General features: G+C 37.8%; 1 protein-coding gene and 1 pseudogene across 1 annotated transcript; both read left to right on the top strand.

Moving 5' to 3' along the window:
• Positions 1-69,234: 69,234 nt before the first annotated feature.
• On the top strand, positions 69,235-128,520 carry LOC118842266 (liver carboxylesterase 1-like). The gene is made up of 15 exons (XM_036749850.1): positions 69,235-69,286; positions 71,666-71,870; positions 73,508-73,652; positions 74,878-75,011; positions 76,438-76,591; positions 93,495-93,599; positions 95,156-95,260; positions 96,532-96,570; positions 100,175-100,315; positions 105,473-105,553; positions 106,517-106,664; positions 108,700-108,848; positions 111,155-111,225; positions 125,296-125,403; positions 128,367-128,520. The coding sequence occupies exons 1-15, from the start codon at positions 69,235-69,237 to the stop codon at positions 128,518-128,520; spliced, it is 1,791 nt and encodes a 596-aa protein (XP_036605745.1).
• Positions 128,521-128,671: 151 nt separating this feature from the next.
• Positions 128,672-129,886, top strand: LOC118841631 (annotated as a pseudogene).
• The last annotated feature ends 14,293 nt before the right edge of the window (positions 129,887-144,179 follow it).

Raw genomic sequence — 144,179 nt, 5'->3', positions numbered from 1 at the left:
ACTCAGGAAGATGAGGCTTCCTGACTGTAGGCCTAGCACTCATCCCCTGTGCCACCTAACTGCCCATAAGTGGTTGCCTAGCCTTCATATGAAGACCTCCAAGGTGGAGTAAACTCTGCTCGTTCCTCTTGTTAGAATGATTTTTCCTGATGCAAAATACTTTGTATTATTGTTGTTGTTGTCACAATAATTATTACACCTTTGACTTAATTATAAAGGCCCTTCTACTGTCAAAGAAAAAAGTGGAACATACTACCCATTCGTGTAGATATTCAGGAGGAGATTAATTGCTTATGGAGGATGTGGCAGAATCGATTTTCATTCATATAAGACTTGAATGAGTCAGTCATTAATGCCTCTTCCAACTCTGACATTCTAAAACTAATCTTTGTCCCTTTGCATTCTAAATGCAAGGATCTTTATAGTTCTCAGATACTGGAGCATGGCAGGCACTGTCCTAATGGGTCACTAGGGAATCTGAGCACCAGGAGGCCGGAGTTGGAGTGGTTCAGTGTCTTGGGACTATCCCTAGATGAAGACAAGGCTTCATTTGTTTGATGGCATGTTGATTTTTGTCCTGGTATTCAGGCCAGCCCTGAGTAAAATGGAAGAGTGGGCAGTCTTTGTCTTGGCTACCCCCACTTCTTCTCTCCTTATCTGGCTCCTACCCCTCTACTTGCCTTCTAGTCTATGCTCTGTTCTTCTAGGGCCTTTCTCACTAAGTTTTCTAGTAAATTGGAGACATGTAATGTGCTCTGTTCCCCATGGATGTTTGCATTTTCACCAGAGACTCTTGCCATTAAGTCCCCAAAATATTAAATTTCCAGTAATACAATTTCAGGCAACCTGAAAAAGAGATAGAAATCTTTTATATGGGAGGTGGGGAGTGGAAAGGAACTTCCTGGTAACTCCCAAGTTAAATTAAGTATTCATTTATAGTAGTGATGGAGCTAACCCTAGTCTGAGATTTAGGAAACCTGGGTTCTGTTTTTGGTTTAGCCATTCACTTACATGTCCTTTGGAGAGTTATTTTGCCTTTCTCCATCTTATCTTCCCCCCAACATAAAATAAAGAAATTAGACTAAATGTATCTGAACGAACCTCTCCACCTCTACGTTTCTATGATCTTTTATTAAAAGTTAGCTCTGGTCACAAGCAGGAGGGATTTCTCTAGGTTCTGATATGACATAGGATGTGTATAAGTTAGATGCAAATCAATATGCAACATGAGTCTAAATCTCCCACAGCCTATTGAGTAAGAGGAGAAGGGAGAGCATGGCTCTCTTGACTAAGTGGTTGGCTATCTGCTTCTTCCCTTGTACTGTCCATTGCTTGGACAACTTGAAAGTTGGAGTGTTTTGGTGTGGTGTTGGTATGTGACCTCCCTAAGTAGCTCCACTCTTGGCATTGCTCTTTCTTCCCCCGAGAGAGTAAAGTCTATTTGAGGATAATTTTCTGGGGACACTTACAAGGACACTGTGTTCCTTGTTCAATTCTAGGATACAGATCTAAGTGGAAAGCTCCACTGCTATTATTCCTTCAAGTGGAAAACCTTATCATACCCCGATGTCTAACTAATCCCTAAGTGCTTTTTCTCTATAGCTAACCTCTTTTAATTCTCTGCAGCTGGTCTTACTTTGGATTTTTTTTTTTGGCCCAGCCCAAGGTGTGTGTGCGTGCGTGTGTGCGCACACATGCATGTGTGCAGACACATACATGCCTATTCATACATGTATATATGTATATATATGTAATACAGACATAAATATGTAGCTATATGACTATATAAATGTGTGAGTGTGTATATATTTTGACATGGAACAGACTGGAGGCCAGGGAATGCCTTGTCAATTCTGCCATCTGGGATAATTATAAATCCTTTTCTCTTCTTTTTGCTGCGGCCCCTCTGGCCCCCCCTAGGAATGACTTTAAGTTATGAATCTGTACCTTTCCATGATTTTTAGAGCAATTCCTCTGTGAGTGGGCCAGCTTTGATGAGTCTGGCCATAGAAGTTTGATGGTAGACAGCACCCTCCCCTGGTCAGAAGTGAGCTTAAGATGATACAAGTGTAAATTTAGAGCTGGAATAGGCCTTAGTCATCTAATCCAACCCCCTTATTTTAAAGATAAGGAACCTGAGTCTCAGAGAAGAGAAATGAATTACCCAAGTTACTCAGGTAGCAATTATTCAATTTAATTCAATAATTATTTATTAAGGATGTGATATTTACAAAGCACTGGAGATACGAAGATAGTCATGGCATGAATCTTGATGTAATAGGAAGAATGCTGGACTTGAAATCAGGAAAACTGGACACAAATCCTGCTTCAGATATTTGTGTGACCCTGGGCTGATCACTTTGCTTCTCCAGGCTTCAGTTTCCTCATTGGTAAAATGATAATAAGCAATCTTAAAGGCTTTAAATATATTTAATAGTATATATCTAAATATAGGAGATGTATAATTCTAAATATATGACCACATGATCCCTGCACCACTACCCTTTTCTGTGTGCCTTGTTGCACTCTACAGACTATTGTGTCTTTCCATCAGCTATGCAGCTGTGTTTTTCTTTATATGTTGTCTCCCCCTATTAGAATGTAAGGTCCTTGAGAGTAGGGACTATTTTCATTTTCTGTCTCTCTTCCCAGCATTTAGCACAGTGCTTGGCATATAGCAGGTACTTAATAAGTGCTGGTTTCCTTCATTCCTTGCTTCTTTGTTTCCCTCTTTCCTTACTACCTCTATTCCTTCCTCTCTGTTCTCCCTTCCTATAAAAGCAGAAAGCCGGACAAAAAAAATCCCTACCTTAAGGGACCATATACTTGACTTCAGTGATAAGATGTATTCGAATAGGTAAATATTAGGTAATGTGAAAACACTAATAATATGGGTGACAAGGAAAAGCTTCATGAAGCCAATAATCCTGGTCTGAGCCTTGAAGAAAGACAAGGATTCTGAGAGGTGGAGATGAGGAGGAAATATATTCTATGCAAAGGGAATAGTTTGTTCAAATGAACAGAGAAAGGAGATGGAAGGTTACATTTGGAAAATATCTAATAATCTGGTTTGTCCAGAACACGGAGCATATTTAGGGAATAATATGAAATGAGGCTGGAAAGATAGTATGAAGTTAGATTCTGGAGGGTCTTGAATGACAGGTTAAGTTTGCGTTTTATTCTAGAATAAAAGGGGAGTTGCTGAAGATTTTTGAGGGGAGGGGTAATCTGTGCCTTACGAATCTCCTTTTGGGAGTGCATGGAGGAAGGATTAGAGATAAAAGAGATTGAAAGTAGGGTGACCAACTAAGAAGTTTTTATATTTATATAAAAAAGAAAATTTAAATAAAAGACATAGGAGGAAGAAATCTTTTTTTCTTTTTTATATCATTATGCTTACCATTACCGATCCTGGTATTCATTTTTATACACTAAATTTGATTTTATAAATAGAAATAAAATTATTAAAATGGACCAAGCATGAGGTAATGAGGGTATGAAATGGAATGATAGCCATGTAAGGCCATCTGGGGAGGAATACAAGAGATACTGTGGTGTAGAAATGACAAGAACTGGCAAGTGATTGAATATGAAGAATGAAGAGAAGATAAATAACGTGAGGAACAAAGAGGTAAAGACAACTCTGAGGTTATAAATATGAGTGGCTGTAAGGATGAAAGATCCCTTAACAGGAATATGGAAGAGGATAGAAAAGGAAGGTTTAGGGAAGCCAAAGAGTTTAATTTTGGCATAATTGGATGCCTAGTGGACATCCAGGTGCAGAGTTATACGGTAGGCAGTTGGAGGTGTGCAACTGGAGTTCCTGAGAGAAATTTGGCCTGGACATTATCTATAACAATCACGGGTTCTATGTGTCTATAGATAATATTTAATTCATGGGAAGCAGATGAAATAACCAAGGGAAAGAGTTCAGAGAGAAAGAAGAAAAAAAGACACTGAACAGAGCCTATAAGGACATCTATTCTAAGGGTGTGGGCAATGGATGAGGATGCAGCCACTGAGGAAGAACAGTCAGGCAAGTAAAGTAGGAGGATAGTTAGAGACAAAGTCACAGACATCAAGGGAGGAAATGGTTTCCAGGAGGAAGGAACAACTGAAAATATTAACATGTTTCAGAGAAGGCAAGCAGTGTAAGAAATCAGAAAAAGTAGGTATCCACACAAGCTCTATCTTTGCTCACTCATGAAGAGCAATTGCTGGATTTATCAGTTAAGAAAGTATTTGTAACCTTAAGAGATCAGCTTGAGGAGCTGAGATTCAAATCTAGATCCTTTAATCCCATATTTGACATTTTTCCAGTAGGCTATCTCTCTAATACTCTGTCCTGCAACTATTCTGGGAAGGCATTTGTCTGGCCAGCATTCTAAGGATGTGGCTGGTGCTAGCTGCAGGAAGAATGGAGGACTACTTACATGGTATGAAGAGAAGCACGTTGGAAGGTCCCACTTGTCCCTGATTGAAGGGAATCCCTGAAGATTCTCCCATGGATCACTCGTTTGGATAGAAATCCATTGAATTGAGATTGGTTAAAAATGAATGAATTGGTCTGGTTAAAATGCAAATATTTTCTCAAAGTGTTGGTCATCAATCAGTCAACTTATCAAGAAATATTTCATTAAGTGCCGAATATGTGCCACGCATTGGGCTAAGTACTTGGGATACAAAGAAAGGCAAAAAGAGTCCCATCTTTCAAAGACTATCTTCTAATGAGGGAGACAACTTGTAAACTAAGAGGTATATGCAAAATACATAGCATAGTTGGAAACTAATTTTAGAAGGGAAAGCTCTTGCAGCTGGGGACTAGCAACTAAGTAGTACAATGGATAGAGCACTGGATCCAGAGTTAAGAAGACCTGTGTTTAAATCCAGCCTCACACACTTGTTAATAGTGTGACCTTGTCAAATCACTTAACCTCTCCCTTAGTTTCCTCATTTGTAAAATGGGAATGATCATATCATGAGGATCAAATGAGATTCCATCTATAAAGTGCATTGAAATGATAAAGTGATGTATGTATGTATGTATATATATATATATGTATTTATAAATAATGTGTACACATATCTGTATATAAGTGCTGACAGTGATGATGATGCTAATGACACAGCAATGCCTTCTGCAGAAAATGGAATTTGAGCTGAGTCTTGAATAAAGCCAGGGATTCTAGGCAAAGGTGAGGAAGAAGAGCTTTCCAGGTATGGAGCTGGAGTGACATGAGAGCAGCAAGCAGTCCAGTATGATGAGTGTGTAAGGGGAGTACAATATAGGAAGACTGAAAAGACAGGAAGAGATCAGGTTTTAAAGAGCTTTAAATGCTAAGCAAAGTTTTATATTTGATTTTTGAAGTAAGAGGAGTCACTGGAAATTTTTAGAAGTGGTGGTGACAAAGTCAGGCCTATATTCTTGAAAAATCACTTTGCAGCTTAATGTAGGATGGATTAGAGTGGAAAGAGACTTAGACAAGGAAACCAATAAGAAAGCTGTTGGGATAGTCCATGCAAGAGATGAGTCCTGAACTAGAGAGGTGGCTTTTTGAATGGGGAGAAGGATAGGTATTAGCACACTTCAATTTACCTAGCATCTTCATTGTATCCTAGCAACTCTCAAGGCCATGAAGGGAGGCTGTGATACAGAAGAAGGAGTCCTTGACCAGGGGTCAGGAGAACTGAGGTGCTATATCTAGCTCTGCTACTAGCAAGCCATACTTCTTTGGGTAAACAAGGTCACCTCTTTGATCAAATGTATAAAGATGGAATTTAACTGTACATTTTTAAGATCCCTTCTAGCTCAACAATCTATATTTTCCAGTTTTACCCTTGAATCCACTGCCCACTCCCAGTGCCCTTTGGGTCACCCCATCTTCAATTGCAAACCCTCTAAGCATTAGAAATGACATTGTATGACGTTTATAGGAGACCAAAGCTCAGATTCTCCTCTACTAATTATTGAGCCTTGGATAAATCATTTAGCTTTCTTGTATCCCATTTTCTTTATTCTAAAATAGGGAATGAAGTAGACTAGATGACTTCTAAAGTCCTTTTAAGCTCTTACATTCTATGGTCCTAAGTCACCAAACCCAGTTGTTTCCACAATCCGGCTCGCAGCTCTTGTCGGGGTGTAAGACCAAAACAACCCCAACAACAAGCACGCCACAAGCTGCCAACACCCTGCAAAAGCACAGGTTCTTTTGATCTGTTTAACTAAGGAAAGCTATGTTAAGGGGTTTGACAAGTTTACTTTAATTCAGCATACAAATATCATTCACTTAGTTCAGGGGAAAAAGCCAGCACCCCGAACTTCAGAACAAATACAAACAAATTACAAACGTCAACAGACAGACCTTGTCTGATTCAAATCCCAATACGTAGTTACCAGAGTTTAACAAGGTCTCTGCATCCAGGTTACAAGCTGGAAAGCACTTAGCTACAGCTGCCCGGAGTCTCTGCATCAACACCATCTCGAGTGGGAGCCCTAAACAAGTTACAAACAGACAGACCCAATACAATTCATAGCTACCAACATCTAGGTTCAGCCTGGGTGCTCAGAACAAGGGCTGGTCCAGAGTCACATGCACCACCATGGCTGTGGGTAAGAGCTCCAAAGAAGAGAAGGCCAACCCCTGGTTTTATATCTTTTTCAGCATCAGGAGTGAGTCATACATGCGACTCACCCATGTAACCTAAAATTGTCACAAAGAGGTGACTTAAACCCACGTGATCTAAGAGCCTCTGATATTCCAAACCTATCACTCAAACTCATTTGTAAACTAGGCCCTCCCCTGAGTTAGCCCCACCTTGGGCCCCACCTTAGTTACCAATCCACACCCACATAGGTTTTACACCTAATAGGGGTTTGGGCCTGGGGCTTAGCACCTAGTAAGGCTCAATGAAATACACTGAATTACTCAAAGGAAACAAACCAAACTTTTCAAGGGCACTTATTGAACTAAGTGCTAAGAGCTCATTTTGCTTACCAACACACCAGTAGCTGTATGTGAACAGCAGTAAAGACTGTCTGATGCCCTTTAATGCAAAGATATGGCCATCTTCAATCAACCGTGAACTGTATGGATTATCTTGGTCAAACACAGTAAAAAACTTCCTGAAGAAGCAGGAAATGAGCCATGTTCATGCCAGAAAAGCAGTGAGTGACTACCACAACATGGATCACTGATAGATATCAGCTCCACCAAATATATTCCTACATCTGGGAGAACAGCTCCTGTCTCTGCTGGAATGGTGAGTCTAATACAAGCAGTCAAGATTGAGGTCAAATTGGCAAACATTGTTACTGGCCAAAGGGGAGGAAGTGGCAGATGAATTGGAACTGGCATGTCTAATTATGGGGAGTTGGATTGCTCCAAAACAACTTCACCAATGCTATGGATGCTATAATGCATTGTCCATTTATGTTTTCAGCCTTAGATGGCATTTAAAAAATATAAGAATGGGAAGACTTTAGATGAACTGATGGAAAGTGAAATAGAACTAGGAAAACAGCGGACACAAAGACTGAAACGATTGAAACTTAATGCTGTGAAATTATAACGACCAAGCCAGGTGAAGGTTCCTCTCCCTACTTCTTTGTAGAAGTAGAGGACTATGGGTATGGAACAGAAAATAATGCCCAACTTTTTTCAATATGTTGGTTGATTTTGCTGAACTGTTTTCGTTTTCTTATCCTTTTAAAGAACTTTCTCTCTGGGATGGGAAGGCAAAGTTATGCTGGGAAATGTGGGTCATGTAAAAATAAAAGATATACATATTGTGTAAGTGTTCATGTATGTTTGCATACACATCTTTTTTCTTTTTTTAATGTCAGAATGATAGTTGTGGTATGTTTACCTATCAGTGACATAGACTGAAAAGACCAGTGGATTTGCAGTTATAAAATGTGGATTCAAATTTCCAGCTCTGTCACTGACTCTCTTTGTGGCCTTGAGGAAATAATTTAACTTTTTCTGACCTTAGTTTCCTTGTATGTAAAATGAGGAGAATGAACCAAATGACCTTAAGGCCCTACCTTTCCAGTTTCAATTCCATAGGACTATGATGATACTATGATTCAAAAAAATGAGGGCACAGGGGGCTTCACTTCCCCCTATATAAGTAAAACATATTGATCTTGAAGGTGAGTGTAGTAAATTTAAGGATTATAGGTCTTGAGAAAAACACAGAAAGTCAAAAAACCAGAACATCATAATTGGAGAAATAATATGAGAACTTCTCAGAACTTCTGGATACATATAACAAAGATACATATATATTCTGAAGAGTGAAAGAGCTCAATATATATCCCATGGTGACATTCCCTACAAATTGAAGTTTAACCATTAGCATAAAATGATAGATGCTCAATATAAAAAGAGACATTGAAAGCATTCTTACAAAGCAAACCAGACCTGAACAAGAGCATTGCTTGGCAAATACCCCAAAACACAAATACAAGAAATGTATACAAATATAAGAACCAAGGAAGGAACAGATAATGAAATAAATTACTACAGAAAAAGGGAGAAACTCAACCTATGGAGTTGAAAACATTACTATAAAATAACAACACAGAGACCATTAAGAAATTTTTTTCTTTAAAAAAAATTGTTTTAATCAGTCAAAATCTGCCTTCTAACCTTCTCCCATGTATCCCCTCCCAATTGAGGTCACAAGAAAAACAAGCCCTATTACTAATATATTTAGTTAATAAAAAACAAATTTCCAAATTTGTCACATCAAAAAATTGTCTCATTCTGCATCTGAATTTTTTATCTCTCTATCAAGAGGAGGGTAAGATATTTCATTATTAATCTTCTGGAATCCTGGTTGGTCATTATGCTTATAAGAATTCTGAACAATAATATTCCATCACATTTAATGCCGTAACTTTATCATCTATTCCCCAGTTTGTGGGCACACTTTTAGCCCATTCTTTGCCACCTCAAAAAAGAGATATACATAGTTTTGTACACCTTTAGAATCTGTTTGCTTAGGACTAATCTTTCACTTGCTCTATCCTCTCTCCAATTCTTTCTTCTGTATCCCCTTTCCTTCTTATTTCCCTGCTTAGTAAAATATATTTCTAAATCCAGTTCTTTGTGTATGTATTTTTGTCCGTCTTTGGACCAGTTCAGATGAGAGTGAGGTTCAAATGTCAGCCACTCCCCACCCCCATTGTTTGTAGAGAGGTTTACTTGTGCACTTTGATTATGTGATGGAATTTTCCTAGCCTTCCTTTCCCTTCTTCCCCAATATATTCCTCTTCCCCTATCCATTCTTTTCTTAAGATCATCAAACATAACAGAGCCAATCCTAAGCTATGTCTAATTGGTATCTCCCCACAAACTCTGTGGATGAGAGGGCTCAGAGGTGACAAATATGTCACCATCTCCCTATATTTGAATGTTAGCAGTTTATTCTTGTTTAACCCTTTATCATCATTAATTCATGTTACCTTTGTACATTTTTCTTCCCTTCTGTTTTGGAACCTCAAAGTTTCTCTTCAGCTCTAGTCTTTTCTTTAGGAATGTTCAGAAGTTCTCTATTTCATTAAAAATCCCCTTTCCCCCTATTGCACTTATATTCAGTTTTACCGGGTAAATTATTCTTGGCTGGAAGCCAATATTCTTTGCCTTCTGGAATGTCATATTCCAAGTCCCTGCTCATTTATAGCAGTGGCTGGTAAATTGTGTATGATCCTGATAGTGGCTCCTTAGTACTTGAACTCTTTTTTTTTTGGCTGCCTGCAGTAATTTTTCTTTAACCTACAAGCTCTGGATTTGGGCTATGATTTTTCTGGGAATTCTTATTTTGAGATTTCTTTTAGGAGATGACTGACAAATTCTTTCTATTTCTACTTTGCCCTCTGGTTCTAAGAGATCTGAGCAGTTTTCTTTTAATATTTATTGAAATATAATGTCTAAGCTCTTTTTTTTGTTCCTGGCATTCAGATAGTTCAATGAGTATTAATTTTTTTTCCTCAATCTTTTTTCAAAGGTCAGTTGTTTTTGCTATGTGATAGCTTACATTTTCCTTTTATTTTTCAAACTTTGGACTTTATTTTAATATTTCTTGTTGCCTTGTGAAGTCATTCATTGAAGTCATTCAAATTTTCAAAGTGTTTATTTCTTGGACAAAGTTTTGAACCTTTTCTGCCAAGTTATTAATTCTCTTTCCAATTCCTTCTTTTGTGGTGCTCCTTTCTTTTGGAATTGTCTTCTCAAGAGCTCTTCTTTCATTTATGAAAACATTATATATATACATACATGTGTGTACATATATATATATATGTGTGTGTGTGTGTGTGTATGTACAAGTATCTCAAGGAGAGTCTGGGGATCTGCAAGCTTTAAATGCTTCCAAAGTGGTTTGATCTAGAGCAGAATCTGATTGCTGCTTGTCTTGGCTGAGTGCTACAAGTTGCTAACCTGGGTTTGAATGTCTGTAAGAGTAGATTGCTACTGGATTCTGCCCTTATCAGCCAGCTAGAGAGCTCTGTTGGTTCAAAGTGGCAGAAAGGTAGATTTCCCTCCCCCCCCCCACCTTTTTGTCTGGCTTCCTGCCTTGCTTATTCCCCTGCAGGCTGAGGTACATGCTAGAAGCAAGACCTTGGTCTGAGGCACATCATTGCTACAGCTGGCTTCTGAACTTTCTCCTTTCTTCATATACTACTTGGGGCCTTCCTGCTGGGGAATGGGACCCTCAGAACAGGTCCCAGTCTCATCCTTAGATCAATAACCTGAAACTTGGTAGTGGGTGACAAAGCTTCCAGTTCACACATGTCCCCATTGCAATGCTCTGGTATCAGTCTGGGTGTGTACTGGTGAGGCTCTGGCACCTCCTCTTGCCCTTGTACACAGAGTCTCCAAATGCTTTAGCATCTAAATTCATAAAGGAAAAATTAACAAAATTATAAGAAGACACAGACAGTAATATAATCTTGGCAGGGGATTTTTAATGTCTCTTTTGGACAAATCCAAAGGAAAGAAAATGAAAGGAAAATTTAGAATTGAATTGCTGCAGAAACTAAAGCTAAAAGACACTGGGGCAACTAGATGGTATAGTGGATAGAGCACTAGCCCTGGAGTCAGGAGAACCTGAGTTCACATCCAGCTCCAAACACTTACTAGTTATTTGACTTTGGGTCAGTCCTTCAATCCTGATTGACTCAAAAAAAAAGAGACTCATGGTCTTTTCCAAACAGGAATGCTAAAGAATATATGTGTAATTTTGAGCAGCACATGACACTTTTATGAAAATTGATCATGTGTTAGGTCACAGAGACATTTTAAATGCATGTAATAAGGAAGAAAAGTAAACATGTTTTACAGACTACTACAGAATAAAAATGATCAATTCAGGGAGTACAGATGGAAACCACAGACCCAAACAAAATCTTAACTATAAAATCCTAAATAATGAGTGGGTCAGAGAAAAAAATCATAGAAATAATTAATAATTATGTGAAAGAAATGTTAAAACAACTTTCCTTGGATACAACTAAAGGAGTCCTCATGGAAAAAAAGATTATGTCCCTACAGACATACATTAACCCAATAGAAAATGAATGAATTAATGGACTCAATACACATTTTGAATAATTAGAAAGTTAACAAATTAACAAATATAAAATAAAGACAAAAGAGGAGATATTCAAGATTAGAAGAGAAATAGATAAACTGAAAAGCAAAACAAACAAACCAAACCCCTCTATAGAAATGATAAACAAAACTAAAGGCTGACTCTTTGAAAGGAACAATAAAATGTATAAACCTTTAGGTAATATGATTAAAAAGAAGTCAGAAAATCAAATCGATAAACTAGCAAACGAGCAAAGGGAAATTACACTAAAACCAGAAAAACAATTAAAAAGAATTCTTCAAATCTGTTATATTAGCTATATGCTTACAGAACTAAGAATGCAAAAGAGAAGTACACTTTCAAAAATATAAATATTTAAACTAATAAAAGACAAAATAGAGATCTTAAATAATGTAATTTCAGGAAAAGAAATAGAGCTAATTATAAAGGAAATGTAAAAGAAGAAAAAACCTCTAGGTACTAGTGGATTCACAGAAGAATTCCATCAAACATTAAAAGATTAGTACTACAATCAGTACTACACAAATTATTTTCAAAAACTGTGAAAGAAAACACCCAAAGTTCTTTTATTAGATATAGTCCTAACACCTAAAAGAAAAAAAAGCATAAAGCTCAGTAGAACTACAGACCAATCTTATCAATGAATATTTATTCAAACATTTAAAGTGAAATTCTGTCAAAAAGGCTAAAGTGATTCATCCAATAAATCATTCATCATGACCAAATTGGATTTCTACCAGGGATGTAAGGATGATTCATCATTAGGAAAATAATCAACATAATTAGCTATATGAAAAACAAAATCATCCAAAGCCACATGAACGTCTTAATTGATGCAGAAAGAACCTTTAGCAAAGTATGACAGCAATTTATGCTAAAAACTCATAGAAATCATAAGCATAGAGGGACAATTTTAAATTTAATAAAAAGTCTATTAAAATGAAAAAAAGCACCAAATACAATGAGAATGCACAAGATGCTTTTCCAATAAGTAGAAGAATAAAACAAAGATGCTCACTCTCCCCACTATTATTTGATATAGTCCTGGAAATGTAACAATAACAATAAGACAAGAGAAAGAAATTACAAGTATAAAGACAGGTAAAGAGGAGTTAAAACTATGTACCCTTTTCTGTTGGTTTACTTACAAAATGCTATGGAATCAGCAATGATACTAATTGAGATAATAACAAATGCACATGCTACAAAATAAACCTTCACAATTAACAGCACTTGGATATAATAATAACAAAATCAAAAAGGCAACAATAGAAAGGAAAATCTTATACAATATAACTACAATATGCACAAGTATTTTAGGATCAATTTACTAAAATACAAAAAAGACTTGTATAAATTCAATTACAAAATGGTCTTAAAAGAAATAAAGAACAACTTAAATAGCTGGAGGCATATTTGGTGTTCATGGCTGGGCCATGCCAATATGTTAAAAACAATACTCTACTAAGATGATTTTTCAATTTTAATAATCAAATTGTCAAGGGGTTATTTTATAGAATACAACAAAATAATAAGACAATTCATTTGGAAAAGTAAAAGATCTAGACCAGAAAGGGAAATAATGAAAACAAGTAGGGATGAAAAGGGAATAGCACTTCTCGATCTCAAACTATATTTTGTAAGGCAGTCATTAAAATCTGTTTTTTTTTTCCCTTGGTTAAAAAATTGAGAGCTAGGAGCAGCTAGGTGGCACAGTTTATAGAGCACCTGACCTGAAGTCAGGAGGACCTGAATTCAATACTGGCATTTGATCTGTTCCTTCAAATAAGAAAAGAATAGATCTTCAATAGAATAGACAATTTTCAAACATCCCTGATGAAAAGATGGGCACTGAACTGAAACAGAAATACAAACATTGGAGGCAAAAGAAACATAGAGGTAATTACATTTGTGCAATTGGAAAGGGTTAAACAATGATGAAGTGTTTATGTTCAGAAACAAGAGTCCGTCACAAGTGAAATATCTTCAAGCATCATAGGGCCTGGAACTAAGAAAAAGACTCAATCAATTTTTTTTGAAAATCAGGAGACAAATTGAAAGCAAAAAAAATCATATTAAAATAATAAATAAAATTATGAGACTTGAAAAAACTAATAAAGTTGGATAACTCTGAGCTAATCTGATAAAAAAGAAATGAAAATTAAAATGTCAATATAAAAAGATTTCCTCTTCACAACAAATGAAGAAGAAAAAAAGGAAACTACTAAAAAACTATTTTATGCAACTGTCAACAAAAATTAATAGATTAAATATATTAACATTTATAAAATATGAAATATCCACATTAGCAGGGCTAAAAATAAGCAATTTAAGTTACTGAATCTAAGAAAAACATTTTAAAAAATCATAAAGTTACACAGAAATGGGGTAAAAATCATGAATCTAAATGAATCACAATTAATTTTTAGCAAAATCCAAGAAATAATTAATTCAAAAATGCCATAAATTATTTGCAAAGAATAAGGAAATAAGAGACCCAACTAATCTCCTTCTTTGGGACAAATACTGTTTTAGTATTTAAACCATAAAGAAGAAAATCAGAGGAAGAAATAATATATCACATATCTAATGAATATCAATATAAAATATTGAAAAATGAGCAAATAAGCTGGAACATCACATTAAAAATTGATTTTCTAGGGTTCTCTAAATATATTATCATGTCATTTGTAAAGCATAATAATTTTGTTTCCTTGTTTTTTAAAGATTAATTTACTTATTTTTAGTTTTCAATATTCATTTCCACAAGATTTTGAGTCACAAATTTTCTCCCCATTTCTCTCCTCCCCCACCACAAGATGGCACATATTCCTATTGTTCTTTTCTCCAGTCTGCCCTCCCTCCTATCATCCCACTCCCTCTCACCCTCCCTCCCCACCCCCCACTTATCCTCTTTCCCCTTACTTTTTTGTAGGGCAAGATAGATTTCTATACCCCATTGCCTGTATGTCTTATTTCCCAGTTGCATGTAAAACAGTTTGTTTTTAGAACTTTGAGTTCCAAATTCTCTCCCTTCTTCCCTCCCCACTGCCCCTTGCCAAGAAGGCAAGCAATTCAATATAGGTCATGCATGTATCATTATGCAAAACAGCTCTGTAATAGTCATGTTGTGAAAGACTAACTATATTTTGCTCCATCCTATCCTATCCCCTATTTATTCAGTCTTCTCCTTTGACCCTGTCTCTTTTCAAAAGTGTTTGCTTCTGACTCTCCCCTACCCCAGTCTGTCCTCCTTTCTGTCATCCTCCCCCTCTTATTCTCTTTCCCCCTACTTTCCTGTAGGGTAAGATACCCAATTGAGTGTGTATGTTATTCCCTCCTGAAGCCAAATTAAATGAGAGTAAGGTTCACTCATTGCTTTTCACCTCCCCTCTCTTCCCTTTCATTATAACAGCTTTTTCTTACCTCTTTCATGTGAGGTAATTTACCTCATTCTATCTCTCCCCTTCTCTTTCTCCCAATATATTCCTCTCTCACCCCTTAATTTAATTTTTTAGATATCATCACTTCATACTTAACTCACTCTGTCTATATATATTTATATTCCCTTCAACTACCCTAATACTGAAAAAGGTCTCATGAGTTACAAATATCATCTTTCCATGTAGGAATGTAAAGAGTTGAACTTTAATAAGTCCCTTATGGTATCTCTTTCCTTTTTACCTTTTCATGCTTCTATTGATTCTTGTATTTGAAAGTCAAATATTCTGTTCAGCTCTGGTTGTTTCATCAAGAATGCTTGAAAGTCCTCTATTTTATTGAAAATCCATAGTTTGCCTTGGAGCATTATACTCAGTTTTGCTGGGTAAGTGATTCTTGGTTTTAATCCTAGCTCCTTTGACCTTCAGAATATCATATTCCAAGCCCTTTGATCCCTTAATGTAGAAGATGCTAGATCTTGTGTTTCTACAATTATGTTTCTACAGTTCTCAAATTGTTTCTTTCTAGCTGTTTGCAATATTTTCTCCTTGACCTGGGAACTCTGAAATTTGGCAACAATATTCCTAGAGTTTTCCTTTTGGGATTTTTTTCAAGAGGTGATCAGTGGATTCTTTCAATTTCTATTTTACCCTCTGGTTCTAGAATATCAGGGCAGTTTTCTTTAATAATTTCTTGAAAGCTATTGTCTAGACTCTTTTTTTGATCATGGCTTTCAGGTAGTCCAATAATTTTTAAACTGTTTCTCCTGGATCTATTTTCCAGGTCAGTGGTTTTTCCAATGAGATATTTCACATTGTCTTCTATTTTCTCATTCTCTTGGTTCTGTTTTATAATTTCTTGTTTTCTCATAAAGTCATTAGCTTCCATTTGCTCTGTTCTAATTTTTTTTTGCCAAGGAAAAAGACAAAGTTTATTAAAGGTTTGCCATAATGGGTTGTCTTAAGAAATCCCACCCTTTGTGATGCCTGTTTTCACAAGTGGGCCAGATTCAATCTACTGAGATAGATTGAATCTGAGTGCCTTCATGGAGGCAAGATGAGACTCATATACAGAAAGATTGTGGAAGGGATTGAGGGGTGGTCTGGGGTGACTAGAGGAAGGGTTTAGGAAGGGTCTTGAGGAGTCTAGGGAGGAGCTTGATGGGACTGGGATGAGGTCAGACTCCAGGGTGGGAAATAGCTAAAGGCTACATGGAGATGACAGACAATAGTGGACTAGGGTAACTGAGCTAGGGTGTAGATATTTTGGTCAGGTTCAAGTGTGGGAAGCAGCTGGACAATAAAGGGCTAGGCTAGGTAGAGATTTGGGCCTAGATAGTGAAAGGCTTGTGGCCTTAGGCAAAAGTCAGATCCAATGGGCAGATTCAAGGAGAGTTCAAGAGGGTTACCAGAGACGTACCCTCATCATTCCCCCCTCAAACAAATGGGACCCAAATTCCTTTGGGGTCAGGGATGAAGGTCTCAGCTTCGGCAATTGCTTCCTGCTGGCAAGGGGTGTAGAGCTGTCCCTGCTTCAATGGGTTCCATTCAAGGGGTACATAGTCTGAGGAGTCATCTGGAAGTTGATGGCTTGGATCCTGGAGGAGATAAACCTGGTGAGGAGATTAAGCAAACAAGCACCAAACAGACAGTATAAGAGTATAGAAAAAGGACAATTTCCCTGGAGGTTATTGCAGATGACTATTTTGTACCTAGCTCTCCTAAACACTTTTTCTGTGTACCACACTGCTTTGGGGTCCGGAAGTATGTAGAATAGCCAAATTAGGTCAGGGGTATCTAAGAGTGAGGCTTGATATTTGGTGAGCCTGTGGTTAGCCAACCACTGGTGGCTCTCTGCTTCTAGGATGCTCTGAACTGGATGGGGATTCAGAACTTCTAAAGGCTGGTCAACTAGAGGTTTAGAAGCTTCCTCAATTAGAATGACTGTAGTAGCCATGGAGTCTAATTGTTTTGAAAAAAAGGCAACTGGCCTGGGGTCAGGTCCTAAGTACTTGGTTAGGACTCCTAAAGCCTGTCCTCTCCTTTCATCAACATACTGAGTGAAAGGTTTTTTCTAGATTAGGTGAAGCTAATGCTGAAGTGGTGGTCAATTTAGTTTTCAAAGTCTCAAAAGCTTTAGCTTGGTCCAGGCCCCACTCTAGAGGGAGTGAGTCAGGGCCTTGAGTGGAGTCACAAAAAGGATTAGCAATGAGACCAAAATTAGGGATCCAGAGTCTGAAAAATCCAGCCATGCCTAGAAAAGTTTGGAGCTGTTCCTTAGTGGCTAGAATAGGAATAGACAGTATTGTCCTCTTCCTCTCCGAAGTTAAGGATCGAGAAGTAGGCGTTAGTTTGTGGCCCAGATACTTTACAGACTGGCATGCTATCTGGACTTTGTTCAGGGAGACCCTATAGCCTTGAGTACCCAAGAAGTTCAAGGTTTCTGCAGCAAAAGCCAAAGAAGCCTCTCGGGTGGGGCTACAAATAAGAATATCATCCACATACTGAATTAAGCTACTGTCAGCTAATTTCAGATCCCTTAAATCTTTTCCCAAAGCCTGGCCAAATAAATGAGGGCTATCTTGAAAACCTTGGGGCAAGACTGTGCATGTTAGCCAACATGAACTTGATTCCCCTAGAAGTATCCATTCAAAGGCAAAAATAAATCATGAGTCTGTGTGCAGAAGTATACAGAAAAAAGCATCTTTGAGGTCCAGGGTGGAAAATCATTGGGTACCCCAATATGGGTTTGGGCCTATGCAGTGTATAGGAACAGCTTCATTAACAGCCCTGAGGTCTTGAACCATTCAGTACTCTCCATTAGGCTTCCTTATGGGAAGGGTTGGAATGTTGCAAGGAGATCGACAAGGGACATGGATTTTATGCTTAAGGAATTTTTCAATTAATGGTTGCAGTCCTTCCCAAGCTTGAGGCTTAATTGGATATTGATGGCAGTTGGGGAACACATTAGAACCTCTGAGGTGAATAAGGGCTGGGGTGGCATGAGTAGCTTTCCCAGGAATTTCCTGATCCCAAACAATTGGCTTGACTATCTCCCACACTTCTGGGGGAACATGGGGAGGTCTGGTGAGCAAAGGGAAAAGGGAGATGGGAAGTTCAACTAGAGAAAATTGGCTCCCCAATTTCACCATCAGGTCCCTTCCCAACAAGGGTTCAGGGCCAGAGGAGAGTGTAAGGAAGGAGTTTTCAAACAACAGATCCTTGATGCCCATGACACAATGGGTTGAGGGGCAGGTAGGGCCAGAGCAATTAGTTAAAACAACAGAACATGGCCATGATAAAGTGGTTAATCTTACCTTCAGCCTTGATTTTGCCCAGGGCTCCATGAGAAAGGTGGGAGCACTGGCAAGCCCCAGGCTTTCCCCTCCTTCCGAGTTCTGAGAACACTTGAGGACAGGGTACTGGGAGAAGGCTCTACTACTTTTCCACCCTAGGGGATAATCCTTCCTCCAATGTCCCTCCTGGTCACATGCTGGGCATGGTTCTGGAGGTGTCAATCCTGTGGCCTTCCTCGGTGGGGGGCGGGGTGAGGCTCTAGAGGGGCACTCCTTGGACCAGTGACCTTCCTTGTGTCATCGAAAGCAGGTTTCCCCCAGCCCAAACTGCCAGGCTTCCTCCAAGGGGGCCCTCTGGAGGGGCACTCCTTGGGTCTTTTCCTGGCCATGGCAGCAGCCAAGAATTGAACATGTTCTCTTTCTCTAGACCTTTCCCTGAATTTTCTTTCCTCTGCTGCAACCAGATCTCTGTTGTTAAAGACTCCAAAGGCAGTCTCCAGTAATTGGGCCTGAGGTGTTTGGGGTCCCATTGCCAATTTCTGCAGTTTCCTCCGAATATCTGGGGCAGACTGATAAATGAAATACATGCTAAGGTTTGCCATCCCTTCTACAGAATCAGGATCCAAATTTGTATACTTCTTAATAACTTCTACTAGCCGGTTTTGGAAAAGGGCAGGGTTTTCCTTTTCTCCCTGAGTAATTCTCCTAATTTTTTTAAAATTTATTTGCTTTTGAAGTGCCATTCTTAGGCCTTCTAACAGACAAATTATCATATGGTCTCTCTTTTCTCTATCCTCACTCTTTTGATAATTCCATCCTGGGTCACTAGTGGGAACAGCAGCTGTACCTGGGGGATATTTTATGGGGTTATCGCTAGTCGAACTATTCCCAAATTTCTGGGCTTGTTCCCAGAACCTCCCCTTCTCCTCAGCGGTACAGCAGATAGAGAAGAGGATGTGCAATTCACCCCAAGAAAGCTCAAACTGTAGGGACAGATCCCTAAAACCCTCAGTAAACTTAGTGAGATCTTCTGAGTATCTCCCCAGTTTCTCTTTAGCCCTGATGAGATCTGAAATGGAGAATGGAACATGCACTCTGATTGTCCCACACAGTGAGGCAGGCACTTCCCTCAGGGGAAAAAGCCCTGAAGGCCCTGTAGGAACTGAGTCTTGGGAAGGGATATAGGAAGTCCCACTTCTTGTGAGGTGCTGGGAGGTGCTGGCTGAACTAGATAAGACTACAAGGCCAGGGGATCAGGCTGACAAGAGAGAAAATCAGTTGATATCTGAGGAGGGGTAGGGGTTAGAGGGGGAGATACCCCAGAGACCCGAGTGGGTGCCACCTCAGAGGAAGGGGCTGCAGAGGGAGGTACCTCAACAAGACCCTTGGCTGGCACCTGAACAGGGGTCACCAGGGGGGAGGGGCCAAAGCCCAGGGGGGCCTAAGAAGGGGGTCATCCAAAATGTACTGTTCACTCCCATTGCCCCTTTGTGGGGTAGCTCTAGCTACAAGCATCTTACAACCTTTTCTGAGGATGGGGTTCTTTTTAAGTTCTTCAGAGAAACTAGATTTTCCCCAATTTTGCAAAAGACAACCTAAAGGCAAACTTTTGGGAATTAAAAAGGATTGAGACATTTCAGGCATTTGGGCTGGAAGTCCCTTCCTCCGTAGTAAAGAAGAAGTTAGGAGTAAGTGTAGAGAGACAAACAAAATAAAACAAGACCAAAAAACCCACAAGAACATACCTGCTGGAGTTTCCCAATTCCCTAGCATGAAGAGAATTGAAAGAATCTGGCATACACTTCTGGATGGGGCATCTGTCCATGTCCTCCATGCTTCAGAAGCCGTGCCTAGGTCCATGGCCTCCAATATAACCACTGGACCAACAACCACCTGAGAGCGTCAGGCTGAGTACAAGCCAGCCTCCTAGCTGTCTGACCTGCTGAGATCAGGCCCGAAAAACAACTCCAAAATGCTTGGAGAGCTAGAAGGGGATTGGGAGAGAGGGGGGGTTACATACCTTCCAGTGTTGGCTGGAGAAGAACTTGAGATTAGCAGTATTCCCAGTTTCAGGGAACCATATGAGGAGATTTGGGGTTGCTCGAGACCCCAAAATACCGATGCGCTGGGTCCTGCCAAAAGAATTAGACCCAAACCTTCTCAGCCAAGGAAAAAGACAAAGTTTCTTAAGGGTTTGCCATAATGGATTGTCTTAAGAAATCCCACCCTTTGTAATGCCTCACAAGAGGGCCAGATTCAATCTACTGAGCTAGATTGAATCTGAGCCTCCATTCTAATTTTTAAGGAATTATTTTCTTCAGTGAGCTTTTGGACCTTCCTTTCCATTTGGCCAATTCTGTTTTTAAAGGCATTCTTCTCCTCATTGGCTTTTTGGACCTCTTTTGACATTTGGGTTAGTCTATTTTTTAAGGTGTTATTTTCTTCTGCATTTTTTGGCTCTCCTTTAGCAAACTATTGACTCATTTTTCATGATTTTCTTGCAACCCTCTCATTCCTTTTCCCAATTTTTCCTCTACTTCTCTTACTTGATTTTCAAAATCCTTTTTGACTTCTTCCATGGCCTGTGACCAATTCATATTTTCTTGGAGACTATGAATGTAGGAGCTCTGACTTTGTTGTTTTCTTCTGATTGTATGTTTTGATCTTCTTTGTCACCAAAGTAAGATTCTATAGTCTGATTTTTTTCTCCTGTTTGCTCATTTCCCCAGCCAATTACTTGACTTTTGAGTTGTTTGTCAAGGTATGACTCTGCTTCCAGAGTGGAGAGTGCTCTGTCCCAAGCTTCAGGGATTTTGTGCTGCTGCTTTCCAAGCCACTTGTAGGCACCTGTAAGTTCTCAGTTCTTCTGAGTACTCCTCTACTGGCCTGTGCTCTGGTCTATGAGTGACCTCAAGCACTCTTTTCTGTCTTGGAACTGTTAGGAGAACTCCCTCTCCATAGCCACCATAAGCTCTGCCACAGCAGTGCTTCTCCTCACACCAGGACCGCTACCCAGGGCTATGACCCAGATCAAGCAGGGAAAAGCAAAAGAATCCTGCCTCAGTGCCAGCAAATAGATCCCTGCACTCCTGCTCTGATAAGCTGCTTGATTCCCCCCACCATCTGTTGGCCTGGTTGGCCTGCTGCTGCTGCAGCCACCTCTACCACTGCTGGGCTGGGGCTGGACAGCACCCTTCTCCTACCCAAGTCCAACAGAATTTTCCCACTGACCTGCTAAGTTGTCTTTGGCTTTTGTGGATTGAGACATCTGAAAACTGCTACAGCTCAGTAATTCAGTGCCCTGAGGCCTGCTTTGCCCAGTCTGCTCTGACTTGGTCTGTGCAGGCATGGCCCATGCTGGGCTACACTCTGCTCCCAGCATGGTGTAATAGACCCTTCCCGGTGACCATCTTTGGCTGGAGACTTGTTTCACTCTGTTGTTTCATGGGTTCTGTAGCTCCAGAATTTGTTTAGAGTAATTTTTACAGGTGTTTGGAGGGATTTGGGGGAAAGCTCAAGCAAGTCCCTGCCTTTACTCTGCCATATTGGCTCTGTCCCCATAGTTTTGTTTCCTTGATGCTTATTCTAATGCTTTTGATTTCTTTTTCTTCTATAATTGCTATAACTAACATTTCTAGTATTATGTTGAATAATAGTGGTGGTAATGGGCTTCCTTGCTTCACCCCTGAACTTATTGGGAAGGCTTCTAGATTATCCCCATTTCAGATAATGATTGGTGATGGTTTAGATAGATACTGCTTATCATTTTGAGAAACACTGCCTTTATTCCTATGCTCTCTATTGGTGTTAAAGGAATGGGTGCTATATTCTGTCAAAAAGCTTGATTAGCATCTATTGAGATAATCATATGCTTTCTGATGGTTTTGTCATTGATATAGTTAATTATGTTAATAGTTTTCCTAACATTGAACCAACCCTGCATTCCTGTTATAAATCCCACCTTGTCATAGTGTATAATCTTTATGATATTTTCTTGTAATTGCCTTGCTAATATTTTGTTCAAAATTTTTGCATTGATATTCATTGGGGAAATTGCCCTATAAGCTTTTCCTGCTTTAGGTATCAGCACCATATTTGCGTCATAAAAGGAGATTGGTAGGACTCCTTCTTTGTCTATTTTTCCAAATAGTTTTTTATAGGATTGGAATTACTTGTTCTTTAAATGTTTGGTAGAATTCGACTGTGAATACTTCTGGTTCTGGGAATTTTTTTAGGGAGTTTATTAATGGTTTTTTCAATTTCTTTTTCTAAGATGGGGCTATTTACACATTCTATTACCTTATCTATCTATCCAATTAATCATATTTTTTTGTAAATATTAATCAATTTTGCTCAGATTGTCAGATTTATTGGCATGTTATTGGGCAAAATATTTCCTAATTATTGCTTTAATTTCTTTTTCATTGGTGGTGATTTCACCCCTTTTGTTTTTGATATGGGTGATTTGATTTTCTTCTTTCTTTTTTATAATCAAATTAACCAATGGTTTACCTTTCTTACTGTTTTTCCCCCATAAAACCAGCTCCTAGGTTTATTTATTAGTTCAATAGTTTGTTTTTATAGATTTTCTTTTTTTTTCTTTTTAATTTACAACAGACGGTTCTACATAATTTTGAGTTCCAGATTTTCTCCCCTCCCTCCTCCCTCCCTCCCCAAGATGGCATGGAATCTCATATAACTACCACAAATAACTTGGCATTGAATTAATTTATACACTAGTCAGGTTGCGAAGAAGAATTATGACCAATAGAATGAGTCATGAGAAAGAAGAAACAGAACCAAAACAAAAAAAAAAAAACAAAAGAGAAGAGAAAAAGGTGAGCATGAAGTGTGCCTCAATCTGCATTCAAACTTCATAGTTCTTTCTCTGGATATAGATAGCATTCTCCATCGTGAGTCCTTTGGAGTTGTGCCTGCACCTTGTGTTGCTGAGAAGAGTGAAGTCTATCAGGGTTGGTCCTCACAGAATCCATATATCTGTGGTTGTGTACAGTGTTCTCCTGGCTCTGCTCCGCTCACTCAGCATTATGTCGTGTAGGTTTTTCCAGATTGTTATGAAGTCTGTATCATCCCCATTTTTTATGGCACAATAGTATTCCATTACCTTCATATACCAAAGCTTGTTCAGCCATTCCCCAATTGATGGGCATCCCTTTGATTTCCAATTCTTGGCTACCACAAAAAGAGCCGCTATAAATATCCTTGTACATATGGGTCATTTTCCCGCTTCTGTGATTTCTTTGGGATACAACCCTAGAAGTGGTATTGCTGGGTCAAAGGATATGAACATTCCTGTGGCCCTTTGGGCATAGTTCCAAATTACTCTCCAAAATGGCTGGATCATCTCACAACTCCACCAGCAATGCAACAATGTTCCAATTTTCCCACATCCTCTCCAGCATTTATCATTTCCCTGTTTTGTTATTTTAGCCAATCTGACAGGAGAGATGTGGTATCTAAGAGTTGTTTTGATTTGCATTTCTCTAATTGGTAGTGATTTAGAGCATTTTTTCATATGCCTATAGATAGCTTTAATTTCTTCCTCTGAAAACTGCCTGTTCATATCCTTTGACCATTTCTCAACTGGGGAATGGCTTGTATTCCTATATATTTGGCTCAGTTCCCTGTATATTTCAGAAATGAGGCCTTTATCAGAGATACTAGTTGTAAAGATTTTCTCCCAATTTTCTGCTTCCCTCCTAATTTTTGTTGCATTGGCTTTTTTTTGTACAAAAGCATTTCAATTTAACATAATCAAAATTATCCATTTTGCATTTTGTAATGCTCTCTATCTCTTGTTGGGTCATGAATTCTTTTCTTTTCCATAAATCTGATAGGTAAACTATTCCTTGCTCTCCCAAATTGCTTATAGTATCAGCCTTTACTCCTAAATCATGAACTCATTTTGACTTTATTCTGGTATATGGTGTAAGATATTGGTCTATGCCCAGTTTCTCTCCTACCATTTTCCAATTTTCCCAACAGTTTTTGTGAAATAGTGAATTATTAGCCCAGAAGCTGGCCTCTTTTGGTTTATCAAAGAGTAGATTGCTGTAGTTGTTGACTTCTCCATCTTGTATTCCTATCCTATTCCACTGATCCACACCTCTGTTTCTTAGCCAGTATCAGGTAGTTTTGATGACTGCTGCTCTGTAGTGCAGTTTAATATCTGGTATGGCTAGGCCACCTTCTCTAGCATTTCTTTTCATTAACACCCTAGATATTCTAGACCTCTTGTTTTTCCAGATGAATTTTGTTATAATTTTATCCAGCTCCATAAAATAATTTTTTAGTAGTTCGATTGGCATGGCACTGAATAGTTAAATTAATTTAGGTAAAATTGACATTTTTATTATATTAGCTCGGCCTAACCATGAGCAACTGATATTTTTCCATTTATTCAGATCTGACTTTATTCGCGTGAAAAGTGTTTCATAGTTATGTTCATATAGGCCCTGGGTTTGTCTTGGCAAATAGACTCCCAAATATTTTATAGTGTCTGCAGTAACTTTGAATGGAATTTCTCTTTCTATCTCTTGCTGTTGGGCTTTGTCAGTAATGTATAGGAATGCTAAGGATTTATGTGGGTTTATTTTATATCCTGCAACTTTGCTAAAGTTGTTTATTATTTCAAGTAGTTTTTTACTTGATTCTCTAGGATTCTCTAAGTAAATCATCATATCATCTGCAAAGAGTGATAATTTAGCTTCTTCTTTTCCTATTCTAATTCCTTCAATTTCTTTTTCTTCTCTTATTGCTACAGCTAACATTTCTAGTACCAAATTGAATAGTAGGGGTGATAATGGACATCCTTGTTTCACCCCTGATCTTATTGGGAATGCATCTAGCTAATCCCCATTACAAATAATGCTTGTTGATGGTTTTAGGTAGATGCTATTTATAATTTTAAGGAAGGTACCATTTATTCCTATGCTTTCCAGTGTTTTTAATAGGAATGGGTGTTGTATTTTGTCAAAGGCTTTTTCTGCATCTATTGAGATGATCATATAGTTTCTGCTAGTTTTGTTGTTGATAGGGTCAATTATGCTAATAGTTTTCCTAATGTTGAACCAGTCTTGCATTCCTGGAATAAATCCTACCTGGTCATAGTGTATTATTCTCGTGATGAGTTGCTGCAATCTTTTTGCTAATATTTTATTTAAAATTTTTATATCAATATTCATTAGGGAAATTGGTCTATAATTTTCTTTCTCTGTTTTAACTCTACCTGGTTTGGGTATTAGTACCATATTTGTGTCATAAAGACAATTTAGTAGGACTCCTTCTTCACCTGTTTCCCCAAATAGTCTACAAAGTATTGGAATTAGTTGTTCTTTAAATGTTTGATAGAATTCACATGTAAAACCATCTGGCCCTGGAGATTTATTCCTAGGGAGTTCATTGATGGCATGCTCAATTTATTTTTCTGAGATGGGGTTATTTAGAAATTTTATTTCTTTTTCTGTTAACGTGGGCAGTTTATGTTTTTGTAGATATTCATCCATATCTCTAAGGTTGTCAAATTTATGGGCATACAGTTGGGCAAAATTATTCCTAATTATTGTTTTGATTTCCTCTTCATTAGAGGTGAACTCACCCTTTTCATTTTTGATACTGGTAATTTGATTTTCTTTCTTTTTTTAAATTAAATTGACCAAAGGTTTATCAGCTTTATTGGTTTTTTTCATAAAACCATCTCTTTGTTTTATTTATTAATTCAATAGTTTTCTTGGTTTCAATTTTATTAATCTCTCCTTTGATTCTCAGAATTTCTAATTTGGTATTTAATTGGGAATTTTCAATTTGCTCTTTTTCTAGCTTTTTCAGCTATATGCCCAGATCATTGATCTCCTTTCTCCCTATTTTATTCATGTAAGCGTTTAGGGATATAAAACTTCCCCTAAGAACTGCTTTTGCTGCATCCCATAAGTTTTGGTATGTTGCTTCATTATTGTCATTCTCTTGAATGAAGTTATTAATTGTTTCTCTGATTTGTTCTTTGGCCCACTCATTCTTTAGAATTAGATTATTTAGTTTCCAATTAGTTTTTAGCTTGTTTTTCCATGGTTCTTTATTAAAAATAATTCTTATTGCATCATGATCTGAAAAGGATGCTTCGACTACTTCTGCATTTCTGTACTGGATTGTGAGGTTTTTATATCCTAGTACATGGTCAATTTTTGAGTATGTGCCATGTACCGCTGAGAAGAAAGTATATTCCTTTTTATCCCCATTCAATTTTCTCCAGAGGTCTATCAGGTCTGCCTTTTTTAAAATTCTGTTTACCTCCTCAACTTTTTTCTTATTTATTTTGAGGTTAGATTTATCAAGTTCAGAAAGGGGGAGGTTGAGGTCTCACAGTATTATAGTTTTGCTGTCTATTTCTTCCTGTAACTCCCTTAACCTCTCCTCTAAGAATCTGTATGCTTTACCACTTGGTGCATATATGTTAAACAATGATATTGCTTCACTGGTTATGGTGCCTTTTAGCAGGATATGATGCCCTTCCTCATTTCTTTTAATTAAATCTATCTTTACTTTTGCTTTGTCTGAGATTAGGATTTCTACACCTGCCTTTTTTACTTTAGCTGAGGCGCAATATATTTTACTCCAGCCTTTTACCTTTACCCTGTGTGTATCCCCCTGTTTCAAATGTGTTTCTTGTAAACAGCATCTTGTAGGATTATGGTTTTTAATCCATTCTGCTATCTGCTTCTGTTTTATGAGAGTATTCATCTCATTCACGTTCAGAGTTATGATTTCTATCTGTCTTTTTCTCCATCCTATTTCCCCCTGTTTATGCTTTTATTTCTCCCTTTCCCCTTCTCCTCCTCAACAAAGTTTTGCTTTTGACTGCTGCCTTCCTCAGTTCACCCTCCCTCTTTATTCCCCTCCCTTATCTTACCATTTCCCACTTGCTACTTCTCCCCTCCCTTCTGACCAACCCCCTCCCTTTTTCCCCCCTTCCCCTCCTACTTCCCTTAGGTCAGGTTAGGTTTCTAATCTTATCAGGGTATGTTATTCCCTTCTTGAACCAGATCAGATGACAGTGAAGCTCAAATACTGCTCTTCTCCCTCCCTTCTTTCCCTCTACTATAATATGCTTTTGTGCCTCTTCATTTGGTGTAATTTACCCTTTTCTACTACTTCCTTACCTCTTCTCTCATAGCCCTCCCTTTACATCTCTTACTTATGTTTTTTATCTTTACATCAGTTAATTTATACAGGCATTCACAATCTATGTGTATCCCTTTCAATTGTCATAATACCTGTACCATTCTCAAGACTGACACATATATGTATATATATAAAACATACATATGATGATATACTCCCACATAAAGATGCAGACAACCTGCCCTTATTGGATAGTAAGGTTTGTGGGGTTTTCCCCCCGGTTACCTTTTTATGTCTCTCTTGAGTTTTGTATTTGGAGATCAAGTTTTCCATTGAGTTCTGGCCTTTTCATCAGGAAGGTCTGGAATTCCCTTATTTCATTGAATGTCCATCGCCTTGCCTGAAAAATTATGCTTAGTTTCGCTGGGTAGTTGATCCTTTGTTGTAGTCCCAGCTCCTTTGCCCTTCAGAATATCATATTCCAATTTCTCCTGTCTTTTAATGTGGAAGCTGAGAGATCCTGTGTGATCCTTACTGTAATTCCATGATATTTGAATTGCTTCTTTTTGGCTGCTTGCAGTATTTTCTCCTTTAGTTTATAGTTCTGAAATTTGGCTATAATATTTCTTGGTGTTTTCAGTTTGGGATCTCTTTCAGGGGGTGATCAGTGAATTCTTTCAATGACTATTTTGCCCTCTGGTTCTAGGACCTCTGGGCAGTTGTCTTTGATAATTTCTTCAAAGATACTGTCAAGGCTCTTTTTTTCATCGTGGATTTCCGGTAGACCAATAACTCTTAAATTGTCTCTCCTGGATCTATTTTCCAGGTCAGTTGTTTTCCCAATCTGATATTTCACATTTTTTTCTATTTTTTCATTCTTTACATTTTGTTTCACTACTTCTAGATGCCTCATAGATTCATTAGCTTCCACTTGCTCAACTCTAATTTTTAATGAGTTAGAGTTTTCATTTTGCTTTTGAGTCTCCTTTTCCAATTGGTTGATTTTGCTTCTCAGGGTGTCATTTTCTCTCTCTAGATTCTGAATCTCTGTAGACATTTCGCCAATCTTTTTTTCCATATTTTCTTTTAGCTCCCTAATTTGGTTTTTAACATCCTCCTTTAGCTCTTCCAGCAGTGCGTTTTGGGCTGCAGACCAGTTCACATTACCTTTTGAGGTATCCGATGTATCTACAGTGTCATTGCTGTGCACTTCCATATTGGTATTTTGATCCTGCCTGTCTCCATAGAAAGAATCTATTTTCCTCGGTTTTTTTTTTTTGTTGTGTTCTTCTTCGTGTTTGTTGGTTTGCCTTTTCCTGGCTTTACAACAAATGTCCGCCTTTGGGGCTCAGGGCTCTCTGTCCCAGCTTTCTTATTCTGGGGATTGTGAGTCTAGAATTATAGCCTTCAGTTTCCTGAGGTGTGGGGGAGGGGGTCTGCTCCCTGATGTCTCACTCCCTATGGGTGCTCTCCAGCACTGTTGCTCTTCAGCAATGGTCTCAGGTGTTTGTTGTTTGAGCTGATGTCTGGCACTTCCCCTGGGGGAGGAAGATTACGTCTTGGCTCCTGGTGTTGACCCCTGCCGACTCTGCCCCTCTGGGACTAATGAACTTCTACTATTTGACCACTGAAGCCCCACTTCTTTCTCCTCTGTTCCAGCGTTCTTTTTTTTTTCTCCCGAGGAATTCTCTGCATGAAGGGGGGAGGGATTAGAGCCGTTTACCTGGCTATTATGTGTCCCAGAAGCCGGGTTTCATTCCTTCGGGCTGCAAGCCTCAGGAGTAGATGTTTTCCTAGTGGAATTGTGCTGCCTCTCCTCGCTTCCACAGGCTGCCATCCTGTGTTGGGAGGCCTGGGGATCTCTGCCGTTTTCAGGTGCCCAGCTTTCTCCCAGCCTGTCTCCCACATGGATTTCCCGGCCGGCCGCTTTTGCTTTGGTCTGGAGCAGCTCCCCACATGGAGCCCTCTCCGAGCCTACAAATTCTTGCCTTCGGCCTTTCAGACTTTCCCGGCTCAGAAATTTGGTCCAGGCAGACTGCTCACGTTTCTGACTCTCTCAAATCTGCTCAAATTCACTTTTTTATAGGAATCTGACAGACCTTGTGAGAGTTCAATAGTTTTCTAAAACTTTCAATCTTATTAGTCTCATCTTTGATCTTCAGGATTTCCTATTTGGTGCTTATTTGGGGATTTTTAATTTGTTCTTTTTCTAGTGTTTTTTTTAGTTGCACGCCCAATTCATTGATTTGTTCCTTTTTATGTTTTCTTGATGTAAGAATTTAGAGAAATAAATTTTCCCTTAAGTATGGTTTTGATTGTGTCCCATAAATTTTAGTATGTTGTCTCATTGTTGTCATTCTCTTTAATGGAATTATTGATTGTTTCTATGATTTTGATTACATAAAATTAAAATGCTTTTGCACAAACAAAACAAATGCAACCAAAATTATAAGAAAAGCAGAAAACGCAAAAAATTTGAAATAAGTATTTCTGATAAAGGCCTCATTTCTCAAATATATAGAGAACTGAGTACCAAATATCAAACTTTGTAACAAAGCAGTAATCATCAAAACTATTTGGTACTGATTAAAGATAGAAAAATTGATCAGTGGTACAGATTAAGTATACAAAATTCAGACACAAGCATAGTATTATGGAATTCTATAAACCCAAAGACCACAACTATTGGGGCAAAGATTCAATACTGACAAAAACTGATAAGAAAACTGGAAAGAAATCTGGTAGACATTAAGTTTAGACCAAGATCTTATACCATACCACATAATAAACTCCAAATGGATGTATGACCTTTATGTAAAAGGCCACATCATAAATAAAATAAAGGAACAAGAGGAGACTGTATACTACTATGAATAATGAAATAGTTTTTAATAAAAGAAACACTAGAGAGAATCACAAGAGATAAAAAATTGATTATGTAATATTGAAAAGGTTTGCACAACAAAATCAATGTCATCAGAAGGGAAATGGTGAGTTAGGAAGAAAGTCTTTCCTGAAAATTCCTCTGAGAAGGGTCTGATATTCAAGGTACAGGGAATTAATTCAAACATATAAGAGCAAGAACCATTCTCTCTAATAGACATATGGTCAAAGGATATGAAAAATCAGTTCTCAAAAAAAGAAAGGCATCAATTATCAACGATTATATGAAAAAAGTTCTGAATCCCTAATAAGAGAAATTAAAATGAAAATAACTCTGAATTTCCACTTCACATCCACTAGATTGAAAAAGATGATAAAGGAGGAAAATAACAATTGCTGGAGGGGATTTTGGAAAATAGGTGCATTGATAATGGATCTGTGGAATAGGCCAACCACTGTGGAAAACAATTCAATATTATAAGGGGCAGCTAGGTGGCACAGTCAGTGGAGCACCAGCCCTGGAGTCAGGAGGACCTGAGTTCAAATCTGGCCTCAGACACTTGACACATGTACCAGCTGTGTGACCTTGGGCAAGTCACTTAACCCCAATTGCCCTGCCAAAAAGCCAAATTAAAAAAACCAATTCAATATTATACCTAGATAACCACTAAATTTGCATATATCTTTTGATTCAGAAATATCGCTACTATGTTTATATCCCAAAAAGATAAAAGTAGCAGGGAAAGGACTGATGAATCCAAAAATATTTATAGCAGCACTTTTTGTTACAGCAAAGAATTAGAAACAAAGTAGGTTCCCAACAACTGTCAAATGGCTGAACAAATTATGTTATATAAATGTAATGGAAAGTTATTGTGCCATAAGTGAGGATGAAAAAGATATATTTATTCTGAGAAGCCTGGGAGGACTTAGATGGCCTGATATCAAGTGATAGGAGCAGATCCAGAAGAATAATTTAGAAAATGACTACAACATTGTTGACTATGAAAGTGCTAATAACTCTGATCACTGCAATGACCGGAAGACCAAGAATGAATCATGCTTCCCACATCTTGGCTGAGAGGTGATGGATTAGAGGACAGAATGAGATACAGTCAATGTATGGGTTTGTTTTGCATGGCTATAACAGTTTATTACAGGGGAGGGCTTTTATATTTTATCCTTTTTTGGGCAGCCAGAGTAGAGATTGGGTGAGCAGAGACAGTGATGCTGATGAAATTTTTTTTCAAAAGAAAGAAAATACTATCAATGAATCATTAAAAACACTAAAAGAGAGTAAAATGAATTTCATAAGGGGACATGGATAAGTAATGCAGTGTTTAATGTACTAAATATATATTTTTAAAAAGCAAGCTATATTATTTATTAGCTCTTCCCTATAATCCTCTTTTCCTCTTCTTTGTATATGGCATTGCTTGTGTTTTTTGATGTTTCTCAGATGCATAATAATAAAAAGAAAAATAAATTTAAAATAAAAATAAAATGAGAGGATTTATCCTAAATATCCCTCCCAACTCTAAATTTTATGATGTAAAAGTAGGTTCCACTCTAGTACACTGGATTGCTCTCTGGGTATTCTTCTTTTGCCTGAAGAGAAGGACTTCATTCTTTCCATCCCTTTCTGCCCACTTCTTCATCCCTGACAGAAAGTAAAACAACCCTGGCTTGTCCTTCCCCAAAGAGTGGGATCCAGATCACTGATTTTTAAAGGATCGTTGAATTACTTCTTTTCACCATAGCCATAATTAGAGTTTAATGACTAGGCCTACCTTCCCTCCAGGAAACTGAAGGTAGTTGACATAAAGCAGGTAACTTTGACCAATCATCCCTGATCTTTTGGTTTCTCTGTCAGCTCCTAGCTACAGGCTATGGGTCAGGTATGGCTTTCCCCTGACAGGTCCTGGGCTGCTAGCTCTGAGTGTCCCCTCACAATGGCATTCTCACCTTTCCTTACTGCCAAGCCTTTCGCCTGCCTCTCCTCCTCACCCCATTCCACTTCCTCCTAGGGTTTGAGAGTGGGGGTCATGATATGGGGATTGTAGTCAAAACTTCTGGGGGATCAGCTTCACCTTCTCCCAGCATGGCTTAATTGTCTGGGATTGTAGACCTACTCTCAACTGAATTTGTGGGACGACCCACAATTCCTTACTCCTAGTCTGCTTTCTACCACCTAAAGTCTTATAACTTGCCCTGTAGCATTGTTTGAGCAGCTCCCACAGCTCCAGTGTGTGTTTGGGCTTTTATCACAGATCACTTCCTGCTGGCCCCAAAAGAGAATTGTAAAGTGCTTTCTTTCTGCCAGAAGATAGCAAGTAATGTTTATATGGGGCTTGTTGCACTTGGCATTAGCCATGCAATGGAGAGAACACTTTATAATTCCCTGAGGAGTTGGCAGGAGACAGGCTAAAACTCTTCCTAATAGGAAGTGATCCATACTGGCCTATAGCCTCAGAAAAGTACTTGATGGCAGTGTGCTTTTATTGGAGGAGTACCAGGAAGATCCCATCGCAAAATAAGTTTTACCATGAATGGACATATCTGTCATTATCGTCATTCCTTCAGATGCAGTATCATCTTTTACCAAGTCCCTATTCTACATTCTAGTAAAGACTAACCCACTAAATGTGAAAGGACATCTTGTCCCTCTATCCTTCCTATCATGTTCTTTCCTGAGGATCAAAGTTTGGAGAACAGCCTCCATATTTAAAGATTTGGGAGGTGAGTTTGGGAGAGAAGTGACAATTGCTGATGATGAAAGATGAATAAATAAGCCTAGCCTCAGTCTTCTATAACCAGAGAGGAGTGCCTAGACATACCCAATCTGTTGCCTGCCCTTGTCTTCACTGGGATTCAGCCTAGGAAACCCTGCTTCCCCTTCAAAGCAAGAAAATCAAATCAACATCATAGCTGGGCACTCCAGCAGAGACACCTTTGCTTACTGAGAAGGCTCTAACCATCTATTGTCCTATGGCTAGGAAATTTTCTCCTCTTCATAAAATCCCTGGGATACAGAATCAAGGGCTGGCAAAGCAACAAAGAAACAAACAAGCAACAAAAAACAACCTTTTCCCTTGCAGCTCTTTCTATTCCCTCATCTCATCTACTTCAGTTCTTTTAGAGTGGTCAACTTCTAAATATTCAAAATAGAACTCATTAAAAATGATTTCCCTCAAATCCACCTTTCTTCTTAAATTTGTTTTGAGAGTACCATTATCTTTCTATTCATCCAGCTTCACAATATTAGAGTTATCCTTGACTTTTTATTCTCATTTAATACCCTCTTCTCAAATATTCAATGAACTTTCAAATCTTATCAAGTCCTCCTCCACAATTAACAAATTATTCAATGATTCTTTGCTGGTACTTTAGATCTATGAGTTCCAAAGTTGGAGCTCTGGTTCTTGTCTGACCCTGTGAAGTTTGTGACCAATCAGAGAGTGGAAAGTTGGCTCACCTTGAAGTGGAGCTTTCTGCTACACCAGCACACCTACCTTCTCCCCAAAACTCCCTTATTCCACTCCCTCCCTCCCTTCATTGTTTAAGCTCCCAAGCTCTCCTGTTATGACTCAGGCTTAGGACAGTTATAACCCAATGCCACCCTTGCATCCATAATAGCAGCTACACAGGTGCTTTTGAGAAAACTCCCCCACATCCTTTCCTATCCCCCACCCCATTACCTAGATCACATTACAGCTTTGGCAGGCACCCCTTGGAGAGGTAGGCTCTATGCTCTGAAAGAGTCAGTAACCAGTGAGTAAGAACCTTAACTCTCCCATTTTTGTTTTGTGTGAGTCAGAGTAATTTGCACAGGATGAGTAGACAAGGATAGCTTTTGATCTTCATTGCAGATCTCATTAAGTTACTTCCCTCCACCTGATCCACCCCCTTTCCAAACTTCTCTATTACTATTGAGGGCATTACTGTTCTTCCAGTCACCCTAGTTCACAACCTTTGTGTCATCTTTGACTCCTTAATGTCACCTGCTATATTTAGTCTTTCAAAATTGTCATTTCCACTGCCATGGCATTTCATGTCTAGCCTTTTCTTTCTACTCATAAACCTATGATCCTAGCTCAGACTCTTATAATAACTTACCTGAATTCTTGCAATGTTTTAAATTTTTCTCCCATATTCTAGTTCTCTCCCATATTTTAGTCTCCTTTTTTATTAATTTGGAAGCTATGTGGACAATGGGATACATTGTCCTAAAGTGCACATCTGATACTTCCCTACTACCGTCAAGGGAACCGCTGTCCTTCCAATCATCCTGGCTCACAACTTTGGTGTTGTACTCAACTTCACACTTTCACTCATCCCATATTTCCAATATGTTAACAAATATTTTCATTTCTATCTTTATAATATCTCATTTATGTGCCCTTCTCTCCACTCACACAGCTGCCACCCTAGTTCAGTAACTCATCACCTCTTTCCTGGACAATTGCAATAGCCTTCTTTTTAACTGATCTCTCTGCCTTAAGTCTTCCCTCCCTTAAATATACCTCCACTCAGCTGGTGACAGGTCTGACCATGTCACCTCCTCTATTCCCCACTTAATAAATTCTAATGGTTCCTACAGATTCAAATATAAAGACCTCTCTGACAATTAAATTTCTTTGTAACTTGGTCCCTTCCTACCTTTTCAGTCTTCTTATACTTTATAATTCTCCATGCACTCTATCAATCTAGTCACATTGACCATTGACCCATTTGCTGTTCCTCACAAATAATCCTCCATCTCCTCTCTCTCTCTCTCTCTCTCTCTCTCTCTCTCTCTCTCTCTCTCTCTCTCTCTCTCTTTCTCTCTCTCTCTCTCTGCATTTTTTACTGTTTTTTTGGAATGCTCTCCCTCCTCACTTCTACCTCTGAGCTTCCTTTCAAGACTTAGCTCAAATCCCTCTCTTTTCAGGAGGCCTTTCTATGGCCTCCCAGCTTCTAGTGCCTTCTACTCTGAGATTACTTTCTTTATTTGCTCTGCGTATGACCTGTGTGTACAGTATCTAATGATTTTTGTGTTTGTCTCCTTCATTAGAAAGAAAATTCCTTGAGGACAGGGATTATTTTTACTTTTCTTGGTATCACCAACACTTAGAGTAGTATCTGACACATAGTTTGTGATTAATAAACAACTGACTGAATGATAGATTTCATCTCCCATCCCGCATGCCTGCAATGGTCTCCTTTTTTATCTCCACCACTTGAGATGTCTAGTTTCCTTCAAGGCTCAGCTGTTAGTAAGCCTTCCCTCTAATTATACATATGTATATATGTATGTACATATGTATATATACATATACATACACATATACATACATATGTATGCTTATATGTGTAGTGTATATGCGTTTATATGTATGTATATATATGTCTGCTGGTGTGTTTATATAAATTTTGTATATATCTATATCTATTTATCTATACAGTTAGGTTATATGCAAACATTCTCTTCTTGGTGCCCCCTCCCCCACGAGATTTGAAGTTCTTTGAGAACGTAAACAGGCAGGTATTTTCGGGTATAGAGTGCTGGACCTGAAATCAAGAAGGCTCATCTTCCTGAGTTCAATCTGGCCTCAGATGTTGATTAGCTATATGACCCTGAGCAAGTCACTTAACCCTGTTTGCCTCAGTTCCTCATTTGTAAAATGATCAAGAGAAGGAAATTGCAAACCATTCCAGTATCTTTGTGAAAAAAAATTCCAAATTGGGTTACAAAGAGTTAGACATGACTTAAATGACTGCATGACAATAAAAACAAAAACAAAAGGACATGGACATGTTTTTTTGTGTTTCCCATGCCTAGCACAGTGCCTTATACATAGTAGGCACCTAATAAATTCTTAGGGAATTGAATTTCAATGAATAGAATTTAGTTCATGTCTATTTTTCTCCCTAGTGGGAAGTACCCTTGCATCTGGCCCTAGATAAAGGCAGCAAGTTTCTGTAATGGCAAGAACAGGATCTGGATTTAAATCCTGGTTGCGATGCTTATTACCTGTATGAGGTTAAATTGTTTGTCATAGTGACTATATAGAGAGTTAGCTGAATATCAGCCTCAAAGCCTGGAGAACTTGGGGTCATCCTGCCTCTGACACATGTTGACCGTGTGACCCTGGACAAGTCAGGTTCTGAGTGCACTGTATAAATTTCAGAGAAGGTGTTGGTCTGAATGTATAGAAGGAATTTCCTCACCCTGGATTTCCCAAGACCAGTGAAATCACATGTTTATTTCTTAACCCAATCCCTGCTCCTGTGATCTTGGGCAAATCACTACATGCTTTGCCCTCTGGACCTTACATTCCTTATTTATAAAATGAGGTAACTGGATGACTAGATCAAGGCTTTTTAATCTGTTTAACTTGTTTTTACAAATATAATTGGTTTTATTATATTATAATTATAAAATTATACAAAATATATAAAATTACATCCAATTATAAAAACATAATTGATTTCCTTTGGTTTCTTACATATTTTATTTTATGTTCTTAAAACATCATTCTGAGAAGGGGTCCATAGGCTTTGCCAGACTGCCAATGGAGTCCATGACACAAAAAAGGCTAAGAATTTCTAGACCAAATGATAATCTAAATTCTTTAGCTCCTGAGGCAGGTAGGTGGTGAAATAGATAGAGTTCTGGACCTGGAATCAGGAAGAGCTGAGTTCAAATCCAGCCTCAGACACTTAGTAGCCCTGTGACCCTGTCCAAGTCACTTAACCCTATTTGCCTCATTTTCCTCATATGTCAAATGAACTGGTGAAGGAAATGGCAAACAATTCCAGCATCTTTGCCAAGAAAACCTTAAATGGAGTTACAAAATGGTGGACATGACTGAAATGACTGAATAATAGCAACAACAGCAGATTCTAAAGTGAATCCCAACTGTTCTTCAAAGACATAAGCTCCATATAGAAGGCAGCCAAGACAATCTTTCTGACCTCTACACAACTGTTTGAATGCTCTCTATCTCTCTGTCTCTGTCTCTCTTTCTCAAATTTTAATTAATTAACTAAGGTGGAGTCATTAGGGCTTTGCTTTATGGAATTTAAACATGGAAAGCATTAACAGCATTCGTAGTCCTTCAGAAATGTAGAAATAACCAATCTTGGCTCGGTTAGCTATAATTGTTAGTTTGTTAAAATAGGATGACACCAGAGATTGAGGTTGTGGTTTCATCTCCCCTAAGCCCATGCCATAGCCTTCCTTGGCAGTGTCTCAGGGTTTGTTTTGTGCTATGTCCCCTTGGCAAAAATATTACTAATCTGTAGCCAAGGGTAATTTTTAGTACAACTCCTATGATCTGGCAATAATACTTTTACTTACATCTTTGCTTTGTCATACTATTTCACTGGCCCAAATGGGCTAAATTGTTTGAAGCTGTAATGCTGCCTGGCATACTGGGCAGAGAATGGAACAGAAGATTGTGCACATTCTTACTATTTTTCCCTGAGTTGTATTTTTTTATTGTAAAGCATTTGTTGGGTGCAATGGGTGCAAGGGTTGATCGACACTAGTATTTGGTTTTTGAAAAGGGTCCCTATGTTGGCAGCTGAGGGAGAGCAAAGTATATTCTCTGCTTGGGCCTAGGATTACTCAGAGAGGCAATGGAATGAGAGTATTTGAGAAACGAGGTGCCATCAGAAAGCAAGCAGGTAAAAAAAGTGACCTTGTTTTCCCAGGCCTGAGTATGACAACTGAAATCAAACCTGCTTGTAACCAGGAGCATTCTTGGCATTAGATTCCCATTGGTTCATTGATATGCAGGGATTATAAATGCTTGGGCAAAAAGCTTCAGTGACTTATAAGGCAGCTATTTTGTTGGGATTTATATTGTGTTATTTCCTGGGACGATCCTTGGATGAGGAGGGGGAAAATAAAAAAAAAAAAACAACTGAGGATCAAATGAATTTGCCTCATCACTTAATTATCATGAGCTAAGAAAACACATTTAATGAAACATTTTAGTTTCATTATAGTTTCCTTCCCTGCCCTACTCCTCTCTTATCTTCCCTTTCTTTATCTTCCTTTTTATTCCCTTCCCCAGCCAGTCAAAGAGCTACTTCTATATCTCATAGCTAACTAGACCAAGTTGCATACATGATTCATGATCTCTCTAAGGCATCTTTATTCTGCATCAACACAACTTTCTTGGAATCAGGAAGCAAGTTCTGTAGCATCTCCTTATAGAGAGATGCTTTTAGAAGCACTCTGTACATGTTCCAGACCCTCATTTCACTAAAGATAGCAATGACAAGAGAATGAAATTAAAGGTATAAAGGTAGGCAAAGAGGAGACACAACTGGGCCTATTTCCATGATAGGTTACTTAGAGCATTTTAGGAATCAGCAAAGAAACTGAGAAAATTATTAGCTTCAACAAAGTAAAAAGCTACAAAATAATACCTCCTTCCCCCCTAGACCAATCATCAGGATTTCTATGTAATAAGAACAAAATCCTGGGAGGAAATGGTAGAAAAGAGAATTATATTCAAAAGAACTAAAAAATGCATAAATTATTTGGGAGTCAGTTCACTAAGGTACAACTAAACTTCATAGATTCAATTACAAAATACTTCTTAAAAATGAATAAAAAGTTAAATAGCTAGATGAATATTCAGTGATCATGGCTGGGCTGGGCCAAAAAGTAGCAATACTACCACAGTTAATTCACAGATTTAATGCTATACTAATCAAACTACCGAAAAGATAGTCTACAGTTACACAAAATAATAATATTATTCATTTAATGGAACAAAAGATATATATGAAAGGGACTCATGAAAAAGGTAGGAAAAGAGGGGGAATAGTGCTTCCAGATCTAAAACTATACTGTAAAATAGCAATCATCAAAAACTATTTGGTATTGATTTAAACATTTAAAAGTATATCAATGGAACAGACTAGACAAGTAAGAATCAGAAATAATGGGACCCATGAACCTAGTGTTCAATAAACTAGGAAATAGATTACTAAGAGAAGAACTCCTTATTTGATAAGAACTGATGAGAAAATTATTAGTAATAGTGTCATCAATACTACTACTACTAATAACTAACATTTATATAGAATTTACTGTGTGCTAGGCACTGGGCTAATAATTGACTTACCTACGGTGACATGGTTAGTAAGTGTCTGAGGCTGACTTTGAAATCAGGTCTTCTTGATTCCAGGCCACTGAACCACCTAGCTGCAAAATATTCCAGCAGAAAATCAATTTTGATCAGGGATTTTTAACCTGAAGTCAATGGAATAGATTTGAGATCTGGGAACTTGAAAAGGAAAAAAAAAGTTGCATCTTTATTTTTACTAATCTCCAACTGAAATTTAGCATTCCCAGAAATTACTCAAAACCATTATTCTGAGAAAAGGTCTATAGATTTCACCAGGTTGCCAAATGGGTCCATGATACAAAAATAACTAAGACCCTCTCATATAATGGAAAGAACATCTGACATGGAGTTGGAGGAGCTGGGTTCAAATCCCACCTCTGTTAATGATCATTTTGGTCACCTTGGGCAAGGCCTTTTTCCTCTGATCTTCAGTTTCTCTATCTGTAACACAAAGGAGTTAGACTGGATGACGTCTAGGGTTGCTTCCAGATTTAAACCTATAATTCTGAGAAATGACTAGACCCCCTAACTCTGAAACACTTTCCTACTCTGAGTTTCTATGAGTTCTATGTGTGACAGCGTTTCTGGGAACTGTTTTCTCAATCTCCTTTCTACCCACTACCTCCCATATAAGGATCTAGATGAGGAGTTTTTAGCCTTTTTCATATCGTGGACCCTTTTGGTAGTCTGGTGAAGCCTATGGATCACTTTTTAAAATATTTTTTAAATACACAAAATAAAATATATAGAATTATAAAAGTAACTAATTATATTAGAATACAGTTATCAACATAGTTTGAAAAAAAGTCACGTGAACCTGGGGTGTATTCTCACAAAGACACACAACATCAGTGGGAAAAAAAATATGCCTATAGGAAAAATAATCATAGAGGCATGCCTGTAAGGAGCATGTGGTCAGATTCAATCATCCTAAGTGCAAATATATGCTTCACATTTATCATTTTTATGGTATTACTATATGAAATTATATGGATAGAGCACATGTTAAGTGTTAAAATAATGTAGCTGCATTTTTTTATAGATAAGACATCCTCCCACCTTTTCTCATGCCAGAAAGGAATGTAACAAAAACTTTTCTATTGGTTCCTCAGGGTCGTAATTATAAGCATACTATAGTGAGTCTTTTGGGACTGTTTAGATTGATAAGGGTGTTTGCCCTTACACTGAATGTCCTCATTTTCCGTAATGTTTTAGGAGAGGTTACCAGCTATTACCTCTTCTCCCTTCCTTCCCTTTCTCCCTTCTGATTTGCTTTTGGTGTATTGGTAAACTAGGCTTATTAGAACTAGGTACAAAATATGAATAAATAGATTCTGGGTTAAGACTCACTGGGTTTTCTTTAAGCCTTAAGATATGGACTTTGTGATCTCAGTTGCTCACGGTCCTATATTGCATACTTGGTTAATATCACTGTCACTTCTCATTGACTCCCTGTCCCATAGCTCCCCTTAAAAGCCCTCTTATAACAAATAACTAGGTGTTCAGGGAGGACTAGCATCTTTGGCACCCTTTTTGGGCTTCTCACCCATCTTTGGTGTCCACTTTTACCCAACTCTCATCTGTGGCTCTAAGAAGCTTGTAGCATACGCAGTGGCCACATACCACTAAACCATTTCGACTGCATGCTAACTAGCTGGTAATATAAAGGACAAAGGGATGGGACCAAACTGCATGCTGCCTCTCCCAACAGACTGGTTGACATGTACTTGGAAGACAAGCAAGACTGGAAACAATGGGATCACACAAACTGACAGCACAAATTTCAATACCGTGTTTTTAAAGTTGAAAACCCAGACTTCTGTTCTTTTTTGGTATTATTTTTAAAGCTTTTATTTAGTGTTTTATTTTTTCCTAGTTATATGTGAAAACAATTTTTATCATTTGTTTTTAAAACTTTGAGTTCCACATTCTTTCCCTTACTCCCTCCTCACCCCCACCACCATTGAGAAGACAAGCAATTCCATACAGGTTATGCATGTGTAGTTACACAAAACACATCCATAATGGCCATGTTGTGAATGGAAACATAGATAAAAAAATTCAAGAAAAATTGAGAAAGTTAATAAAAAGTATGCTTCAATCTGTATTCAGACACCATTAGTTCTTTCTCTGAGGATGGATAGCATTTTTCAGCGTAAGTCCTTCAGAGCTGTCTTGAATCGTTGTATTGCTGAGAATAGCTAAGTCATTCAAGGCTGATCATCTTACAATATTGCTGTTACTTTGTACACAGTACATTTCACTTTGTAGCAGCTCATGCAAGTCTTTCCGGGTTTTTCTGAGATCACCTGCTCACCATTTCTTAGAGTACCATAGTATTCTATCATAACCACATACCATAACTTGTTCAACCATTCCCCACTTGGTGAGTATCCCCTCAATTTCTTATTCTTCACCCCCCAAAGACAGCTACTATAAATATTTTTCTACATATAGGTGCTTTTCATTTTTGTTTTAGTGGCATTGCTCTTTAGGGATAGTTTCAAATTGCTCTACAGAATGGTTGAATCAGTTTACAACTCCACCAAAAGGCATTAAAGTCACCCCCATCCCCTGTTCCCTCTAACATTTATTGTTTATCTTTTCTGTCCTATTAGTCAATCTAATATGTATAAGGTAATACCTCAGAATTGTTTTAATTTGCATTTCCCCAATCAATAGTGAGAGTATTTTTTTTTGATATGGCTATAGATGGCTTTGATTACTTCATCTGAGAACTGATCATATCTTTTGATATTTATCAATTGGGGAATGGCTCTTATTTTTATAAATTCAACTTGGTTCTCTATATGTTTCAGAAATGAGGCCTTTATCAGAGAAACTTGCTTCAAAATTTTTTTTACTGTTAGTGTTGCTAAATGCATTTTCCTCCATACTATTCACCCTGTTCCTCCTCAAAAGAGGTTTGCTTCTGACTACCCCCTTCCCCAATCTGCCCTCTTTCATATCACACCCCTCTTCTCTTATCCTCTTTCTCTCCTACTTTATTGTAGGGTAAATAAGATAAATTTCTATATGCAACTGAGTGTGTATGTTATTCTTTCTTTCAGCCAATTCTGAAGAGAATAAGGTTCACTCAATCCCCTCATCTACTTCCTTTTCCCCTCCATTGTAAAAGCTTTTTCTTGCCTCTTTTATGTGAGATATTTTACCCCATTTTACCTCTCCCTTCCTCTTTCTCCCAGTACATTCTTCTCTCACCCCTTAATTTTATTTTTAGACATCATCCCTTCATATTCAACTCACAGCTGTGCCTTCCTTGTATATGTGCTCCTTTTAACTACCTTAATAATGAGAAAAATCTTATAAGTTACAAATATCATCTTCCTATTTAAGGAAAGATGATGTCTATGGTTTCAGGCTTTCGGGTAGTCCAATAATTTTTAAATTATCTCTCCTTGAACTATTTTCCAGGTCAGTTGTTTTTTTCCAATGAGATATTTCATATTGTCTTCTTTTTTTTCTTATTATGGTTTTATTGTTACTTGAGTTCTCATAAAGTCATTAGCTTTCATTTACTCCATTCTAATTTTTAAGGAATTATTTTCTTCAGTGAGCTTTTGGACCTCTTTTTTCCATTTGGACAATTCTGATTTTTAAGGCATTCTTCTCCTCATTTGCTTTTTGGACCTTTTTTACCATTTGGCCTAGACTATTTTTAAAAGTGTTACTTTCTTCAGTATTTTGGGGTGTCTTCTTTAACAAGCTGTTGACTTGTTTTTCATGATTTTATTCCATCATTCTGATTTCTCTTCCCCATTTTTCCTCTACTTCTCTTACTTGGTTTTCAAAATCCTTTTTGAGCTCTTCCTTGGCCTGAGACGAATTCATAATTTTCTTGGAGGCTTTGGATGTAGAAGCTTTCACTTTTGGTCTTTTTCTGAGTTTTTGTTTTGATCTTCCTTGTCATCATAGTAACTTTCTTTTTTTTCTTTCTTTTTCTTTTTTTCTTTAACATTTTTATTTTTCAGTATTGATTTTCACAAGAGTTTGAATTACCAATTTTCTCCCCATTTCTACCCCCCCCACTCCAAGATGGCATACATTCTGATTATCCTGTTCCTCAATCAGCCCTCCCTTCTGTTACCCCACTACCCCCCATCCCCTTTTCCCTTACTTTCTTGTAGGGCAAGATAGATTTCTATGCCCCATTGCATGTATATCTTATTTCCTAGTTGCATGCAAAAACTTTTTTTTGAGCATCTGCTTTCAAAACTTTGAGTTCCAAATTCTCTCCTCTCTTCCCTCCCTACCCACCCTCCCTAAGAAGGCAAGCAATTCAACATAGGCCACAAGTGTATCATTAGGTAAACCCTTCCACAATACTCATGTTATGGAAGACTAACTATATTTTGCTCCTTTCTATCCTATCCCACTTTGTACAATTTTCTCCCTTGACCCTGTCCCTTTTCAAAAGTGTTTGCTTTTGATTTCCTCCACCCCCATCTTCCCTCCCATCTATCATCCCCCCTTTTTTATCTCCTTCCTCCTTCTTTCCTGTGGGGTAAGATACCCAACTGAGTGTGTATGTTATTCCCTCCTCAGGTCAAATCTGATGAGAGCAAGATTCACTCATTCGCCCTCATCTGCCCCCTCTTCCCTTCCTACAGAACTGCTTTTTCTTGTCACTTTTATGCGAGATAATTTACCCCATTCAATCTCTCCCTTTCTCCCTCTCTCAATATATTCCTCTCTCATCCCTTAATTTGATTTTTTTAGATATCATCCCTTCACATTCAACTCACTCTGTGCCCTCTGTCTAAATATATATATATATATATATATACACACACACACACACACATATATATATATATATATATATATATATATATATATATATATATATATATATATATATATATATATATATATATATTCCCTTCAGCTACCCTAATAATGAGGTCTCATGAATTATACACATTATCTTTCCATGTAGGAATGTAAACAAAACAGTTCAACTTTAGTAAGTCCCTTCTGATTTCTCTTTCTTGTTTACCTCTTCATGTTTCCCTTGATTCTTGTGTTCAAAAGTCAAATTTTCTATTCACCTCTGGTCTTTTCACTGAGAACACTTGAAAGTCCTCTATTTTATTGAAAATCCATATTTTGCCTTGGAGCATGATATTCAGTTTTGCTGGGTAGGTGATTCTTGGTTTTAATCCTAGCTCCATTGAGCTCTGGAATATCATATTCCAAGCCCTTCAATCCCTTAATGTAGAAGCTGCTAGATCTTGTATTATCCTGATTGTGTTTCCACAATACTTAAATTGTTTCTTTCTGGCTGCTTGCAGTATTTTCTCCTTGATCTACGAGCTCTGGAATTTGGCGACAATGTTCCTAGGAGTCTTCATTTTGGGATCTTTTTCAGGAGGCAATCAGTGGATTCTTTCAATTTCTGTTTTACCCTCTGGCTCTAGAATGTCAGGGCAGTTCTCCTTGATAATTTCTTGAAAGATGATATCTAGGCTCTTTTTTTGATCATGGCTTTTAGGTAGTCCAATAATTTTAAAATTATCTCTCCTGCATCTATTTTCCAGGTCAGTGGTTTTTCCAATGAGATATATCACATTGTCTTCCATTTTTTCATTCCTTTGCTTCTGTTTTATAATATCTTGATTTCTCATCAAGTCACTAGCTTCCACTTGCTCCAATCTAATTTTTAAGGTAGTATTTTCTTCAGTGGTCTTTTGGACCTCCTTTTCTATTTGGCTAATTCTGCCTTTCAAGGCATTCTTCTCCTCATTGGCTTTTTGGAGCTCTTTTGCCATTTGAGTTAGTCTATTTTAAAGGTGTTATTTTCTTCAGTATTTTTTGGGTCTCCTTTAGCAAGTCATTGACTTGTTTTTCATGGTTTTCTCGCATCCTTCTCATTTCTCTTCCTAATTTTTCTTCTACTTCTCTTACTTGTTTTTCCAAATCCTTTTTGAGCTCTTCCATGGCGTGAGACCAGTTCATGTTCTTCTTGGAGGCTTTTGATGTAGGCTCTTTGACTTTGTTGCCTTCTTCTGGCTGTATGTTTTGGTCTTCTTTGTCACCAAAGAAAGATTCCAAAGTCTGAGTCTGAATCTGAGTGTGTTTTCACTGTCTGGCCATGTTCCCAGCCAACTACTTTACCCTTGAGTTTTTTGTCGGGGTATGAGTGCCTCTAGAGTGTAGCGTACTTTGTCCTGAGCTTGAGGGGCTGTGCTGTTGTTTACAGATCTTTTTCTGCACTGCAAGCTCTGCCACACCACTGCTCCTTCTCCCCCAAGAACCACCAACCTGGACCATGACTCAGATCTGAGCAGGCTCCTGGATCCGCCACTTAATTCCTTCCACCAGGTAGGCCTGGGTCCAGAAGCAACCGCAGCTGTAGTTCTGTAGTTGCACCACCTCTGCTGCTGCTGGGTTGGTGGCCGAACCATGAACTCCTTTCCTTCTGTACCCATAGCTTTTCCGACTAACCTTCTCTGTTGTCTTTGGTGTTTGTGGATTGGGAAGTCTGGTAACTGCCACAGCTCATTGATTCAGGGTGCTAGGGCCTGTTGTGCCCAGCTCCTGGTCTGGTTTGTCCTGGCACTGCCCACACTGGGCTCTGCTCAGCTCTGCTCCCAGCAATAGTCTTTACCCCACAACCATCCAGGCTGTCCTTGGCTGGAGCCCTGCTTCTCTCTGCTGTTTTGTGGGTTCTGCAGTTCTAGAATTTGTTCAGAGCCATTTTTATAAGTGTTTGGAGGGTCCTGGGGGAGAGTTGTAGGGAAGACCCTTCTTTCTAGCTGCCATCTTGGCTCCACCCCCATAGTAACTTTATATAGTCAGAGTTTTTCTTCTCCATTGTTTTCCCATTTCCCCCGCCTACTACTTGACTTTTAAGTCTTTATTAAAGTATGGATCTCCTTCCAGGGTGGAGTGTGCACTATCCCAATTTTCAGGGTTTTTGTGCAGCTGTTTTCAGAGATAATTCTAGGGACCTGTAAGTTTTGAGTTCTTCCATGGTTGTGTGATCTAAGAAGAAGTGTTTCCTACTCTCTTGGCCTATGCTGTAGTTTGACCACAAGCAGTATTTTGTGCCCTGAAAATATGAGAAGGTCCCCTCTCCACTGTGGCTGCAAACTTTACTATGCTAGTGCTCCTCCTCACCCTGGGACTGCCAGTCAGGACCTGGATCTGAGTATGGCCAAAGCATTAGAGTCTCACCTCAGTGCTAGCAAAAACACCCCTGTAATTTTTTTCTGACCAGTTGCTTGACCCCCATCCCTTACCATCTGTGAACTGAGAGCTCTAGAAGTAGAGCTGTTGCTCTAGAAGTAGCTGCTGCTGCTGCTGATTCAGTTGCTCCCAAGGCCTGCTCCTTGATATACCTACACTGAACTGTGCTCCACTTTTACACAGATGTGATAGACCTTTCCTGTTAACCTTCTAAGTTGTCTCTAATGTCTATGGGCTGAAATTGCCACAAGTACAAGTGATTCATACACCCTGAGGTCTGCTATGGCTTTGCTGAGGCCAAATCTGCATTGGTGCAGCCTGAGCTGAACTAAGCTTCTCTTACACCCAGGTGCAACAGATCTTTTCTTCTAATCTTCCAAGTTGTATTGGGCTGGAAATTTGTTTCACTCCATCTTTTTGTGGGTTGTGTTGCTCTAGAATTTTTTTAGAGTCATTTTAAAAAGGTATTTGTAAGGGTTTGGGGGGAGAGCTCAGGTGAATCCCTGCCTTTATTCCACCATCTTGATTCCACCTCCCAGATTTTTGTTCATGGTACAGTTCTTTCAGAAAAGGCAGGAATCCTTGTCTTGGACAAGCAAAAGTCCTTTGGATTTTCTTGTCTTGTTCTCTTCAGGATTGGCTAAGTACCACCCAAAAGTAGATTCTCAGCCCAAGGTGCAGGCCCCAAGGTACTGGGTGTGGCTACTCTCTTCCAATCCCAAAGAGGCAATTACCCTATTTCTCTTTTGGGAGTAATGGTTCCAAGGTTTATCTAAATTTAAAAGGTCAATAACCTGTAAGACTGGAAACACTATGGCGCCTGCTGACTCTCCAAAGATGGTTACCAAGCCCAGGTCTCCTCTAAAGTAGATGGCCCTTTGGACCCAGCATAATGCAGCTCCTTGGTACAGGGATCCCCAGTTTCCTCAAGTATGTTGATCCCCCATTCTGTGAGTGAGAGGACAGGGATGAGATTACTCAGAATCCTTTAGCTCTTCAGGAGACCCCCACCTGTATCTATGGCCAATGATGTGTATAGAATTCTGGGCATTGATGCAGCAGCCTAGAATCTCTTGTTGCCTTGGAAACAAGAGAGCTATTGATCTCTCACACTGTTCTCCTTCTTGTACTGGATACCATAGGCAGACTGGAATACTTGCTGTTCCTGAACATGCCACATTCCACACTTTTTTCCATATCTTTGCCTTTGCCCACATAATGAGTATTTAATTAAGTATATACAATTTAATTTTAACTTACTGAGTAATACATTTAACTCAGGGAGAAAAAAAATTAAATCCTTCCATAGAAGCATATGGTAACAATGTGCTAAGAACCAGGGGTAAAAAACAATAAGCAAAAGACAGTCCCTGCCCTGAAGAAGCTTATAATCTAATCTCTGCAAATTTAGGTCAGTAGAAATCCACTTAAACAAGGTAATTTAAGTCTTATCTAGATTTAACAAATAAGTTGGATAAATGCCAATAGTTCTTTTCAACATATATCATATAGGCATTGTTTAGGTTCTTCTGAAGAGTTAGTGGAAGAAGGTCGGAATAGGTGTCCCAAGTGGGAGGAGGACAGGTCACAGTTTTACTAGGCTGGATGAACCAGATTTTTTAAAGCTCTACTATTCTATTTTTTTCCCAGTTTTTAACATTTTTATTTAAAGTTCTGAGTTCCAAATTTTATTCCTCCCTCCCTCACTTCCCCCCTCTCTGAGACGGTAAGCAATCAGATAAAAGTTATATATATATATATGTATATATATATATATATATACACACATAAAACTATATATATATATATATATATATATGCAATTACATAAAACATTTCCATATTAGCCATTTTGTGCAAGAAGACTTGAATAAAAGAAAAAAAGAAAGTGAAAAATAGCATGTTTCAGTCTGTATTCAATCAATATCAGCTCTTTCCCTGGAGACAGTATGCTTCATCATCAGTTCTTTGGGACTATCTTTGATCACTGTATTGCTAAGAACAGCTAAGTCATTCACAGTTGATCATTGAACAATATTGCTATTAATGAGTAACAGGTTCTCCTAGTTCTGTTCACTTCACTATGTATCAGTTCATGTAAGTCTTTCCTTGTTTTTCTGAAATCATCTGCTTGTCATGTCTTATTGCACAGTAATATTCCATTACAATCATATGCCACAGCTTGTTTAGACATTCCCCAATTGATGGTCGTCCCTTCAATTTCCAATTCTTAGCCACCACAAAAAGCTGCTATGAATGCTTTTTTTGTACAAATAGGTCCTTTCTCCTTTTTGGGGGGAATGTCTTTGGGATATAGATTTAGCAGTGGTATAGCTAGATCAATGGGTATGCACAGTTTCATAGCCCTTTGGGCAAATGAACCAGATATTTTGAGGCAGAATGCCTTTTATAAATTGAGTGAGTTTGGGCTTCCTCTGCTATATTTGGCTCTAGGGTATTTCTTTTGTGGGCAGCTGCATTTTTCTCCTCATCACTCTGGCTGAAAGTTGATTGCTTCACTTGAGTTGTTGATGATGAATTTCTTCCCCAGAGTCCCCTGGAGCTACTGTTTGACCCTAATTTCAAAGCTGTTGTCTCCACCATTGGAATCAACAATCATGAATGTGGCTACCTTCTGGTTGGGGTAAGACTCAGCTGTCACTTTCCCATAATGAGCTTATTCTCGTTATGATAGTGGCATATATTATTGTTCATTTTTGTGGCTTAGATTAGCTTGGCAAAACAGCAATTGAGGCAGTGGGGTCTGGTGGAAAAAGCACTGGATTTGAAATCAGAGAACCTGGGTTTGAGTCTAAGCATTGAAACATAATAACTATCATCTTGAACAATTAAGTCCCTTGACCTCTTTGGTCTTTTGTCTTCCAAGATCCATTCTTGGTCTAAATCTATATATCTTCTTATGATCCAATTATGCTTCCAAAGAGCCCTCCATGGGAATTAGAAACTCATGTTCTGGTCCTAGTTCTGTCACTAAGTAGCTGGATGTCCTTGGGCAAATCATTACTTCTCTCTTTGGACCCCAGTTTTGTCATCTGTCAAGAGAAGTGATTGTCCTAGGTGGTCCCTAAATTCCCTTTTTGTTGTTGTTCAGTCTTTTCAATCATGTGTGACTCTTTGTGACCCCATCTAGGATTTTCTTGGCAAAGATACTAGAGTGGTTTCACATTTCCTTCCCCAGCTCATTTGACAGATGGAGAAACTGAGATGAACAGGATTAAGTGACTTGCCCAGGATCACACAGCTAGCATCTGAGGCCAAATTTGAACTCAGGGAGATGAGTCTTCCTGACTCCACGTATTGACAAGCAGGGTGGGATTTTTTGTTGTCTTTTGTTTTGAAATGCTTCTCAGCCCTAAAGCAATCAAGTGTCTTTGAGTCTTCCCCTTGTTTGAATCAAGAGTCATTGATTGAAAACAATGTATATGATGTAGTGCTAGTGATTAAAGATCTTTCCCACACCCTTTTGCTAAGTGGATGCTAAGCCTCAGGTCTACACTCTTTTGCTAAGTAGGCACTAAGCCCCAGAGCCCTGGACAGGGTATACACACTTTTAGGTTGGCGTTTTGCTTTGGGGGCACACTCATTGGAAGGGTGTGGGTGTGCAGACTCTGGGTAGCCATTAAGAAGCACCCTCCAGCTTTGAAAACCCAGTTGTTGGTGCTTCTTTCTCTGGTAACTATGTATGTATTGCTATGGTCAGACATAGCAGTTTATTTGCTCTGTTTATATTATTTCTGCTTGTAATTTCTGTTTGTATTTGCTCTGAAGTTCAGGGTACTGACTTTTCCCCCTGAACTAAGTGAATGATCTATGTATGTTTAACTAAAGTGAGATTGTTAATCCCTTAAAGTTGCATTCCTTAGATAAGCATATCAAAGAACCTGTGCTAGCAGCCTTCCTGTATGCTAGTGTTATTGGTCTTACTCCCCCACAGCAGCTGCTAGAAACATTGTTACAGTCCAGGCTTGGGATCCTATCCACTGTCTCCACCTAGCTGCTGTCTGTTAGGAGAAGTGATTGTTCTAGGTGGACCCTACATTTCCTTACAATTCTAATATTCTAATGCAATGAGCTGTCTCAATCAACTGAATGATGGAAATCTATTATAAAAAGAAATTCTAAATTCTGGACTTGATTCTAGAGAGTATAGAGTTGACTTGCCCAAGGTCACAAAGGTAAACATCAAGAATAATTTTGAACTATTCTAAATTTAGGGTGAGTCCTGTCCTTTGAGAAGGAGGGTGGTATTGAATATGTTACCTTTTTGAGAATGAAAGGAAGGAGGACTACAAGATAAGTCAAACTGAGGGAAGGGGAGATGAATGAATGTGCTCCCTAGCTAGGGAGAGATGGGACTACATTCTAAATCTCAGAAGAGAAGAGAGAAGTCATTTTTGTTTTGTTTTTTAAATGCCACATTATTAAATCATGGGGGAGGGGAAAGAAGACTAGTATGGTCTGGGAATCAAAAAACGCAGGTTAAAATCCTCACCACCATTCACTAGCTATGTGATCTTGGGCAAGTTACCTGTCCTCTCTGAGATTCAGTTTCCTCATCTTACAAAATGAGGGGATTGGATTTGACATTGCTTCTCTCTTGCCACTCTCGTTCTGTGGTCTTGTTTAGTGGGGTAAAATGAAACTGAAAAAGGGATTGGTCTGTTCTAGAGATGAAAGGGAATAAGCAACAAAGTGAAAATCTTATAAGAAAAACAACAGATATGGAGAAAAGATTAAGAAAAGAAAATATAAAAATAATTGGACTAACTGAAAGTTGTGATTTAAAAAAGAATCTTGACACAATAATACAAGAAGTAATTAAAGAAATTGTCCTGAAGCATTAGAACAAGGTAAAGAAATAGAAATAGAAAAAAAACTATCAATCACTTCTTAAAAGAGTATAAGGAAAACTCATAGGAATATCAAAGTCAAATCCCAAAACCCCCAGCTCAAAGATAAAATATTAAAAGCATCAAGATTAAAACAATTTGAATATAATGGTGCCACAATTAGAATTACACAAGACCTAGCAGCAGAGGCATTAAAGGACAGCAGGTCTTGGAACACAATATATTGAAGAGCAAAAGACCTGGGGCTCCAGCTAAAAATATCATACCATGAAAAGTTAAGTATTATCCTGAATGAAAAAAAAAATGGATATTTGATAAACTATCAGACTTTAAAGACTTTGTTAAAAAAAATCCTGAACTTAATAGAAGATTCAACATACAAGAAACAAGAGAAACATAAGGTACATATCAAAGACTGATTATAAGGGATTCATAAGGACATACTGTTACCTTTTATATATGTAAAATATAAAATGTATATCTAAGATTCTTATTAATAATTGGTGAGCTCATAAGAAAGATTGGGGTAAACCTGACTAAAATATGAATTTAAAAAGTAAAACCATTTATGAACAGCTAAAAAGAGTCATTATTTTATACAAATGAGTTGCAAGAGGAAGAATGGATACAGAAGAATTAGATGAGGGAGGACGGCTGGTAGTTCTGGTAACCTACTTTCATCAGGAATGGGTTTAAGAGGGAACAATACATATATATTTTGAAGAGCATAAAAGTCTTCAAATTTAGAAAAAATAAAATGGTGGTGTCATAGGGAGGGATTTTTAGGAGGGAAAATGAGGGAATAGGTAAAAAGGGGGCATAGAAGGGTGTTTAGATTTATGGGAATGGGAGGATAGGGGAAGGATCCTTGGAGGGGGGTAGACAAGTAATAGGAGTGTGAGGTAGTGGGTAGAAGTAAAGTAGAGGAGTCAGGAGTGATAGGAAACAAGAGACATGCACAAACATAAGAACAAAGATCAGGAGTACAGTATGTTCTGGAAAGTATATGTCTATATATGTATGTATATATGCATATATGCATGTATATATCCATAGCTATAGAGAAACACATCTAAACCTTATTGCAGCCTTCTGAGGGGGTGGAAGGAGGGAAAAAAAGAACCAAGTTGAAAAGTGTACAGTAGAGAACACAAGAAAACTCACAAGGAAGTAAAGAAAAGATGGTCAATTCTCAATATAACGTGTTATTATTTACCATACAGGCTTTCTCAAATGAAAATTTATTGTTACATATTTTGAATCCACTCTTAAATTCTGCTATACATATGCAATGCTTTTTTCCTTATATTGTATTTAAGTTTCAACATTTAAGATTGTGATATGTTTTGTTTCTTTTCTCTATTCTGTATTTGTGTTCTGGTCCTTGAGTCTAAAATAAAATTATACACACACACACACACACACACACACACACACACACATCCATACATCCCTTGGCTTCAATGGACAACAATGAGGAAAACCTAAGGTTTTCAGTTTCTTATGCAAGACTATTGTAATCTTAGATTTTTTTCTGGAAGTATTATTTGGATTTATGTGAATAGCTAGAAGGGGAGAATATTTACCCATTTGATAGGTCTTGGGAAATTCTCTGTTATTTCTTGGATGCATACCTTGGGAAGACAATAAACCTCTTTATTGTTATTGGGTTAATACATGACTGCCTCAGTACCCTTGAGCAGGGAATCATCAACCACCACTACTCTTTGGGTCTTTCTCTGCCCCTTCCTCCCACCTGATAGCTTCTATTGCTCTATTATATCATTTCTTAGAAGATAAAAAGCTTCATAGTCCTCAAAGCATCCAATTCTCTCCTTTTTAGAAAGACCCAGAAATCTTTTTTTTTAAAATTCTAGTCATACAGCCATTCTTTTCTTTTGCTTATTAATCTTCTGCTTTCCATCCTCCTAACGAGTCAACGCAGCCCACTAAAATTTTGTTAAATTCACTTGTGTTATACCCCATGTATGATTTTATTTTGTCCAGTAGATGGCAGCAATATCATGGGAAAAGTCATTCTGGCTCCCATTCAGTTTACCCAATGCTTATTATGCATCTCTGTCCTTTCATAGACCTTACATTCTATTAAGGGGATAAGACAGAAACACAGACAAAGATAATACTATACAATAGGTGGTTAGTTCATCAGAGAAGCATAAAGTACAAATTAAAATGTGGTGGAGGTAGTGAATGGAGAAGTAAGCAGTTACTCAGTTGTGGAGATGTAGGGAGGCTTCCAGGTGGTATTTCAAAATTAAGCATTTTATTGAAAACTTAATAATTAACATCAATACAACTTCTTAAACTTGTTTTGAACCACTTAAACTTTAATTAATTTCAGTGAACAAAATATCATAGCTTTCCCCCATACCTATTATTTCCAATTATCCAAACTTCCCCCCCTCCATCCAAAATAGAAAATGTCCCTTTTAACAAATATATATTGTCAGACAAAATAAACAAAAACACTGATCATGTATAAGAAATCATACCTGGTTAGGCATCCCTTGTCTTTCATCACCTCTCTGCCAGGAGGTAGAAGATATATTTCATTATCAGTTGCTTGAAGTAATGATTTTTGGGTCCTTTGATCAGGCCACTCACAATTGTTTCCCTTCACATTATTGTTGTGGTATTTGAGCAAACTATTCTCTTGACTCTGTTAACTTTATTCTGCAACAGTTCATATAAGTCTATCCATATTTTTATGAATCTATCATATTTCTCATGTTTTAAAATTTCAACCCATGACCTAAACCCCATTTGAATAAAATTCTTTTCATTGGTAGAGAATGATTACTCAATGTTCCAATAATAGCATGAGGGGAGAAGTTAGTGAGAGCTAGAGAGAAGAGAAAATCTCATCTTCTGACTTCTAGCTTTGAGAGAGAAAACATGTGGTTCCAGATTCTCCTCGGGTCACTGAAAAGAGAGGAGGACTCTGGAAAGAAGTCCACATCTATCCCCTACATTTTTTGTGTGCTGCCTGAAATCCTTTGGTGGGCTGCAAGAGGCTTGCTTGCCATATATCATGCAGGCCTGCTCTAACCTCCTTTTCACTGTTGCTAGGAGAGGGTGTGATCATTCTTGGGTTCACTGACCACTGAGAAACCTTCCCTGTATACTCTCTTCTAACTAGGATGTGATCTAAGCCCTTGGAAGTGCTTCCCTGAGACTTTGGTATTGCTAGAATCTGAAGGCCAAACAGACTGGCTTGGGGCCACATAATGCCCCCCTACTTGATACTTATTTTATTGGAAATACAAAAGAAGGAATGAAAATGGAGTCAGGCAGAGGTTAAGTAATAACTTCTTACAACTTTTTCAACTTTATTAAAAAAATTTTCATATCACATATAATTTAATCTTCATTACAACCTTATGAGGGAAGTGGGGGCAGTTACTGTGCTAATTTTATGATGAGACACTGACTCTCTTAAGGTCACATAAACAGAGTGACAAAGTGTGAATAGGACTTTTGTGAAAGTTGGTCTTCTAGCCTTTGACTAGTCCTTGTATGGCATGGTCACTGTCCTCCTCTCCTACATGGTTAGCTCCATCTGGACATGCTCCAGCTTGTTACTGTCCTACCTAAAATATGGCATCCAACACTGAAGGCAGTATGATATAAATTATTTGACTGGGGCATAATGCAGTGGAATTATCACCTCCCATATTTTGGGCTGTCATAGAACACTCTAGACTTGTATTGGGTTTGCCCTCCATGAAAGCCACATGCAGATATTTTCCACATGAATTGTTGTCTAATCAGGCTCACCCCATCTTATAATTAAGATGGTGACGAGATTTTTATTTTATATGAATTTATTTTAATTTCCATGGACAAACACAGGTATTTAAGTAAATAGTAAAGAACATTAGAAAAAGAAATATGAAAAATGAACATGCAACGTAATGACAGGAAAATGTCGTGTAAATGATTATTCAGTACATGGATCCGGTTTCAGAAAAGTTCTGTGAACTTCTACTAATTGTTGATTTTTACGTTGCTCCAAAAGATGAGGATATTGGTTTGAATGTAATAAGCAAACAATCAAAAAACATTTACCAAGTACCTGCTCTGTTATAGGAAATGTGTTAGGTGCTGAGGATATAAAGTTCCCACACTGTCTACTTTTTCCATGCTTTAAAAAACAACAATCCCCCCACCTTCACCAACTCTCTTTCCTGTGTATATAAGTTTAGCAAGCAACCCCAGACTCATGACCCTTTCCTCTAAAGGTTCTAGTTTTACCACCAAGGAGGTGTAATTTCTTTACTGCTATCAGATTTAGTTGTTTACCCCAACACCCCATTGTTAGCCAACAGTAAGGCACTAGTATCCCAGTTCCATTTAAACACTTAACATCACTTAGCTTTTAGTAGGAGTAAGTAAATATAACTCTTTTTCTGAATATTTTATTTTCCCCCTAATTATATGTAAAAACAAATTAAGACATTTTTGGTAAAATTTTGAGTTCCAAATTCTCTCCCTCCCTCCTTCCCCTCATTCCCTCAATGAAAAAGCAAGCAATTTGATATAGCTTATACATGAGCATTCATGCAAAACATATTTCCAAATTACTCATGTTATTAAAGAAAATACAGACCAACCCAAGAAAAGAAAAGTTAAAAAAAAAGTTGTGCTTTGATCTGTATTCAGATTGCAATAGTTCTTTCTCTGGAGGTAGACAGCATTTTGCATTATAAAACCTTCAGAATTGTCTTAGATAATTGTATTACTGAGAACAGATAAGTCATTCACAGTTGATCATCATATAATATTGTTGTTATTGTGTATAATGTTCTCTTGGTTCTTCTCACTTCATTTTGTGTTAGTCCAAGAATTCCTAGGTTTTTCTGGAAGCATCCTGCTTGTTATTTCCTATAAGGCAATAGTATTTCATCACAATCATACACCACAACCTGTTCAGTCATTCTCCAATTAATTGGCATTCCCTCAATTTCTAATTCTTTGCCACCATTAAAAGAACTGCTGTAAATATTTTTGTATGTAGACATCCTTTTTCTTTTTTCTTTTATAGCTCTTTAAGATACAGACTTTGTAATGGTATTGCTGGATCAAAGGGTATGCATGGTTTTTTAAATTTTTAATATTTTGAAAATTAGATTTTTTATTTTTAGTTTACAACACTTAGTTCTACATGTTCTTGAGTTTCAGATTTTCTTCCTTTCCCTCACCTCCCCCCCACCCAAGACAGCATGCAGTCTGAGACAGATTCTATATAAACCTTTGCATTAAACTTATTTATACAATATTCCAGTTGCAAAGAAGAATTACAACCAACGGAATGAATCATGAGAGAGAAGAAACAAAATCAAAAAAGAAGAGAAAGAAAAGAGAGCAAACAGTTTGCCTCAATCTGCATTCAGATTTCACAGTTCTTTCTCTGGATGTAGCTAGCTTTTTCCATCATGAGTCCTTTGGAGCTGTCTTTGAGCCTTGTATTGCTGAAAAAGAGCCAAGTCTGTCAAAGTTAATCATCACAGAATCAATATGTCTGTGGTTATGTACAATGTTCTCCTGGTTCTGCTCCTCTCACTCAGCATCATATCATGTAGGTTTTTCCAGGTTATTATGAAGTCCGTATCTTCACCATTTCTTATAGCACAATAGTATTCCATTACATTCATATACCACAACTTGTTCAGCCATTCCCCAATTGATGGGCATCCCCTTGATTGCCAATTCTTTGCTGTCAAAAAAAAGAGCTGCTATAAATATTTTTGTACATACAGGTCCCTTTCCCACTTGTGTGATCTCTTTGGAATATAGCCCTAGGAGTGAGAATCGATGAGTCAAAGGGTATGTACATTTTTATAACCCTTTGGGCATAAGTTCAAATTGCTCTCCAAAATGGCTGGATCTGTTCACAACTCCACCAACAATGTATTAATGTTCCAATTTTCCTACATCCTCTCTAGTATTTATCATTTTCCTGTTTTGTCATGTTAGCCAATCTGACAGGAGAGATGTGGTACCTAAGAGTTGTTTTGATTTGCATTTCTCTGATCAACAGTGATTTAAAGCATTTTTTCATATGCCTATACATATCTCTAATTTCTTCCTCTGAAAATTGCCTGTTCATATCCTTTGACCATTTCTCAATTGTGGAATAGCTTTTATTCCTATAAATTTGGCTTGGTTCCCTGTATATTTTAGAGATGAGGCCTTTATCAGAGACACTGGTGGTAAAGATTTTCTTCTCATTGTCTGCTTGCCTCCTAATCTTTGTTGCATTGGCTTTTTTATACAAAAACTTTTCAATTTAACATAATCAAAATTATCCATTTTGTATAGCTCTCTATCTCTTCTTGGGTCTTGAATTCTTCCCTTTCCCATAGATCTGACAGGTAAACTATTCCCTACTCTCCCAAATTGCTTATAGTATCAGCCTTTATTTCTAAATCATGAGCCCATTTTGACTTTATTTTGGTAGATGGTATAAGATATTAGTCTATGTCCAGTTTCTGCCATACCATTTTCCAACTTTCCAAGCAGTTTTTGTGGAATAGTGAAATCTTAGCTGAGAAGATGGATTCTTTGGTTTTATCAAAGAGTAGATTGCTATAGTCATTGACTTCTGTGTCTTGTGTACCTAACCTATTCCACTGATCCACCATTCTGTTTCTTAGCCAGTACCAGATAGTTTTGATGACTGCTGCTTTGTAGTACAGTTTGATATCTGGTATGGCTAAGCCACCTTCCCTACCATTTCTTTTCATTAATTCTCTTGATATTCTGGACTTTTTTTTCTTCCAGATGAATTTTGTTATTTTATCCAACTCTGTAAAATAGTTTTTTGGTAGTTCGATTAGTATGACACTGAATATGTAAATTAATGTAGGTAAAATTGTCATTTTTTATTAAATTAGTTTGTCCTAACCATGAGCAACTGCTGTTATTCCATTTATTTAGAACTGACTTTATTTGTGTGAGAAGTGTTTCATAATTGTGTTCATATAGGCCCTGGGTTTGTCTTGTCAGGTAGACTCCCAAATATTTTATTGTGTCTACAGTAACTTTAAATGGAATTTCTCTTTCTATCTCTTGCTGTTGGGCTTTGCTATTAATGTATAGGAATGCCAAGGATTTATGTGGATTTATTTTATATCCTGCAACTTTACTAAAGTTATTTTATTATTTCAAGTAGTTTTTTACTTGAATCTCTAGGATTCTCTAAGTAAATCATCATATCATCTGCAAAAGTGATAATTTAGTTTCTTCTTTGCCTATTCTAATTCCTTCAATTTCTTTTTCTTCTCTTAATGCTGAAGTTAACATTTCTAGTACCACATTGAATAATAGGTGTGATAATGGACATCCTTGTTTCACCCCTGATTTTATTGGGAATGCATCTAACTTATCCCCATTACATATAATGTTTGCTAATGGTTTTAGGTAGATGCTATTTATAATTTTAAGGAAAGTTCCATTTATTCCTATGCTTTCTAATATTTTTTAATATGAATGGGTGTTGTATTTTGTGAAAAGCTTTTTCTGCATCTATTGAGATAATCATTTGGTTTCTGCTAGTTTTGTTATTGAGGTGATCAATTATGCTGATACTTTTCCTAATATTGAACCAGCCTTGCATTCTTAGAATAAATCCTACCTGGTCATAGTGTATTATCCTCATGATAAGTTGCTTTAATCCTTTTGCTAATATATAATTTAAAATATTTGCATCAATATTCATTGAGGAAATTAGTCTATATTTTTCTTTCTCTGTTTTGACTCTTTCTGGTTTAGAAATTAGTCCCATATTTGTGTCACAAAAATATTTTGGTAGGATTCCTTCTTTGCCTATTTTCCCAAATAGTCTATTAAGTATGGGAATTAATAGTTATTTAAATGTTTGATAGAACTCACATGTAAAACCATCTGACCCTGGAGATTTTTTCCTAGGGAGTTCATTGATAGCTTGCTCAATTTCTCTTTCTGAAATAGGGTTATTTCGGTAGTTTACTTCCTCTTCTGGACAATTTATATTTTTGTAAACATTCATCAAATTTATGGGCATACAATTGGGCAAAATAATTCTTAATTATTGTTTTAATTTCCTCTTCTTTGGAGGTGAATTCACCCTTTTCATTTTTGATACTGGTAATTTGGTTTTCTTCTTTCTTTTTTTTAATCAAATTGACCAAGGGTTTATCAATTTTATTGTTTTTTTTTTTTTCATAAAACCAGCTCTTAGTTTTATTTATTAGTTCAATAGTTTTCTTGATTTCAATTTTATATATCTCTCCTATGATTTTCAGTATTTCTGATTTGGTATCTAATTGGGGATTTTCAATTTGTTCTTTTTGTAGCTTTTTAAGTTGCATACCCATTTCATTGATCTCCTTTTTATCTATTTTATTCATATGAGCATTTAGCTTCCCCTAAGAACTGCTTTTGCTGCATCCCATCATTTTTGGTATGTTGTTTCATTGTTGTCATTCTCTTGAATGAAGTTATTAATTATTTCTATTTGTTCTTTGGCCCACTCATTCTTAAGGATTAGATTATTTAGTTTCCAATTAATTTTTAGTTTATCTTTCCATGGTCCTTTATGACAAATAATTTTTATTCCATCTTGGTCTGAGAAGGGTGCGTTTATTATTTCTGCCTTTCTCAACTGGATTGTGAGGTTTTTATGCCCTAGTATATGGTCAGTTTTTGAGTATGTGCCATGTACTGCTGTGAAAAAAGGATATTCCTTTTTATCTCCATTCAGTTTTCTCCAGAGGTCTGTCATATCTGTCTTTTCTAAAATTCTATTCGCCTCCTTAACTTCTTTTTTCTTTATTCTGAGGTTAGATTCATCAAGTTCAGAGAGAGGGAGATTGAGGTCACCCACTAGTATGGTTTTTTTTTTACTGTCTATTTATTCCTGTAACTCCCTTAACCTCTCCTCTAAGGATTTGCATGCTATACCACTTGGTTCATACATGTTAAATTATGATATTGCTTCATTATTTATGGTGTCTTTTAGCAGGATAAAGCATCCTTCCTCACCTTTTTTAATTAGATCAAGACGGTGGCTGGAAAGCAGGGACTTGCATGAGCTCCCCACTCAACACCTATAAAAATGGCTCTGAACAAATTCTAGAACGGTAGAATCCACGAAATAGCAGAGGGAAGCGGGGCTCCAGCTCAGGACAGCCTGGATGGTCACTGGGTAAGGTCTGTTGCCCAGAACTGGGAGTGGAGAGGATCAGAGCCCACCATGAGCTGTGCCTGGACTAACCAGACCGGGAGCTGGGTGGAACAGGCCCTAGAGCCCTAAATCAGTGAGCTGTGGCAGTTACCAGACTTCTCAACTCACAAACACCAAAGAAAACAGAGAAGGTTACTGGGAAAAGCTGCTGGGACAGAGTGAAAGAAGTTCGCGGTTTGGCCACCACCCTGGAAGTGGTGGAGGAGGTGCAGCTACAGAACTACAGCTGCAGTTGCTTGTGGCCCCAGGCCCACCAGGTGGGAGGAATTAAGTGGCTGATCAGAGCAGGAGTCAGAGCCAGCTTAGATCTGAGTCAAGTCTGGGTTGGCAGTTCTTGGGGGAGGAGGAGCACTGGTGTGGCAGAGCTTGCTGTGTACCTCTGAAAAGAACAGCACAGCCCTTCAAGCTTGGGACAAAGTACTCTCTACAAGCAATCATACCCCAACGAAAAACTCAAGGGTCCGGTAAGTTGGCTGGGAACATGGCCAGGCAGTGAAAACAGACTCAGAATCAGACTCAGACTTTGGAATCTTTCTTTGGTGACAAAGAAGACCAAAACATACAGACAGAAGAAGTCAACAAAGTCAAAGAGCCTACATCAAAAGCCTCCAAGAAAAACATGAATTGATCTCAGGCCATGGAAGAGCTCAAAAAGGATCTGGAAAAGCAAGTAAGAGAAGTAGAGGGAAAACTGGGAAGAGAAATGAGAGTGATGCAAGGAAACCATGAAAAACAAGTCAATGACTGGCTAAAGGAGAACCAAAAAATACTGAAGAAAATAACAACTTAAAAATAGACTAACTCAAATGGCAAAAGAGCTCCAAAAAGCCAATGAGGAGAAGAATGCCTTGAAAGGCAAAATTAGCCAAATGAAAAGGAGGTCCAAAAAACCACTGAAGAAAATACTACCTTAAAAATTAGATTGGAGCAAGGGAAAGCTAGGGACTTTATGAGAAATGAAGATATTTTAAAACAGAACCAAAGGAATGAAAAAAATGGAAGACAATGTCAAATATCTCACTGGAAAAACCACTGACCTGGAAAATAGATCCAGGAGAGATAATTTAAAAATTATTGGACTACCTGAAAGCCATGATCAAAAAAAGAGCCTTGATATCATCTTTCAAGAAATTATCAAAGAGAACTGCCCTGATATTCTAGAGCCAGAGAGTAAAGTAGAAACTGAAAAAATCCACAGATCACCTCCTCGAAAAGATCCCAAAAAGAAAACTCTAGGAATACCGTCGCCAAATTCCAGAGCTCCTAGATCAAGGAGAAAATAATGCAAGCAGCCAGAAAGAAACAATTTGAGTATTGTGGAAACACGATCAGGATAATACAAGATCTAGCAGTTTCTACATTAAGGGATCGAAGGGCTTGGAGTATGATATTCCAGAGGTTAATGGAGCTAGGATTAAAACCAAGAATCACCTACCCAGCAAAACTGAGTGTCATGTTCCAAGGCTATATATGGATTTTCAATAAAATAGAGGACTTCCAAGCTTTCTCAGTGAAAAGACCAGAACTGAATACAAAATTTGACTTTCAAACACAAGAATCAAGAGAAGCATGAAAAGGTGAACAAGAAAGAGAAATCATAAGGGATTTACTAAAGTTGAACTGTTTTGTTTACATTCCTCCTTGGAAAGATGATGTGTATAAAACATGAGACCTCTATTAGGGTAGCTGAAGGGAATATATATATATATATATATATATATATATATATATATATATATATATAGATAGATAGATAGATAGATATAGATATATATAGATATATATAGATATATAGATATATAGATAGATAGATAGATAGATATATAGATACATAGATAAATAGATACATAGATATATAGATATATAGATATGTGAAGGAATGATATCTAAAGCAGTTCTGTAGGAAGGGAAGAGGGGGCAGATGAGGGGGAAAGAGTGATTCTTGCTCTCATTGGATTTGACCTGATGAGGGAATAACATACACACTCAATTGGGTATCTTACCTTACAGGAAAGGAGGAAGGAGATAAAAAAGCTGGGATGATAGAAGGGAGGGAAGATAGGGGGAGGAGGTAATCAAAAGCAGACACTTTCAAAAAGGGACAGGATCAAGTGAGAAAATTGGACAAAGGGGGATAGGATAGGAAGGAGCAAAATATAGTTAGTCTTTCTCAACATGAGCATTGTGGAAGGGTTTTGCATAATGATACACATGTGGCCTATGTTGAATTGCTTGCCTTCTTAGAGTGTGTGGGTGGGGAGGGAAGAGAGGAGAGAATTTGGAACTCAAAGTTTTAAAAGCAGATGTTCAAAAAAATTTGCATGCAACTAGGAAGTAAGTCATACAGGCAATGGGGCATAAAAATCTATCTTACCCTATAAGAAAGTAAGGGAAAAGGGGATGGGGGGAGTAGGGTGACAGAAGGGAGGGTTGACTGGAGAACAGGGCAATCAGAATATACACCATCTTGGAGTAGGGGGAAGGGTAGAAATGGGGAGAAAACTTTTAATTCAAACTCTTATGAAAATTAATGCTGAAAACGAAAAATATTAAACAAATAATGATTAGAAGAAATAGTACTTCAATGGCATAGGCACAACAAAGATCATTACATACAGCCAGAAACTTCATACTTGCCAGATAGCTTCCATACCCATCACTCTGCTGAAACTGCTCTCAAATATTACTGCCTATCTCTTAAGTGCTAAATCCAATGACTTGTTCCCAGTTTTCATTCTCCTTGAGCTATCTAGAGTTTTTGACTCTCTTGAAAAGTTTCCTTTACTTCCTTTTTATTTGACTTTCATTATACAGCTTTTTCTTAATTCATTTTTAACCTATTTGAATGCTTTTTAAAAATTCCTTGGTTCATCACCACTCTTTCATATCCTTTGTTGAAGACTCCTAAGGTTTTGTTCTGATATCTCTTTTCTTCTTTACGCCCTCTGCTGTTCTAATATACTCCTCTGGGTTTAAACAAAATATTTATGCAATTGTAAGTAAGGCAGCATGGTTTCATGGGTAGAGAGCTGGTTTCTGTGTCAGGTCACCTGAACTGAAGTCCTGCTTCTGATTGATTCATGGTGTGTGGTGATGGGCAAGTCATTTAACTTCTGATGTAACTTTCTAAGACTATAAATTACAGACATGCTTCTGATCTGCACTGGTAGAAGGAGTCCCCTCTATTGAGAAATATTACTACACCAATGAAATTTTATATATATATATATATATATATATATATATATATATATATATATATATATATGTATGTATATGTATATATATACATATATATGTATATATATACATATATATACACATATATGTATGCATGTATGTATATATATATGTGTGTGTATGTATACATGTATATATTTATATGTTTGTATATATGTATATATACACACATACACATATACACACACATGTGTGTGTGTGTGTGTGTGTGTGTATTCCCATAAACTTCTTCTGTAGTATTTTGAATTATAACTAAATGGATTGCTATTCTATTCTACTAGACTTTTAGCTTCATAACAATAGGGTGTTAAACTTTGAATTCCCCCAGCACAGGGCTGTATACACAGTAGATGCTTTGTTTGTTGATTGGTTTACATTAGGGGATCCTTGTTGTAAGAGAAAGGAGGCTGGTTTATGAATCTAGAAGACTTGGTTGGAATCCAAGCTCTACCTCAATGACTTTGAGTACACCATTCGCTAATCCCTTCTCAATCCCAGTCCTATGATTCTAAGTTACTCTCTTTGTACTGAAGGAAACTCATCTGACATAAAGAAATAGTAATCTTGGCCCCACCTCTCTTGCAGGACTACAGTAAGAATCAAATATGACCCTGTATTTGGAAATACTACAAAAGTACAAAGCTCTTCAGAAATACAAGGAATTATTAATCTTCAGTAGTGATTCTTATATAACTAAGGTAGTGAGAAGTGTTTTGAAAAGAACCAGGATTTGTAATATTAGATCTACCTCCAACAAGAGGTTTTCTTCATTTTGTATGGCAAAAGGATCTTTTTTTTTCCCCCATGTTACCACCTGGTGCCACCCCAGATACATATTGTTCCTTGAATATATCACATGTACATGCAGGGTACCCTGAAGATTCACATGTAGTCCAGTGTCTCCATGTGTGTCCTTCTCTGAACCTCTGGGCCTACCCCGATGGGGTACAGGGAGGGTGGGGGTTGTGCTGAATAATTTGTAATTCCCTTCTCTCTCTGTGGCTGACTTTTTTTATCTTCTAGGTCTTTTAATATTTTTAAATTTTTTTTCAATGAACAAAAAAGGATTTTCTCTCCCTCCAACTGTTCAGCACAGAAAAAAGAGAAAATAAAAACCTTTGTAACAAATTACGTATAGTCAATTAAAACAGATTTCCACACTAGACATGACCAAAGACCTTATGATTCATTGTGCACCTCTAAATTCATCCGTTCTCTGTCAGCAGGTGGGTAGCATGCTTCACCATCCATCTTCTAGCATCATGATCAGTTATTACGATGATCAGAGTTCTTACATCTTTCAAAGTTACTGGTTTTTCACAGCATTGCCATAAGTATATTAATTGACCCCTGGTTCTATTGACTTCACTCAGAATGATTTCATGTGTTGCTAGGTTTCTCTGTGAAACCATTCCTTTCATTTTTTTAGTATCATAAAATTATTAAATGTTTATTAGAACACAATCAAATAAATTAGTGAGATACTTGATTCTGTCTTTTGAACCAATAACTTTATTCTTGGTTTAGTTACTGAAAGAGTCATCCACTTACCGTGTTCATTGTCCTTTTTTTAATTCCCTGATTTGGATTTGATTGAAAATAAGGCTGAGTCTCCTTGTTCACAGAAATGAATAGCTATAAATGGCATTGAAACCTCTGGAAATATTCCAATTAGATAGTACATTTATTTACCCATATTGCCCATACTTAACAAGCTTCTCCTGTCCCCCCGGGGATACATACATATGAGATTGGGAATCCCTATGCTACAAGAATGTGAATTATTTCTATTCTGTTGTGATTATTTTAATTTATTTTCCAGATATTATTATTATCTTAGTAAACTTGATCAGTTTGAGATGCTTACTGTAATCATATGACTATTTGTTAAAACCAGAAGGAATCTGAAAGTCCTTTTAGTTAACCCCTTTTATTTTATAGATTGAGAAAATGAGGCTCAGAGAAGTTAAAGTACTCGACCAACGTCATATCAGTAATAAGTATCAGAGCCAAGATATAAGCCTTTGCTTGGGACCTTTGATTGTACGTATTTCTTTATATAGATGGTACCAACTTACCCACTGGTACTTTTTAAGAGAAAAAAAAGAAAGTGTTTTATTAAACATCATTGATTGAGATTTTCCCAAAATGAGATAGTTTGGAGCCACCTCTTGGCCTCCTAAAGGATGGGTTTCAGTGACCAGGATTACCCTTAAGATAAACAGATTGACTTGGACTCTTGGGAAGATTGACTTTGTTGGAAGGAATCAATCAATCAATCCCTCCTATAGAGGGAAGCCAACAGAACTCAGTCCTTTCTGAGATCCTTTTTGCCTTTTCCCTCCATCTTTTGAAGAAGAAAAATGCCTGGGGGATGTAGGGAGGCATATTTCTGTTTCCTATTCCTTCCTCCTAGTCTCCAGAAGCTTATAATTTGCCCTAGGGAAGAAGCAAATGGGAGTTGGGTGTGTTCATCCCCACAGCCAGAGTGGAGAGTTCCTGCCTTATTTTGCCTTTCTTTTTTTCCTTTTCAAACACCAGGCAGATTTGAGAGTGGACCTTCCTGGCCCAAGAGATTGACCACAACTTGAGCAGTGCTACAGTATTGAAGTTCTATACACTCAGCCTGGGAATTTCGTGGATCCTACCTCCTGAACCACTGCTTCCTAGTTAGAGTTAGGGGATTTTTTAGGTAGCATGCTCCCAGATATATCCTACTAGTTGGAGATTTCTTGGGCAGCCTCTTGAGCAACTCCACAGTTCAAAGGTCTGGCTTTCTCTCCAGAGAAAGGGAATTTCCTGAGCAGGTATTTTTCCTAAAGAGAGAAGAAGATCATGTACATTCCTACTTCCACCCCCACTCCATTGCAGGAGGAGTAATAAGGACCTAAAATGATGACGTGGGGACACAGAAGACTTTGATGTTTCTCCCAGTATTACAAGAAGTTATTCTGACAGGACAAATGTGATGAGAAAGAAGTCACTACTACAAAGTATATTCCCGTTCCTGGGGGAGTCCCTTGCACAGGTAGCACTAGCAGTCTCTGCAGTGTACTATGTAGGGCCTTGAGAGAGAGGAAGTTTCCAAAATGACAGGGTATCCCCTCATTGGTAACCTGAAGTTCAGCGCCCTTCTGAAAGGAGTCCAAACCACAAGGTAATGCTGAGTCTGGAGGGCTCTGGCAGCTTGTGGGAAAATGAGATGCATTGGAAAGAGAGAACTGAGTTGTTTGTGAATTCTTTTACATACTTTCCACCTTTGTTAATGCATTCCAGAGTCCTTTGTATTTTGTGTGTTTTCTGTGGTTTGAGATAGAGGCTTTATTATACCTAATATCGTTTGTCACCTTGAATTCAGTAGGCATGTGCAGGAACTGTGAATTTTGTTATCCATATCTGTCAAAGCCTAGACCAGGGGTTTTTAACCTTTTAGTGTTATGGACTCCTATGCATCAGGCAATAATTGTAGAACTCTTCTTAGAATGATTTTTAAAAGATAATTGAAGGTAATGTAATATTTTAATAAAGCTTATTGTAAGAATGATTACCCCTGGCCCCCACTGCATGAAGGGCAACGTGTCAACGCTCCTCCAGGGTTCTCTAGTACTCTTTAGGAGGCCCACTGGGGGCTCCAGCCATCACTTTTGGGGTTCCCCTAATTGGAGGACTGGTCATTTTATCCCACTTTCATTTAACTATTTAACAGATTAGATTTGACAAAGGAATATTTACTTCAAAGGCAAATATACAAACATACTCACCAGTCCTTGGAGTATAATCCTCTCCTGCATTACCTCATTATGGGGGATTAGGTTCACAACTTAGTTCCTATATAGTACACAGTCCAAAGCTACCCTTGGACTCCAGTCCTAGGCACCCTGGATTCCAAGGGCTTTCCTGCTGGACTGGCTAGCAGTAGCATTCAGTCAAGAGTCTTGGCTCCAAGGTCACCATGGCTAAATTGTTGAGACTAGTGGGGATTACTGTTTGCACCTAGAACTGAGAAGGACAAATGGAACAGACCAAACAGAAACATGAGGCCAATTTCTCATGGACCCTCTCTACAATTCAAGTCATAGTGCTCATTACTCTCTCACAGGAAAAAAACACCCAGAAAAAAACAGTCTAACTGTTTAAAAATGTAGCCTGTTCTGGCTACACAAGGAAGCAAAGGGAGTACTCCCACCCATGTGCTAGGGAAATGCAGGATATCTTCTCCCAGAAGCAAGATGCCTCCATGTTAGGTTTCTGGGCATGTATAATGCAAGCCCTTGTTATATTAGTGAAAAATAAAAATGACACTTTTTCACCATCGAAGTTAATGGATACACAGAAGGACTCTGGGCCTGGAGATGAGTTATAACCAGAGATTCACCAGAGTTAACAATATAACAAAACAAAGATAAAATGAATGGAAGAACACTCAAGGTTGGACATAGCATCTGTGAGCTTAGGATTTTGGGAGGCACTATCCATGGATTACAGGGGTTCCTTGGGGAAAAATACTTCCTGTCTTATTTCTTTCACAATCTTCCCCAAATTATATTCAAGTTTACTCTTGGCACTCTTTTTTTTAGGCAAATCACTATGTGTTTTTTTTTTCCTTTAAAGAACTTAGACTCTCTGATAGTCAGGGACTCAGGCCCATTCTACTGAAGAGAAAAGAATAGTGACAAGAAGTTAGGAGGCTTCTTCAATATCACCAAGACAGACAGGGTGATTGAGCCTAAGGGTAGACCCAAGACTTATTTAAGCCTTCAGTCTATCCCCCTAGACCTCACCATCTCTCATAGCTAGCTATGCGATTGACTGTGGTCACCCTTGAGACAACGAGAAAACTCAGATTGCATTTAGGGTTAAAATCTACCTAACGTAATTTTCCAATAATGAGTTTGTAATCTGAGCATTTTGGGGATGGAGCCAAACAGATGGAGAGGGTGGGTTATTAACGGGATAGTTTCCAAATACAAACACTTTCTAAAAAAAAGAACAGTGTTTGGAAGAGGATAAATTCAGTTATTGTTTTTGTTTGATTTTACTTAGACCTTTTTGGTCAGTCAGACAGTCTTTGTGAAGCTCTTCAAAGCAGGGAACCACCAGCAACTCTTGAGCACAACTTTAATGCTTGCACCAGGCATCTGGGAAAGCATTTCTCCTGATACAATGTGGTTACTTTTCTTGGTCTTGTGTTCCTACTTTGCTTTACCAACTTGGGGTAAGTTCTTTTTTCCTCCTTGCACACCTACAAAAATAACTCTGAGAGCTTTGCATATTAGTCTGGCAGAAAATTAGGCAAAGCCTGGGATTTTTGATAGAGTTCAGAGCCAGAATCCAACTTCCTGTGGCTTTCCATGCAAAGAGGTTTGGGGTTTTATTAAAGCAGCAGCAAATAGAGTGGCTTTAGTGGTGGGTGGGTCCTTGGGGGAATGAGTCACTTACAGAAACAACAAACAAATGGGAGTAGTTGCTACTTAAAGATAATTGGATATTGGTATCTGCAAATGTAAAATTGCAGATCATTAAGATCAAAATTTTTTGAAAAGGCAACATAGTGTTTTATCAACTTGGATCGTACAAATCATTGAATATTAGTTTTGGAAGGGACCATTAATATCATCTGTTTTCCCTATTGGCCTCTAATTCAGCAGAATCATCTGCCACAAATTTATTCTTCCTCTGAGGAGGAAGTATGAATGACTAAGGGCCGGAGAAAGGAAAGGGTAGACTGAATAATTGATATCATACATTTTAGATAGCCTGACCATCTAAAGAGTCAAATTGTTAGATAGTTCTATTAGTCGACTGTTCTATAAGATCTCATAGAACAAATGAAAGAGATGGACACTGAGGAGAAGAAGCCAATGGTTAGAAGATAATTTGTTATAGTCTCCTGGACTAGGCAGGAAATTTTAACTTCTGTAATCAGATGAATTGGACTGGTGTGTCCTTATTAATTCCATGCTATTCCATAAGCCTTAATAGTCACTTCTGTAAAAGGAGGGAACTAGACTAATCACAAAGGTCCCTTTCAGATTGAGATCATATGATCTGTAATTTTGATCTGTAACTATACCAAAATTAAGGGGAATTGGAGAGATATAGAGATATTCAAAGACAAGGAAAAGAATCCCTACATAGTATTTAAATATTTTTATCCTCCCTCCCTCTCTTTTTCCTTCCTTCTTTCCTCCTTTCCTTCCTCCCTCACTCCCTTCTTTCATTTGTTTTTCCCTCCTTCCCTTGTCCCTTCCTTCCTTGTTTCCTTCCTTCCTTCCTTCCTTCCTTCCTTCCTTCCTCTTTTCTCACTCCCCCCATCACTTCCTTCCTTCCTAAAGTCAGTGTATATATAATTTTGGTTCTCTGATTTCATCCTGAAAAATATTTACCATCATATTTCTTACCCAATTGGCCAAAGAGCAGAAATCCTTATAATGTACTTTCCCAGAATAAGAGATGACAGTAGCTGGAACAATGATAGAATTCCTGTAGAAGTAATGACAATTACTTGCACAACATGAGAGGATTTCATATGCACTGTTCCTGAACCCCCACTTGCTGTGTAGAAGAGGAGGGCTCTTTATCTAGCTAGCTATCATCCCGGGTTCAAATTCTGCCTCTGACATGAACTTCTGACGTGATCCTGGGAAAATATCTTAACATTTTAGTGCTTTAAAAAAACTCTCTAAAACTACAAGATATTTACCTGAATTGGTAGAGGGAGTTTCCTCATCAGGGAAGTCTCTATATCAATGAAATTGCATATGTTCATATATATATATATATATATATATATATATATATATATATATATATGTATATATGTAATATATATATACATATATGTGTGTCTGTGTATACATATACATACATACATACACACATATATAGAATAGTTCTTTGCCACTCTTAAAGTTCGATACAAATGCTATTTGTATTACTCCTCCTCCTCTTATTTACTATCTCTGACATGTACCTAGAAGTAGCTGCATAGAGGATATGGAATAGTCAACAAGGTGCTGAGTTTGGAATTAAAAAGTTCTGGGTCTAAACATTGCTTCTGATACTTCCTATCTGTGTGACCTTCGGCAAGTCAACTTAACACCTGTGTATTTCAGGCAACTCCTTCGGACTTAGGCAGGTATAGCCTAGTGGAAATGCTCAGAATTTGGAGTTTAAAAAGTACGTACTAGCTACATGACCTTGGGCAGAGTCTTAACCTCTAGGAGTCTCAGTATTTCCATCTGTAAGATGAGCAGCATAATACTATTTGCCTTATAGTGTTATAAGAAAAGCAGTTTGTTGAATATTAAAGTACTGAAAAGTTGTGAGTTTCTATTATGGCTCTGGTATCTTTATAGCATTTTCACATCCATTTTCTCATCTGGTATTTATAACAGGGAGATAATATTGTCCCTAATTTACAGGTAAGGAAACTGAGGCCCAGAAAGATTATTAATTTTCTAAAGTTGGCACATAGTGAAGGACAGAGAGGGAGAAAGATGCCCAGGTCGCCCAACTTGTCCAATGCTTGATTCCACTCCACCATGTTATCTTCTCAAGTGAAATCATGTTTCCCTGTCTCAATGTTGCATAGGGCAGCATTCGTCATCATCCATAGTGCACACTCAGTATGGGAAAGTCCAAGGCAAATATGCAAGCCTAAAAGGATTTAATAAACCAGTGCAAGTTTTCCTGGGTGTCCCTTTTGCCAAGGCTCCTCTTGGATCCCTGAGATTCACTCCACCCCAGCCTCCTGAGCCCTGGGACCACGTGAAGATCGCCACTACATACCCACCTATGTAAGCTATTAGTCTTCAGCTTCTTCTTGGGATGGGAGGGATTAAGTTGGAGGCAATCATGGGGAATTGTGTTCTTATTCTTTAGTTTTTCCACATCATTTCAGAACCTCAGGCCATTTTGATATCCCTTGCATTGCCTCCAGTGAAATGTTTATTTCCTTTCCCTTCCTAGATAGATAAATAGATAGATAGACAGATAGAACATTTAAGGAATACTCATTATGTGCCAGACACTGTACTACTCGCTGGGGAAAGAAACACAAAAACACAAAACAGACTCTGCCCTCAGTGAAGGTATCATATCACGTGAAGGGGAGCTGGAATCTGGGATAGGTATATGTGCTAGGTAGGGCTGGGCAGTGAAGTGGAGACCTAGCTTTAGAGAAGGTAAGGGTAAAGCTCCCATATCAGTACCAATGATGGTTTGAAGGGTAGAGTCCAAGGATGCTGTAGGAAGGAGGCAGGGATGATGGCCCAGGCAAAAGGCAGTGTAGTTTGGAGCTTCTGGTTGCAAAGGGAGGTGGAGGCTTGGTTACAGGCAAGGTAGACGAGAAACTCATCCATCTAGGCCACCTTTACATTAAGTACCATCAGAGGTTGGAGGGTTTGTGGGAGGGAAACCTATCAAAAATTCCCAGTAGACTGTTTGTCAAGCTGGAAAGTGATTTACCTACGCTAGAAACCTCATCCAAGCTGACTTGCTATAGTCCTAATATGGATACATACTGCTGGTATTCCTGGTAACTGTCTGGCTTGTTTGCTTTATTTCAGTCAAAACCCTAAGAACACATTGCCTGGGAAGATGGCAGATACACTTACCCTCCATTCTTCATTAATGTCAAGACCTCCTTAAATCATGAAATCATGATTCCCTTGCTACTGATGGGTCTAGTGGTTTCTAAAATCATGGTGTTGGTGAAAGAACATTTGGATGAAAATCAAGACTTCAGCTTAGACTATGCCATTTAGTAACTGTGTGATCACTTATCCTCTTAGTTTCCTCATTTACACAGTGGGGACAATGATGGTTCCTCTAGTTGCCTCATAGGCTTGGGTGAAATGAGGTACTGCCTATCTAGACAAAATGCTGCCCGTAGAAGTATCACAATGTTTCACAATCTGATTTTTCCAGACTCTTTTCCTTACCATAAACCCCTTCCTCCTTCCCACTATGTTTTCCCTAAATTCACTAAGTATTTATCCATATGAAAGAGATCATGGAAATCATTTAGTCCAAACTTTTCATTTTTCACAGGGGATTAGGGCCTAGGACGGGGAAATGGCATATACGAGGACACAATGAAATTTAGTGTCTCATTCTATAAACATAAAGGAAAATAATTAGAAATGTTTTGTTAAGCATTCACTAGGGAAAGTGGGAAAGGAATAAGAGCAAAGGGAAAAGTCTGAGGACCAGAGATGGACTCCTGGCTTGTTATCCTCTGTGTGACTTTAAGCAACCGCAGTTCCTCTCTTCCTCTGTTGCTTCATCTCTAAAATGAGGGTGTTTAACTAGATGATCTTTAAGGACCCTTCTTGTTCCAAAACCTAAGGTCTAAGATCTGTGGTCCTATGATACCAAGTTATGTTTCCCTAACAGCTATTGAAAAGAAATGATCTTATGCTTCATCACACAGGTGCACCCAGGACCCAGTTGGGGGACAGTTATTCTCTGACCTTTTTACCAACCGGAATGAAAAAGTTTCCTTGAAAATGTCTGAAGATTGTTTATACTTAAACATTTATAGTCCAGCTGATCTGACAAAGAAGATGAAGTTACCTGTAAGAATACTCAGGCTAGGGTTGGTCAAAGCCTTGGATTCTGTGGGTTATTGTTCTTTCTTGCATCTATAGCAGGGAAGAAATGGGAGTATCAGTATGTTGAGCTCATTAGTTCTCTATTGTTCAGTGTGACTTGAGAAAAAGCAATTTCACTTAGCTGAGCCTCAATTTTCCTTGACTATGGATTGGGGTAGGATAGGATGTGGTACATGATGGAAAACAATAGTAATGCCTTAAATTTGCAGTCCACATTTGATTGTTAGAGGTAAATGTTATTATCCTTATTTGAAAAAGGAGGATTAAGAAAGTCTAACTAATGAACTTACCCAAGGTCACATAGCTGGTTAGTGGCAGTGTTGGAATTATCATAGCATCGTAGAATCTCAGAAGTGGAAGAGCCATCAGAGGCCATGTAATCCAACCTGCACCTGAAAAAAGAATCCTCCTTAAATACCTTCAGTGATGGGGAACTCCCTCCCTCTTAAGGTAACCCATTCCACTTTTTGAGAGTTCTTACTGTTAGAAAGTTTTTTTTTCTGACATCGAGCCTAAATCCACTGGTCAAAGTTTTATCCAGATTGTGTCATGTTCTACTTTTTAGGATTAAATTTAAAAAAATCTAATTCTTCTTTCATATGACAGACTTTCAAAGACTAGACGATACCATTCATGGCCCCTGCCTACTTTTTCTTTTCTTTGTGCTGAAGTTCCCCATTTTCTCCAACTAGCCCTCAAACCATTGTTTCTTGACTCTCAGTTCAAGGCTTGTCTTAGACTAGGAAAAGCAGTGATATATGTATATATATATATATACACACACACATATACATACATATATACTATATATATACATATATACACACACATATGCATACATATACATGTGTGTATGTGTTTTTGTGTATGTAGATATACATATACATATACTTCATACAGTGAAAAGATTAAATCAGAGTTAGTTTTCAATTATCTGCAGCAAATCAAAGGGGAATAGAAACATGAATGATCCAATTTAGTTTTTCAGCTTGTCTTGTCTTTTTTCCCTCTGATATTCTTGAAGTCAGTTTATATTTCTAGTTCTGTTTTCCTCTGGAAGTTCTGAAAATGATTTAGTATTCTCTGAGCACACTAGGAGAGGAGTAGTTCCAGAAGCATATGGGAAGCTCTTGGCCAAGACTCTAATGTTGCCTGGGTTTCTGTGACCAATTCCTCCCTTCTTCTCTAGGTCATGGTATGGATCCATGGAGGAGGTTTGCTGACAGGTGCTGCATCAACTTATGATGGGTTGGCTCTCTCAACCCTTGAAAATGTTGTGGTTGTGACTATTCAGTATCGCCTGGGAATTTTTGGATTTTATAGGTGAGATCTATAGTCCAGGAAGCCAATGGACCTCTTGGGCACACCCAGAAGTGTGGGCCTGCCTTTAGGCTTATGACAATGACTCTCTAGTGGTCCACAAAGAATAAATGAATATGGTCAACTTTGCTTAGCAGAGTATATTTCTATTTTTTTCCCTTTGATCCTTTGCAACTTGGCCTATACATGTATAGGTCGGATGGGTTTCTTCTATGACGTCTTTTTGAGATCAGGGACTGTGGCATGTGGCATATGTATCTTACTGTAATGTCAATATTACTGCCATCCTATGATTAGTTAATTATATAAGGCTAGGCGTGTCATTTGTTGTCGGGCCAATTCAACAAAAGTGAATTTAATCACTGATAATTCATTTGGTGAATTTTTATTGAATACCTTCTATACTCAAGCTATATCATTCTTAATTGAAAAGGTGAAATAAACATTTATTAAGTGTCTTAACTGAATAAGTGAAATAAACATTAAGTGTCTCCTGGGTTCTAGATACTAGGAATTCAAGTATAGACAGGACACAAACATTTTAAAGGGGTTTATGATTAAATAGGACGGAGAAAATAACAAGTGCACCAGTAACTATATTACATGAGAGTAAGCAAAACGCAAAGTAATCCAGGTAAAGTGCTTTGAAAAATCTAAAGTGAAAGAGATCCTTTTAAGCTGGGTGGACAGAATGTCAGAAAAGGCACAATGGAGGAGAGGGCACCTGAGTTGGGCCTTGAAGGGAGGAATGTTAGATATATATAGGGGTGAAAAGATCATTCTAGGCATGGGAGATGTCATGATCAAAGGCATGGAGACATAAGAACCCAAAATGATACATGGAGAAGAGTAATATGAGATAAGGCTGAACAGGTAGGTTGAGACCAGCTTGTAGCCTTTGAACGCTAAGTTCAGGAGTTTATGTGGTTAAACAATAGTGAGTCCTTTTAAGGCTTTTGATTAGAGGAGTAGTATAATCTCAGTGAATCATTAGACAGTTGTGTGGAATGTGGCATAGAGAGGGCACCAAAGACATCAAGATTTTTATCTGGTCTCTTTTAAGGGATCTGATCATGAATATTGATAAAGCAGTTGAGGTATGGAATTGTCAGAGAAAATTGGAAATATTATGCTTGCCCTCAGGAAGATTGCATCTAATAAAGAAACAAGACCCCCAAACAAGATGAGAGAGAGAGAGAGAGAGAGAGAGAGAGAGAGAGAGAGTGTGTGTGTGTGTGTGTGTGTGTGTGTGTGTATGACCTGATTTCATTGGAAGTAGGAAACGCAGCCTGATTGCCTGTTTCCTAAATAACCTCTTATTCCCACCCTGACCCCACTGGTCTATTTCTTGTTTTGAGGATGTTTACCTGACCTCCCTTCCCTCTTCTTTCCAGCTACCATCCTCTTACATCTGTCTTCTCTCTTACAGCACTGGTGATGAGTATGCTAGGGGAAACTGGGGTTACTTAGACCAAGTGGCTGCACTCCACTGGATCCAGAAGAACATTGCTAGCTTCGGAGGAGATCCAGGCTTAGTGACCATCTTTGGGGAGTCAGCAGGAGGCGGGTGTGTTTCAGCACTGGTGAGTTTTCAGAAGGGTTCATCCATACTTTGATTCAGGTGGGTTCAGCCAATGACTGTTGACATAGAGTGGTAGCTGCAGGTATAAGTAGATGGCGTTGGTATCAAAAGTTGCTTTGGCTCTTCTAACAGTCCTCAAGAATCTATTCATGTTTTTTGGCACTGAATTTCTTTTTTAGGGAGCAAACCTAGGAGCACTGAGTAAAGTATCTAAGACTTGAAGGGGAACCTGGCTATGTCCCACTGAGGAAAGCTAATGGTAACAGTTTGTGTTAGGGTGCTATGCATATATTTTGCAAAGTAATGTTCCTCTTATAATAATGATCCTTTTTTATAATGCTTCAAAAAGAACTTTTCCCACTGCAATTTCATGAGATAGGTAATGCAACTATTATTCTCATTTCACAGGCAAGAAAACAGAGGTTCTTTGATGGGTTGTGTCCTGCCTAAGGTCACACAGTTGGGGTATGACAGAGCTAGGAATCAAACTAACTCCAAATCCAGAGCTTTCCCACTGACTCCTGTTGTATACCAATAGCGGCTCAGACATCTCAGATCATGACAAATAACCCAATGTCTCTCTATGGTAGCCCAAATGGATTGTACAAAGTTAGAATGAAAACAATTTTCTCTAAACTTTATTGAGAACATTAGGAAGTGTAGAATGAGATATGATGGCAGTACAGATTTTTAAGAGCTTTTCAAAGAACTCCCTTTCTTAGAGAAAGGAAACTATTCTAAATCCTGACGAAAACCTCTCCCTGATTTCTTTCTGATACAGGGTCAGCCTTGGAAAATTTGAGTAAAGAGCAAAGGGTGACTTTTGACACCAAACTCCTCCAACTTCATTTACCTCTCTCTTTTCTTTTGCTATTCATTTCCTTCTCTCTTTTTCTTCGTTCATTCATTCAACATTTTAAAATGTCTACTTGTCATAAAATATTGTATTAGTTACTATGGAAAGCACAAAGTTGAGATAAGGAATGTTCCCTGTTCTGACATAGTAGAGATAAAAGCCCCAAACAGATATCTACAGTGACATGTAAAAACAGTAAATACTGGTTAGGTTATGGAGAGCAACTACACTCATTCACTTGTTGTTGGAATTGGAACCTTATAAAATTTGTTTGGAGGATAATTTGAAAATATGCCATAGGGGGCAGAGCAAGATGGAGTGGAAGCAGGGACTTGCTTGAGCTCTCCCCCAAATCCCTCCAAACACCTGTAAAAAATGACTCTAATCAAATTCTAGAGCTACAGAACCCAGGAAATGACAGTGTAAAACAAGTCTCCAGCCCAAAACGGCCTGGATGGTGTATCAGTAAGGCAATAATAACAATGTAGATGATAATTGTCAAAATTCCTATGTAGTTCTGTATTGCAAAGTATATGAGACTCTCCACATAGAAGGTAGAAGAAGTAAACCATTTATTCAGACACCAGAGAACCGTATCTCACAAGCCATTTATTCAATCTACCAGAACAGTAAAACATTCAATATACAATATCACAACATGGAGCCTTGCCATCCCAAAACCTCTCTGACCCCCTGCTGGGGTCTTCCCAAAAACAAACTCACAGTACAGCTAAGTCAGCCTGTTCAGTTCTAATAATCATGGGGGCGGCCATTAGCAGTCATAACTGTGCTCTCTTCCTCTCTTCCTCCCTCCCTCCCTCTCTCTCTCTCTCTGCTTTTTCCTGTGACATAACTTATTTTTCCTGTCAGGAAACTCCTCCCACCACACTTGACTTAGGCTTCCTATGATGTAAGCAGGTCACATGGCCTATTAATGGGTGGGAAAAATCTCCAAATCTAAATTGCTACTGCATTAGGGCTCGAGATCTTTCCTATCCATTACATAGGGCAATAGAAATTCTAGGATAACTGGTGTCAAGAAAACTACACAACAATATAACAGAGATAACACAAGATAAGCATATAAGACGAAGTCATCATTCCTCCCTCGAATGAATGGGGCTCAAAATCTTAGGGTAGCTGATCAGCCAAGATGGTGGCTGGAAAGCAGGGACTAGCGTAAGCTCCCTGCCGAGTGCCTCCAAAAACCTATAAAAAAATGGCTCTGAACTAATTCTAGAATGGCAGAACCCACAAAACAGCAGAGGGAAGCAGGGCTCCAGCCCAGGACAGCCTGGATGGTCTCTGGGTGAGGTCTATCCCACACGGAGCTGGGAGCTGGGAGCTGGGAGCTGGGAGCTGAGAGCTGGGAGCGGAGCAGAGCAGAGCCCAGCGTGAGCAGTGCAGACCAACCAGACCAGGAGCCGGGCAGAGCGGGCCCTAGCGCCCTGAATCGGTGAGCTGCAGCAGTTACCAGACTTCTCAACCCACCAACACCAAAGACAGCAGAGAAGGTTAGTGGGAAAAGCTGCGGAAGTGGAAGGAGTTCATGGTTTGGCTACCAGCCCCGGGGGCAGCGGAGGTGGGGCAGCTACAGCTGCAGTTACTTCCAGCCCCAGGCCCACCTGGTTGGAGGAATTAAGTGGCAGATCAGAGCAGGAGTGCACAGCCTGCTGAAGGTCTAAGCCCAGTCCGGGTTGGGGGTTCTTGGGGAAGGAAGAGTGCTGGTGTGGCAGAACTGGCACATCTCCCCCAAAAGTGGAACATAGAACTCTTTAGTCTACAAGCAGTCATACCCCGCTGAAAAACTCAAGGGTCAAGTTAGTTGGTTGGGAATATGGCCAGGCAGTGAAAATGCACCCAGATTCAGTCTCAGACTTTGGATTCTTCTTTGGTGACAAAGAAGACCAAAACATACAGACAGAAGAAGTTAACAAAGTCAACAGAAACCTCCAAGAAAAACATGAACTGGTCCCAGGCCATGGAAGAGCTCAAAACGGATTTGGAAAAGCAAGTTAGAGAAGTCGAGGAAAAATTAGGAAGAGAAATGAGAAGGATGCAAGAAAACTATGAAAAACAAGTCAATGACTTGCTAAAGGAGACCCAAAAAAATACTGAAAAATACACTGAAGAAAACAACACCTTAAAAATAGACTAACTCAAATGGCAAAAGAGCTCCAAAAAGCCAATGAGGAGAAGAATGCCTTGAAAGGCAGATTTAGCCAAATGGAAAAGGAGGTCCAAAAGACCACTGAAGAAAATACTAGCTTAAAAATTAGATTGGAGCAAGTGGAAGCTAGTGACTTGATGAGAAATCAAGATATTATAAAACAGAACCAAAGGAATGAAAAAATGGAAGACAATGTCAAATATCTCATTGGAAAAACTACTGACCTAGAAAATAGATCCAGGAGAGATAATTTTAAAATTATTGGATTACCTGAAAGCCATGATCAAAAAAAGAGCCTAGAGATCATCTTTCAAGAAATTATCAAGGAGAACTGCCCTGATATTCTAGAGCCACAGGGCAAAATAGAAATTGAAAGAATCCATTGATCGCCTCCTCAAATAGATTCCAAAAAGAAATCTCTTAGGAATATTGTCGTCAAATTCCAGAGCTCCCAGATCAAGGAGAAAATACTGCAAGCAGCCAGAAAGAAACAATTTGAGTATTGTGGAAACATAATCAGAATAATCCAAAATCTGGCAGCTTCTACATTAAGAGATCGAAGGGCTTGGAATACGATATCTGGAGGTCAATGGAGCTAGGATTAAAACCTAGAATCACCTACCCAGCAAAACTGAGTATCATGCTCCAAGGGAAAATATGGATTTTTCAATAAAATAGAGGACTTTCAAGCTTTCTCAGTAAGAAGACCAGAACTGAATAGAAAATTTGACTTTTGAACACAAGAATCAAGAGAAGCATGAAAAGGTAATCAAGAAAAAGAACAAGAAAAAGAAATTGCAAGGGAGTTACTAAAGTTGAACTGTTTTGTTTATATTCCTACATGGAAAGATGACATGTATGATTCATGAGACCTCAGTATTACTCATTATTAAGGTAGCTGAAGGAAATATGCATATATATATATATGTTTATATATATATATATATATATAAGTGAATGTGTATGTATGTATATATCTATGTGTGTATATATATATACATATATATGTATATACATATATGTACAGAGAGAGAAAGAGAGAGAGAGAGAGAGAGAGAGAGAGGACACAGGGTGAGTTGAAGATGAAGGGAAGATATTTAAAAGAAATAAAATCAAATTAAGGGATGACAGAGGAACATATTGAGAGAGGGAGATAGGGAGAGATAGAATGGGGTGGATTATCTCCCATAAAGGTGGCAAGAGGAAGCAGTTCTGTGGGAGGAGGGGAGAGGGCAGGTAAGGGGGGAATGAGTGAATCTTGCTCTCATCAGATTTGACCTGAGGAGGGAATACCATACATACCCAATTGGGTATCTTACCCCACAGGAAAGAAGAGGGAAGAAGATAAAAAAGGGGGGGGATGATGGAGGGGAGGGTAGATGGGGGTGGAGGTAATCAAAAACAAACACTTTGGAATGGGGACAGGGTCAAGGGAGAAAATTCAGGAAAGGGGGTTGGGTTGGGAAGGAGCAAAATATAGTTAGTCTTTCACAACATGAGTATTGTGGAAGGGTTATACATAATGATACACATGTGGCCTATGTTGAATTACTTCACTTCTTAGGGAGGGTGGGTGGGAAGGGAGGAAGGGGAAGAATTTGGAACTCAAAGTTTTTAAAAACAGATGTTCAAAAACAAAAAAAAAAGGTTTTGCATGCAACTAGAAAATAAGATACACAGTCAATGGGGAGTAGAAATTTAGCTTGCCCTACAAGAAAGGAAGGGAAAAGGGGATGGTAGGGGATGTGGGGTGACAGAAGGGAGGGCTGACTGGGGAACAGGGCAACCAGAATATACACCATCTTGGAATGGGGGGGGAGGGTAGAAATGGGGAGAAAATTTGTAATTCAAACTCTTGTGAAAACCAATGCTGAAAACTAAATATGTTAAATAAATAAATTAAATTAAAAAACAAGCAAACAAAAAAAAAAACAAAAAAAAATCTTGGGATAAGGGTTGAAGATCTGGTCCTCCAAAGCTTTTTCCTGCAAAAATTGGATGTAGAGCTGTCCCTGCCCCATGAGATTAAGAGTCCTATTTAAGAGGTCAGTTCTTTAGCAAGCTAGCATCTGGAACTCAGTTGATGCCAGGTCCAGGGATGACACATCACAGTCATGCACAGGTCCAGAGGTGACATCTGAAGACATCAGAGGGTGGCATCTGGCTTAAGTGATCAGGCATCTGCAGGTGGATGGTACCAAGCCTTCAGGAAACAAATCTTACAAACAAATTTAACAGACAAAAGCCAAAAATAAAGAAAATATCATAGCCTCATTCATGATAGAATACATAAGTCAAGGGTACAATTTCATAATAATTTTCTCCTGGGTAAACCACTGTTACAGTATTGTCTTTCCCATGTGCTATAATTTCTGCGGCCTTTGGAACATCATCCGGATTCTGTTTTACCCATACTTTGGATCCCAATTTTATTCTATCAGTAGAACCAAATCCTTCCTTTCCTTTGATAGAGTTTTTGGAAGGAAGGTCAGTTTTCATAAGAGGTATTGTTTCACAAGGAATAATAATCATTTGAACTATTCTATCATTTTTACATAACTGTATAAATTCTTCACCCAAATTCTGGAGTGTCATAATAATTTCTCCTTGATAACTAGAATCTATCACAACTCATGTATTCTTTGAGCTGCTAATACTGGTTTAGGTAATATCCATCCAAAATGATTCTTAGGAATTCTCATACATATCCCAGTAGATATTTTTTCTTATCGCTTTTCTATCCAACCAAAAGTTCTCTAAATAATGTAAATCATATTCTGATGAGCCAGTTATTCCTGGATATGGTGGTGGGACATCTTCCCTCACAGTCCAATACTCAATATTTTGGATCTCATGTGTTTGGTGTTTTCGAATTTGCAGATTTGGGGTCATCATTCTGGCCAGAGGTGTGCTTCCTCCTAATGGTCTTATTCAAATTATGTAAAGCAGTGAACAAATTATTCTTCCAATGTTGATACAAATCATTAAAACTTAACTTTCTTAACTGTTCTTTCAAAAATCCGTTCATCCTTTCTATTAATCCAGATGCTTGTGGATAATATGGAATATGATATGTCCACTCTATGTTGTTCAATACACAATATCTCTTCATCTAATTACCTTTGAAATGCTACCCATTGTCACTTTGAATCTGCATTGGGGTTCCATAATATAGACTTATAATATCTAGAGTTTTACAGGTGTTTTTCTGGGTTGCATTCTTATAAGGACAAGCCACTAGTACACCTGAATAGGTGTCAATACAAGTACATATAAATTTGCATCCTTTATCCTGGGGTAGTGGTCCAATATAATCTGTCTGCCATATCTGGGCTGGAACTTTTCCCCTTGCTATTTCTCCAATAACTACCTGAGGAACAGTTCTTTCCTTTTCCAATTGACATATATGACATTCCTCTGTTACTTGTTTTAGCGACGAATAAGAGATACTAATACTTCGATCTTGTGCCCACCAGTGTGTGGCCTGGACCCCTAAAGGTCCAGCCATTTGGTGGACCCATTTTGCTAGTGGCAGATCATCAGTTGGTGTCAGAGTAAGGATAATATGTTCAGTAGTGATCTTTGCTAGTTGATCAGCATGTGTATTGTACTCATGTTCTGGCATAGTGAGGGGCACATGAGCATCTACATGAAAAACTGACAAATTAGTAACCAAAGATGTGTCTCATATATCTTCCCATAGTTTTTTGCCCCAAACTTGTTTACCACAAATTTCCCAATTTTGGTTTTTCCACATTGGCATCCGTGTGGCTAACACATTAGCTACTGCCCATGAATCAGTGAATATATGACACTGTCCTCCTTTCTCTGTTTTAATAGCTTGATGTACTGCCATAAGTTCAGCATGTTGACTACTTCCACCTATCCCAGCACTTTCCAAAGACCACTTAGTACGTGGGTTTTAGGCTACTGCTTTCCAATGTCTTTTATGGCCCAAATATTTTGCTGTCCCATCAGTAAACCATGCATGTTTCTTCTGTTCTTCAGTCCATCACATCCATCATTCCATTTTACCAAAGATTGTACCCACTGTTGCCTTGGTTCAGAGCATTTGTCATTTCCATCAATGTCAATGCTAGCAATAGATTCGCATAGAGCAGAAACTCCACTCTTGCCTGTTTTTGATCTATTCTGAATATACCATTTCCATTTAATTATGCTATCCTCTTGCACATGTCCAATTCTGTGAGATGCTGGTGTACTCATTACCCAGGTCATAATCAGGATTCCAGGCCTTAATATCACTTCATGTTCCAGAGTCTGTTGTTCATACCAAATCCCAATATGCAGCTAACAACTGCTTTTCAAAAGGTGTATATTGTAATCCAGATGAAGGTTGTTTCCTTGACCAAAATCCTAAGGGTACATTTCAGCTTTGTTGTTTCTGCCATAAACTCCAATTCACATAGTACAGTCACTTGTAATTCCACTGATCCACTTTGCATAGGCCATAAATCCAGAGCCAATTGTATAGCAGCTTTAGCTTCTTCAAAAGCTTTACTCTGTTCGAGGCTCCAATCAAAGTCATACTTTTCCTGGTAACTTTACATAAGGATTTCAAAATCTGTCCAAGATGTGGAATGTGGTACCTTTCAATATCCAAACAGTCTGATGAACTTCTGGGCCTCTTTCTTATTGGTGGGGAAAGGAAAATCTTGAATCTTTTGTTGAGCTTGTGGGAGAATTTCTCTCAGTCCTTTATTCCATTGTATACCCCAAAACTTTACAGTTTGAGGTGGTCCTTGAATCTTTGCAGGGTTAATTTCCCCTTGTTTGCTTTTCATATGCTTAATTAAAAGTATCAAACTCTTCTCTACTTCTTTTATTTTTTCTCCATTATCATAGTATCATCTATGTAGTATGTAAGCTGTACACCAGGTAACTTTAATTCATCCAAATGTTCAGTCACAATCCTATGACAAATAGTTGGGCTGTGCAGATATCCTTGTGGCAATCCGATAAAAGTATATTGTTGGCCCTGCCATGTGAAAGCAAACTGATCTCATTGTTTGGAGCCTAATGGGATCATAAAGCATTGGCCAAATAAATAACTGTGTACCAAATCCCATCGTATTTCTGGATCCTTTCTATTAAGGTAACAGTATCTGGAACAGTAGCATACAAAGGTGGAGTCACTTTATTCAATTGTCTATAGTCCGCTGTCATTCTCCGTGTTCCATTTGACTTTCATACTGGCCATTCAGGATTATTCCATTGAGTGGTTGTAGGGACTAACACTCCTGCTTCAACATATTCCTTTTTAATATTGCCAATTTCATCTTGCTCACCTGGCACATGATTCTGCTTCAGAGTAATTACTTTAGAAGGTTCAGGTAAAGTGATTGGGACTATCTTTATTTTTCCCAACCAAAACTGTATTAATTCCTATCATCCTTACTGCAAATTGATATCTACCCTCAGGAATATTCAGAGTCATGCCTTTCAATATATCTATTCCAGTGATGTATTTAGGAATGGGTACAATGACCATGGTATATTCTTTCTTTGGCAATTGTCCAATTTTCATCATCAGTTTCACTTGTTTGGCTGATATTTCAGTCCCTTCTAGTCCTGTGATGGTAGTAGGAGTTCCATGCTTAAATTTGTCAGGGTTTCCATAAATCAAGCTGGCCTCTGCCCCGGTATCTATCAATGCCCTAGTTATAGTATTTGATCCATTCTTCCAATATATAGTAAGATTCATACGGAATCTATAATCCTGCCTGTGTGTTTCTTTAATCTGAGCTGGGGCTCAGCCTATTCCCTAGTCTCCTTGAGGTGTGACTCACTTGGATACAAGGGTTCAAGATCTGTAGGATTTGTAAGGGTGGTTCCTACTTCTCTATTCCTTTTGCTATTAAGCACCTTTTCTCAGTACATTTTGTATAGCTCATCAGTTGGAATCCCATGTATTCTTCTAAAATCTACCCCTGCTTTCAATAGAGCAGTAAATGTTTCTTTCCTCATCACTCCGTGTTGAATCTGCTGGTTTTGTACCCTTCTCTCCTGAGGAAATTTATTATTTCTCCAGTCTCCCAAGTCACTTAACTGTGAAATCTTATCCATCACCTCTGAAAGAGGATTACCTACTTCTGCAGTGAGCAGAGTCACAGTTACTTGTTTATAAGTGAGGGGTGCCATCTTAATGATTAAATTCCTATGAGAGACTCCCAAGAGAGTTTCATAATAAACTTCAGTGCTCCCCAACATAATAGCAGTCTTCATCACCTCCTCCTTTAACTTTCTCATACAGTCCCTAATTGAATACCAGGGTCTATCTGCAGTAGGACACATAGTATCAGCAGGATACTCTTCTTTACAGACTATCACAGCCAAAGCCAACAAATTGGTGGTTTGGTTACCTCTTTGTGAATGATAATCCCTAAAAGCTTGCTGTACAAAAGAATTCAGACTAATACTTATGAATCTGATACAATCCACAGAATCTACAGGCACTCCTGAGGCCCCTTCATCACTGATTCTAACCATCCAAGATATTAACAATTCTCCCATTCTCTGGGTGAACCTACTGAAGATATCTGTGTTTTCCTTCTGTGTAAAATCTTCCAAAATCTCCCTGAACTCAGTATTATGACCCTGTGTTTCCTGCCTCCTCTGCTGCATTGGGATGCATTTCTCTTTGAGAAGTCTGGTGTGATACAGTAACACTCTGTGGCTCAGAAGTAGCATCATAGAATGTATCATCTCGTGCCTCAGCTTCTGATGTATCCTCCTGTCTAGATTCTCTGCCTCTGTTACCATGGTAACCAAACTGACTGCTAGGCTTGACCTCTGCTGAACTGAGGTACACTCTTGACCTCCTTGGCTCCTTCTGCCTTTTAGCTGAATTTACAACAGGGCTAATAGGTTCCTGTTTTTCTACCACCTGAGGCTCTCCATCTGTGGTATAGGAGAAGTACTTTCACTTGAATTATTAGGCCTTTCAGCAACTGTCTGAGTCTGGGCCCTGGGCAGTGGAAGTGGCTGCATTAGTGGCAGCAGCAGCAGCAGCAGCAGCAGCAGCAGTGGGGGGTGGGGGTGGGGGGCAGTGGTGGTGGTGGCAGTGGCTGCTTCCAGAACTCCAGGCCCACAGACAGTGAGGGGAATCAAGCAGCTGATCAGAGCAAAAGTACAGGGATCTCTTTGCTAGAGCTGAGGCAGGATTTTCTTGCTTTCTCCTGCTTGGATCTGGGTCACAGTCATGGTTGGTTATCCTGGGGTGAGGAGCAGTGCTGGTGTGGCAGAGCTTGTGGTGGCTATGGAGAAGGAGTCCTGGTAGTTTCAAGGCAGAAAACAGTGCTTGAGATCACTCACAGACCAGACCACAGGCCAGGAAAGGAGTAAACAGCTCTCATTGGATCATACCACCTCATAAGAACTGAAAATTTACAGGTGCTCAGAAATAGCTCTGAAAACAGCAAAGCACAAAACCCCTGAAGCTTGGAACAGTGCACTCTCTACTCTGGAAGCAGCCATACCTTGATAACGAGCTCAAAAGTCAAGTAATTGGCTGGGAAAATGAGCAGACATCATAAAAAACCTCAGACTATAAAATCTTACTTTGATGACAAAGAAGATCAAAACATACAGCCCAAAGAAGACACCAAAGTCAAAGATCCTACATCAAAAACCTCTGAGAAAAATATGAATTGGTCTCAGGCCATGGAAGAGCTCAAAAAAGATTTTAAAAAGCAAGCAAGAGAAGTAGAGGAAAAATTGGGAAGAGAAATGAGAGGTATGCAAGAAAATCTTGAAGAACAAGTCAACAGCTTGCTAAAGGAGAGCCAAAAAATACAGAAGAAAATAACACCTTAAAAACAGACTAATTCAAATGGCAAAAGAGCTCCAAAAAGACAATAAGGAGAAGAACACCTTAAAAAGCAGAACTGGTCAAATGGAAAAGGAGGTCCAAATGATCACTGAAGAAAATAATGCCTTAAAAATTAGAATGGAGCAAATGGAAAATAATGGCTTTATGAGAAATCAAGAAAGTATAAAATAGTACCAAAAGAATGAAAAAAATAGAAGACAATGTGAAATATGTCCATGGAAAAATCAATCACCTGGAAAATAGATACAGGAGAGATTATTTAAAAATTATTGGATTACCTGAAAGCCATGATCAAAAAAAGAGCCTTAGAACATTGTCTTTCAAAAAATCATCAAGGAAAACTGCCCTGATATTCTAGAACTGGAGGGTAAAATAGAAATTGAAAGAATCCACCGATCACCTTTTGAAAAGGATCACAAAAGGAAAAGTCCTAGGAATATTGTAGCCAAATTCCAGAGCTCCTAGGTCAGGTAGAAAATATTGCAAGAAGCTGGAAAGAAACAGTTTGAGTATTGTGGAAACACAATCAGGATAACACAAGATCTAGCAGCTTCTACACTAAGGGATCAAAGGGCTTGGAATATGATATTATGGAGGTCTAAGGAGCTAGGATTAAAACCAAGAATCACCTACCAAGCAAAACTGAGTTTCATGCACCAAGGCAAAATACGGATTTTCAATAAAATAGTGGACTTTCTAGCTTTCTTGATGAAAAGACCAGAGCAGAATAGAAAATTTGAATTTCAAATACAAGAATCAAGAGAAGCATGAGAAGGTAAACAGGAAAGAGAAGTCATAAGGGACCTACTAAAGTTGAACCGTTTTGTTTACATTCCTACAAGGAAAGATGATATTTGTAACTCATGAAACCTTTTTCAGTATTAGGGTATGTGAAGGGAATATGCATATATAGAGACAAAGGGCACAGGGTGAGTTGTATAGGAAGAGATGCTATCTAAAATTAAATAGATAAATAAACAAACAAATAAATACAATTAAAGACTGAGAGAGGAATATATTGGGAGAAGGAGAAAGGGAGAGATAGAATGAGGTAAATTTTCTCACATAACAGTGGCAAGAAAAAGCAGTTCTATTGGAAGGGAAGAGGGGGCAGGTGAAAGGGAATGAGTGAATCTTTCTCTCATCTGATTTGACTTAAGGAGGGAATAACAACTAAAAATTTTAAAAGTAAAAGAATAAAGGGAAGTTGCACTTAAAATAACTGCAGACGCTATAAAATATTTTGGAGCGTACTTGCCAAGACATTCATGGAACATATATGAACATAATTACAAATCACTTTTTATACAAAAAAATACAGATCTAAATAATTGTAGAAATATTAATTGCTTTTGGGTAGATCAAGTCATAAAATATAATAACAATTTTACTTAAAGTAATTTGCTTATTTAGTGCCATATCATACTACCAAAGAACTATTTTATAGAACTAAAAAAATAACAAAACTCATATTGAAGAACATAAGGTCAAGCACATCAAAGGAATCAATGAGCAAAAGTGAAAGGAGTACCAGATTTGAAATTAGACTACAAAGTGATAATTATCAAAACAGTCTGGTACTGGATAAAACAAAGAGTAGTTGATTAGTGGAATAAATTAGGAATACAATATACAGAAGTACATTACAACAGTAATCTAGTGTTAGATAAACACAAACACCCAACTTTTGGGAAAAGAAGGCACTATTTGACAAAAACTGGTGGGAAATCTTTAAAGCAGGTTGGCAGAAAAAAGGCATAGACTAACATCTCACACCATACACTAAGATAAAGTCAAAATGGGTACACAATTTAGATATAAAGGATAATATCATAAGCAAATTAGCAGAGTATGGAAAAAATTGCTAGTCAGAACCATGGATAAGGGAAGTGCTTATGACCAAAGAAGAGATAAAAAGGATCATGAATTGTTTTGATTTACATGAAATTAAAAAATCATGTACACAGATGAAAACAATGCAATCAAAATTAAAAGGAAAAGGAAACTTGGAAAACATTTTTACAGCAAGTTTCTCTGATAATGCCCTTGTTTCTACAATATATAGGTGACTAAGCCAAATATGTTTAAAAAATTTCCTAAATCACTAATTATAGAAATGCAAATTAAAACAACTGTGAGGTACCACCTATAAGTTTGGCTACTATGACAGAAAAGGAAAGTCACAAATGTGGGGTAGGATGTGGAAAAATAGGTACACTAATGCACTGCTTGTAGAGTTTTGAACTGGTCTGCCCATTCTGGAGAACAATTTGGAACTATGCCTGAAGGGCTATAAAACTGTGCATACCCTTGGATCCAGTGATACTACTATAAGTCCTGTATCTTAAAGAGATCAAAGAAAAAGTAAAAGGACTCAAGCATACAAAAATATTTATAGTAGCTCTTTTTATGGTGGTTAAAAATGGAAATTGAGGGGATACCCATCAATTGGGAAATGGTTGAACAAGTTGTGGGTATATGGTGAAAGAACATTGTTGTACTATTAAAAAAAAATGACAAAGGGGGTAGTTTCAGAAAAAAACAAACAAACCAAAAAAAAAAAAACACCAGGAGGAGTTATATGAACTGATGCAAAACAAAGTGAGCAGAAGTAAGAGAATATTGTGCATAGTAACAGCAATATTGTAATGATATTCAACTGTGAAAGACTTAGCTACTCTAATAAATATAATGATGTATGAGTTTCAAAGTTCTCATGATGAAAAATGCTATCCACTTCCAGAAAAAGAACCGATGATCTCCAAGTGAAGAAGGAAGCACATTTTCCCACTTTCTTTGTTTTTCTTGCTCATATTACTATTTTTTTTAACATGCCTGATAGGGAGATATATTTTTCATGACTTTAAAATGTTTAATTGGTATCATATTGCTTACCTTCTCATTGAGTGGGAGAAGAGTTGGAGGGAAGGAGAGGATTTGGAACTAAAAATTAAAATGAAGTGTTGAGAAATTAAAAATAAAATTAAAATAAATAAATTTAGAAAAAAATCAACATAAAGGAATTCTATGAAGCAATTGAGAATACCATGCATGAGGAACACAAAGATATCTAGAAAGACCCTTATGAATTAATCCAAAGTTAAACAAACAAACAAACCACAAGCAGAAGAGCAGAGTACATGAAGAAAAGTGAAGGAGAATATATGGAGAAAGAATATTCATTGGAACTTAGAAAGACTAAGAAAAGTATTATGAACCATTAGGTATTGAAATTAATTAGAATATTATATTAAATCAAAAAGATTTTGTGCAAATATAACAAATGTAGCCAAGAACAGTAGGAAAACAGAAAACTACGAAAAAGTTTTCATAGGCAGTCTGTCAGATAAAGGTCTCATTTCCAAAATTTATGAAGAACTTTGTTAAATTTATAAGAATACAAGTCATTCCTAATAATTGATAATTAGTCAAGGCTTATGAACAGACAATTTTTCAAAGAAGAAATTAAAACTATATATAGTTGTACGAAAGAATGATGTAAATCATTATTAGAGCAATGTAAATTAAAACAACTTTAAGATATCATCTTACACCTATCAGATTGGCTAAAATGATAGATGCCCTTCAATTAGAGAATGGCTAAAGAAATTGTGGTATATGATTGTAATATAATACTACTGTGCTACAAGAAATGATAAGCTGGTTGATTTTAGAAAAAAAAAAACATTGAAAGACAGACATGAAATAATGAAAAGTGAAATGAGCAGTACCAAGAGAATGTTGTACCTAGTAACAGAAATATTGTCCTAAGAATAACTTTGAATAATTAATTCATCTTGGGTATCATAAATACTCAAACCAACTATAAAGAACTTATGAAGGAAGATGCTATAGACCTCCAGAGAAAGAACAGACAAATAGAAATATGTATAGTATGGTTTTACATATATATGCACAGGTAAATATGTACATATGTGTATATATATATCTATATCTAGATATCTATTTGTGTTTAATTGTACCTTTCTCTGGGGCAGGGTGGGGAGGGATGGAGAAACAAAAAGTTCACAGCAGAGAACAAAAGAAAACTTAGAAGGAACCACTGAAATGTAGGGTAGTTTTGAAAACAATATATAGTATTTATTACGTAGTGGTTTTATTTTTAAACTCAATAATCTGGAATGGAGATTTATGGTTTTATATTGAATCCTTACATGGAAATATTCTTTGTTTTCTCTTTTTGTATTTAAGTTCAAAATCAATAAAAAGATAAAAAAGAAATCAATAAAATTGTTAATAATAATTAAGCAAGTTTAGCTTTTTGTATTTATCAACAATGTTTTAAAAGACATTTAATATAAATGAAATGTATTAGAGATACAGAACAAAGTGTTCTTTGAGATCTGAAAGTGAAGGTTGTTACTTATTAAGAGTATTAAGGAAGAGTTTATGGCATTTAGAAAATTAGAAAAAAATTAAAAAGAAAATTACTTTTTCTTCTCTCTTTTTCTTTTCTCTCTCCTTCTGGCCTCCTAGTTTTCTTTTTACTTCATCCTGTTTTTTCCTTGACGGTCTCCTTTCTCCAGGCTCTTGTCTTTTTCTTTCCCTTTCTGGCTTGCATCTAGAATGGTTATAGGGAGAGGTTGTTGAAGGCTTTTATAGTGGGGCATGAACAAAGACAGACTTTCTAGATCCTTTTCACCAGCAGGTGCCCTACTGAGAGTTATCTGAGTAATGCAGCAAAATGGGAAATGATTTTTGAAGAAACTGTCTTTGTTGTTTTCAGGAGTCCTGATCGTAGACTGATATAGCAAATTAGGCAGACCTTTCTAGACCTACTACAATTTTCAATCCCTTTTAATCCTTTTGTAACAATGAACACTGCCGGTTTTTCAGCAGTTGAGTACAGAACCAGCATTAGAACTCAGAAGTTTCCCTTGTCTGGAAAGGCATCCATTGGCTTCTGATACTCTAGTAGAGCTTCATTGCATTTAAGCTTTGTTCACACTTAAGATCTAAGTCACTCTAGGAGGATCAGTCTATTAAATTTTAGTACTCATCTACATTTCTGTGTGAGCAGCTTTCCTTAAGAATGGGTTTTTATAGGGCTAAGAACAAGAAAAAAAGGAGGGTGAGTATTGAATGAAGATTGCAGAGGGGCATTGAAAGGGAAGTCCGATATTACTGGCAGAAAAATTCTACTCACTAGCATTCACTAGTATTTAAAAAAAAAGCTAGCCCTGTCACATATTCCTGGTTAGTATCACTCATACTTATGCTACTTGCATAATTTTTCTGAGGTTCTTTGTGAAAAACTAAATGGTAGGTTAGATAGTAAACCTTGGCAATATCAGGCCATGAAAGAGAAATGAATAAACAAAAAAAAGCCTTTTAAATTCATTTATTCTTTTCCCAGAATAGTGGGTTAGTCATCCATTAGCTTTTATTAAGGCTAGATTGTTGTACCCTGACCCATCTAACTAGTTGACTAGGATGATGTGTTTAACTAGCCATATGGGCACCTAGGGCAAATTTCATAAAATGTGCCTCAGACAGGTAAGGTGAATCATTGGACCTATTATGTTCTGAAGACAAATTGAAGTGAAGGGAAAGACTTTGGGGACAAAAAGCCCAGGTGGGGTTTGGAGAGACTCCAGGACTTTTATTTGTTTTTTCAAAAGCCTTTATAAAGTACACAATAGGTAAAAGGCAATATGCAGAGAGTTTAAGATTTGAAGACAAAAAGAAAAGGTCATTCTTCTCGGAAGCTTACATTCTCATGAAGGCAACAACATAGTCATGGAAAATTGAAAGGTATTTTTGGGCATATTGCAGGTTGGGGAGAAGCTCACCTGGGGGAGGAAGTATAACAGTAGTTAGCTTCCTATTTTAACTAGTTGTTCTTGATAATTAGGCACTAGGCTCAGTTATTTTATGCTGTGGATAGAGTAGCCATTGTTATGTTCTCTAAATTTTGATACGTTAGAGAAAAGTCACATTTGCTTAACTCAGTCATGTCTCTGCTTTGAAAGCATTGTTTTAATTCCCCTCTTTTTCTCTTTCAGATTGTATCTCCTTTGACCAAGAATCTGTTCCACCGGGCTATTTCCCAGAGTGGCGTTGTCCTTATGGAATCTCTGTTCACTTCTAACATCAAACCAATAGCTGAGGTAGGCTTCTTGCATTTTTGTGATACCAAACTGGGATATACCAATAGAATAGAAAAGATTTAGAACTAAAAGAGACATCAGAAGTTTTCTAGTCCAGTTTTTTCATTTTACAGACGAGACAACTGAGTCCAAGAGATGTAATTTGTCCAAGTCAGTCATGTCATAAGGGGGTGGATCTGGAATTTGAACCAAGTCCTTTGACTTCATATCTGGTACTGCTTATGCTGCCCCTGGGATAGCTGAGGTTTAGGAGTTCTGGGATCCCAAAATAGAGACACACGGGTCCTGTCCAAATGAATTTGACCCAAGCCTTTCAGTCAAAGAAAAATAAGGTTTATTAAAGAACTGCCATATTGGGTAGACTTAAAGAATCTGAACATTTGCAATGCTAATGTAAGTGGGCCAGATTGAAGCTGAGCACTTTCATGGAAACAAGATGGATCTTTTATACAGAAAGACTGTGGGAGGGATCTAGGGTTGGCCCAGTAGTGTAGAGTGATCCAAGGAGGAGTGTAGGGAGGATCCTGATGGGAATGGTCAGTAGTCTGGAGTGACTAGAGGTCAGAAGCCAGGAACCAATAGAATGGAGTTTTGATAGGATCTAGGGTTGGCCCAGTAGTGTAGAGTGATTCAAGGAGGAGTGTAGGGAGGATCCTGATGGGAATGGTCAGTAGTCTGGAGTGACTAGAGGTCAGAAGCCAGGAACCAATAGAATGGAGTTTTGATAGGATCTAGGGTTGGCCCAGTAGTGTAGAGTGATTCAAGGAGGAGTGTAGGGAGGATCCTGATGGGAATGGTCAGTAGTCTGGAGTGACTAGAGGTCAGAAGCCAGGAACCAATAGAATGGAGTTTTGATAGGATCTAGGGTTGGCCCAGTAGTGTAGAGTGATCCAAGGAGGAGTGTAGGGAGGATCCTGATGGGAATGGTCAGTAGTCTGGAGTGACTAGAGGTCAGAAGCCAGGAACCAATAGAATGGAGTTTTGATAGGATCTAGGGTTGGCCCAGTAGTGTAGAGTGATTCAAGGAGGAGTGTAGGGAGGATCCTGATGGGAATGGTCAGTAGTCTGGAGTGACTAGAGGTCAGAAGCCAGGAACCAATAGAATGGAGTTTTGATAGGATCTAGGGTTGCAGGAGGCAATCCAGTGGTAACAGACAATGAAGGCCTGGGCTAGGTTAAGGGTAACAGAGAATTGGGCATAGGGATAATGAAATGACAGTTTAGGGGATTATAGCTTCAGGTGAATGTCAGATCAAGTGGGAAGATTCAAGGAGAGTCCATGGGGATTTTCAGAGCCTGTACTCCATCAGGATCGTACTTTTAAGAACATACTAGTTTCTTTTACTATCTCTTCTTTGACTACTTTGAGCATTGATAATTCTCCATACATAGACAGAAATTGCTCTTGGAAGATAGAAATGATAGGTGGAGACAGATATATATGTGTATCTATCTATCTATCTATCTATCTATCTATCTATCTATCTATCTATCTATCTATATCAATTGATAGGTAGAAATAATAGCAAAAGATAGAGCTAATTTTTTTTTGGCAGAAAATTACAACCCTGAGTGGGTGTAAAATAACTACTTCAGCCAGCATGGTTCACTGTATTCGTCAGAAGACAGAAGAAGAGATCCTGAATACAACTCTGAAGATGGTAGGTGACTTTAGAGTTCTTACCCAATACCCCTTTAGGAAGTTTCATGGTATATTATGACTTCAGATTCAGATGGCGTCCCATGTCTGAGAAGCTGTTACCTTCAGAGTCGCAGGTAGCCATGCTTTTAACAATGAACCTAAATATCTTTTCAAATTACCTTGATTGATGTGACAATCACCCAAGTCATGGTCTAGGAAATAAGTTTCAGGCTTTCACATTTGCTGTCCTTATGTCCACCTATCTGAGGCCAGTGAAGGTAGACCAGAAGAACACTAGAGATCCCTCATCATTTAATTATTCAGTAGTCAGATATTTCTAGAAACTGTCATCCCAGGGAAAGTTAAGGTAGAGGGTAGTGGAGTGTGTCTCTAGGAGATGGTGGAAAGCAAAAATATCAGTCTCTTCCCCGTAGATTGAGATCTGTGCTCCATATGGAGGTGGATGAATGGAAGGGAATAGACAGCTATATATTGCCTGCCATGTGCCTGGCACTGTGCTAAATGCTTTAGTATTGCATTTGATCCTCACAAGGACCCTAGGAAATACATATTATTATTATAGCAATACTATCCCCATTTTACAGCTGAGGAAGCTGAAGCAGACAGTTTGTATAGCCTTGAATAATTTGGATAATTGCCACAATTCTCTGTGTTTTGCAGAGATTAGTGGGGAATCTTTGGAGGATCCAGAGATTCTGGAACATTCAAAATGGCTTAGATAATGCATCTGTCCCTGGGTGATTTATGAAGTAGTCAATGAGATGACTGTTTCTGGATTAGGTCGAAGGTCACTGGCAAAGTTTTTACCAAATGCAACCTTACTTTGAAGATTATATAAATGAAAAATGCTGTCATATTTTTTTCACATAGTTTTTCACCTGAAGTAATGAGTTGAGCAGGGGAAAAAGAGAGAAGGATGTTGAAAATTTTGCCTTATACAAAAGGATGAAAAAAGGAAAATCCTTCTAATTTATAGGCCTGCATGTCTCAGATCTGTCTTCTCCCAAATCCCAGAATTAAGGATATATAGGAGGAGTGGTCCAGAGCCTAGAATGATGACTCCAAGATTGAGTTCCAACAGACCTTGTTGCTCTTAAGGAAATTCACTTCTCTTTTGTGAGGGGCAGGCACCAGAGTCTTGTCCATTTCATCCTTGTACATAGCCTTGAAAGCCATAAGAGAAGAAACCTAATCTTCTGGTGAAATAGCAAGATTGGCTCTTTTTGAGAAGTTTTTTCACCTTTGTTTTTTGTTTTTTTTTCCCCACAGAAATTATTCACTGTGGATTTTATTGGAGACCCCACAAAGGTAAATTGCCCTTGTCTTCTCAAGTAGAACTTTTATGTCTTGGCTCCTTTAAGCTCTAGTTAAGCAAAAGGAACAACATCATTCACAATCAAAAAGCAATGGACTTCACTCTCCCAGTGGAACCATTTCAATCCCATGCCATGCAGTACTGACCTGGCCAGTCTAAGATACACAACTACCTAAGGGCAGGTGCAAAGCTGTATACCCCTACTAGAGGATGACCTTATGATTTCAGATAAACACCCAGGGAAGCCCCTGAGCTGGGCAGTTGACTCCCCTTCAGTAACTTCCAGAGATAAGGTCAAGGCATCAAATAAACCTTACTACTTAAAAAAAAATTCCCTGCATGGTTAATTGTTAAATCAACACTACAGTGATTTGGCATTTTGAAGACTCCAAACTTTCTCTGAGTTCAGCAATAAGGAACATTCTCCTTGGCACTTCTTCTACCATCACCATCACTACAAAGTTAGTTGTCCCCTTAGCTGGTCTTGTATTCATAGAAGACTTTAGAATCCCTTCTTTTATTCAAGTTGTTCCTCAAATCCCACTTGCTCAAGAAGTCCTCCCAGGCTACGTAAAGGACTATTTAGCCCTCCAACCCCACTGTCTCTAAATATGGGCCTCTTCTGGATTTCTCCAGCTCATCACCCCTAACTTTTCTCAAGTCCTAGCTTGTATATAATGGAAATATATCCTTTCTGCTTGATTTAGTTGCCATAGTAAGCTGAAGGGCTATCTCTGTTTTCTGACTTGCATAAATGGCAATATGGTAAAGTAGAAAGAAGCTTGGATTAAGAGGATTAAGAGAAGCTTGGATTAAGCTTGGATTATTCCAGAAGTCCTAGTTTTGCCACTTACTAATAAGGAGACCATGACTACTCACATCCCCTTCCTGAACCTCAATTTCCTCATCTCTAAAAGTAGAAAGTGTAGAAGTCCTTCTTTTACAGTTGAGAATAAGGGGAGTAGTTGGGTTTTAAATTTTGTATTGTCAGTGACTAACGCATAATAAACATGATTAAAAGACTCTAGGCTTAAGAACTAAAATGGGTCTTAGAGGACATCAAGCTGAAACCCTACCTATTTTATACTTGAGGTAACTAAGGCACAGAGAGGTTAAAGCTACTTGTTTAGTGTCACATAGGTGGTATTTACTGAGATAAGTTGTGAATCCAGATCCTCCTGATCCCAAGTCCAGTGTCCTAAATACTCCATGACTCTGACTCTTAATAAATGTCGGTTTAATTGAATATTTGTTGAATCAGGGGGCCTGACCCGTGGTGGTACAGGGACTAGATCACTGGGCATGGAGTTAGGAAGACCCGATTCAAATCTATTCTCAGGTATTTTCTAGTTGTTTAACCCTGGGCAAGTTACTTAATTTCTGTTTGCTTGAGTTTCCTCACGTATAAAATGGGGATTATAATAACTACCTCGAAGGGTTGTTGTGAGGATCAAATATGTTAGTACCTGGTACAAAGGAGGTACTATATAAATGCTTATTCCCTTCCTTTCTCCTTCCCTTCCTTGACTAGGGACTAAGGTCACTTGCTGCTCTACATCTTATGAACCTCTAATTCCTTTGTGATTGCTTCCTCATCAGGAAAGTGGATATAATTCTGATGCTGCCTAATTCATAGGGCTGTGAAGAACAAATGAGATACTGGATATGAAAGGAGTTTTCAACGAGAAAGAGAGATTGGTATATATACATTCATACACAGAATATGTATATAACTTCTGATTCTAATATAGTAACCAAAAGAAGCAATTGTTATCTTGGGCTACTTTAAGAAAGGCATAACTTTGCCTCAATGAAACTTTAAAAATACGCACAACAGAGCACAAGAAAATTCAGGAGACATAAACCTGCAGGGTGTTAAAGGTATCATCATGTTAAATTTAATATGTGCTTGAAAAAGAGTTGTACATAATGGAAATTTGTAATTTTATATTAAACCCTCTTTTTCCTTTACTTTGGGAAGGGTACAAGAATTTATTAAGCACTTACTATGTTCAGGCACTGTGTTAAGCACTTTATAAATATTCTCATTTGATTCTAACCACATTCCTGTGAAGTAGGTGCTATTATTATCCCCATTTTACAGTCAAGGAAACTGAGGTAAACATGTTTAGTGACTTGCCCAAGGTCACACAACTTGGAAGTATCTGAGGTTGCTTTTGAACTCAGGTCTTACTGACCTCAGACCCTATACTCTGAGTCCCTTGTCTTACCTTTCTATATGAACATGTTCATGTTTGTTTATATTTAAGTTCATACTTCTAAAAAGCAAAGAAAGATAGAAAGGAATAGCTGTCACCCATAAGGAGCAGGCAATACCCTGGCTCTCCTCTTCTGCCATGGTAGGAGAACATCTGGAATATTGTATTCATTTCTGGGGGCCACCTTCAGAAGACAGGGATGAGGATGGTGAGACACCTGTCTATAGTTTATGTGGTCTAAGAATGTGGGGAAGGAACTAGGAATGTTTTGCCTGCAGAAGACTTGATGGACATCATAGCTGTCCTTAGTTGCTTAAAAGTCTGTTATCCCAAAGAGGGATTAGACACGTTCTGGATCCAGATGGGGGAAGTAGGAGCATGGGGTGGAAGTTTAAAAAAGGTTAGTTGAGGTTGGATGTCTTAGGTAGAGTAAGTTTCACATCCCCTCCGCCATCTGAAGTCTTCAAGCAAAGGCTAGAAAACCACCTGTTGTTTATGATGAATAGGGGATTTTGTTTCTTTTCTGGCATAGGTTAGATTAGATATTCCTTGAGGTGCCTTCCAACTCTGAAATTTTCTTTCAAGAGACGTAACACAGAGACTAAAAATAGAGTATAGATTTATATAGACTTAAATACAGAGTATAGACTTAAAAGAGAGTGTAAGTTAATTTAAAGTGGCATAAAGATGTGAACAAGAACAATAATGGAATACCACTTCACACTTCTATAGGATTTTTCTTTCCTTACAACTCCTAAGAGACAATCAGTACAGGTATTATTGTTCCCATCTTGGAGACATGGAGGGTAAATAACTGGCTCAGAATACATAAACCAGGAATTATTACAGTCTGGACTCCAGCTTGAATCTTAAAATTCTAATTTCAGTGCCTTTTCAGATGAGGGGCAGAGCTATATAGGCTAGGCTAATCAGGGAAGGATTTCTGGGTGTGTGTGTCAAGGAGTGAAGCTTCAATTTGGTTTTGACCTTCAAAGAAATGGGTGGTAGTTTATAGTAGGGCCAATAATCACTCAGCATTTTTTCTGACCTACCAACTGAGCCTGGCTAACCTTTTCTAAGGGATCAATATTTATATTCTGATCCTTTTTGTTATTTTGGCCAGAAGCTAATGGTTGTAAGATGGACAAAATAGTCGATTCATAAACAATTTATTAGAGAGATAACGACATTGCCCTTGGATTGTCTTTTGGTTCAGAGACTCAATGCAAAGTTTCGGATCCTCTTCCCTGCTGACCCTACCCTAGGATACTGGGAATATGACAACCCACTAGCTGTAGCCATAAAAAACCATGCAATTAAATTATTTGGGGAAGGGAGAGGGAGGTAGAGTGGATGTGTAACAATTTTTTTCTTACAGAAAATTTCATTCATACCTGCAGTCCTGGATGGAGTATTTTTCCCTAAAAACCCCAAAGAGCTCCTTGCTGAAAAGCAGTTCAATCATATCCCCTACATTGTGGGAATCAACAACAATGAATTCAGCTGGCTTCTTCCAACTGTAAGAGTCCTTTGGTTTCTTCTGGAATCTCATCCTTCCTCTTCTTTTCTTTAAAATAATAAACTGTACTTTTACCATTTGTTTTGATAGAGGACACATTAGGATTATTATATTAGTCATTGATGTTAGTTATCAATTAATGTCTATGCAGAAGTAGAAATGTCATAGCTTAAACAAATTTAATTTTAAAAGCCTAATAAAAAATACTAGTAAATAAGTGTCTGGTTCAATTTGTTGTAGAAGAAAATGATTTGGATTCAGAGTATCTGAATCAAGTTCCTGTATCTGTCACTTATTAGTTGTGTAATTTTTGGCAAGTCACTTAAGCTGTCTGGGTATCAATCCCTTTAACAGAAAAAGAGGAATAATAGTTGCACCATATGTTTCACACTGTTCTTAGGCTTGAAAGCTATTTTTAGGCATTAAAAAAACCTTGTTGTACAAAGGATTTTGCCCAATGTATAATGCCCTAGAAGAAAATAATAGGGGTTTCTACATCTATTGTCTTTTATATTCAACCGTGTAAAAAGCAACCCACTTTCAGTATGGAGTTGCCACATTCTGAGAATATACAGTGGTATTCATCATTGTAGTCCACTTCTCCCATTTGAAACTCTTAATTCTATGTGACAAACATTGTGTAATCATCAGGGAACTCCCCCTCCATTTTTATTTAGCACTTTATTTTTCCCAAGTTACATGTAAAAACAATTTTAACATTCATTTTTAAAACTTTGATTTCTCTCCCTTCTTCCCTTCCCACCCCACCCCTCATTGACAAGGCAAACAATCCAATATAGGTTATCGGTGTGTATTCATGCAAAACTCTTCCATAATAGTCATATTGTGAAAGACTAACTATATCTCCCTCCATCCTATACCACTCCATTTTATTCTATTCTCTCTCTCCTTTTGCCATGTCCCTTCTCAAAAGTGTTTTACTTCTGACTACCCTTCTTCCCCAATCTGCCCTTTCTTCTATTGCTACCACATCTCTTATCCCCTTCCAACATACTTTCCTGTAGGATAAGATAGATTTCTATATCCAATTCAGCGTGTATGTTATTCCCTCCATGAGCCAGTTCTTATGAGAGCAAGGTTCACTCAACCCCATCCCTTGTCATCCTCTCCATTGTAAAGGCCTTTTCTTGACACTTTTATGTGAGATAATTTACCCCATTCTACCTCTCCCTCTTTCTTTCTCCCAGTATATTCCTCTCTCACCCCTTAACTTTATTTTTGGATATCATCCCTTCATTTTCATCTTACACCTGTGCCCTATGTTTATATGGACTCCTTCTAACTACCCTAATAATGAGAAAAGTCTTATGAGTTACAAATATCATCTTTCCATGTAGGAATGTAAACAGTTTAATAAGTCCCTTATGATTTCTCTTTCTGGTTTACCTTTTCATGCTTCTCCTGAGTCATATTTGAAAGTCAGATTTTCTATTTAGCTTTGGTCTTTTCATCAAGGGTGCATAAAATTCCTCTATCTCATTAAATGTTTCTTTTTTCCCCAGAAATATTAGACTCAGTTTTGCTGGGTAGGTGATTCCTGCTTGTACTCCTAGCTCTTTTGCCTTTTGGAATATCATATTCCAAGCCCTCCAGTCCTTTAACATAGAAGCTGCTAAATTTTGTGTTATCCTGACTGTGGCTCCATGATACTTGAATTGTTTCTTTTTGGCTGCTGGCAATATTTTCTTTTTGACCAGAGAACTCTGGAATTTTGCTAAAATATTCTTGAGAGTTTTCATTTTGGGATTTCTTTCAGGAAGTGTTTGGTGGATTCTTTCAATTTCTATTTTACCTTCTGGTTCTAGAATATCAAAGCAGTTTTCCTTGATAATTTCTTGAAAGGTGATGTCTAGGCTATTTTTTTCAATCATGCTTTTCACATAGTCCAATAACTTTTCATTTATCTCTCCTGGATCTATTTTCCAGGTCAATTATTTTGTCAATGAGATATTTCACATTTTCTTTTATTTTTTCACTTTTTTCATTTTATTTTATATTTTTTTATAAAGTCATTAGCTTCCATTTGGTCCACCCAATTTTTTAAGAAATTATTTTCTTCAGTGGGCTTTCAGACCTCCTCTTGCTTTTGGCCAATTCTGCTTTTTGAGGCATTCTTCTCCTCATTGCCTTTTTGGACTTCTTTTGTCACTTGGGTTAGTATTTTTTTAAGGTGTTATTTTCTTCAGTATTGTTTGGGGCTCCTTTACCAAGCTGTTGAGTAGTTTTTCATGATTGTCTTACATCACTTTCATTTCTCTTCCCAATTTCTTCTCTACTTTTCTTACTTGATTTTCAAAATCCTTTTTAAGGTCTTCCATGGTCTGAGACCAATTCATATTTTTCTTGGAAGCTTTGGGTGTAGGACCTTTGACTTTGTTGTCTTCTGAGTGTGTGTTTTGATCTTCCTTGTCACCAAAGTAAGTTTCTATAGTCACAAATTTTTCCCCCCATTGTTTGCTCATTTTCTCAGCCATTTCTTGACTTTTAACTCTTTGTTGAAGTACAGCTCTACTTCCAGGGTGGAGGGCACACTGTCCCAAGCTCCAGGGGTTTTGTGCAGCTGTTTTCACAGATAATTCTAGGGACCTGTAAGTTTTCAGTTCTTCCAAGTTGGTATGATCTAAGGAGAGGTGTTTATTCCTCTCCTGGACTGTGCTCTAATCTGTGAATGACCACAAGCACTCTTTTCTGCCCTGGAACTGTGAGGAGGGACCCAACTCCACTGTTGATAAAAGATCTCCTATGCTAGTGTTCCTCCTCACCCCAGGACTGCCACCCAGGACTGTGAACCAGATCCAAGCATGGGCAAATCAACAGAGCCCTGCCTCAGTGCTAGCAAAGACACCCCTGTAATTTCCTTCTGGCAAGTTGTTCAATCCCCTTACTGTTGGTGGTCTGAGAGGTCCAGAAGCTGTCACTGCTGATCCAATCACTCCCACAGCCTGCTTCATTTTGCTGGGGCCAGGACTGTGGTGGAGCAGCCTGTGCTAAACTGCACTCCACTCTCACCAAGATGCAATAGACCTTTTCTGCCAACCTTCCAAGTTGTCTTTGGCATCTGTGTGCTGAGAGGTCAAGAAACCACCTCTGCTGCCAACGATTTAGTCCCCTGAGGTCTGCTCTGGCTTTCCTGGGGCCAGGTCTGTGCTGGTGTGGCCTGTAATTGGACTGTGCTCCTCTGTCACACTGGTGCGACTGACCTTTCCTGTCAACCTTCCAGGTTGTCTTGGGCTTGAAATTTGTTTCTCTTTGTGTTTTTGTGAGTTCTGTTGGTCTAAAATTTGTTTAGAATCATTTTAAAAATATATTTGGAGGGGTTTGGTAGAGAGCTCAAGCCATTCTCTGCCTTTACTCCACCATCTTGGCTCTGCCCCCTCATTCTTCCTCTTCTTTTGCAAGATCAGGATTCCTTTTCTAATTAAGTCTGGAACATAATCTATGACTTGATAAGGCTACTCTGCTGCTGCTGCTTCTCAGTGAACACTATTCTCTTAAGCCCCACCCCCAAGAATAGGCTTATATTTCCAAAACATTGCTGTATATGTACCAGGAGCTTTTAACTTTGGTTAGGTCTATGCAAGTTTTTTTTAATTAGCACAATGTTTCTAAATGCATAAAATAAGACACATGGGATTATAATAGAAATAAAAGATCCTGAAATTCAAAAACATTTAAAAAATTGTGGACCCCAATTTAATCAAGGACTCATGGATGTTCTAGGCAGTAATAAAATTTTTGAGGAGAAAAAACTATTATCTGGTGCTCTCTAATAGGAATCTTTCAACTTTAGAGGTGGAGTGGACCTTAGAAATCATATAATCTAAACCTCTTTGTATAGATGGAGAAACTGAGGCCAAAAGGAGAAGAGACTTGCTTTGTATGGTAAAGTGAGTTAGCGGAAAAGTTGGAATTGGAACCTAAACCTCACATTTGTAATTCACTCCATTGCTTACCCTCAATTAGGTGCCCAGTGCCCTCATGATGAGCATCTAGTTGGCAAAGTAGATACATTGATGGGTCTGGAGTCAAGAAGACTCATCTTCCTAAATTTAAATCTGACCTCAAGACACTTACTAGATGTGTGACCTTGGGCAAGTCACTTAGCCCTGTTTGCCTCAGTTTCTTCATCTGTAAAATGAACTAGAGAGAGAAATGGCAAACTACTCTAGTAACTTTGCCAAGAAAACTTCGAATGGGGTCATGAAGAGTTGGACATGACTGAAATGACTGAAAAACAATACCTCACGACCTCTCTACCCCCTTCCTGTTAAAGTGGAAAAAGATTTGTGTGATTCCCTAGGCTGGATCCCAAGCCTCTTCTCCAATGTAGAAGCAATATGGTATGGTAGAAAAAGCACCATTTTGGGGATATGAGGACCTAAGTATGAACTCTGGTTCTATTACTTGCTACCTGTATGGCCTTAACCAAGTCATTTCTATTGGGCCTTGGTTTTCTTAGCTGTAAAATGAGGTCATTAGACTTCACTAGACTTTCTCTAAGGTCTTTCTTTCCCTAAATTCTGTGATGAATTAATTCACACTCAGCCATGAATAACTAATGTGCAAGTGTGAATGAATGTGTGTTACCTCTCCCAGTGAGACTTGCATCCTAATAAGAGCACACCTATGACTTAAAGGAATGAAGCCCTGATGGTAGAACGTTAGCATCAGCAAAAGAAAAATGGAAGAAATGTACTCAATTGTTATTTTTAGAAATGGAAGGAAGTAAACAAGTGTTTAATAAGCTCCTATTATATGACAGGCACCATGCTAAATGCTTTACAAATATTACCTCATTTGATGCTTACTACTTCAATCTAAGATGACTTAGGTTCTCCACAGATAAGTCCTACCATACTGGAAGCTGGGCACTTCCTGTTGACTTACCCTTTTGGGGTTTAAGATATAATATCTGCTGTTTCCCTGATTTAACAATTGTTTTTCATATTACTGCTTTTGATTTTTCCTGGGACATGTTATAAGACAAATGAATTCGCTGAACTAACCAAACTCATAAGAGTATTTTGTTCCATAGCTTAAGCTAAGAGTTTTCTTCCTTGTTTCTCACAGGCTGCTTTAATTACACTTGTTTATCTGCTCTTGCTGCTTTATGTGAAATTTTGCTCTTTTGTGTAGCTCATGAAGTATCCTCCATTTGAAAACAGAATGGATCAAGAGAAGGCGATGTTGCTGGTTTGGAGATCCTATCCACTTCTTGTAAGAGACCTTGAACCAAAGATTATCAGGGCTGGGATGGAACTTAATTCATAGATTGTCAGAGACAGAAAGGACCCTAGAACTTAGAATGATAGGGCTCAAAGGATGTTAAAGTCCTCCTAGTTCAATATCCTTATTTTACAAACTGGGAAAACCAAACCCCAGACCAGAGAAATTATTTCCCTAAGGTCACAAATTACTCTGTGAGTGATCCAGGACTTGAAACCAAGTCTTCTAACTCCCAGGCCAGTGTACTTTCCATTACCTCATGGTTTCTTGCATTGAGATTAAAAACAAAATACTCAAAGGGAAGTTCCTTAACTTGTTTTCCCTTGTATTGGTAAACCATGGGCTCTCCCTATGGTGAAGTAGAATCTTATGAGAAACTACATGCAATGGTTTAATGGTATGTTTAATGGTTTGTTCTTTAATTCACTCCTTCCCTAGGTTGAAAGTATTCTCTACTGCCCTTGAAGTAGCCCTGTGGTATATTGTTCATATCCCTGTTATTACACTTAGTATAATAAACCTTTAGCTATGCTTGGGTTTGTTACTATGTAATCCTCCTGCTAAAGTGTAATCCCTAAAGAATGGAGTCTTGTCTTGTCTCTGTATCTTCAAAAGTTCCTGATACAGGGGCCTAGCACATACTAAATGCTTGATAGGCATTCTCCACCTAATGTCAATAGCTGGGTTCACAAAAGCAGGATATTAAGAAGAATCGCATTGTGAGGGTCGAGTTAGTTTAATAAGAATATGACAAATGAGTGACTAGCTAAATGGGAATCTTACAGGGTTTCAGTGTTTTATGGTAGTATTAGTCATATGCATTAACAATGTCATTGTAAAAAAAAAGGTTAGTTGTGGCAATGTTATGGAGAGTATATATTTGATGAATAGAAAAAAAGATGAATGAATACATATTTAAATACTTTTCACTCCTTACTCAATTGATCTTTTCAGAAAATCCCCCAAAATCTTATTCCTTTGATAACTGAGGAGTATCTTGGAGTTACAAATGATACTGTGAAAAAGAAATATCTATTTATGGAAATGATGGGAGACTTCTTCATTGGGATCTCAGCTGTGATGGTAGCTCGATTTCATATGGGTGAGTTATGAGGAAAAACAAGGGAGAGGTAATGACAAAACCAACCTTAGCTCTCCCAAGGATGCTTGGTGTAGACCTATTTGGTACAGGCATTGCCTAGAGGTTGATTAGACTTTTTTTTCCTATGTAAGGAAAAGAGTGTTGTACTTGGATATGGAATATCTATGTTCAAATTGTGGCTGGGACTTAGGAAAATAAGTTAATTCTCCTCTCACCTTTTTATGACTTTTCCTCTTTGCTGGATCATCATTTCATACCACACACCCTAAATATGGGTCTACACCAAGTCTCCATCTTGTGCTATCAGCTCTAATCTTGGTAGTCTTAATAGACAATTACATCAGTTTCCATGAATTTAATTATCATCCTATGAAGAGGTCTACCAAATTTCTGTTCAGTCCCGTCTCTTGCCTGAGTTCCAATCTCTAATTGCCTATCGAGCATTTCAAACTGTTCCAGAGAATTCTCAAATTATACATGTTTAAAGCAAAACTCATTTTCTTCTTTTCCTCACCTTCCCCTCACCCCCTCCAATTCTTTGCCAACCTTCCCTATTTCTGTCAAGGGATCATTACTATTACAGACACCCAGGTTTATAACCTCAGTGTCACTCTTGAATTTTTACTTTCATTCACTCCATATAGACAATCAGTTAACAAATCTTATCTATTCTACCTCCACAACATCTCTGACATGCATCCTCTTCTCTCTATTCACACAGCTAATTTAGATCTTCATCAGTTCTTGTCTGACTATTGCAATGATCTTCTCGTTGATCTCCCTAGTCCAAGTCCTTCTCTCCTTTAATCTATACTCCACAAACTACCAAAATAATTTTCCTTAAGTACAGATTTGACCATATCATTCCCCTACTTAGTATGCCTAAGTAGTTCCTGTTGCCTCTAGGAAGGAATACAAATTCCTCTCTTTGTCATTTAAAGCCATTTAAAATCTAGCCCTAATCTACCTTTCCAGCCTTATTATATATATCATTCCCCTCCAGTACTTTACAGCCCAGATAAACAGTCTTTCTTGCTGTTTCTCACACCCAGAGCTCCTTTCCCATCTCTTTTCATTTGCACTAACCATACTCGATGCCTGGAATGAACTCCTTTGTTTTCACTTTTTAGCACCTTTTCTTTCCTTCAAGGCTGGGCTCAAGCTCTGCTGTCTACATAGTGCCTTCCCTGGTTCTCCAGATGGTAGTGCCTTCCCTCCCAAAACTACCTCATATTTTGTATATATTATGCATATAGTTTTGACTAATATATAAATGTTATCTCTCAATAGAATATAAATTCCTTGAAGAGAAGGATTATTTAATTTTTTTCTCTGTATCCCTAGTGTATGGCACAGAACCTGTCACTTATAAGGTACCCAATAATGCTTATTGATTAAAATGATTACTGGAGGTGAGAGGGATGCATTGTTAGTATGAGGCATTGTTCTACCTAGATTAAGGGACAATACTGAGCTGCATATATCATGATGACATCCACAGCCTGGAATCTAGGATGAGCTATTTTGTTCAAATAATCTTGATGACTATCAGTTGGGAATGCCACAAAGAAGAGTTCCACCACAGAATACGACCACTAAGTTTTTAGCCAGCTTTAAGATTCTTTGATCAGGGACCTAGAGAACATATTTCTTACTGAATTATCATGGGATAGGCATCAATATTAGATAAAAGTGCCCTCATTCATAGTGGGTCATAATCCTGCATGCCTCCATTGACATCTGCAGGTCTATTGTGTCCCTAGAGCCTAGAGATAGAAGGGACCTCAGAGACCATTTAACTCAACACTTCCATTTCAGATGAGGTAACTAAGGTCAAGGTAGGTTAAGTGATTTGCTCATACAAGTCACACAGATTGTAAGTATCAAAGGTGGGAGTTAATTTCACATAAGGTATGCGATCACAAGCTTTTCATAGATTTCAAACTGACCCTTCTGAACTCTCCCCACCATTGTGAATACATCCAGGTTAGGGGGCTAGAAATGTTGAATTTTCCGTTATTTTCTTTCCTTTCAGCTTCAGGTGCACCCACCTACATGTATGAATTTCAACATCGGTCAAGCTTTTGGGGAAACATGAAGCCTGAAACTGTGAAGGCAGACCATGGGGATGACATTTTCCCTGTCTTGGGGGCTCCATTTTTAAAAGGTGATGGACCTATGTTGGTTAGAAAAGCCTCATGAAAAACTTGACTGGGTAATAAGTAGCCTCTGTTGTTGAACTTGATTCTTGCAGTGGCCCTGTGAGATAGAAAGAAACAAGTGAAATAAAAGATGTGAAGATCCTTTGGTAGGATAAAAGGGCTGAATAAATATAAGGGCTACTTATTATTTAGCCTTTATTATCCATAACTTATAGGAAGAAAACAAGGACCAGAGAGGGGAGGTGATTTGATTCAGGTTACTGGTAGATATAGGTCCAGAGCAATGGTCTTTTGTCTCTCAGTCCCAGGTTAACAGGACTGGGCAACATCACCCCTAAGGAAACATCTCTTCTCACTTAATTCAACACTGAGGATACATTAATGGAAGAAAAGTTTTGAAATGGGAGATAGAAAATATTTCTCCTCTACTCTTCCCTGGCCAACCCACACCTGAAATATTTATTTTCAGTTTTGGGCACCACAGTTTAGTAATGACATTAATGAGCTGGAGAATATCCAAAGGAAAGCGAATAGGATGGTGCAGGACTTTTAGAGGCAGGCTTACAATCAGCACCCAGTTATTTCAAGTTGTATTTTAGGGCAAAATGAGGCCTCATATTGCTTTGGACCCTTAACAAAAGGTGGTTCACTTGCCCCTAAGAGAGCAAAATCATGTAACAAGTAGGCAGTAGCATTTAATATATATGTAACCTTTATGTCTCAATACAACAGACCATGGTGATTTTTAGGTCTTCAGATATCCATAGAGTCAGGACTTCATATAGGTGGGACTGTTTATTGTTTTTAGGTGATCAGGAAGTTGCATTAAGGGAGCTAATAACATCTTAGCAAAAGATTTGTTGCATTTTGGGGAAACCTAATCCCTGTTGCAGGAAAATGGGTAGAATCCTAGTCCTGTCAGTGGGTCCTTATGACCTTACCACAGGAAGAATGGTTGAAAGAACTGGAGATGTTTACCCTCTAATGAAGTTATTGGTGGGATTTAATGGCTGTCCACAAACACTTGAGAGTGGAAGTGGTATGAGACTTAATCTCTTTGGACAGAACTAGTAACAATGGATGTGAGTTGCAGTGAGATGGATGGATTTTGGCTCCAATGTAAGGAAACATTTCCTAACACTAAGGATTGTCCAAAAGTGTTCATGTTTTGCCTCTAAAAATAGTGCACTTCCCATCAGTTGTGGTCCTCTATCAGAGGTTGGATGATCACTTACTTTTTTGTGGATATTCTTGAGAGGATTCCTCTTTAGGATGAGTTAGACTAATTGTCCTCAGAGATGTTGTGATTCTAGATGCATATCCAATGGTCTATTTCCATGAGTGTATAAGTAAGCTTAGCTCCAAAGGCTTAATTCTCCCTGATTAACTGCTCTGTTTTGGAAAATGCTTGGGAGAGAAGAGGATAGATATTGATGTCATACTTGGACAAGTCTCCACAATTCTAGATGAAAATGCCCAACAACACTTTTGAGGTTCCTGATATTTCCATGTGACTGGAACTCCTTGCATTTTAGAGCTTTGGCCTCTATAATTTCCTCCAGTTTTTGATTCATATTTTCTCTGTGTGGCATCACTGAACTTCCAGCAATTAGGTATTCACCAATCTGAGAGAAAAATCTGAGTCTAGACTTCCTTTACCTTTGCCTTTCAAGGGCCAATACTAGCAATGACTTTGATAACAGTATAAATTCTCAGGTTTTAGATGCAAAGCTTAAAATATTATTATTAGAACAGTAGATTTGGATTCATGGGCTCAGGGTTCAAATCCTAGGTCTGCTCCTTATTACTTGGCCTTGGACAAGTCATTTAGCCTCTCTGGTACTTAGTTCCCTTATCTATAAAATAAAGGAGTTGGACTAGATGAAGTTCCTTCCACCTTTAAAAACTAATGTCCCTAAGTAATATTTATCAGCTTTACCTTCATCAGCATTCTCAAAATCTCTCTCCTACCAGTCTTGGAGGTGGCTGATTGTCTACATTTGAAATTCATTCCTTTAAGTTATTATCTTCTGCTAATGTATGCATGTCTTTAAGAGGGGTAGAATATTCAATGTTGCTAACTCTTATTATCAATCCTGAAATTTAATTCTTGGGAAGACTTAAAACACAATCCAGGTAGGTTTATAGACAACTTCAGAGCATTTGTATGGTATATCACAATGGGGTACCATATAAAATAGAAGATCAAGGATAGCCAGGATGGTAAGAGGAAATATAAGTGAAAGAAGAGTGGGGTAATTGAAGACAAATTTTTCTTCCTTACTATACTGATTCCATATGTTGTATGTGTGGTATTCATTTTTAGAGGGTGCTTCTGAAGAGGAGAAGCAACTTAGCAGGACAATGATGAAGTACTGGGCCAACTTTGCTTGGAATGGGTGAGATTTTTACCAAAGGAAGGGGATAGCTTAGTACCTAATAGGTCATATGCCTCAGCATTTTTGGTGGGTGTCCTCCTTTTTTCTTTTTCTTAAGATGATAGATTTAGAGCTGATAGGCATGATATAATCCACCTAGTTCAACCTCTTCATTGTTTTTTTTTTCCTTTTTAATTTATTTGAATTAGCAAATATTCCTTCTCCCTCTCATTGAAAACAAAACTGTTGTAAGAAATATGTATGGCTGAGCCAAAAAAATTAGGCATTGGCTATTTCATATATGTGTGTGTGTACATATACATATCTATCTATCTATATGTATGTATGTATATATACAGAGAGAGAGAAAAAGAAAGAGGGAGGGAAGGCAGGAGGGAGGGAGAGAGAGAGATTTATATTTACATGCAGCTATATATGTATTTGTATATATTTTCATACATATATGTATATACGTTATTATTATTATTATTATATGTATGTACATCTATAGATATATCTGTCAAGAATTACATAGCATGTTTCATGACAAGTCCTCTGGAATTGTAGGTAGTCATTATATTCATCAAAATTCTTCAGTCTTTTAAAGTTGTTTCTCTTTAGAATTTTGCTGTTATTGTATGAATTGTTCCCTTGGTTCTCCTCACCAACTCTAACAGTTCATACAAGTAGCCCCAGGTTTCTCTAAAAATATTCTTTTTGTTTCTTGGAGCATGATATCATTCAATCATATTCTAATATCATAATTTATTTACTCAATTAATGGCCACCTCTCGGTTTCCAGTCCTTTCCTAAAGAAAAAGAACTACTATAGAAATTCTTGTACATATAAATCTTTTTCCTCTCTTTTGGACCTTGTAGTGGGTAAAATGTGTTCACAGTTTAATAACTTCTTGGGTATAACTCCAAATTGGCCTCCAGAATGGCTTAACCAGTCTGCATCTCCACCAATAGGGCAGTAGTGTATTTCCTTTTCCATATCCCTTCCAACATTCATCAGTTTTTCCTTTGCCAATTTTGACATTTGTATGTTGTGAAACCTCAGAGTTGTTTTAATTTGATTTCTCTAATTATTCATGATTTAGAGAAATTTTTCTCTGACAATTGATAGTCTGGATTTCTACCTTTGAAAATTTCCTGTTCGTATCCTTTGACCATTTATGCATTGTGAAATGGCTTTAATTCTTATAAGATGTAATCAGTTCCCTATATTTTTTCTTTTTTTAAATTTCTTTTTTATTTTTAGTTTACAAAACTCAGTTCCACAAGTTTTTGAGTTCCAAATTTTCTCCCACTCACTCTCCTCCCCTGTCCTCCCCCAAGACAGCAAGTAATCTGATATAGGCTGTACATGTATCTTCACATTAAACTTATTTTCACAATAGTCAAGTTGTAAATAAGAATTATACCAATGGAATGAACCATGAGAAAGAAAAAACAAAATGGGGTTGGGGGGGAGAAGGAGAGAGAGAGAGAGAGAGAGAGAGAGAGAGAGAGAGAGAGAGAGAGAGAAAGAGAGAGAGGGAGGGAGGGAGAGAGAGACACAGAGAAAGAGAGAGAGAGAGAGAGAGAGAGGGAGAGATAGACAGAGAGAGAGAGAGAGAGAGAGAGAGAGAGCGCTAATAGTTTGCTTCAATCTGCATTCAGAGTCCATAATTCTTTTTCTGGATGTGCATAGCTTTTTCCATCATGAGTCTTTTGGAACTGTCTTTGAACCTTACATTGATGAGAAGAGCCAAATCTATCACAGGTAGTCCTTACAAATACTATGTGTCTGTAATCTTGTATAATTGTCTCCTAGTTCTGCTCCCCTCACTCAGCATCAGTTCATATAAGGCTTTCCAGGTTATAATGAAGTCTGTCTCCTCCTTTCTTATAGCACAATAGTATTCCATTACATTCATATACCACAATTTGTTTAGCCATTCCCCAGGTGATGGGCATTCCTTTGATTTCCAGTTCTTTGCCACCACAAAAAGAGCTGCCATAAATATTTTGGTCCATTTCGCACTTGTGTGATCTCTTTGGGATATACCCCTATAAGTGGTATTGCTTGGTCAAAGGGTATACACATTTTATAGCCCTTTGGGCATAGTTCCAAATTGCTCTCTAGAATGGCTGGATCAGTTCACAACTCCACCAACAATGTAACAATGTTCCAATTTTCTCACGTCTTCTCCAGCATTTATCATTTTCCTGTTTTGTCATGTGAGCCAATCTGACAGGGGAGATGTGGTACCTAACAGTTGCTTTGATTTACATTTCTATAATTAATAGTGATTTAGAGAACTTTTATATGACTATAGATATCTTTAATTTTTTTCTCTGAAAAATGCCTGTTCATATCATTTGACAGTTTATCAGTCGGGAAATGACTTGTATTCTTACAAATTTGATTTAGTTCCTCGTATATTTTAGAAACCGAGCCTTTATCAGAGACAGTTGTTGAAAAAATTCTTTCCCAATGTTTTGCTTCCCTCATAATCTTTGTTGCATTGGGCTTTGTTTGTACAAAAACTTTTCAATTTAACATAATAGAAATTATCCATTTTGCATTTTGTAATGCTCTCTGTCTTTTGTTTGGTCATAAATTCTTCCCTTCTCCATAAATCTGACAGGTAAACTATTCCTTGGTCTCTCAAATTGCTTATAGTATTAGCCTTTATATCTAAATTGTGAAGCCATTTTGATTTTATTTTGGTGTATGGTGTAAGATATTTGTCTATGCCCAGTTTCTGCCATACTATTTTCCAGTTTTCCAAAAATTTCATCCATTAGTGAGTTCTTATCCCAGAAGCTGTACTCTTTGGGTTTGTCAAAGATTAGATTGCTATAGTCGGTGACTTCTGCACCTTGTGTACTTAACCTATTACACTGATCTACCACTTTGTTTCTTAGCCAGTACCAGGTAGTTTTGAGGACTGCTGCTTTGTAGTACAGTTTGATATCTGGTGTGGCTAGGCCACCTTCCCTAGCATTTCTTTTCATTAATTCCTTTGATATTCTGGACTTTTTGTTCTTCTAGATGAGTTTTGTTATTATTTTATCCAGCTTTGTAAAATAATTTTTTGGTAGTTAGATTAGTATGGCACTGAATAAATAAATTAATTTAGGTAAAATTGTCATTTTTATTATATTATTTCAGCCTAACCATGAGCAACTGATGTTATTCCATTTAATTAGATCCTTTAATTAGATTAAATAGATGTGAGAAATGTTTCATAATTGTGTTCATATAGGCCCTGGGTTTGTCTTGGCAGGTAGACTCCCAAATATTTTATAGTGTCTACAGTAACTTTAAATTGAATTTCTCTTTCTATATCTTGCTGTTGGGCTTTGTTAGTAATATATAGGAATGCTGAGGATTTATGTGGGTTTATTTTATATCCTGGAACTTTGCTAAAGTTATTTATTATTTCAAGTAGATTTTTACTTGATTCTCTAGGATTCTCTAAGTAAATTAAGATATCATCTGTAAAGGGTGATAACTTAGTTTCTTCTTTACCTATTCTAATTCCTTCAATTTCTTTTTCTTCTCTTAATGCTAAAGGTAACAATTCTAGTACCAAACTGAATAATAAGGGTGATAATGAACATCCTAGTTTCACCTCCAGTCTTACTGGAAATGCATCTAGCTTATCCCCATTACATATAATGCTTGCTGATGGTTTTAGGTAGATGCTACTTATGATTTTAAGGAACACTCCATTTATGCTTATGCTTTGTAGTGTTTTTAATAGAAATGGGTGTTATATTTTGTCAAAAGCTTTTTCTGCATCTATTGAGATAACCATATGTTTTCTCCTAGTTTTGTCATTGATATAATCAATTATGCTGATAGTTTTCATAATATTGAACCAGCCTTGCATTCCTGGACTAAATCCTACCTGGTCATAGTGTATTATTCTCATGAAAAGTTGCGGTAATCTTTTTGCTAATATTTTATTATAAATTTTTGCATCTGTATTCATGAGGGAAATTGGTCTGCAATTTTCCTTCTCTGCTTTGACTCTTCTTGGTTTAGGTATCAGTACCATATTTGTGTCATAAAAAGAATTTGGCTGGATTCCTTCTTCACCTATTGTTCCAGCAGTCTATAAAGTTTTGGGATTAATTGTTCTTTAAATGTTTGATAGAATTCATTTGTAAATCCATCTGGCCCTGGAAAAATTTTTCCTAGGGATTTCATTGATGGCTTGTTCAATTTTTTTTTTCTGAGATGGGGTTATTTAGTTAATTTATTTCCTCTTCTGTTAATCTGGGAAATTTACATTTTTGTAAATATTCATCCATTTCCCTAAGATTATTAAATTTATGGGGATACAATTAGGCAAAATAATTTTCAATTATTGTTTTAATTTCCTCTTTATTGCGAATAAACTCACCCTGTTCATTTTTTGATACTGGTAATTTGGTTTTCTTCTTTTTTTTAAATCGATCAAAGGTTTATCAATTTTATTGGAATTTTTGTAAAACCAGCTCTTAGTTTTATTTATTAATACAATAGTTTTCTTGATTTCAATTTTATTAGTCTCTGCTTTGATTTTCAGTATTTCCATTTTGGGATTTAATTGGGTATTTTCAATTTCTTCTTTTTCTAGCTTTTTTCAGTTGCAAGCCCAATTCATCGATCTCCTCTTTCTCTATTTTATTCATGTAAGCATTCAGAAATATAAAACTTCCCCTAATAACTACTTTCACTGCATCTCACAAGTTTGTTGTGTTGTCTCAGTATTGTCATTCTCTTGAATGAAGTTATTGATTGTTTCTATGATTTGTTGTTTGACCTACTCATTCTTTAGGATTAGGTCATTTAGTTTTTTTTGTCTATCTTTCCATGGTCCTTCATCACAAATAATTTTTATTTCATCATTTTTTCATCATGATTTCAAAAGGATGCATTGACTATTTTTGCCTTTCTGCACTGGATTGTGAGGCTTTTATGACCTAGTACGTGGTCAATTTTTGTGTATGTGCCATGTACCAGTGAGAAAAAGGTATAATCATTTCTATCCCCATTCAGTTTTCTCCAGAGGTCTAACATATGTACCTTCTAAAATTCTATTTACCTCCTTAACTTCTTTCTTGATTATTTTGAGATTAGATTAATCAAGTTCAGAGAGGGGAGGTTGAGGTCCCCTACCAGAATAATTTTGTTGTCTATTTCTTCCTGTAACTCCCTTACCTTCTCCTCTTAAGTATTTGGACACTATACCACTTGGTGCATATATGTTAAGTAATGATATTACTTCATTGTCCTGCTGCCTTTTAGCAGGATATGATTTCCTTCCTTATCTCTTTTAGTTAGATCTATCTTTGCTTTCACTGTGTCTGAGATTATTATTGCTACCCCTGCTTTTTTTACTTCAGCTGAAGCATAATATATTCTTCTCCAGCCTTTTACTTTTACCCTGTGTGCATCCCCCTGTTTCAAGTGTGTTTTTTTTTGTAAACAACACATAGTAGGATTATGATTTTTATTCCATTCTGCTATCTACCTCCATTTTATGGGAGACTTCATCCTATTCACATTCACAGTTATGATTACTATCTGTGTCTGTTTCTCCATCCTATTCTTACCCCTCCATTTATGCTTTTATTTCTCCTTTGTCCCTCCCCCTCCTCAAAAGAATTTTGTTTTTGACCACTGCCTGCCTCAATTTTTCCTCCATATAAGCCCCCACCCTTATCTTACCCTTTTCTCTTACTCCCTCTTTCCTCCTTTCAAACCCTGCCTTTTCTTTCCCTTTTCCCCTCCTACTACCTTTAGGGCAAGTTTGATTTCTATATTTAACAGACTATGTTATTACCTCCTTGAACTACATCTGATGAAAGTAAAGCTCAGATAATGCTCTTCTCTCTTCCTTTTTTCCCCTCTAATATGTTTTTGTGCCTCTTCATGTGATGTAATTTACCCTTTTCTGTCTCCTCCTTACCTCTTCTCCCATTACAATTGCTTTGCACAACTTAATTAGGTTTTTTATCATCACATCAGTTAATTTATACCCACACCACCCCATATATACATATATATGTATGTATATATACACACACACACATATGTATATGTATACACACACACACACACACACACACATATATATATATATATTATATCTTTTAAATCTTGTAATAACTATACCATTCTAAAGATTAACAAGTATCATCCTCCTATATAGGGATATAAACAATTTGCCCTTATTGAATAACAAGGTTTTTTTTCTTTTCTTTTTCCTGTTTACCTTTTTATGCCTCTCTCGAGTCTGGTATTTGAAGATCAAATTTTCCATTGAGCTCTGGCCTTTTCAAAAGGAAGGTCTGGAATTCCCTTATTTCGTTGAATGTCCATCTCCTTGCCTGAAAGATTAAACGTAATTTTGTTGGTTAATTGATCCTTGGTTGTAGTCCAAGATCCTTTGCCTTTCAGGATATCATATTCCAATCCCTCCAATCTTTTAATGTAGGAGCTGCAAGGTTCTGTGTGATCATGACTGTAGTTCCATGATATTTGAATTGTTTCTTTCTGGCTGCTTGCCATATTTTCTTGATAATTCTGGAATTTGACTACAATATTCTTTGGAACTTTCAATTTGGGATCTCTTTCAGGGGGTGATCAGTGGATTCTTTTGATGACTATTTCCCTCTCTGGTTCTTGGGCTACAGGGCAGTATTCCTTGATGATTTCTTGGAAGACACTGTCCAGGCTCTTTTTTATCATGGCTTTCTGGTAGACCAATCATTCTTAGATTTTCTCTACTGGATTTATTTTCTTGGTCAGTTGTTTTTCCAATGAGATATTTTACATTTTCTTCTATTTTTTCATTCTTTTGATTTTGTTTGGTGGATTCTTGATGCCTTATAGAGCCATTAGCTTCTCCTTCTCTCCTAATTTCTTCAATGAGCTTCTGTACCTCTCTTTCTATTTGGGCAGTTTTACTTTTCAAGGAGTTCTTTTTTCCTGTTAGGTTCTGTACCTCCTTGTCCATCTTACTTTTTTTCTTTTATCTCTCCAGTTTGGCTTTTAAAATCCTCCTTGAGCTCTTCCAGGAATCTTTTTTGGGCTTGAGACCAGTTTATATTACCTTTTGAGGTTTCACATGTGGCTGTAGTGTCAATGCTGTCCTTTTCTGAATTTGTACTTTCATCTTCTCTGTCTCCATAGTAAGATTCTATGTCTTTGCTTTTTGAATTTGCTTCTTCATGGTGGTTGCCTTTTTCTTGGCTTTTAAAATGGATCTCTGCTCCTGGGCCCTAGGGGGCTCTGTCCCAAGCTTCTATAGGTTTGAAATATTGGCCTGGTTATTGATTTTGTGTGTTGTAGCCTTTGGTTTTGTTAGCTAGAATCTATATAATGCTGCAGCTCACCCAGTATGAGCAAGAGCAGGCTTTTGAGTGGCAAGGATTGAGGCCTTGTGAAATCTTTCTGAGTTTCCCTGGGGTTACACTGACACATGCAGAGTGAGGTGTTTGGGAGGGGTGGTCTGGCTGCTGGAAGTCTCCTCTTCCCCCAGGGCTTTGCTATACCACAGATGGCCTCAGACATTGTCTGCACTGGTGTCTGCCGATTCCCCTGTCTCTGCATAGGCATGTCTGGGGTCCTGGTGTTGTCACTTGTTGGCTCCACCCCCGTGGGGCTGAGGAACTCCCGCTGGTCTGCTGAGGTGGGGCTTGCTAGGACACCTCCCATTCTATACTGATCCTCTTCTGCCACAGCAAGAGGGACCCTTCTCCCTAGATTCCTGAGCTTAAAGACTGCTGTACCCCTACTTCTGGCTCCTCTATTCCAGGGTTTTTCCTAGGGCAGTATTCTCTGGGTTGTTCAAGGTCAACAAGGGAGGGATGAGAACACTTTACTCCATCACCATGGATCTCAGTGACAAGAAGTTGACTTTCAAACATTTAGTTGGTGGGATGATAGCCTCAGGAGTAGTTGCTGCTGCTGCTATAGGCACTGTGCTTCTGTCTTGCTTAGCTAGGATAGATTCTCATCCTGTGCTGAGTGGTTTGTGGATTGCCACTGAAGCTGGTGATTCAGGCCACCAGGGTCCACTCCAGCATCACTATGGTTGGGTCCACATGTGCTCTGTGCTCTCCCAGCCTGGTGCAACAGATCCTTCCTGTCAACCTTCTGGACTCTCCTGGGATGGAAATCTGCCATTCTCTGTCTCCTGGTGGATTCTACCCCTCACAAATTTGTTCAGATTCACTTTTTTAGGGGTATCTGAAAGAATTTGTGAGAGAGCCGGGGTATGTCCCTGCTCCATCCCCTCCCCTATATATTTTTGAAATAATACCTTTACTAGAGAGGTTTTCTTCAAAGATCCTCCTGACCTAATTACTTCCTTCTTTTCTAATTTCAGCTGCATTGGTCGTTCATGCAAAAACTTTTAAAATTTCATGTAATCAAAATTATGCACTTTATTTCTTGTAAATTTCTTTTCTCCCTGTTTGTTCATGAACTTTTTCTCCTTCCATAGATCTTTCTTATAATTTGTTTATGATGTCACTCTTACTTTTAAGTAATATGCCAATTTGGAGTTTATCATGGTCTATAGAGAAATCATATTCTATATTTAATTCCCATCAGACTGCTTTGCAGTTTTCCCCCAATTATTGCTGAACAGTGAGTTCTTTCCCCAAGAGCTTTGACATCTGAATTTATCAAACACTAGGCTACTGTACTATCTTGCACTTTTTATTGTGTAATAGATTGAAGCTAAGTGGCATAGTGGATAGAGTGCCAGGTCTAGAGTGAGGAAGATTCAGCTTTCTGAGTTCAAATCTGATCTCAGACACTTACTGGTTGTGTGACCATTGGAAAGTCACTTAACCCTGTTTGAGTTACTTCATCTTATAAAATGAGGTAGAGAGGGAAATGGCAAACCGCTCCAGTACCTTTGCCAAGAAAACCTCAAATTTTCTCATGATTGGTCAGATATGATTGAAAATGACTGACCAATAATGACAACAAAATGTTGTATAATTAATCAGCTCTACTACTCAGGCTCTCTTTGTTAGCTAGTTCTAAATTGTTTTTTTTTATTTTATTTTAGACTCAAGGGCTAGAACACAAATATAGAATAGAGAAAAGAAACAAAAACATCATAAACTTGAATATTGAAACTTAAATACAATGTAAGAAAGAAAAAAAACATGTCATGTGCATCACAGAACATAAGAGAGGATTCAAAATATGTAATTATAAATTTTCATTTCGAGAAAGCCTGTATGATAAATAATACACATTGTGTTGAGAATTGTCCATCTTTTCTTTACTTCCTTATGTTTCCTTTTGTTCTCTGCTGTGCACTTTTTAACTTTGTTCTTTTTGCCCCTCTCCCCACCCCCAGAAGGTTACAGTATAGTTTAGGTATGTTTCTAGATAGCTACACATATATACATACACATATACATATATACATGTATATATAGACATATACTTTCCCAATCATACTCTGCTCCTGATCTTTGTTTTTATGTTTGTGCAAATCTCATTTCCTATCCCTCCTGCCTCCTCTACTTTACTTCTACCCACTACCTTGCCCTCCTATTACTTGCCTTCCTCCCTTCAAAGATCCCTCCCCTGTCTTTCCATTCTCATTAATCTAAACACCCTTCTATACCCCCTTTTACCTATTCCCTCATTCTCCCCTTTAAAGATCCTTCTATTGTCCTCCCCCCCATGCCCCTACCATTTTATTTCTTCTAAATTTAGAAGACTTTTATACTCTTCTAAATAGATATGTATTGTTCTCTCTAAAACCATTCCTAATGAAAGTAGGTTACCAGAACTACCAGCCCTCCTCCCCCATCTAATTCCTCTGTATTCTTTCTTCCTCTTGCACCTCATTTCTAAATGACTTTACTTTTTGAAATTCATGTCATAGTCAGGTGTACCCCAATCTTTCTTATGAGCTCACCAGTTATTAATATGAATCTTAGACATACAATTTACATTACATGAAAGGTAAAGACTTTGACCTTATGAATCCTTTATAATCAGTCTTTGGTATATACCTTATGTTTCTCTCCACTCTTGTATGTCAAATCTTCTATTTAGCTCAGGATTATTTTTACAAAGTGTTGAAAGTCTGAGAGTTTATCAACTGTCCATTTTTTTCTTCAAAATAATACTTAACTTTGCAGGGTATGATATTTTCATCTGGAGCCCCAGGTCCTTTGCTCTTTGTTATTTTGTGTTCCAAGATCTGCAGTTCTTTAATGTCTCTTCTGCTAGGTCTCGTGTAATTCTAATTGCAGCACCATCATATTCAAGTTGTTTTAATCTTGATGCTTTTAATAGTTTATCCTTGAGTTGGGGGTTTTGGGATTTGACTATGATATTCCAATGAGTTTTCCTTATAGGTTCTCTTTTAAGTGGTGATCAATGGATTTTTTCTATTTCTACTTCCTTTCCTTGTTCTAATGTTTCAGGACAATTTTCTTTAATTATTTCTTTAATTAACAAATTTCTTTAATTATTCTTTAATTATAGATTCTTTTTTAAATCACAACTTTCAGTTAGTCCAATTATTTTTATATTTTCTCTTCTTGATCTATTCTCCAAATCTGTTGTTTTTCTTATATTTCACTTTCTCTTCTATTTTTTCATCATTCAAGTTTTGTTTAATTATATCTTGATCTCTTATAATTTCACTCGCTTCACTTTGCCTAATTCTAATTTTCAAGGTGTCATTTTCCTCCTTAAAATTCTGGATCTCCTCTTCTAATTGGTTAACTATCCTTTCATAACTTTTATTTCTTGGATTTTTCATATATATATTTTCCTCCATTCCTGTCATTTGATTTTTAAAGTCTTTTTTAAGATCTTCTGTAAATTTATCTTATATTGAATATAATTTTCAATGAATTACAGTCTACAAAAGATATGTTTAATGTTTCTGCTTTTCATCATTTATTTGTGATATTTTTATGCCCAATACATGTTCCATTTTTGCAAATATGCCACACACAGCTGACAAACATATATTTGTGTATACACACACATACACACACACACACACACACACACACACACACACTCACACACCCCTTTCTATTCCCATTAAGGCATCTCTAGAGATCTATCATATCTAACTCTTTCTAAAATTCTATTCTAGTCCTTAAATTTTTTTGGGGGGGAGGCGGGGTTAGTCTTGTATAGGTATGAAAGTGATACATAGTTTATCCCACTTGTCAATATATTGTTTTATTCTATTTCTTCTCTTTGTTTCCTACCCTATCTTTATGAAGAGAGGGGCAAAGAAAAGGAGTGTAGTCTTCACCAATGTGCCAGGTGAGATGAAATCTCTTTCTGTTCCCCTGCCCCACTTGTCTTTCTCCCTCTCAGAGGCTAATCACAGGTTCTTATCCTTTTTTTTCTTTCCTTTTAAACTGACTTCAAGATCTCCTTCTGATGATGCAGTTTATTTTGTTTAGGATTAATTCCTGCCTTAATCTACCTTCCCTGTCATTCCTTCCATTCTTTCCCCCTCCTTTCCCTCTTACTTCCCTGTTGACTAAAATACATTTCTGTAACCAGTTGTGTGTTTTCTTCCCTCCTTTGAGTAGTCCTGGTGAAAGTGAACTTCAAGTGTCATCCACTTTCACCACCCGTTCCTCCTTATTTGTATAGTTTTTTACTTGTGCACCATAATTATGTGCAATAATTTTCTTTACTTTTCTTTTCCCTTCCCTTCCCAGTCCATACTTTTCCTCCTACCTTTCCTTTTTTCTTTTAAGATAATCAAAATATTTAACAAACACATCAAGGGCCTCTCTCTATCATCCCTAATTATGACAGGATTCTGAGGGGAAAGGGTCATCTTCCCATATTAGAAAACAGTTTACTCTTGTTTTGTTCCTTAGGAGTGTTCACTCCATTTTTTGTTTCTCCTGACTCCTGTATTTGTATTTCAGTTCTGGTCTCTTCATCAATATTTAATTAAAGGTCCATTTTTTATCCTATAGGTTTATACTCAGTTTTTCTTAATAAGTTTTTCTTGATTGTAAGCCTGTATATTTTGTCTCCTGGAATATTTTGTTTCAAGCTCTTTGCTTCTTTATAGTAGTGGCTGTTGCACCTTGTGTGACCCTGCCTATGTCTCTCTGGTCCCTGAATTCTTTCTTTCTGATTGACTGAAGTATTTCTTCTTTGATCTGGAAGGTTTGGATTTTGGCTATAATGTTCCTGGGAGTTTTGAGGTTTCTTTGAAAATATATTTTGTAGATTCTTTCTATTCTCACTTTGCTCTCTGGTTCTAAGGTATATGAACACTTTTCTTTCACAATTTCTTGAAACGTGATGTCTAAGCTCTTTTTAATTTTTGTCATTATTTTTAGGTAGTTTAGTTATTCTTATATTATCTCTTCTGGTTCAATCTGTGTTTCAAGTCAGCTGTTTTTGCTTTTAGATGCCTTATATTTTCTTATATTTTTATAGACTTTTGACATTAAAATAGATTTTTATTGATACAATTTCTATTTGATTTATTCTAGTTTTCAGGCAATCTGTTGCTTGGATAAGGTTTTAGATCTGTTGTGCAAGCTATAAATTTTCTTTATAATTCTTCTATAGGTCTCATTTCTTTTCCTTTTTTCTCTGTAACTCTCCATTCATCTATAAATAACATTCAAAAATTTTGAGTCCCAAATTATTTCCTCCTTCAGTGTCTCCCCCATCTATTGAAAGGACAAGCAACATGATATCAATTATACAAGTGAACTCATGCAAAACATATTTCCATATTAGTCTTGTTGCAAAAAAAAAAAAAAGTATGCATCAATCCACCATGAAAAGAACTGCTATATATTTTTTTTCTTTATTTCCTTTTTTGTAGTTCCTTTTCCTTTTCCTTCGGTCTTTTTGGAATACTGACCTAGTAGCAGTATTGCTGAATTAAAGGGAATGCACAGTTTTATAGCCTTTTGGGCACAGTTCAAATTGTTATCTTGGACATTTTAGCTTAAACAAAACTGTTTTATTTATTTTTGCTATATTTTGAAGCCACTATCTTCTTCTGAATTTGTGTCTTGAGGGATTTTGCCACCATATTAACTTTTATGGTGGAATTCTTTGTTTCCTCGCTCTTCTATCCTACTTCTTGACTTTTGACTTCATGATATGTCCAGGATTTGCATACTTCTAGAGGGAATGCCCAGGAAATCCTTCTATCCTGTTGCTCCTTTCTTAGATTATTGAGTGTTGTGACATTCCAGGATCTCAGAAACAGCTCAGCCTGAGAAGCTACTAGATTTTAGTACTCCCAAAATGGTGTAATTTAGGGGAAATTCTGACCATCCCTCTATTCCTGGTCTGACCTCTCTAAGTTCCTGACTTGGGTTTGAGTTTGAGTAACATATTTAAGGACTTCCCTCTGGTTGTAGTTTCAGTAGATTGCTTCTGAACTCAGCCAATATAAGTGAGCTGGAAAACTGTGCTGGTTCCAAGTGACAAAATTGTAGGCTTAGTTTTGGCCTAAGGTTCCTTCCCCAGTTATTCCCCTGTAGGTTTCAGACTAGGCTAGGGGCTGTTGCTGATCCCCTATTCTTCTCTTGGGGTGTCAGAACTACACAACTAGTGCTTTCTTCTGTACATATATGAAATTAATAAAAGGAAGAGGAAAGAATAATCAGCAAAACTGATAAACCTATCAGTGAAAAGATCTAACAACACATATCATATTCTACACCCAGGTACACACATCTGTGCAAAGGATCAAAGATTGGTATCTCTTCATAACTCTTCTTTGGGGCTAACTTGTTCTTTATAATTTCACAATATTCATTTTTAAAAATTGTTTTTGCAGTTGTTCTTTGCCTTTATGTTTTTGGAGTAACTGTGTGTTTTTCTTCCCTGGCCCTAGTTATGGCAGTTTGCAACAGTTTATGCAAATCTATCCATGCTTCTCTGTTTCTATCATGCTCATTTCTTATAGCTTATCTATTTGCCATTACAATTAGGTAGCACAATTTGCTCAGCCATATCCCAGTTGATAGGCAGCTAATTGATTTCCAGTTCTTTTCTATCATTGCTATAAATATGAAATTTAATTCTAACAATTTCATTTCCAGTGATCCTAATGGGGAAGATTTGCTGAAGTGGCCAGCTTATGACCAGAATAAACAACACTTAGAATTTGATATAAATCTTACTATTGGAAAGAAACTGAAGGACAAAAGGTTGGAGTTTTGGTCAAAGACCCAAAGGCAGAAGATGGTATCTTCTGCTGTCCTTCACAGCACATTCCACTCCATGACTTCCATTTCTCTGTTACTGACTTTGTTATCCCTCATCATTTCCAGGAAAACTGCCTGTCTCTGAATTTTAAAATTCCCTTGCTTTCCCCCCATAATTGGCAAATTTCCTTTTAGCTGGAATATTCCCTTACCTCACCCCCAACCCCAATCTTGGTCCCAAAACTCATCCTCTAGTTTGTCTTGTCTTATTTTAAATGACTTGCTACAAGAGACTTTTTGTTCAGAGAAACAAAAATTATATTTTATTGATGTTTTCCTCTTATCTCAAAATACATCTTTCATGCCTTACCTATCCAGCAGGCAATTTGCACAAGGGACTTTTTCAAGGGGAATCTTTTTAAACAATTCTTTATTGATATAGCCATTTTTATTGTCTTTGAACATTTACTTCCAAAGCTAAATAATTAGGGTGTGTGTGTGTGTGTGTGTGTGTGTGTGTGTGTGTGTGTGTAGACTTTCTCGATAAACCTGGGGTGAAATTGTTTATAATCTCATGCATCACTGCTATTTCCTGTAATTTAATAATATGAAATAAAACTGGAATATATATATGTAGGTATATGTATACACACACACACACACACACACACACACACATGCACATACACACATGAAATGGAAATAGTATTATTTAGTTCAAGTTCCATGTTAAAGGCAGTTTGTCCTATTCCACCATGGACCTCTTGAAGACAGGGCCTGCCAAACAGAGAGCTCAACTTCCATTCTTGATCAACCTTCTACCTGAGGCTTCCATGGAGGAGGAGAAGGAGCTGATCCTAGGGCCAGCAACTTCTCAGTACCTAGAACCTTTGTCAAAACAGCCAAATATCAATCCCTGTTTACAGCAGGTTTTCATTTAAAACAACTTGGCTACAACAAACAAAGATCACATGTGGCTTTAGCCAAAGAGTTGGTGAATCCATGTAGACTATTTTTTCTTTAAATGTAGGGAGCTTAAAAGTATTAGTAATAAAAATTATAAAACCCATATCTCAGGACCTTCAAATCAGAATCAAAATCTGATCTGTAGGACAATGTTAAATAAATCACACTTAGCTTATTTTTAGTTCAATCACTTTTAGTATTATGCATTTCTAGTTTTTTACTGATTTCCATAGTTCCTTGTTTCCAAGAATAAATACATGGAGTAAAAACACGAATGATCAATCCTGGGTTTTATGTGAAGTAAAATCAAGATAAAGAAACCACTTACAGAAACAGTAAGAAAAATCACATAAAAAAACTATCAGCAAATTATCAAGGGGGAAGGTGAAATTGAAGAAAATTTAAAAAAACAACTTACTACAATTTTTCCCAGTTCTTTAAGAGATGATCAACTGGTGAACTCATTCTGAGTTCTTTGTCTTATAGAGCAGAGACTTGGCCTTTCGTGTGTAGTCCTCAGTCTTAAAATATATACCAGAAGAATTCTATAAGGATCTGATGGCTATCACTGCTGTTGTTCCCACTGTAGATGCTCCCCTCTTAGCCCTATTCCATCTCATGTTTCTCCTGGGTTACCATCACCACTGCTGCCTCCTAGTCTGTTCTTCAAGTCTCAGAGGCAGCTCTACATTCATAATACTCTTTCTTCTAGGATGGAGATAAAACAACACCATACCTTTTAGACATAACCCCTCCCCTCACTTCCTTAAAGCATAAGCCTCGAAAGTCTCACTTAGCCTGTGGACTTCCCCTTTGGCAGAAATCAATACCTGCTGGTATCTGGGGTTCCATATACATATAGAGAGGTGATGGCAAAGGATTCTCATTGGAGGAACCATCAACTCACTTGACTGTGAAAGTTGATACTCAATGGTTGGCCATTCCCAATCCAAACAAACCTTCAGTTCCACTACACATCAAGAATGTGTCCAGCTTTAGACATTAATTTGGCCTTGAGCTACATTCTATTTGTTCTCTGGCCCAATGGCATACCTCCTAAGAATTTGAAACAGGTTAATCAGTTTAGGCATTTTTTCCAGGGTCAAGAAGTCAACATGCTATGCAGAGTCTGTGATGTGGGAATCCAGGTTAGACTCAGAGGCTTGGTTTAGGAACAGAGAGGTCAGGATTCCAGGAGGAGAGGCAAAAGGTCAGAGTGAGCATACAGGTATCCACCCTCATTTGTAGATCATCAAGACATAGAAGAGTCTCCCTATTTGGTGTCTTCATATTGTCTTCAGCTTGACCCAGATCTTATGGCTTCTGTTGGTGGATTTAATGTTTCTGGCCAACTGATAACTGCTCTCCCCCTTTCCTACACATAACACTCCTAATGATGACGGTACAGTCTCTGGGAACCCCCTTGAACTCTCCTTGAATCTTCCAACTAGATCTGGCCTTCCCCTAAGGCCATAAACCTTACATTATCATTAGGCCCAAATCTCCACCTAGCCTAGCCCACCCTTAATCCTGATCTAAATATCTATACCCTACCCTTGTTACCCTAGCTCTCTTATCTCCAAGTAGCCTTCAGCTATTTCCCACCCTGGAGTCTGACCTCATCTCAGTCTCATCAAGCTACTCCTTAGACTCCTCCTCAAGACACTCCCTGAAGCCCTCCTCTAGTCACCCCAGACCACCCCTCAATCCCTCCCACAATCTTTGTGTATGTAATCTCCATCTTGCCTCCATGAAGGTGCTCAGATTCAATCTAGCTCAGTAGATTGAATTTGGCCCCCTTGTGAAAACAGGCGTCACAAAGGGTGGGATTTCTTCAGACAGTCCATTAAGGCAAACCCTTAATAAACTTTGTCTTTTCCCTTGGCTAAGAAGGCTTGAGTGGAATTCTTCTGGCAGGACCCCGTGTGTCAATACTTTGGAGTGTCCAGCACCCCTCAACCCCAAACCTCTTCACTAATATCTTGCTTCCTTGCCTCAAGAAAGTCTAGTGTTATCGAAAAGAACAGGGTGTGGGGCCAGCTGGGGCTCCCTCCCCGGCGAGAGGTGCCTGGTGTCTCCAGTCTGAAGCTGTGGCTTTATCGACCACAATGGCAGCCTAGTGAGCTCTGGGCCAGCCCCTGCAAGCCTCCCTGAGAGGCCCTGCCTGGCTGGGAGAGGCCACTTGAGGTGGAGCAGGGCAAGGCTAGGGCCCCCACAGCTTCCCCCTCTTCCTCCTCCCTGGCCTTGATGCATGGTGGACCACCTATGTCCTCCTGCTGCTCTCCTCCCCCACCACCCCTAAGACATGATAGCCATCATGGAGGAGATGGTGAGCAGAAACAAAAGGAGATACCCAGAGAATGGTTTTGACTTGGACTTGACCTCTATTTATCCAACCATCATTGCTATGGGGTTTCCAGCAGAAAGACTTGAAGGCATTTACAGGAACAATATTAATGATGTAGTCAGGTTTTTGGATTCAAAGCATAAAAATCATTACAAGATATACAATTTATGTGCTGAAAAACATTATGATGCCACCAAATTTAACTGTAGTGTTGCACAGTATCCTTTTGAAGACCACAACCCACCCCATCTAGAGCTCATCAAACCCTTTTGTGAGGATCTTGACCAATGGCTAAGTGAAGATGACAATCATGTTGGGGTGACTCATTGTAAAGCAGGAAAGGGACAAACTGGTGTAATGAATTGTGCATATTTATTACATCGAGGAAAGATTTTAAAGGCACAGGAGGCTCTAGATTTCTATGGGGAAGTAAAGACCAGAGACAAAAAGGGAGTAACTATAACCAGCCAGAGGTGCTATGTGTATTACTATAGCCACTTGTTAAAGCATCATTTGGATTACACACTAGTAGCCCTGATATTTCACAAGATGATGTTTGAAACAATTCCAGTGTTCAGTGGTGGAACTTGCAATTCTCAGTTCGTGGTCTGCCAGCTGAAGGTGAAGATTTATACACATACCCTTCAGGACCCATGAGGCTGGAAGACAAATACATGTACTTTTGAATTCCCCCAGCCTTTGCCGGCGTGAGGTGACATTAAAGTGGAATTCTTCCACAAGCAGAACAAAATCCTCAAGAAGGACAAATTGTTTCACTTTGGGGTAAATACATTCTTCATACCAGGGCCAGAGGAAAACTCAGACAAAATAGAAAATGGAAGTCTTTGTGGTGATCAAGAAATTGATAGCATTTGCAGTTCCCAGCGATCAGAGAATGACAAGGAATATCTCATACTCATATTATCTAAGAACGATCTTGACAAAGTGAATACAGACAAGGCCAACAGATATTTTTCTCTAAACTTTAAGGTGAAGCTTTTCTTCACAAAAACTGTAGAACTGTCAAACCCAGAGGCCAGCAGTTCCACTTCTGTCATCCCGGAAATTAGTGACAATGAACCTGATCATTATAGATACTCAGACACCGCTGACTCTGACCCAGAGAATGAGTCTTTTGATGAAGATCAACACACACACATCACAAAAGTCTGAATTTTTTTTTTTATCAAGAGGGAAAAAATTTCAGAGACAAACTTGAAGAAACTGAAAAAGGATCTTTTTTTTTAATGGCAATGGGACATTCTATCAGCTGACCACTGATAGGAACAGTGACCTTTGCCTGACCAGTTTCCTGGGGGCCTCTCCACTGGGGGCAGGCTTGTGATGCTCCTCCCATCTGGTCAGAAGGAGGCTGCCTCATTTTTGTATATACCTTTTGTGTTCAAAGGACACTTAAAGTTTCAATTAGGAAAAATAAAGATAACACTTTCCCGTTTTCCAGTTTGGAAAAAAAAAAAGAACGGGGTGGATGAACACAGATCAGCCCAATAATACAGATAAGCTCCAGAAGCTGTGCTTATGTCTAAGGTCAGAGAACAGAAAATATTTAAGTAAAGTCCAGACTACAATCAGGGTAAAACAGATAGATGGTGTGGGGTGAAGGTGTCAAACACTCAGCCAGCAGGCAGCAACGCTGTCTGCACAGTAAGACCTGAGCCAGATTAAAATGTAATTGGAAAATATTTAACAAAATATAGGAAAATACAATAGGACACAGATAATATTAGTATGTGGTTGTCTAAGTCAGTATTATTGTCAACAGGAATCCTTAAGTATAGTTTAGTTCTATCTGAGTCTGACACTACTGGTTAGGAGATCCAATGTTGAACATGTAGTAAGGAAAGCCTGAATTTGAATCTTGCCTTAAAAACTTAAAAACCATTTCACCCTAAGCACTCATGCAGCCTGTGTCCCTTGTTTTCCTTACCTGTGAAATGGGGATAATATTAGCACCTACTTCATAGGAATTGTTGTGATGATCAAATGATATAACATAGATAGAGCACTTTAACAATCTTAAAGCACTATATAATTTTTGGCCATTATTTATCACTGTGGATGAAGATCTTTTGGAAGGTTTACATTGAAGTGTTTAGGAAAGTGTCAAAGTAAACACCCAGGATGGCTCTAGGTAGTTTCTAATGGCTCAGTTCTGATGATGTCATACTCTTTCCCACTTTTCTTTGAATTTGTTCCTTATGACCCTGGAGGTCAGGGCCCTGTACAGTATATCTGTCTTTCCAGGTATTTGATATGGGTTTCTGGGTGGATCCTATGATGTTCTGAAGATTAAGTAGAGAACAGAGACTTACTGATAAATGCTTAACAAATGACTTCCTGGGGGAAAAAATGTGCCCATAATATACTGTTGTTTAACTGTCATTGTTAATATATTCTCCATCATGTTTGTAAGTCTAGACAATCCACAAAACAACAAATCAAGCCATGATTTTTAATACTGATTTCTAAGTTGTAAACGCTCACATTGAAAAATCTAACAATGACTCTCAGTTGCCAGTTCAAGCAAGCTTTGGGACACCTCTGGATAGAGAGCATAATGAATGATATGTCCTGAAATTTCACTCTAGTTATGGATATGATACTCTATGACTGAGATTCCAGAGTTTAGGACTGGATTCTAATCCTAACTTTTTTACTAAATAATTGTGTGACTTTAGAAGTCACCTCCCACTTTCCAAAGGCTTAGTTTCTCTATCTGTAACATGTTGGTGATAGACTAGATGATATCTGTGGTCCCCTAAAATTGCTATTTTGGAAAGATTGCCCTGAGACTGCATCAGAAGCCTTGACTGCATGCCAGAGATCCTAAGGCCTCTTGCAACTTGAAGCCTCATCCAACCATCTCCTTATATCCATGGAAGTGAATGAGATATTGCTTGGACATGTCTTTGACTAGTGATTTTTTTCCTTGTAGTTTGTAGGCTATGGCCCACTCCACAGCTGACCTGTCCTCAAGCCAATGAGGTATGGTGTCTTGCTTGTTTCTGGTGGGTTCTGATAATTAATGGCTGTAAGATTTAATCCAAGACATAGTGGATAAGTCAGGGTCAGGGGCCTGTAAGTAGTTGCACAGTTTGTGATTCCTTTTCTTCGACCTTATTGAGACTCTTTAGCCTCTCCCATGAGACATGGTTTAAGAATCACAAACACACATGCCTTCAGTGTAAGGTGATGGCCACTTGTTGCCCTGCTTTTTTCTTTTTCATTTTCCATTGGCAGTTGATAGGGAGAAAGTCAATCCTACAAATGTCAAGTTTCTCAATTCAATTTACTTATCTAGCTATTGATTAATTCTTTCAAACTGCTCTTGGTTAGGGTTGGGCTGAGAACATGCTAAATGTGGCCACAGGGTAAGCATAGAGATTAGTAAGGACTTGAGATTATAGTGTAATATCCTGCAGGTAGGGCTGGGATTAATGACCTCACTGGAGTAAATGGCAATAAACTATATGGGGGTAGGGAAGACTATAATTCCCAAGATGCCCAGCTGTCATTCAATGATCAAGTACCTTTGCAGGTATTCAAAACCTAGAATATTGGAGCAATACTGAAGTGACAGGGCAATTTAGGGGGACAACTTTGTGCCTCCACTCTTAATAATACAGGTTATATTAGAGGCCCCAAATGCCAAAAACAATGCAAACAAAACAAAAAATAGCAATAACAGAAAGAAGAAAAGTAAAAGAATCTACCACAAAGTAACTCTGTGGGGAAAAAAATAAATGAAGACTGATAACCCAGTTGGTTATTTTGATTGCCTTTGCTGCTTTTTCTTCCACACCTCCTTATCTCTCTGAAAACCTAATCTGCTCAGGGTGGCCTAATGATCTGCATGACTGATGCAGTTAGGCATGGACTTTCAGAGGTAACTCTGTGATGGTTTCCCAGGGAACCTCACTCCAAGTCTGGATTAAAGCCTGTGAACTAGATCAGCACCAAGGCTAAAGAGGGAGGATCTGTAGAGAGGTATGGAGTCCAGGGTGCAAGAATGTGGAGCATGTGAGGAAGAGAGGGATGGAAACTTTTTTGATAAACTGCAAGAGAAAACAGGCAGGAAGACTGAGAAAAAGATAAAAGTATAAAGGCCTCCCAGAGCACCTCTTTTCTGCAGTGGCCAAGGAAAAGCCTCTCCTGAACCTATGAGGAGAAATAGCAATAAGGATGAAAGTTAAGGGCTGAAGAAAGTTATTTGGGAGAAATAGAAAATAGATTTCTGTTATTTTTGTTTTGAAGGCTGGAAGACAGGGCAATTGGGGTTAAATAAGTTGCCCAAGGTCACACAGCTAGTAAGTATGTGAAGTGTCTGAGGCAACCGATCTGGAAAACAGATCCAGGAGAGATAATTTAAAAATTGTTGGACTTCCTGAAAACTTAGATTAAAAAAAAAGAGCCTAAACATCATTTTTCAAGAAATTATTGAGGAAAACCTCTCTAATATTCTAGAATCAGAGGTTAAAATCAAAATTGAAAGAATCCACCAGCAGGGTGGAGCCAAGATGGCAGCTGGAAAGCAGGGACTTGTGTGAGCTCCCCACCAGGTCCCTCCAAAAACCTATGATAAATAGCTCTGAACAAATTCTAGAACTGCAGAACCCACAAAATAGCAGAGTGCTCCAGCCCAGGACAACCTGGATGGTCTCTGAGTGAGGTCTATTGTGCACGGAGGTGGGAGCGGAGGGGAGTGGAGTCCAGCGGAGCCCAGTGTGGGTGGCGGCAGGACCAACCAGACCAGGAGCCAGGCAGAACAGGCCCTAGTACCATGAATCAGTGAGCTGTGGCAGTTACCAGACTTCTCAACCCACAAACACCAAAGACAACAGAGAACGTTAGTAGGAAAAGCAGCAGGGGACAGAGTGGAAGGAGTTCACGGTTTGGCCACTGCCCCAGAGGCAGCAGGGGTGGTGCAGCAACAGAAATACAGCTGCAGTTGCTTCTGGCCCCAGGCCCACGTGGTAGGAGGAATTAAGTGGCAGATCAGAGCGGGAGTGCAGAGCCTGCTTAAGATCTGAGTCAGGTCCTGGTTGGCAGTTCTTGGGGAAGGAGGAGTGCTGGTGTGGCAGAGCTGGCTGTATAGAAATAGCTCTGAAAACAACAGCGCACCCCCTCAAGCTTGGAACAAAGTACTCTCTACGCTTCAAGCAGTTGTACTCTGACGAAAATCAAGATATTATAAAACAGAACCAAAGGAATGAAAAAGTGGAAGACAATGTCAAATATCTCACTGGAAAAACCACTGACCTGGAAAATAGATCAAGGAGAGATAATTTTAAAATTATTGGACTACCTGAAAGCCATGATCAAAAAAAGAGCCTAAATACCATCTTTCAAGAAATTATCAAGGAGAACTTCCCTGATATTCTAGAGCCAGAGGGAAAATAGAAACTGAAAGAATCCACAGATTGCCTCCTCAAAAAGATCCCCAATAGAAAACTCCTAGGAATATTGTTGCCAAATTCCAGAGCTCCCAGATCAAGGAGAAAATAATGCAAGCAGCCGGAAAGAAACAATTTGAGTATTGTGGAATCACAATCAGGATAACACAAGATCTAGCAGCTTCTACATTAAGGGATCAAGGGCTTGGAATATGATAATCCAGAGGTCAATGGAGCTAGGATTAAAACCAAGAATCACCTGCCCAGTAAAACTGAGTATCATGCTCCAAGGCAAAATATGGATTTTCAATAAAATAGAGGACTTTCAAGCTTTCTCAGTGAAAAGACTAGAGCTGAATAGAAAATTTGACTTCCAAACACAAGAATCAAAAGAAGCATGAACAGGTAAACAAGAAAGAGAAATCATAAGGGACTTACTAAAGTTGAACTGTTTTGTTTACATTCCTACATGGAAAGATGCTGTGTATGATTCATGAGACCTCAGTATTATGGTAGCTGAAGGGAATATGCATATACATAATATAAATATGTGTGTGTATGTATATATGTTTGTGTATATATACATATATGTGTGTATATATATAGGGAGAGAGAGAGTTGAAGATGAAGGGAAGATATCTAAAAGAAATAAAATCAAATTAAGGGATGAGAGAGGAATATACTGAGAGAGGGAGAAAGGGAGAGATAGAATGGGGTATATTATCTCGCATAAAATAGCAAGAAAAAGCAGTTCTGTAGGAAGGGAAGAGGGGGCAGGTGAGGGGGAATGAGTGAATCTTGCTCTCATAGGATTTGACCTGAGGAGTGAATACCATACACACTCAATTGAGTATCTGACCCCACAGGAAAGAAGGAGGAAGAAGATAAAAAAGGGGGGATGATAGAAGGGAGGGCAGATGGGGGAGGAGGTAATCAAAAACAAATACTTTCAAAAACGGACAAGGTCAAGGGAGAAAATTGGATAAAGGGGGATAGGATAGGAAGGAGCAAAATATAGTTAGTCTTTTACAACATGAATATTGTGGAAGGGTTTTACATAATGATAAATATGTGGCCTATGTTGAATTGCTTGCCTTCTTAGGGAGGGTGGGTGTGGAGTGAAGAGGGGAGAGAATTTGGAACTCAAAGTTTTAAAAACAGATATTCAAAAACAAACAAAAAATAGTTTTTGCATGCAACTAGGAAATAAGATACACAGGCATCGGGGCATAGAAATTTATCTTGCCCTACAGGAAAGGAAGGGAAAAGGGAGTGGGGTGACAGAAGGGAGGGCTGACTGTGGAATGGGGCAATGAGAATATAAGCCATCTTGGAGTGGGCGGGAGGGCAGAAATGGGGAGAAAATTTGTAATTCAAACTCTTGTGAAAATCAAAGCTGGAAACTAAATATATTAAATAAATTAAATTAAGAAAAAAAAAGAATACACCAATCCTCCCCTGAAAGAGATCGCAAAATGAAAACTCCTGGAAATATTACAGCCAAATTTCAGAGTTCCCAGATTAAGGAGAAAATATTGAAAGCAGCCAGAAAGAAACAATTCAAGTATCATGGAACCACAGTTAAGATAACACAAGATTTAGCAGCTTCTCCATTAAAAGACTGTAGGCTTGGAATACGATATTCCAGAGGCCAAAGGAGCTAGGATTATGATCAAGATTTATCTACCTAGCAAAACTGAATATTCATTCAGGGGAAAAATGAATATTCAATGAAATAAATGAATTTCAAGCATTCCTGATGAAAAGACAAGAGCTGAATAGAAAATTTACTTCCAGATACAAGCCTCAAAAGAAGCATACAAAGGTAAACAGGAAAGGGAAATCAAAAGGGACTTAAGCAGGTAAAACTGTTTACATTCCTAAATGGGAAGATAATACTTGTAACTCTTAAGAAATTTCTCTTTATTAGGGCAGTTAGAATGAAGATATGTAGACGGAGGACACAGGTGTGAGTTGAATATGATGAGGTGATATCTTCAAAAATAAAATTAAACTGTGAGAATGAGGAATTCACTGTGAGAAAGGCAAAGGGTGAGGTAGAATGTGGTAAAGTATCTCACTTAAAAGAGGTAAGAAAGAGCTATTACAGTGGAGGAGTATATGGGGATGTCAGGGGAAAACTCTTGACCTTATTTTCTTTGGAATTGACTCAAAGAGGGAATAGTATACACACTTAATGGAGCATAGAAATCTATTTCACCCTACAGGAAAGTAGGAGGGGATGGGGATAAGAGAAGGTGGTTTTTCATAGAGTGGTGTACGGATTGGGGAAGATTATAGTCAAAAGCAAAACTCTTTTGAGGGGGCACAGGGTGAAAGGAGAGAGAGAATGCAATATGTAGGGTGGGGAACAGTAAGATGGGAAATACAGTTTGCAATCATAACTGTGAAAAACTGAAGCAAGTGTCTTTGATAAAAGTCTCACCTCTCAAATATATAGGGAAATCAATGAAATCTATAAAAATAGGAGCCATTCTTCAATTGACAAATGATCAAAAAACTATGAACAGTAAGTTTTCAGATGAAGTAACCAAATATATTTATAATCATGATAAAATGCTCTAAATCATTATTGATTGGAGAAATTCAAATTAAAACAAGATTGAAGTACTGCCTCACACTTATTATATTGGGTAATAGGACAGAAAAGGAAAATGATAAATTTTGGAGGAGATGGAGAAAAACTGAGTCACTAATGCACTGTTGGAATAGTTATGAACTGATTCAACCATTACGTAGAGCTATTTGGAACTATACCCACATATTTATAACAGCTCTTTTCTGGTGGCAAACAATTGGAAATTGAGGTGATGCCCATCAATTGGGGAATGGCTGAACAATTTGTGGTATATGATTATGATAGAATACTATTATGATATGAGAAATGAGGAGCTAGATGCTCTCAGAAAAATCTGGAGAGACTTACATGAATGTATGCAAAGTAAATGAATAGAGCAAGGAGAACATTGTACACAGTAACAGCAATATTGTAAGATGATCAGCTGAGAATGACTTAGGTATTCTAAGCAATACAATGATCCAAGACAACTCTGATGGACTTATCATGAAAATGCTATCCATCCCCAGAGAAAGATCTAACGGAATCTGAATTCAGATTGAAGCATACTTTTTATTTTATTTTTCTTGTGTTTTTATTTTGGTCTGTTTTCTTTTGCAACATGACTAATATGGAAATATGTTTGGCATGATTACATGTGTATAACCTATATTAAATTGCTTGTTTTATCAATTAGGGGAGTGGGGACAAATGAAGATAACCTGGAGCGCAATTTAAAAAAGGAATGTTGATAATTGCTTTTTCATCTAATTGGGAGAAAATAAAATATTAAATTTAAAAAAATAATATGGATGCTACAACCCTTGATAAATATGTGTTTAGTATCAATATTACCCTGGTATCTTTTAGCAAGATGTGGTTTCCTTCTTTATCTCTTTTAATTAGGTCTATTTTGGCTTTCACTTTGTGTGATATTGGGATTGCTACTCCTGCTTTTTTTTTAAATTTCTGCTAAAGCATAATAGATTCTGTTCCAGCCCCTTACCTTTACTCTGTGTATCTCCCTGCTTCAAATATGGTTCTTGTAAACAACATATTGTAGGATTCTGTTTTTTCATCCACTTTACTATCTATTCTTTTTGGGGGGAGATTTCATTCCATTCACTTTTGCAGTTATGATTAGTGTATATTTCCCCCCCCCATCCTGTTTTTCCTCCTGTTAGTCACTTCTCTGCTTTCACCATTTCCCTGCTTGACAGTGTTTTGCTTCTGTCTGCCATCTCCCCCATCTGCCCTCTCTTCTGTCATTCCCCCTGTATTGTTAATGCAATGGGGAAATCTTTCCCATCCATTAATAGGCCCATGAGGTCCGAGTCACATGAGTCTGAATCACATGGAAGCCTTGGAAGCCTGAGGTGGGAGGAGCTTGCCAAATGGGTAGAGCAAGAAGGGGTAGAGCAGGAAATTGGAGTGAGTCAGAACTGGGAGAGTTGGAGCTCGGAGAGAGGGAGAGGCAGGCATAGGAAGAACAGCTAGTGTGAGTGAGAGAGGGAGTGATTTTGCCCTTGTTAGTGAGGAGGCCCTAACAGAGGGAAAGCTTTGGGGTGGCATTGCCCACTGCATTGAAAATGTATATATATTTATTTGTTGCTATCATGGATTTGGCTTTCTGGTGTTTGAATAAATGTTTTAGTTTCACCTTCAATGAACAGAGCCTGTTATATTTTGCAAATCAGAACTATGCTGGCATATTCATAGCAGCCACAGCTGCTATGGGTATCACATTGGTGCTACATTTGGCAAGGAGGATGGTATTGCAAAATATCAAACATCTGCTTGGAGGCAGGAAGGCTTTAGGGAAGGAAATGGATATCCCAGGATGGGAGGATTTAACTTATTCCTCCCTGGCAAGAGAATGGGCTAAAAGTACAGACTGTGAAAAATGGGAACTGAGGCTACAGAAGGGAGGATTCAGAGATTTAGAAAGATGTTTGCAAAGAATACCAATAGAACAAGGGAAAGAAATGGCAGGGGTGTGTAGAAGAGGCTGGGCATTGCTAACAAGTTATCATATTATGTGTAAAAGCAGAGACACATTGTGGAGGGAAAGGTTCAGATGAAAAAGGAGTTATCTGGTTTGCATGAAGTGTAGAACACTGAATTCATTTTCAAATTTCTTTAATATTATTGATCATTATTTTTCATTCTTCTTCATCTTTATCTTCAGTTCTGAAAAAAATAACCCCCAGACACAATTATTTTATACTTGATCCATATAGTTGTTGTGTGTCATTAGTGAGACTCCCTGATATTTTACACATTTTCCTAGCTGTTTTAAATGGAATTTCCCTTGCTGTTGCTTTCTGCTGGGTTTTGTTGGAAATAAAAGGAAATGGTAATGGTTTTTGTGGATTTATTTTGCTTTCTACAACTTTGCTAAAGTTTTCAAATTCAATTTATTTTTATTTGACTCTAGGGTTCTCTATGATTTCACTTCCTACTTGCCTATGTTTATTCCCTGGCATTACTATAACAAGCATTTCTAGCACCATATCACAATAGTGGAAATAGTGAACCTCCTTGTTTTTACCTTTCACCTAATTGGAAAGGGATCTATTTATTTGCATTACATTTAATGCTGGCCTTAGATGGTACTTAACATATTAAGGAAATGTTCATTTATTCCTCTTTTGTAGTGTTTATGACAGGAATGAGTTTTGTGTCTTTTCAAAAGCTTGTTCTGTATGATCATATGATTTTTGTTTTCCTTGTTTCTAATATACTCATTTTGTACAAATTCAAGTTAGGTATAGTGTATAACCTTTTGGACATGTTGTAGTATCCTCTTTGCTAATATGTTTAAAATTTTAAAATTTTTGAATAACTATTTGTTACTTATATTAGTCTATAGTTGTTCTAAATTTTGATTCTTTCTTGTTTAGGTATGAAGACCATCTTTGTATCACTGAAGAAATTTGCTAGCACCTTTTCTCCTATTTTTTAAATTGTTTGTATGATATTGGAATTCATTATTTTTGAGTGTTTGGTAAAATATACTTGTTAATCCATCTGGTCCTAGGGTTTTTTATCTTTTGGAGTTCATTTATGGCTTGTTTATTTTACTATTACAAAAATCTATTTTCTCTTCTTCATTCCTTCCCCCCAAAACAACAGCAGCAGCAGCAGCAGCTACCACCACTCCCAACCAAACAAAGCAAAACAAAACCCTTGGAATAAATATGCATAGTGAGGGAAAACAAGGTTATGCATTGTCAAAGCCCATAATATGTGTGAGTCATTTCATACCCTGAGTACATCAGGAGGTGGGTAACACACTGCCTCATCAATTCCTCCAGAATCATGGCTAATGGTTGCACTGATCACACTTCTTAAGTCTTTCAATTTTTTTAAGTTTTTATTATTGTGTAAATTCTCCTGACTTGCTCTTATTTCCTTTTTTTGTGTGTGTGTTTATCTCAAGAATAATAGATTTTGAGCAGCAAAAGACAGAAAAATTCAATTTAAAGTAACTGTAGACAATGTAAAATATTTGAGAGTCTACCTGCCAAGACTTGCCAAAACCCAGGAACTATATGAACATAATTACAAAACACTTTTCACACAAATAAAGTCAGTAAATAATTGGAAAAATATCAGTTGCTTATGGGGAGGCTGAGCTAATATCATAAAATGACAATCCTAACTAAATTAATGTACTTATTCAGTACTATACTACTCAAACTACCAAAGAATTACTTTATAGAGCTAGAAAAATAATAACAAAATTCATCTGGAATAACAAAAAGTTTAGAATATCAAAGCAATTAATGAAAAGAAATGCAAGGGAAGATGGCCTAGCCATAACAGATCTAAAACTATATTATAAAGCAGCAATCATCAAAACTACTTTGTACTGGCTAAGAAATAGAATGGTGGATCAGTGGAACAGGTTAGGTACACAAGACTCATTAGTCATTTGACTATGGTAATCTATTCTTTGGTAAACCCCAAAACTCCAGCTTCTGGGATAAGAACTCACTATCTGATGAAATCTTTTGGGAAAACTGGAAAATAGTATGGCAGAAACTAGGCATAGACCAACATATGCACCATATACCAAGATAAGGTCAAAATGGGTACGTGATTTGGACATAAAGAGAGGTGCCATAAGCAAACCAGGAAACCAAGAAATAGTTTACCTGTTCGATCTATGAAGAATGGAAAAATTTATGACTAAATGAGATATAAAGAATATTATGAAATGCAATATGGGTAATTTTGATTACATTAAATTAGAAAAGATTTTGCACAAACCATCCCAATGCACCCAAGATTAGAAGGGAAGCAGAAAGGTGGGAAACAATTTTTATAGCCAGTGTCTCTGATAAAGGTCTCATCTCTGAAATATATATAGAACTGAGTCAAAATTATAAGAATAGAAGTCATTCCACAACTGATAAACAGCCAAAAGATATGAACAGGCAATTTGCAGAGGAAGAAATTAAAGCTATCTATAGACATATTAAAATGTTACCATTGATTACAGAAATGTAAATTAAAACAGCTCAGATGAACCACATCGCATCCATCAAATTGGCTAACATAACAGAACAGAAAATGAGAAATGTTGGAGAAGATGTGGGAAAATTGGAACACTAATGCATCGCTGGTGGTGTTGTGAACTGATCCAGCCATTCTGGAGAGCACTTTGGAACTATACCCAAAGGACTATAAAAGTGTGCATACCCTTTGACCCAGCAATATCATTTCTATGTCCATATTCCAAAGAGATCATAAAAAAGGGGGAAAGGACCCATAGATTCAAAAATATTTATAGCAGCTCTTTTTGGGGTGGCCAAGAATTGGAATTTGAGGGATGCCCATCAATTGGGGGTTGACTGAACAAGATGTGTATATTAATGTAATGGAATATTATTGCGCTATAAGAAATGATGAGCAGGTACGTTTCAGAAAAGCCTGGAAAGACTCACATAAACTGATGCTGAGTGAAGTGAGCAGAATCAGGAGAGCATTATACACAATAAGAGTAACTTTATGTGATGAGCAAATTTGAGAGACTTTGCTCTTCTAAGTAATGCAGTGATTTAAGACAATTCCAAAAGATTCATGATGGAAAATGCTATCTGCATCCAGAGAAAGAATTGTAGATTCTGAATGCAGATCAAAGCACTCTATTCTCTCTCTCTCTCTCTCTCTCTCTCTCTCTCTCTCTCTCTCTCTCTCTCTCTCTCTTTCTCTCTCTCTGTCTCTTGTTTTTTTCTTTCTTGCAGTTTTCCCCTTTTGTTCTGATTCTTTGTTCACACCATGACTAATGTGGAAATATTTCATATGATTGAAAAAAGAAAGTTTTTGAAATACCAGGATCCCACACTATAAAGCTTTTGTTGAAAGTTATGACACACAAATATAGAGCCAAATAAAAAAAATAAAGAAGGGCATGCAAAGATATTTATAAAGAATAAATTTTAAGTGCAAATAACTATCTATATTTATTATTTAAATGTGAGCATAATAAATTTTAAAAATAATGTTATTGGTCCTAAAAATGAGTATTTCCTACATTCCTTAGGATTAAGGATCACAGATGTAATATTTAGATTGAGACTTTCAATGCTGCATGAATAAAATTTTATTATCTCATAAAGCTTGATTTTGTCTAGTGGTGCTCTGAACTCAATAGGTGTTTACTAAAGTAGGTTTGAATGTTTAATAGGTTTGTTTTTTAAAATGGTCTGTATAATCATTAACAAGTACAGGTGGCGTAAGTATCAGAGAAATGAACAAAGTTCATTATGTTATTTTAACTCAGAAATTTCTAATCTTCCTCTTCTCTGTTTTAAGTGGTCTCTTGGAGGAGTACCATAAGCTTTCTTTTTCTTTTTGGAGGGAGGAGGTAAGGCAGTCAGCTTTAAGTGACTTGCCTAGGGTCACACAGCTAGAAAGTGCCAAGTGTCTGAGGCCAGATTTGAATTTAGGTCCCCCTGACTCCAGGGCCAGTGTTCTTAACAATAAAGCTTTCAATCTCAGCTCCCAAATTTTGGAGGTTGTTCTATGCTCAGTGTCTCTCTTTAGACAAGCTCTATATGCTCTGTTCCTTCCCTTCCCTGTAGGTTAATAGAATTTTGAGCTGGAAGTGACCTATAGACCAGCTCTCCTCATTTTAAAAATGAGGTGATTGAGGCTTAAGGAGGTGAAATAACTTTTTATTTCAAATTGGGAGGAAATACCAAAGTCAGGATTCATGAGTCCAGATCAAGTGCCCTTCACCACAACATAGCACTTGAATTGGGGGAATAGCAAGTGACCTCCAATTACTTTGAACTAGGACAAACAAGGGCATTTCTGAGATCTTCAATGGTCAGGAAAACCCTATTCACCTTTCCAGAGATCATCAACTCCTTTTTAGTGTTCCCATATTCCCTTTCTGCCCCAAAATAGTTCCCCATACTACATATGGTCATGGTTCCAGAAAAGAGATATGTTTAGTTTGCTTTTTGAAGCATGTGGTCCCTTCTGGTGATGATTTTTCTTCCTTTTGGTCCCATGAAGATGATGCAGCTTTGCAGTCTCTCTTTAAATCCTGGTGAATCTGGATGTCTCCATTTCCTTTGGTGTCTTCAATCAACAAGATCTCAAATTTCTTTTCTCTTGCTTCAATTGTGCCTATGTCTATCTTTACATGTATCTATCTGAGAACAGAGCCCAGGTGCATGCAATTTCCTGTAGAGGATACATGGCTATACAGGGCACTTTCTAGGCACACAAGCAGAAAGAAGCAAACATTTCCATGTCCTTGTCCATCTGTCAGTGTAGATCTACTTTGCACATGTGTGTGCGTGTGTTTGTGTGTGTACACTTATGTATGTCTCCGACTTTCTTCTCTGTCTCCCTGTGTTTGCCTTCTGGCAGATCCTACCTTTTTTTTTTTTTTTTGTAAATTCAAATCCAGAACATAAGATCAGTCAGATGGTAAAGTAGTTTCTTTCAGCAACTTGAAACCTCAGGAAAATAAATTTTCTTCTAGATATAGGGAACTAAAGTGGAATCTACAAGACAAAAGGCAGGAACACCACCTAAGGTAAAAGCCTTTTGAAATCTCATCAGTGAACTTAAAATACTTAAAGCTCCCACTCAAGCATCTCTACCTCCAACTCATTCTCTATGCCCAGTACATGAATTCAATGAAACCCTCAAGCCCGTGATTTATTCATTCCTTCCTTCTCTCCCCAATGAAGTGACTCAGGCTGAAATTCACTCTCTTATTCTATAAGAATTGGTGGGCACTGATTCTGCCCAGCCACAGGAAGGAAATATTAAGCAACTGGTAGAGAAGGGCTAGAGGAGGGCCAGAAGATGTAATCTACATGCAGCACAGAGTCATCCAGAGGGGAAAGAACACTGAAATTTGAAGGAAAGGAGTGGAAACTGAGCTGGAGCCAGTCCTCTCCCTCCAGAGCTTACTCCAGACAGTTGCATGGGCCAGATCGTCCCT

The sequence above is a fragment of the Trichosurus vulpecula genome, chromosome 3 (assembly GCF_011100635.1).
Source record: "Trichosurus vulpecula isolate mTriVul1 chromosome 3, mTriVul1.pri, whole genome shotgun sequence".
Classification (NCBI taxonomy): Eukaryota; Metazoa; Chordata; class Mammalia; order Diprotodontia; family Phalangeridae; genus Trichosurus; species Trichosurus vulpecula.
The sequence above is the reverse complement of the archived record's forward strand: the minus strand, read 5'-3'. Positions and strand labels throughout refer to the sequence as shown.

Bases quoted from the DNA above. Each gene is read 5' to 3' on its own strand.
- LOC118842266 (XM_036749850.1), top strand. From the start codon at position 69,235: ATGTGGTTACTTTTCTTGGTCTTGTGTTCCTACTTTGCTTTACCAACT. The intron at 100,316-105,472 runs GTAAGAGTCCTT...TCTTTTGTGTAG, and splicing joins TCAGCTGGCTTCTTCCAACT to CTCATGAAGTATCCTCCATT. The intron at 125,404-128,366 runs GTTGGAGTTTTG...CCTTGCCTCAAG, and splicing joins AAGAAACTGAAGGACAAAAG to AAAGTCTAGTGTTATCGAAA.